General features: G+C 41.9%; 2 protein-coding genes and 1 long non-coding RNA gene across 9 annotated transcripts; 1 reads left to right on the top strand and 2 right to left on the bottom strand.

Moving 5' to 3' along the window:
- Positions 1 to 34,337: 34,337 nt before the first annotated feature.
- Positions 34,338 to 44,898, bottom strand: LOC121823508 (uncharacterized). 2 transcript variants are annotated; one of them, XR_013045282.1, is made up of 4 exons: positions 44,571 to 44,898; positions 40,030 to 40,509; positions 34,771 to 35,364; positions 34,338 to 34,672 (listed from the first exon to the last, which is right to left on the bottom strand). It is a non-coding gene; the product is annotated as an uncharacterized LOC121823508 (long non-coding RNA). The 2 variants fall into 2 exon arrangements; XR_013045281.1 differs by having other exon boundaries at positions 34,771 to 40,509.
- Positions 44,899 to 75,618: 30,720 nt separating this feature from the next.
- Positions 75,619 to 97,556, bottom strand: LOC143269020 (uncharacterized). 4 transcript variants are annotated; one of them, XR_013045280.1, is made up of 5 exons: positions 97,312 to 97,440; positions 81,676 to 81,826; positions 79,690 to 79,803; positions 77,955 to 78,153; positions 75,619 to 77,171 (listed from the first exon to the last, which is right to left on the bottom strand). XR_013045280.1 is itself a non-coding variant. In XM_076553304.1 (5 exons), the coding sequence occupies exons 1-2, from the start codon at positions 97,554 to 97,556 to the stop codon at positions 81,710 to 81,712; spliced, it is 447 nt and encodes a 148-aa protein (XP_076409419.1). In that variant the 3' UTR covers positions 75,619 to 77,171; positions 77,955 to 78,153; positions 79,690 to 79,803; positions 81,676 to 81,709. The 4 variants fall into 4 exon arrangements, 2 of the variants coding, with proteins under 2 accessions (XP_076409419.1, XP_076409420.1); XM_076553304.1 differs by having other exon boundaries at positions 81,676 to 81,911; positions 97,312 to 97,556; XR_013045279.1 differs by having other exon boundaries at positions 76,723 to 77,171; positions 81,676 to 81,911; positions 97,203 to 97,440.
- A 145-nt stretch (positions 97,557 to 97,701) lies between these two features.
- Aadat (aminoadipate aminotransferase) lies at positions 97,702 to 135,545 on the top strand. Of its 3 annotated transcripts, none has more exons than XM_006970934.4 (13): positions 97,702 to 97,841; positions 98,424 to 98,592; positions 113,358 to 113,490; positions 116,359 to 116,433; positions 120,645 to 120,854; positions 123,089 to 123,154; positions 125,440 to 125,522; positions 126,000 to 126,096; positions 128,429 to 128,490; positions 129,518 to 129,582; positions 131,947 to 132,053; positions 133,758 to 133,859; positions 135,195 to 135,545. In XM_006970934.4, the coding sequence occupies exons 1-13, from the start codon at positions 97,775 to 97,777 to the stop codon at positions 135,234 to 135,236; spliced, it is 1,278 nt and encodes a 425-aa protein (XP_006970996.2). In that variant the 5' UTR covers positions 97,702 to 97,774; the 3' UTR covers positions 135,237 to 135,545. The 3 variants fall into 3 exon arrangements, with proteins under 3 accessions (XP_006970996.2, XP_042118528.1, XP_042118527.1); XM_042262594.2 differs by having other exon boundaries at positions 97,839 to 98,008; XM_042262593.2 differs by having other exon boundaries at positions 97,839 to 98,016.
- The last annotated feature ends 8,634 nt before the right edge of the window (positions 135,546 to 144,179 follow it).

Raw genomic sequence — 144,179 nt, 5'->3', positions numbered from 1 at the left:
CTTCCCCTTCCCTAGGAAAAGAAATGAGGATACCAGGGGTCGCCCAAGAACTGCTTGTTTTAACAGCATCCAGCAGGTCTCCTGCATGCCCCCAGCACTGATCTCTCTATTGCTTCTTTGTAAGTAGCAGATTCTGAACCGTGCTTCACACTGTACAGTGCCGCCTCCTCCTCTGGGAGATTAGCAGCCACCACCTCCAGATAGACATGAGCATCATCAGAGTATTCCAAACATCTAACTTGTTTTCATGGCTTTAGAGCTCTAAAATATCTCAGTTGAGTAGAACATCATTTTACTCTCTTACAATAATAAAAATGTCACCGCTGAACTTGCATCCCGGTATAAACACATCAATATAAATTCATTGTATCAAAATGTTGCATCTGATGAAGACAGAGAGAATGAATTTGCGTTTCTCTCTGCTCCTCTGCCCCCCCCCCACACACACACACACACATGGTTGCAGTGCTGTGGATAGTACAGGAAAAGTTTTCAAATACTTTTCACCTTGTTCTTTTCTTATTACAAAGCTTTGCAGAATTCATTTCACTCTAAAATGAAAATCACATTATTATTCTCAAAATAAAATTATTTAATAGAAAGAAAAAAAAAACTCTCCGGATAGTTTTAAACACTTATGTAGAATTGTGGTTTTTAAATCAAATGTGAAGCTTTCTTGAATCCAATGGACTTTAATAGCCAATTTTTGTCCTCATTCTCATTTACATACAAATTCTTTTCTCCTCCTTAAATGCCATCAAGTTATCTTAAATTAGTAGTGAGGTAGGAAAATAGGGAAACTGGAGTATTCTAGGAGATAAAATAATTATTGCTTTTGCAGTTCAGTACAGCTAATTGTCTTCAGTGCTGTTCTTTTTAACAAAGGAAGCCTGGAAGCGGCCCTCTGTTGGCTGGTTGGTCAGCCCAAGAGTGCTGCATAATCTCCCGTAACTCATCTACACCTTTCTCCTGAGGAACTTTCTCCAGTGAGCAATCGCCCGCCTGGTAATCAGATAGGATAATTTGGGTCCACGGTTAGACATGTGACATCTGCACCTTTTATTACTTTTTACCAAGAGAACTGTTTAAAGAAACAGGGTTGCTGATGCTGTGTAATTAGAGTCAGGAAACCTGAGTCCTCCTCTCACAAGAACAACTTCTACCGCTAGCCAACTGTGAGACCTGAGTACCTCAGCTGTTTTCTAGAGTGACCTCACTTGGTACTTCAGCCTGCTCTGTCATTCTGGGAAATAATGATACTTTATTTTTTAACAATTTAACATTTATTTCCTCTGTGTGCGTGTGTGTGCGCACATGCCACAGTATACATGTGGAGGTCACTTCGTTCTCTCCTTCCACCGTCTGAGGCCCATGGGTTGAACCAGGGTAGACTTGGTACTAGGTTCTCTTTCCCATAAAACCATTTCACTTGCCTCTCAACTTTATCTTTTACTTTATTGTTGGGCACAGTATTTCTTATAAAGCTTGAAACTTAGAGTGAAGCATCACTGATGTGATAATACTTTTTTGTACAGTGGACAGAACTGAAATCACGTTACCAGCTCACACCAGATTTCCTTGCTAGAGAGAGAAGGACCCAGAAACCATGGTCAGACTCTAAGCGACTGTTTTAAGTACAACTGGGCTGTAATAAATACACCATCAGGGAGAGAAATTTAAAAAAAGCATAAAGTGGCCAAGAAAAAAGGCAGGCATGACTCCAGGGCAGTCTCTCCAGAGACCATGTCTCATGCCTCAAATCATTAAGATCCAGGGGATTTAAACTGGTGGGAATAATGAAACCACAAATCAGGAAGCCCCCTTCTCAAACAGCCAAATAGGAAAAAGGTTTGCCTTGTGGTTCATACTAACCTGTCTCAACTTTTCAACCCTACCCTTGTGCCAAGCCATAAGCCCTACCTGAGTGAAAGGCCATGTCCTATCTTTGTTTTTCTTTGTTTGGAGATTTGTTTGTTTTCATTTGGGTTAATGAGGGGTAGTATTTGTTTTCTTTTTCTTGTTGTGTTTTGTTTTGTTTTTTTCATTTGATTTGTTTTTCTCAGTGGTTGAGATTCAGTTCAAGGCTGTGTATTCTGCAAAGGACTGCCATTCCTGGTCCTATTCTAAAAAAAAAAAAGAAAGGGAGGGAGGGAGTGGGAAGGGAGAAAGGGAAGGGAAGGGAAGAGAAGGGAGGGGAAGGGAGGGGAGGGGAGGAGAGGTGAGGGAGGGAAGGGTAGGGAAGGGAAGGGAGAGGAGGGGAAGGAGGGGAGGGGAGGGAAGGGAAGCTTTAGTTTGGGGCATTGACATTGGAGTTACATTTAATTTCCATGCTTCACAAAATGCTACCGTTCTTTCCACTTTTTCCAAATGTGTAAAAGTATAAAATCTGCTCTGCAGTTCCAGGCTGTCCAGCGTCGTCAGCAGGCCGGAACTGGCCTGTGGGTCAGCACTGTACTCACCAGGCTCTGCTCTAGACTAGGGTGAGGCAGCAGCTGCTGTTCCTTCATCTAGGGGCTGAGGAAGTCTCTCCAGAATCCCGCAATTGTCAGGAGACTTGTTAACTGTCACTGACTGGGAAAGCAATGTTTGATTGCGTTTAATCTGGCCCTCAAACAGCAGCCAGGCCCTCAGGACATTTAGATTATAAGCAAAGCAGCTTGGAAGTATACGTCAGCACAGTCATTAAAACGACAAGTGGGATAAGACTGGTCAGTGCATTCCACACTAAATAAATAAGGAGACAGGACTAGTTTGACACAAACAAGCCTTACATAGCATGCGTATAAGACAGTATAAAGTGAATCGCTAAGCCTTCAGCTGAGGCAATAACCTTGAAGTATGAATTGGATTTGAAAAATCATAAAGGATGCACAAAAGAGCTACTTAAGAGTGAGGACACACAAGCAAAGAAAACGTTGTGCACACTCTCGATTACCACAGAGAAAGCAGTCCGGCTATGTGTAGGAAAGCCAAGCCGTGGAGAGCCAGTGCAGTGAATTCCCACCTGATTCGCGGCTGGACTGCAACAGAGGCAGAACCTAGGAACAAAGGCGAGCATGGCCCCGGAGCCCCTCCGGTTGCTTGCAGGAAATGCTGAGACACTGGACTCACGCAGGAACCAAAAGCCTGAGATGCCAGCAGCTGGAGACAAGATAATCCAGACCACCAAGGGGCTGGGGGGAGGGCTACCTCTCCCACAGACAAGTGGAGGGACAGGAAGAGGGAGAGGGGACCAAGGAACTAATTAAAGCACATCAGGACACAGACTATCTTCAAGAAAAGATGAAAATGAAGAGAAAGTGCTGAATCAACCATCTTTTGAGCTCTTTAGGCCTTTATTATCGCCTCGGGGGTGCTTCTTGCAGCCCAGCCCACCCCCAACGTAGGCCTGTCTTGGTCTGTTTAGCGACTACATCAAAATAGGGAAGTGTAGGCTGGATGGGTCATAGTTCTGAAGCCTGGGAAGTCTAACATCAAAGTGTCTGTAGATTCTGGGACTGGAGAGAAACTGCTTTCTCATTCTTATATGGGGCCATCTGTCTGGTGCTCCGAGGGTAAGAAGGGCAAGGCAGCCTTCGGGGCCTCTTCTAGAAAATCACTAATCCTGGCTTCATCCTTGTGACCTAAGCACCTGCCAAAGGTCCCTCCTCCCTAGGTCACCACACTGAGACTAAACACACTGACTGGGCCTACAGTGTGGTCTCTGTGTGGCCAGTGCGGGGCTGTAAGTCCAGAGCTGTTCTTTGCAAGGGAGAAGCCCCTGGCTGAGAACATCTAACAGGGCTTTTCATGGGATGATTTCCCCCACATCCTTTTTCATCTTCAGAGTGAGACGGCGATGCAGTGTCTTGATCAGAGGCCTCGTCACCTTAGAAGCTAAGGCTTAGATGAGAAAGCAGAAGGAGACAGCCACCTGCAAAGCCTCAGCAGGCTCATTCACCAGGCAGGACAGGTGGGTAGTCAAAATCGTGCTTCAGAATAAAGAGGAGTCCTTGGCCGGTGTCCTTTCGGAGCGGTGTGGAAAAGAAAATTCCCATATTGGTATTGTGAAAGCAATCCAATAAGCCAGAGGGAGAGGCCTCCCCAGATAACTCTCAGCATGGACAGCATCTGTGCTGGCACCAGTAAGGGTAAAAACATCCAGGACCATCCATCCTCCTTCCTTACATCGTAAAAATGATCATTAGTTGGAGAGAGGGAGCAGTTTTTGTCCACCAGGGATTATGCAATTAGACACAGTCTGGGAGCTTTAAGGCCTCTTTGCAAGGCAGCCCTAGGGATGGACAGAAAGTAAGAAATGATAAAGACCAATAAGGGACACCATTCTGCTGGCATCTCGTACCCTAGCGCTCTGAACCGCTTAGAATTCAGTCCCTGAGCTTCACTGCGCATGCCTCCAGCAGTAACGGTCCCAGGAGTCTATCCTGAGGTTGGCCCAGGCTGAAAGGAAAATGACAGCCTTGACTATCATTCCAGAAAAAAAAATAATAATAATAACTGCATATGACTTTCACTGAATGAAAGAGACTGCCAATGCTTAGATTTCCCGGCTCCGTTATGTGACATTTGACTTGGAACGGAAAAGAAAATGCAAAGGGAAATGTCATGCTGAGTTTCCTGAATGTTTGATTCTCTACCAGAGGTAACAGAGAACAGTCAATAGGCCTTCTCCCGCTTTTGTCTGCCAGTTGGGATAGCCTGGCATGCTAGTCACAGGCTGAAATGACAGGGAGTGAATTTTAACAATGGCATGCTTTGGAACAAGGTTGAAAGTCACTGGTCCAAGAACTGTATTATTGGATAATGATGTTTCCAACAGAGCTTTTGTCTCTGATAATATGCCCTGGAGAGTCTCTATCGGTGACCACTCATTTTCTCATCCACACTCGTCTTACATAGAATACATCAGCTTTCTCTGCAACATATGCACACATGTAAACACCAGTGCACATTCTGCTCCTTCCCTCAAGACCTCACGAGTGGTTTGTGATTTTTTTTTTAAAGTTTTCAACTTTAAAAATTTATTATACAAGATGCACAATGAAAGGATACATCTGAAATAAATTATAATAAACTTCAATAAAAACTGTTAAGCATAACCCTTTTTTGTTTATTTATTTATTTACTTGTTTTCAGATAGTCTCAAGTAGCCAGCCTGGCCTCAAACTTACTATGTAGCTAATGGATGACCCTGAACTCCTGATCTTCCTGTCTCTGCTTCCAGGGCTGAGATCACAGATGTACACAATCACGCTCAACTTAAGACAATATTATCTTTAGCAATATGGACATGTTCAAATGTTATTGGTGTTTGGCATTTTTAATAGGTATATAAGGCAGCATCTACTAATTAAAGTATCCAAATTACCGAATCTTAGAAATCTTTTAAATATCCATATTAATACAACTATACTAAAATCTAAACTCTTGAGCTAGGCATGTGCTTAGTGTACACTGGGCCCGGGGTTCCAGCCTTACCATTACCTCACCAACAACCATAGCCTCTCTCTCACTTTAGTTACCATTTTCTATTCCTCTCAAACAAGCTTTCCAACAGATGCTGTTCTGCAAGCAAAGCTTTTCACGTCCTACCAAATGTGAGTGAACAGAAGCAAATGGTTTCAACTTTAAGAAAGATGATTTTTATTGTGAATTACTTTTACAATTTATCAGTTTCCTCATAGATATTATTCCAGTGTTGTTTTTCAGTGGGATTCCTTAAAGACTAATTTTAGATATAGAAATCCCTTCTCAAAAGAATGAGAATTTCTAAGATCACAGAGATGGCATGCAAGCAGCGTAAGTTGCAAAGAAAGAAGTACTGTGAGTTCTGAAGGCTTCATTGTACCGACTCCCATCATAAACGTTCAACTGGACCCCCAAAATGGTAAAACCAAAAACTTCCATGAAGCCGAATATTTCTGCCAAATCACTATAGTTAATGAAGCAGCCATCATTCTAAAGATGTGATTTTACTAATTAAAATGTGCTTCAAGGGCTACAGAGATGACTCAGCAATTAAGAATTCTGTTCTGCAGAGGACCCAGCAATGTCCAAATCCCAGGAACCACAGTGAGCTGCTCTCAACTTGTTGGGGAATATTATTTTAAGGTGGGCTACTTTTATTTATGTTGCATTTATTTAACTCTATGAAGCTGCGTTACTTTGCCTGTCTAAAACACCTGATGGTCTAATTGTTATGCCCAAATCACCCCCAGAGAGACCACCAAAGACCAAGGATATCCAGAATGCAACAGCAAGGTTTATTAAAGGCATGCAGTACAAGCCGAGCAGGGAACCCGTCCATAAGCACTTGCCGAAGCAAGGCAGGGAGAAGTTCCTCTTTCTTTATGAGGTTAGCTTTTTAAAGGCAAAAACCACAGGCCCTTCAGGGCGGTTGGGGATTTGGCACGGGTGCAACTTGAATTGGTTTATTTTTATTTTTGGAGGTCTCTGTTCTCTTTCTCATCCTTATTTGTCTTGCTTTGTTTTGCCTGAAGTTATACAGTCCACCCAATGAGTCAGGTCACGCTGTGCCTGAGTCAGAACATCTCATGGTTGATCAATCACCACTAGATGGTCAGTCATTTTGAGTCTGTGCTTTGGAATTTTCCCAGAAGGGGGGTTGGACCACCATCAGCTCTGGGAACGTGAAAGTGGCCTGAGTTTTACTGTCAAAGAGTCCCCTTAAAAACAAATTTGAGGAGGGGTGGTGAGGGTCTCACATAATAAAGAGCTGAATGGCCAATAGTGAGGCAAGAGAATGTTGTGGGATGTCTTTCTGTACTCTGTGAATATGTGTTGCTATGATTGGTAAACAAGTAAGCTGCTTTGGCCTATGGCAAGGCGGCATAGAGGCAGGTGGGAAAAGAGATAGACAAAAGAGAAAGGCAGAGTCTGGGGAGACACCAGCCTGCCACCCAAGGAACAACATGCCAGCAGACCGGTAAGCCACGGAACATGTGGCAAAACATAGATTGATAGAAATGGGTTGATTTAAGATATAAGAGATAGCTAATAAGAGGCCTGCCAAAGACCATACAATTCGTCAATACTATAAGCTTCTATGTGTTTACTTGGGTCCCAGTGGCTGCCGGACCACAGGTGAGAGAAATTTGTCTGGATCTCAGCAGGGGAAGCAGTAGGGACTAAGCAGGACCAGAGAAACCTTCTGGCTATGGTAGAAAGGATAGGCAGGGCTGGCAGGCAGACAGAATAAATAGATGGAGAAGTCTGGGAGGAAAGGAAGAAAGAGCAAGAGAAGGAGGAGAAGAGGATGCTGGGGGCCAGACACCCAGCCACACAGCCAGCTACACAGTAAGAGTGAAAGTAAGATATACAAAGTAAGAAAAGGGAAAAGAAGGGCAAAAGGTAGATGGGATAATTTAAAGTTAGGAAAAGCTGATTAGAAACAAGCCAAGCCAAAACTGGGCATTTATAAGCCTCCATGTGTGATTTATCTGGGAGCCTCCAAAAGAGCCAAAAGAGTAAACAGCAAAAACAACCAACAACAACAACTGCCAGCTTCAAGGAATCTGACACATTCTGGATGCCATGGACACCTGCCCTTATACATACACAATCTACATAGAGGTGTATACACACACACACACACACACACACACACACACACACACACACACACACACACTCAAAAATAAAATTAAGAAACTCTGGTTGGATTCATAATAACATTTTTAAATTTTATTTTATGTATACGTATGTTTTGCCTTCATGTATGTCTGCATATTACCTGTGTGTCTGGTGCCTGTAGAGGTCAGAAGAGTATGTCAGATCCCCTGGCACTGGGGTTACAGGCTTCTGTGAGCCACCATATGGGTGCTGGGAATCAAATTCAGATTCTACAGAAGAGCAGCCAATGCTGTTAACCATTGAGCCATCTCTCCATCCCCAAAACATTATTAGTTTAGCCAAGATGTCTGCTTGTTGAAAACTAAACTTTTCTAACATAAAGCAGAATGTCTCTTTTTTCCTTATGTTGCTATGGCAATCAACAAAACAATCAATTAATTTTAGTACAAGGACATGTGATAAAGCCTGCGCCTCTGTGGACGTGGTTAATTGAAGTATCTTAGAAACAATGTTAACTTTAGAGACACTAAGTGTGGATATCCAGGATACTCAGTCACTGTGCTAGAAATATGTAACTCCTTTGCTATATAAACTTATCTTTCAACTCAGAAGAAAAATAATGACACAAATGTTTAACATTAATATTTTTCTTAGAAGGATATGGGGAGGGATGTCGTTCAATGGTAGGGCACGTTCCTTCCATGCACAAGGCATCAGGTTCATTCCCAAAAGCAACTCTACCTCCACCCCCAAATAAAGAAGTAATTGAGAAGAAGCTAGCAAAACTACAGAAGAGTAAGTTAAAACAGTATTCAATCAGTTAATATTTATTCATTCATTCTATACCGTGCTAGATCTGAAATAACAAGAATGGACCAAGCATAGACTTGCTTCCTCTTACACTGAGAAAAAAAAACTTTCTGTAAAGGAGATGAATGATAATTCTGTTTTTCATTCTGGCCTCACTTCTATATTCTGGCTGCTAGGAAGCCATTAATTAATAGCAAATGTCACAAGTGTCCTTCAAACCTCAGTTTCTTCCCCTTCCAAACCAAACTACCAGTCTGCTAGAAGAGAGCTCATCTAATAATAGCTGCTGATTCCACAGACCAGAAGACTGACTTATTCTTCCTGTTTTCTCTCTTAACACCATTACCACAGAAATAACTTTCCCATTCATTTTTGTCTCCATCTTACTGTCCTCATAATTTTGTCTCCTCGGTGCCTTTTCCAATCCCCCCTCTTCCTCCACAGACAGTGGCACTAGTAGTGTACAGGCTATCTTCCTCAAACATGAAGACCACCTCTCATCACCTTGCTCAAACCCTCAATGATATAGAATACCGTTAAGCTATGAGTAACACTGTAGCCCATTTTAATTTAGTTCAAATTAACATTTGGAGTCTGTTATACTATATTGTCACATCTCAAATCATGCTAAACTACTTTCATTTCTTCTCAGTACAAGTCAGACATTCATGTTTCAATATGTCTTGCTCATCGTTCCTCACACCAAGACTTCTGTCAGGCTTCACCAATCTGAATTCTCTAAGTGAAAAACAGTAGAATAGGGAGTCCCAAAACACTGACCTTTGAGGCAAAATCAGGAAAGCGAGGCAAAATCAGGCATATTGTGGTTAGATATTGGCAAAGGTGAGGGCAAAATTACAAATCTGATTTTGGTTGTATCTGCAATCACAGCATTGTGAGTGGGCTGAAAAGGAAAACTGAGAGTTCAAGGCATGCACTGGCCTGGGATGTCAGTGAAATGTGGTTTCAAAGACTGGTTGATGATTGATTGGTTGGTTGGTTGATTGATAATTGATTGATTGATGATTGATTGATTGATTGATTGATTGATTGATGAATGGAAAATCCAAATATGTGAGTGTGCAGGGGATTTGAAATCTGAAGGGGTAGGTCCAAGTAAAGAGCTCATGAAATTTAATCAGGAAAAATAGATGCACCCTGTATCAAGTCTGTAAAATGATCAGACATGGTAATTCTTGGCTTAATCATTCTTTGGGGAACATAACACCTTATACCAAATGATTTATTGATTAGCATAGACCTATGCAAGGTTAGAGTCCTAAATAGCACAGCAATACACATACCCCATTCATGACATGTGATCATGGGAAAATACCACTTGTATTTTGTTTTCTGAGTTTTTGTGCTGGGGGATGTTCTGTATGTTAAATGTGTTGCTCTGATTGGTCAATAAATAAAACACTGATTGGCCACTGGCCAAGGCAGGAAGTATAGGCGGAACAAGGAGAGAGGAAAATTCTGGGAAGTAGAAGGCTAAGCCAGAGAGATGCTGCCAGCTGCCGCCACAAAAAGCAAGATATAAGGTACCAGTAAGGAGTCACATGGCAACTTATAAACTAATAGATATGGGTTAATTTAAGATATAAGAACTAGATAACAAGAAGCCTGCTCTGGCCATACAGTTAGTAAGCAATGTAAGTCTCTGTGTGTTTACTCGGTTGGGTCTGAGCGGCTGCGGGACTGGCGGGTGAGAGAGATTTGTTCTGACCGTGGGCCAGGCAGGACTGGAGGAAACTCCAGCTACAATTTTGTTTTGCTTTTTTTGTTTGTTTGAGGTTTTTTTTGGACAGTTTCTCTGAATAGCTCTGGCTGTCCTGGACCTCGCTCTGTAGACCAGGCTGGCCCCAAACTCAGAGATCTGCCTGTCGTTGTCTTCTGAGTGCTGGGATAAAAGGCTTACACCACCACCCCCTGGCAGGATATTACTTTTTATGTGGACTAACACATAGTTAGGAGACTACTAGACTAGAAAATTGGCTTCAGATGGTTTGGACTGCACTTGTTTCATGATGTTCTAATTTTTCCATAGACGCTCCTAACTCTTAAGATTAAAAAAAAATAAAAAAGACAAATAAAATGGCTTCCATGCAAGAAAAAGCTGCATACAGTATCTGCTATTTCATATAAGCAGGTTTATCTTGGTGTGTCAGGTCACCTTAATCCATCAGTGAGTCAGCACTATTCGAACCACTGAGATATTTCCATTCATTATACTCTCATTCTTGAATGTCTGTGGCATCTGTAACCAAGTGCCAATTACCAATGTAGCTCATTAATCATCAGTGTTGCTTAGAGCCAAGAACTGGAGTGGAGCTGTCTATACAGTTTTACTTAAGTCACTCTACACAATGTCACATAAGTGAACAGCCCTTTATAGGGAGGCTAATTTTGTTAGGCTCCGGATTAAATGTGCATTAAGCCCCATAAAGAGTGACTTTCAAAAAATGTGGCATTTCAAGTAGTTTACTTAGAAACCTAAGTTTTAGCAATAAAAGGCAAACTCGTTCACCATCATATTTTATGTCATACTTATTAAACAATTAGAACTATTTAAAGTTTTGTTGTTTTAAGATTAACCATAAGAGTGTTCTTATAAGGCTTGCAGCTATTAGTAACTGATGACAATATTATGGCCAGTAAGTTACTATAACAAGTTTAGTCAACATACAATATTTTTCCAAGATAAATGTAACTTTCCATTTATAAGTGTAGTGGGTTCTTTGCTTATTGGTATACCTGGCAAGAGCAACTTAAGGAAGAAAGAGTTAATTGAGCAGCTGGTTTGAAGGGTGATATCTTCTCATGGTGAGGAGGCACAGCGACAAGCGTGTGAGGAAGCAGGTAGCATTGTGTCTATAGTCAGGAAGCAGAGAGAAGACTACAAGCCCACTGTAGGGCTTCTTTAGTCTGCAGATCCAAAACCTTCCAAATTCCTCCCATAATCCAGTCCCAGTGGCCTACAAACCACACCGACATCTTTATCTCAGGAATGGCTCCACTTTTCAGCCCAGGTTTTTAGTATTGATCATTTTTCTCATTGCTGTGTTAACAATGCTGCAAACATCCACAAACTCTAAGAAGGTTTTCCACAGAATCATACATACAGCTCCATGCCTACCCCTTTACCCCAAGCCTCCCATACATGGTCATCCAGAATATCTGTCCAGCCTCTTCCTCGTGTTTATGGTCTTGGAAGCCACAGAACAGACCCACACTAAATTCGAAAGACTGCCATATCTTTTTCCTCATTACTTTTAAGCATGTAGAAGTTATGAGCCCTTCTCAATCATCAAGATTCAATAGCAAAAACAACAACAAAAGAAAAGAAAAAAACACACACGTTACAGAGTAAACCAATTATACCAGAATATAGTTCAATACACAGTCCTCTCCATGCTCTAGACAAAAAGGTATAGTTAGCTCATAACGATTCCTTTTTAGTAACCTTGAGAATCTAGTTTATATTACTGACATTTTAGCTCTGAGTTTTATATCAAATTATCTTGCCCAAAGTGGTATTATTGGTGAGAGGCCTTCAATGAATTAAGAATTAATGCAAATGTTGACAATGTGGGCCATTTCAAGAGAGCTATTGAACAGGCTGATACCTGCCAAACAGGCCCAATCTATCATCCCCTTGGCAGCATTTTATACCCTCAAGTCTCACATACCTCCCCTGGGGTTAGGACAAAATGCACCCTCACCTGCACCTGCTCATCATCACTCTCCTGCATGTTTCTCACCATGTACAAACACTCAGGGCCTCATGATAGCACAGTGTAGGATAGCAGTCATGGCCAGAGAAACAGCGGGGCCTCTGGAAAGTCCAAGGGCTCAGCACTTCGCAGAGTTTTCACTTTGAACCAGGGTAAATTGAAGCAATAGTTTTCAAATGATGCATCGAGATATTTTTTATATCATAGATTTGTATCTTTCCATTTAATGTATGACAACTTTCGCTCTCTATTGAACCGATTCAAAAGTGTTCTGGAGCTTCTGTCTGTAGCTTTTCAGATGAAAGGAGGCTTATATTTCTGGTTGACACCACAGGGACCAATAAAAATCTACAAAAACTTCTGAGTACCAGGATTGGCATGCCCAGCAATATTAAATTTCCTTCAGTGTTATGCTCTGTCAGCTATAAACAGAAGAGGGAGAAGAGAAAGATGCCCTTAAGAAATAAAAATATAATAGAAATGAGGATTCTCCTGTGCAAAGACTAGTTCCTGGGTTTTAAAGGCAGGAATCTAATTACCTTTTATGTAAATTATGTATGTAAATGATCAGTTCGTATCCATGATGACCCAGAATGAATCTACCAACCTACGTATGTAATTACTGAGCCTGACTTTTAATGTACTTACTTAAACCAAATTTAGAATTTTCTAGAAACTAAGGTGTTTCAAAGATTTTTCTTTTAGTTCAAAAAAAATTATTTCTCTTAGAATGATTTTAAGTGTCTTTCAATTAGAGACAGGGAAATCATTAAATTCTAGGTCCTAAAATAATTATTAAATTCCCTTCCAATGTATAATTTAATGGCATTCTGCTTTGCTATTCTGCTCTGCCGTCAATAAAGGATAACTATCAACTAAATTTTCTTATTAGATCTTCCCTGAAATATATAATTTATTTTCAAAATGTTATACTACTGTGGGGGAATTTTGCTGGGAATTGTTTTCTATGAATTTGGTGATATGATTTTTATTAAATGTCAATATAGCCCTTTCACCCCACACTGACTAATTAATGTATATTATAAAGATTCTACCTCTGGGAACTATAATGGCTCATTTTATTGTCAACTTTATGAGATCTAGAATCGTCTAGGAGAAAAGCCTCTGGGCGCACCTGTGAGGAATCATCTAGATGAACTGAGGTGGAAGAGCCACCTTGACTGTGGGTGGCATCACCTATGGGCTCAGGTCCTGGAGTGCAAAAGAGGGAAAGTTGAGAAGAACATCACTGCTCTTTGCTTCCTGAATGTGGTTGCTATCCGACCTGCCACTTTAAGCCCCCAGTACCATGACTTCCCTGCCTCGATGAACCATACCCTCAAGCTGTGAGCAAAAACTCAGTCCCTTTTAAGTTGACCTTGTCAGGTACACTATCACAGTGATTAGAAAAAGCAACTCGTACAAAGAGAAGTGCCTTTTGATTACAAATAATTGAAGCACGGCTCAATATATTGACAGCTTACCAACAATGTCTTAACAAGGCAGCCCTGGGACATCAAGATCCACACTCAACCGCAGCACTTATACCCTCAGACATGGCTTTCCAGGCAGAATTTGCCATCGCTAAGCTGCAGATGCAATGCCAGGCCTCACATCTTCATATAATAAAACCCAGCACCGCAGACAGCCCTTCCTCCCACTGCACGGCCAGTGTGATGCTTGTTCTTGGTTGTCAACTTGACTATATCTGGAATGAACTACAATCCAGAAAAGGGAGGCACACCTGTGATCCAGACCTTGAGGCTGGAAGGCACACCTTTAATCTGGGCCACATCCTCTACTGGAAGCATACATAACAACAACAGAAGGAAGGGTTGTTCTTCACCTGCTTGCCCTTGCTTTGTGGGCACATCCATTCCAGCTGAGACACCCAGCCTTGTGGGACTGAGCAGCTACTAGATGCTTGGACTTCCCACTCATAACTAGCCATTGTAAGACTGCAGCCTGTATGTAAGTCATTCCAATAAATTCGTGTGTGTGTGTGTGTGTGTGTGTGTGTGTGTGTGTGTGTGTGTGTGTGTGTGTGTGGCGTTTTCCTGAACATACTGATAGAAATAGGGTCTCATGCCCCCAGGACATTCATGGGAGTGGGAAGTGAATTGCCCGGTTGGCCCTGTAACAACCATAACTGGCACTTCCTGGGCCTGTACACAGTGTCGCTCAAACAGCCTCAGGATTCTATGGAAGAGTAAAGTAATCCAACAATGTCTGTATAATACATACTAAATAGTTTATAAGTATTCTTAAATCTTAAAAATTAGTGGTTACACATTAATAGTTCATAAAGAACTAGTTCATGAAGAAACTGAGGTCTGAAGAAATCAGTGATTTTTTTCCCCCACATTAATTGGCCAAGGTCACTCTGCTCATGACAAATCACATCTGAACAGAGTCTTGCCTGACCCCAGAGCTTCTATCTCAGCCATACAATGGCTGATTCATGCCACCAAGAAGAAAGTAATGGACAAGCCAATGAGTCTTGAAAGCCTCTGATGTCAGGCTCTACTTGGTATATATGATTCAGGTTTTGGAGTTTTCTTGAGAAAGAATGCCTGTATGTATCTCTTGTATATCTTCAAAGACCAGATATGCACTGGTTCAAATAAAAACTCTCCCTAGAGTAGAGATGACAGGGACCATCAGTTACAGAGCAGAGAAAATACTACCCACTCAGTCTCCTCATAAACCAGAGCTGTGTGCCCAGAGACCAGCATGGGTCATATGTCATGAGAAGGCCTGAAGCCCAGCATGGGTCATATGTCACAAGAGGCATTTTTTTTTATGATTTGAAAGCCTCGTAGTTATTTATTGACTCATGCCCAGCTTCACTCCACTTCAGCATTAAGAAGAAATTGTTTTTTATAATTTAGTGGTAAATGATTTCTGAATAATGAGAAGTTGCATGAAGCAAGGTAAATAATTGAAGATGTTCATAATGCAAGTCGTTTTTCTCTGGAATAATACCTGCCGAATGCCTTGTCTGTCTATGTTGGGTGAGGAGGAAATAATAAGAGCAGGCTCCATGTTGTCTTAAGATATTGATCCTTGGATATGAAGTAGTAGAGCAGCTGCTACTCTCATACAATTAAACAGTAACAAAATTTAATGGTTGTAACATGATGCTAATTGTGTCTTCTGCTGATATATTCTTAGTCGAAGCTCCTAGGCTATGCCTCATCTTCTGTCTGCAATGTTTCATCAAGGAAGAGTCTAGACTCATCTAAGTGTTGAATGTGTATATTAGGGCAAATATTTAAAAAGTATTTCTATTCAAAATTCACTTAGTGAAGTTACACTTATATTGATAACTGGCAAGAAGCCAAAGATTAGAGACACTATGGGTCAGTGTTTCAGAGGTATTTTTAACTTGCTAACTGGTACTGTTTTGTCTCATTTTTCCTTTTACTTAAAATGGAACATGAAGAAAACTATGTTTTATTTTTTAAAGATTCATTTTTTGTTTTTATATAGGTGTGGGTGTGGTGTGCGCACACACGTGCGCCACATATGTGCAGACGCTAATCCAGGCCAGCAGAGGAGTCCAGATACCCCATAGTTGGAGTTATATGCAGCCCAATGTGGGTGCTAGGATCTGGAATCAGATCTTCTGAAAGAGCAAGATGTACTTTTAACTGCTGGCCCATGTCTCCAGCCCTGGAAACTATTTAAAAGGAAAAACAAAACTGTGTCTTGTGATATTGGTGGCAGAAGAAACAGAAATGCTTCATACTTTTATGTAAAAAAGAAAAAAAAAATGCCCATTGTCCCGGTCTGAATGTCTTCACCTCTGATTTTGCCTGCTGTGATTCTAAAATAATTCCAAGAAGCAGAGAAAAAGTATATGATGGGCTTCTAATGTTTGCGGGAAAATAAAGAACTAAGAAACCTGCAATATGAAATGATGCAAACATAAATTCAGATTTTCTACAATTTCTCCATCCCATGCATTTTCTAGTATGCTCCAAGGAAAGCTTTTGGTGCTTGATATAATAATAACTAGAGAAGTCTGTCAGCTCTATCCACATTTTTGTGTATTTTTTATTTGTTGCTATTAGCTGTTAAGTGTGTTCTTGAATGCTTTACAGGCAGCTGCTAGTTGGTAGCAGGAGAGTGTGGAAACAGAAGTGTAGCAAGCTCTCTTGTCAGGCTATCTTTGGACTGCCAACCCAAAAATAATGAGCTGGAAACTTATTAATTATAAAAGCTTGGCTTTAGCTTAGACTTTTTCCCAACTATCTCTTATAACTTAATTAACTTATATTTTTTAATCTGCGTTCTGCCGCATGGTTCGGTTACCTCTTCTTAGTATGGCACATCCGACTTGCTCCAAGTCTGCTGGCAAAACTGCACCCCTGCATTCCTCCTCCTCCCAGTCTCTCTCTCTGCCTGGAAGTCCCGCCTATTCTCTCCTGTTTAGCTATTGGCCACTTAGCTCTTTGTTAAACCAATCAGAAGGCCCCTTGGCAAAGACATACATTCACAGTGTACATCAATGTCCCACAACACAAAAGCAAGTATTAATATCACTGATATTCATATTTAAAATAGCCCCTTTCATATTTGCAATGACCGCAGTTCTCCTTAGCCTATAGACAATGCTTTACTGTTGAAGGTGAAAGAAAAGAATTGTCCCCCACAAGGCTTTCCTCTGACCTCCACATGCACAACTAGATTGTCACAGTCATGTACAACACACACATAGAATGATGATGATAATAATAAGTAATTTTTAAAAAGTAAATACCTTATCCTTTACATCTGGGTGGTTCCCAGAGTACTACCTGCTATACTATCCTATCTGTTATCAGGTAACCGCTTCTCCTTGAAGTTGGTAGGTGGTTAATTACCCTTCTATGGCAGAAAGTGTGGTTCCAAGACATGAAGTGATATCCCATGACTGTGTGGTGCTCAGAGCAAGACACAATCTCCAACCTAAAGTTAGGCTTTCTGATCCTCTCACATGATACAAGGGTAGGGAAAAATTAGCTGGCAAAATGTCTTACTAGAAACAGCTGAAAAGTCTAATAGCTTCACACTGATTTGCTGACACATGGGTCTGTGAAGCGCTGCTGGCAACATATGCTTCTCCAGGATATAAACAGAATGATAGAAACCCCTGCTTCCGTTAGTGTTCAGAGGACTGGAGCGGGAAGACAAGGCCACTACTTCAATGGCCCTGTTCTCTCTTGGCCCTGTGCTCTTTTGCTGGCTTATGTTGCTTGTTTGTTTAACATCTTGATCCTGGTATCAAAATGCCGCTTCTATTGTCTATGTCTGAAAATGTAGAATAAATGTGTCTATTAATATCAACTTAGGCAAATTTACACCAATCTAGAGATTGATAAGTGTTGATGTTCAAATGAAGAGCATGCAAGCTCTTCCCAGGGGGGAAAGCATGAGTTTTGCTTTTAGTGGTCATACTTTTAAATGTGATAAGTTGACTCATTATTTCAACTGCAAATTAATAGACAAGCATATGTGTAGTCTCATAGCTTAAAAGCAAGCTTCATGTTCCCCTTGCTCATGTTAGTATATTTTGATTTTGTTTTAAAGCAAGGTAGAAGGAAACAATTCACAGTTTTTCAAAATGTTAAACATAGAGTTAGCATATGACCCACAAATTTTATTACTAGATATATACCTATGAGAAATTAAAATATGTGTATATGCATGCACACGCATACACACACACATACACATACACACACACACACACACACACACACACACACACACACAAACTGATATATAATGCCCACAGAAGCACCATTCATAACACTCCTACAGTGAAAACAGCCTAAATGGCCATTATCTGATGATAAAGGAACAAAGGAACTGGTGTCTTTATACAATAGAATATTATTTGGTAATACAAAAGAAATTACATATTGATACATGGAACAGTATATATGGATCTTTAAACATCCCAAGTGAAAGTTCTTAGTTATAAAATCTACACCTTTCACATGGCCAGAAACAGCGTATCTATAAAAATCAGTAAGTGGACCACAGCTCAACAAAGGACAGAAACAGGCCAGTGAGGGTGCAGAGGAGGTAATGGCTAGTGGAGGCTGGCTTTCTTTTTGGAGTGTTGGCTTGCTTTGACATGTGATAAAGATGGTATACCTCTATATTCGAATATGAAACAACACAATTAGACCACATGGTGTGTCTCTATATTCGAATAGGAAACAACACAATTAGACCACATCTGGTGAGTGGAAAGCTGGAAAAGCATGGCCAAGTTGTAAAATAAGGAGTTTCACCACCTGCACACAGGAGACCACAGAATAATGGTTTCATTCCCAAAGCAGAACAAAGGCAAGTGTTTGTGATGCCTACACATATTACTATAGGGAAGGTCCTTGAGAATGGGCCCATTTTCTAGTGTGCCCAACCTAAGATGTCTCCACTGAACATCTTCAGGAAAGATCATGATTCAAGAATGCGACGTGGCTGGCAGGAAACCCCTCTAATCGACATAGCTGGTCTATGGTATAAAAACAAAGATATGGAACATTCTCCAGTGAACATCACAGATATTCCACAGGAAAATGCTGTTTGCACTTATTGTTGTCATGGGTCACTGAGAAATACAGACACCTACAGTTGAGAAGCAAAGAATACTCTGAGCCAGCTAAACTGTGCTAAAAGGATATAAAGGCTCAGAGAAAAAGATGCATCACAAACTTGACCTCTTCCTGCCCAGGGGATCCCGCAGGCCAACTCCCTCTCCCCAGACACCTCCCCCTCCCCCATCATTGTATTTCCATGATAATCAGAGCTTCCTGAGTACTAAAGCAGGCCACCATTCTCCTCTAGGCTGGACTTGGCTTTTCTCTCTCCCTGGCTTTACTAGCCCACTCCCAGCCTTATGGGGTTCCATGCACTCAGAAAACCTTTCTCGAAAATTTTGTTTGTGGACAAGAGAAAAGATACTTTTGAAAATGAGTTTAGACAGATCTGTCTCCAAATTGTGTAGCTCTCTGGCCACTGAAACCATCTTAAAAATCAATGACCTGGATAGTTTAAAGGTATGAAATAAATAGAGTGTAAAATACATCTCAATAAAGTTGTAAATAAATAAATAAATATGCATATATTGTGCATGCACACACACATACATATGTGTATGCATATAAATAATTATAGTGGGAAATTATATGTGAGGCATTCTAAATGATCTACAGATGGAGTCATGATACTAATAATCTGAACTATGCATAACAGGCACTTACTTTGTACATAGGGGGAGTCACTCCATAGGTAAAAAAAGTCAGATTCAGTAATACTATGTTTATGTCCTCTAATACTGCAGAAGAAATAAACTCTTTCATCCCTAAGAGAGGATAAGGAGGCCAGTAGAGAAAGACCCTGCCTTTTGGGTGCATGAAGTATGTATATGAGTATGGGATGCTGGCCTACAAAACATACATTACCAGACAGAGAGGCAAGTTCAATCATTTGGTGCTCAAGTCCTAAAGATGCAAGCATTTTGATACATTTTGATGAAAACAAACCCAAGAGAACACAAAGATTTGATTTTAATCTAGTCTAGTAAGCATGCCCTACCTCGTTGATCCAAGAGGTCACGTGTCAAACGATGACTGACGATTTTCTCATTATAAAGTTCTGTTGTCCAGGAGATGCCCAAATGCACCTGCCGTACATCATGGACCAAGACTGAAAATGAACACAGCACAGGCTGTCTGTCACACACAATGAAGAGTCCTCTCCTCAAGCTATAGGGATCATTGTTTGTCGAGTGCTTCAAGGCAAGCCAGGGAAGCATGTTTGGAAAACAAAGGACTTTTTAATTGCTGCTGACATGAATGAACTCTCTGAAACAACAGCTGTGTCTTGAGATTACATTACAAGGCATGTGAGCGGGATGCAGAGCATCCTCATAAAAAGACAAAGCCAAAGAAGCCTTTTATTGCTGCTGAAAAAAAAAAAAATCCCAAGGCTAGGATGCCTAATTCAAGTTCCTGCAGGATGCAACAATCATATGTTTGCAGAACCAAACAGAGAAACAATCGATGTACTTTCAGTAGCTGATAAAAAAAACAAACTCCAAGCAGGCAGTTTGGGCAAGCCTCAGAAATCAGCGGGCAAGGTTATCTTTGTCCTAAGAAGTTGGTCGGTGGCAGTGACATCTGGCCATTAAAATATCGTCCCAAGAGATTATTTCCTTTCTCTCTGTTCACAGAATGTCTGCTGCTGGGTATAAATTATGGACAAAAGAACTCATTTGGAGAAATATTGACCCAGTCATACTTCATAGGTTTATTACTACCCTGAGAGAAATGAACCTTGTGAAATTATAACGGCTGAACTACAACCAAGATCCTTTCAAAGACAGACCTCAAGGAGACACGCAGAGAAGGTTACGGTGGGGGAGGAGAATCAAGAGGAAAGGGGAGGGCGAGGAAACGGAGATTTCGTGCACAGAGCAGTGGGTCTGACACCTAGGTAACGATGATGTGAAGATCAGGCCGAGAACTGCTCTAAGTTGGTCCATACTGGGTGAGGTGGTGGTTTGGGGGCCTTGCCCTAGGTGACTCCACTTCAACAAAGCACCATGTAGCTCCATTTTGAGTAGAAATGCACCTCACTGTGCATGTAGACACCATCACCAGTCCAGCTCCACCTGTGAGGCATGGGTTGGTAAATAATGTATCCCCTCAAGTAACAAGCTACAGCCTATAAACTAATCAAGATAGATTGCAAGCATACGGGTGTATTAAAAACCACAGCAACAGAAAAGCACACTGGACAGCATACGGGGCAGGGGGGCGGGAAGTGTGTGATCTGAGAGTGAATATAAGTAACTAAAATTATAATAAAAGAACTTGTGATTATCATTGGCTAGCTATGAGGGGAGAGTGGGGCTTCTTGGTGAACGGCAGTCAATGAAAGTAACGTAGTTTGTGAACGTATTGTTATTCAATGAATTGTGACATTGTGAAAAGATAGAAACACGCTTGTCTGTGTTTCTGGCATCGCGTGCTCACAACAGATGATGATGCTATTTCTAGACTTCTCTTTGTCAAAAACTCTATTTTAGATATTTTTAGGATAATCACTTTCATCAAAACGGCATACAAAATGCACCGAGAGTGAGTTTTCCCATGAGATTCTCAGGCTCTAGGAACTAAGAGGGTTAGAAGCAATTATGGCTAGAGAAAGCTCCCAAATTTTCCTTGGCATGGAGATTTGGGATCTATTCCCCTTCTATGGAGTCTAGCCTGTGTGATGACTTTTTGGCTGACAGGAATAATAAGGAGTGATGAACCAGTTCCAAGTTCAACCTACAGGAAGGCTTTGTACCTTGGCCCTCTGAATGCCTGAGCGGTAGATAAAATGCCCAGTCAACTTGGGAGAATCTCTGGAGACATGAATAGTAAGAGAGGGTAGGAACAACAAGGCCCCAGAAACGCGAGGGGAGGACCGTTTTTGAGCCTCTCTTAAGACCTTTATCTCCTAAGCCCACTGCTGCCAACTGGATCAGAGAGAATCACCTTGCCTGGCCCTTTCTAAATTAATTCCTCAACCAAAAATGGAAGGAAGATGCCTTCCTTAGCCTGGTTGACTCCAGCCTGTCTCTCTCTGGCCTGTGTTTTTCTAAGTGGCTCTTCCCTCTGTTTATATTAAATTCCCAGAACACAGATCTGAAAGGTGATAAGCATCCTGCAAGGCTAGTGGAGATGGCCCCCTGGTTCCAGGATCACAGGCCTGGTGAATATGTGAATACCCCTTTCCCTGGGTTGCTTCTGTGCACAAGAAGACCCTGGGCTTCCCTTTGTTCTTCTCCCCCTGCATAAACTCAGACACCTCAAGAATAACAATTACACTTGCCACCCCCCTGTGGCCACTCTGAAATCAAATTTCCTTTTCTCAGTTTATTACCAGCTTCTCTGTCTTTTGTGGGGGGAGAGGCCAAGCCTAGGTTTGAGGGGCTCCACCCCCCAGATGCCACTTTTTATGTTAGGACTCTGGTGCCAAAACCATGGTCAAAGTAATGTGTTAAATCATGAAATTCAAGTGTAATTTGCTCTAGAGGGAAAGATATCAAAATACACTAAAAAATTTTTAAAGGTTTTAAACTGTTTTACATAACTCAGAACTTTTGGACAGTTTGTAAAATTGTGGATTAACATATCATTCTAAGACAAAAGTTTTTATAACACACTCCTGCATAATCTCTGACCATTGTATTTCTAACTAATAAAACAACTCTTTGTCATAAAGGAAAATAACTTGCCCAAGCTAAAAATAAACATGAAAGTCAGAACTTACATTTGTCTTTCAGCAAATGATACTTTACGTGATTCTTAGCTTATTTCATGCCTAATTTCTTTCCTGTCTTTTAGCTTCTTTGAATATGGTACTCACAGCTACTTTTCCGTGACTTCGCTTTCTTATTAAATTAGTTAGTTCGTGCACAGGTAAAATGGTTCCGTTTTTAAAGGACTCACCAACAAGACATGTTTCTCACATAACTACTAGGTATTTAAGAAAGATAATTTCTCATTTTATTTTTGCTCAAGATTGACCTGAGTAGTTTGTCAGTACATGGAATAAAAACTGATTTTTGAAATTTGTATTTAGGTCTATGCTTCTTGATGACTTCATACCCTATCTTTCTTTCCTGTGACTTTGCTATGGGAGACGTTAACTAGAGAAGTTTCCATCTAATTAAAGTGGATATGATTTCCTAGAATTTCCCATCCTTCAACTCACTTGACCAGGAAGCAAGAAGCCTCATAACTTTACATCAACTTTAAGTAATTGCCAGTCTTATGAGTGATTTTAATTTTTCTTTTAAAAATTATATCTAATTCCATGTATCAACCAAGATGTCCTATTTATTTTTACACTAATTTCCCATTTCTGGCTGGAGCTTCCTCCAGACATCCCACTTAAATAAGCTCTTGGATGGACCCCTGGGCACTGCTCCTGAACATGAACAGAGACAGAACACTAAGAAGTTGACTCCCCATGGGAAGCCTCACCCTCTCTGAGGATGGAGGGTGGGGATGGGAGGAGGTAGGGGGTGAGCAGGGAGGGAGGGGAAACTGTTGTTGACTCCCCATGGGAGGCCTTACCCTCTCTGGATGGTGGGGAGGGGAAGAGGAAGAGGAGGGGAGGGAGGGGAAACTGTGGTTGGTATGTAAAATGAAGAAAAAAAAACCTTTTAAATAATAATAAAATAAAATAAAAAGAATGAGCTTTGGCTTAGGACCGCACCTGTGCCCTCTCCCACAGTGTGACCTCTCCCTTTACCAAGCCATTCTGACTTAGACATCTCACTAGATAGCAACACCCTGAGAATCCTTCTATAAAGTCATGCTCATAGGCCCCAGGTACCCACACTTCTTTTCATTTTCGGCACCGTTTGCCCCTCCCCAATTTTTTTTTCTAGCAAATAATTCTTACCTGCTGTTATCCAAGGTACCTAGTAACACTTACTCATTGGTATTAAGAAGTACTGGTGGTTGATGGAGTCCTATCATTTCAAACTGGCTCCTTAGGGGCTGGGATAATGGCTCAGTTGGTCAAGCCAGTGCCTGTAAGCCATGAGGATCTGAGATCCATCTCCAGCACCCATGTAAAGAGCTGGCCTTGGTAACCAGTGCTTGTAATTCCAGTGTTGGAAATACGGAAGTAGAAGTTTCTCCGGGACTCATTGGAAAGCCGCTCTACAGTAACCTGTGACGTCTGGCTCCCAATAAGAGACCCTGTGTCAGATAACAAGGTACACCTTTCACGCATTGACCTCTGGCCTCTATCACCCATACGTGTGCACACACACAGTGGTCTTTCCAGGTCCTCGTATTTTCAAGCCTTAGCATTTTCACTCTGTTTTAATCACCTTGCTTTGGCATGAAGATATAATTACAATAAAAAATATCTGCTGATCTCACCTTCCCCAGAACCACCGTTTTAAACAAATACTGCAATACTCTGTGTGCAGAGAAAATTCTGGGGCAAACATCTGTCTTTTTATTCCCTGTTAATGGCTCCTGAGGGAGATGGGCAACAAAAAACAATAGTCTATCTTCCTTACTAAAACTTTGTTTTCCAAATTGTAGAAACAAAGCAAATATGATCATTTGCAGCTATTTGGTGTTTTTCTGCTCCATGTGAGAGGTGGCGATTTCTTTTCATGGCCTCAAGCATGATATCTATATTAGCAGGGTGAAACTTCTCTTTTGCCTCTTTCATTTTTCAGAGAAATTCCTACCCAAGCCTGTAACATTCCCCAAAGAAAAACATTCATTGTTACTTCGTTTCTCCCTCAAACATCCTATTGCTCTTTTTTTAAAAAAAAAAAAAATGAAATAAAAGCTTCCTCAATATGATGTAGCTGTATTTTCCAAGTGGCCAGCATTTGAGTTTCTTGATATCTCATTCTTTAATCTAATAAGATAGGAACTTCACTCTTTTGGTGAAAGATAAATACTATGTCCTGTGTAATAGATTAAAAACATCCTGACCTTCAAAATCGTTCTTACTATGATTGTGAGCTTGGCTGGGCCATGGTGGTGCACATACATACACGTAGGCAAAACATTCATACACATAAAATAAAAACAAACTGAAAAAGAAAGAAGTATTTCCTCTGCTGGTTCTAGTGGTTTACAAGTGTATTTAAAACATTCTGGAGCCGGGCGGTGGTGGCGCACGCCTTTAATCCCAGCACTCGGGAGGCAGAGCCAGGTGGATCTCTGTGAGTTCGAGGCCAGCCTGGACTACCAAGTGAGTTCCAGGAAAGGCACAAAGCTACACAGAGAAACCCTGTCTCGAAAAACCAAAAAAAAAAAAAAAAAAAAACATTCTGGAGGCAGAGGTAGAAAGGACTCTGTAAATTCAAAGCGACTCTGATCTACATAGGAAGTCTCAGGCCAGCCTCATCTACATAGTGTGGTCCTGTCTTAAAACAAGCCAAACCAAAGTTAAGGTGTGCTAGTGAGCACCCGTCACCGCAGGACTCAACAAGCAAAGAGAGTCAAGAGTTCAAGGTTTGCCTGGGCTTCATGATGAGACCCTGTGTCAAAAAAAAAGTATTTGTATTTGTTAAATGCATGATATATAATAAATTTCCTGAAGAGTAACAAACAAAAATTTCATTTTGAATCTGAGACTTAAGCATTCTTATCCTAAAACATACGCATTTTCTTATTAAGGAGTAGGAATCCCAGGCCTCGTGTAGTCTGGACTCACTCAATGCACTAGAGTTTTCTGAAACTTATGCATTAGTGGGATTTTGCTTTTAATCATGTTTTAGAATAAGTCAAATTCTTTGACTATAGAAAACTAAAAGGGATTAGTCAAAGTGCTATAATTTTTCTTCTGAAACCAGATCTTTATTCACATCCTTCCAAATACTCATTCCTCTTCACATAAGGACACCTGGCCCAGGTTTCTAAGTCTGGACATAATATACAAATTGTGGTGGCTCACAACACAGAATCAGACCAGATTTTGTCCATGAACCTGGTGTTCTGTCCATAAGCTTCCATAAGCTCTGCATGTCCTTTGTCCTCACGTCCCAATGTCCAGCCATACGACGAGCATCATTCACTGTGTCCCATCTTTGTATCACAGCTACGTCACTTTCCTGAGTTCCATATTCCCATCGCCATTATTTGAAGACAGTGACAAGCAAATAACTGCTGTGGAAACACTGGAACTTGCTCAGTGTGACATTCAAGTACACGTCTTGCATCCTACATCCCCGTGGTTTGACTGCCATCTAGAGAAGACCAGAGACATTGCTAAGCCAGCATCTTTCCTTTTTTTTTTCTCAGCCTTTGACTCAACACAGCAAATAAATGCATTTAAAGCCTGAAATGTAGAATATGTGTAATGTTATGTGGTGCTAGTATTAATCTGTTTTGCAACAACAACAACAAAAAAAAATGTGTTACATTTCTAAGGAGGAATGGTGATAGCAATCTTCTTGCTTGGCTGTTAAATTCACTTTATGGAATCCTTATGAAAATACTTATCAAAGTAATGGTGGTGTGTGCACGCTTGCAATGCTGCAATTAAGACTGAAAAGTTGGACTCCTTCAGTTCTCTAGATTGTTTATTAACTCCTGGCTTCATCTTAAAACAGACTCTGAAATTGTCTATGCTTCTTGAATTAATACTGACAGACAACAAATTTCCCCAGTTTTATAAAAGTGTTGTAAAAGACCCTTCCAGCAGCCTCATGCAGAGGCAGCTTCAATTGTTTATGACTTTTTTTTAACCTTACAAGTCTTTTGCGTATATAATATGGTTTCTGATCTTGTATTTTTATGGGTTTCATTTTTGTTTTGAGTGTGTGTGCGCCTGTCTGCCTGCCTCCCTACATGTGTATGTTTTAGAGGCTTTTTCTTTATTCTCTTTTTTTATTCTGTTGTGTTTTTTTCTTTTAATTTGTCCATTTTTTTTCTAAGGAAAGAGAAGGAAGGCATGGAGTTGGGGAGGTAGGGTGATCTGGGGGAAGATAAGGGAGGAAAAAGCATAAAGCATGAACAGAATATGTTGTATGAAAAAAATGTATTTTCAATTAAAAAAATATATTTTTAAAAAGTGGCAAACAGAAAGACCTGAACATTGGAGTATTTAAATACCAGTTTCTTTCAGAAAATCACCACAGGGTATCTTCTGCATACTCCCATTCAATGTTAATTTTCTGCTCTTTTCTACTATGAGAACATTGATGGACCAGCCTGACCCCATCTTAAGGATGGAAGCCATTTTGTTATAAGGTCAGAACAGGTTCATTTCTGGTTGGTGCAAAATCCAAGCTCAAGCATGCTCTAATCTGTTTCTGGAATGTGACATGCTCCCCACCCCCAGTGAGTTTGACTCACACCTTGAATATACCCTGATAAGATCAGATGTTCTGCCAAAGTCTTTTGAAATATTCAGCCAAGTTCCTACATAGCCAAAATTCCTCTGGAAATCCTCCAACCCTTGGAAACCCCCTAGCCTTGCACTTTGGGGAGCTATATAAATCCCATATCTCCTAAGTTCGAAGCTATTCTCTCAAACTCTGCTTTGAGGAGATAGTCCTGTCTGACAGAAAATAAAGCTGTTTACTTGACCAAAAATTTGGGGAATGGTCTTTACGTTGCTGGGATTAATGGACATCTATAGGGGTTGATAAAGCTCAGTATCTCCAAGGCACCCTGCGAACTGCCGGTATTGGAGTGCCGAGGAGTCAAGGCTTGGGCTTTTTGAGTGTCTCAACCATTTCCACTACTTGCCTTTGGTTTCTCAGAGTTTCTGATGATGACAGTGAGAGCGTTATACTCAGGAAACTAGCCAAGCAAGCATGTAATGGGATGAACGGAGAGAAAGATTGGTATCTTACGGCTTACACTGAGGCATGGAGGCGGGGCAGATGGAGCACCCAAGCATGTTTATAAAAACCCTCGGACTACAGGTCCAGAGTGTGCTGTACTGCCTCCCATCCCTGGAAAGAAGCTGATTGAAAACTGAGGCCGAATGAGAACAGAGAGAGGATCTTCAAGAGCATCGGAGCAAAATCTTGGCAAAAGGAAATCAATAACCCAAATGTCCTATTCCTAACCTCCTCACCAAGAAGATCTTGACCTATTTTTTAGATATGGTTCTAAAGGCAGTACTATTAAAGCAGCATTCACCTTGAAAGAGTCTACCGAGGGATTACTTGTTACAATGAGTCCCAGTAGACTCAGAGTTTGGTGTGCTGCCAACAGGGGGTCAGTAAATTTGTTCTTCTAAATCCAGATAGTAACTTCTTTGGACTTTCTGGAAAATGTGGTCACAAGTACACAATTGTCACTGTGGTTTGAAAACTGCCATAAACAAACTGCCATGGCTACGCGCTGATAAAACTCTATTTGTAGTAATGATGCATGCCTACAAACCCAGACCACAGGAGGCTGAGGCAGGAAGATTGTGAGTTTGAGACCAGCCTGAGTGAGTTACATAAAAAGACAGAGAGAAAAAGAAGGGAAGGGGAAGATTGAGAAATTAAGAGAGAAGACACCAGAGAGACGCCTGCCCACAGCCACAGCTGGGCATGAGAGACACCAGAGAGGATCCACCTACAGAGATGCTGCAGAGGCAGAGCAGGTACTGATACAATGAGCAAGTATGTGTTGGGGAGATGGGAGAGAAAGGGAAGCAGTCTGTGCACTGTGAAGAGAGACAGAGCTGGAGGTGCAAGGGTGGTGAGGAACAGCCTACTGTGAGTAGCCTGGGCTGCCGCCTGAGGCCATGGAGATGTCCTGACCCATGTTGCCACTGAGGGCCACGTCTGGGTCCAAAGGGTCCTATAGCAGCAGGGGTCTGGGTCTATGCCAGTGGCCTATGTTAACACTAAAGACCATGTGGACATCTGGGCTGCTGCCCAGGGTCATATTGATGTCTGAGGGCTGTGCAGAGCCGGCCCTGGCCCTCACTCAGGAAAGCAAGGCCTGCACTTCACCTGGGCAGCACAGTAGAGCTGGTCCTGGTGGTGGGGCTGCTGGTGAGCAGGCCCTGAGGGTGTGAGAGCTGGCTCCCAGCCCTTATTGGCTGTACGGTGGTATGGGTGTGGGAAAGGTGCCACCCCCGCCCCCATTGCTGCCTATGGCTGGCAGGAGAGCTGGCCCTAAGAGTGGAAGAGATGCCACTGCCCTTTGCCAGCTAGAGCACTCAGGAGAACAGGCCCCAACCAGATCAGTGACTCACTCCAGTCAACATTTGCAAGAAAAGCTGTTGGGGCAAAAGGGTAGACTGGGGTGACACACCCTGACACAACCCAGCTTTGACTTTGCACACATATACACAATTTAAAATAAATAAATCTTAAATAAAAATTACCAGTTACTCAAGTGCTCCTTAATGTATAAACATCCCATTTACAAATCACTAGGAAAAATCTTTAAGGTATCAAGAATACCTTCTAATGTTATAAGACTTAAAATAAGTTCAAGACTAAGTACTATTCCTGAGACATTACCAAATTCTCTCTCTCTCTCTCTCTCTCTCTCTCTCTCTCTCTCTCTCTCTCTCTCTCTCTCTCTCATTCTTACTGTGTGTGTCTCTGTTCTCTGTCTCTCTCTCTCTCTCTCATACACACTGACACACACACATTGACTGACACACACACACACACACACACACACACACACCACTTCTTAGATTAATAATGGCAGCATCAGGTATAAGTCAGTCCATGGTGCACATATATATCATATGCACAGCCATGCCAGCTGTAGGTTGCTGTTGTTGCCCAACCTGCAAGTTCTACACAAGCTTCCAAATGCTGTCAACTTGAAGCTGACCTTGTGTTTCACAACTGGTATTCTACCCTGAGTAATGCCAAAGTCAGGGCACCTCAGGAAAAAAAAAAGTTTCACATAAAAACCCTAAGTAGTTTAGGACCTATGGTCCATTGGGAATTTCCACCTAACCATGTTATCTTCATATCTTCATACCTGTTCACATATGGCACATAGGGAAAGTCACAGAACAATGAAGTACTAATGGGAAGGAGAAAAGCAACCACACAAGTTGTCCTCTGAGCTCCACACGCTGTGACACATGCAGACTCACATGCATGCACACACATGCGTGTCTTCAAGGTTGTGTGTGTTTCTTGTGCTTTCCTTTGTAATTTTCTTTCTGTTTGTCTGTCTGTTTTGTACTATTCTGGTTCATTTGGAGGCTTTTGTTTGTTTGCTGTGTTTTTTAGTTTCCTGTTTGTTTTCTATCTAATGAGAAAAAGAGAATGTTGATTTTGGTGGATGGGGAAGTTGGTAGAATCTGAGAGGAGTTGGGGGAAGTAAAATCATGATTAGAATATATTTTTATTAAAAAATCTATTTTCAATAAAAAATAATTGGCTTAAGGTAATGTTGAATTTGTCTGGCCTTCAATCCAGACCACTAAGTCGTTCATATCATCAATGAGGCTGTTTTCTTTCCCCATCCTCTGTGCCTCGGTTCCTAGAAGAACAGTTTTTTGGCCGTGTGTGTGAGCTCCAAGAGTGTAGATATGATACTTTGCAAGAACATAGCTTTTAGCTTACCTCAGCTTTCAGTTTATCTTCCTCATTATGCCATCGCTAGCTTTTGATTTAAAGTGACATAAGTGCTACTCTTTCATTCATTTGCACACTAAGAAGTTATTACAGAGCGCCTACTGGCCTGAGAGTTGCCCAGGAAGCTGGGCCAGCAAGCCCCGGACTTCCTCGTGTCTCATGTCTCCACTGCCCTAATTTTTTTTTTTAACATGAGCTCTGAGAAATCAAAATCAGGTCCTCATACTTGCATGGCAAGCATTTTACCCACTCAGTTGCCCCTCCAACCCTCCACATGTATTCTGGACAAATAATCTGTCACTAAGGTCTCCTCCAAAAAAGATATTTAATAGGCTTCCTATTGAAAGTGGGTTTTCCATATGTATTATCTGTCTGGGAACCATCAAACACAACTGAAGAGAACAAGTGGAATTTGAAAGTTTTAAGCTGCTTCTACCCTCCAAGCCACACCCTTTATTATCCTTTCCCAATAGGCTTTAGTATTGGGGCTTGCATGTTGTAACATACTGAAAAGTCTGTCGGTCTGGCAAGCACATACGCATTTTCAAGCTCTGAGCAAATGTCACTTGCTCTGCAAAAGCTTCCGTTTCTTCCTCACTCAGGTGCATGCACTTCTGTCTCTCATATATTCTTTACCCATATTTCATAGTGCATCTGCCTTCATCAACACTGTGGGCCTTCCCCAGACTATACCTTTAACCTCATTTATCTTGTGTTTCTTCACGTCAAAACCATTGTTAAGATAATCCCAACCTCTCCCTGGAGGACATATTTGTGTTTATATGCATACAGAAATATGGGGTGTCAGCAACAAACAAAAGCTTTCTCTTTGAAAATTTTCGCAAAACCAAAAAAGGAGAAAGAAAACGAGGACACATGATGCTACAAATTGACAATTAATTATGCCCCCTGCTGCTAATTCTGAAATTATAACCTCTGGGCTTCTCGTGTTTGTTCTTGTAAGAATTGCAAGTATTACCTAGTCTGCAATTAGAACAATGTTGTCTTCAATGTCCCACGGGAGTCCCCATGAGTCTGCCAGGTTAAACAGTTACTGTCACATTTAGAGCCGTTGCTGTTGAATTCTGCTATGAATGCCTGGTTCTTAAGACGACTGAACACAAACAAAGCCAAGCACGAAGCAGAAGCCTTTTGATAAGTGTCAAGTTGCCGTCGGACACCGCTCATATCCTGGAGGAGACAGTCCATGTCATCATTCTCAGCCCAGGAGCAACTGCTTCTTCTCGACATCTTGACAGATCTGCATGAGTCCATAGATCATCGCTGTCCTCCAACGCTTTATCATGTTTTAAATCTGTTGAAGTGTGGAAGAAAAAAAATCTAGTGTGCTTCACAAAACAGGGCCATAAAAAAAATGAAGTCGGATGGAGCTGTCTTTGACAGGAATTTTTGAATTATGCCTCAGACAAGTCCAAAGAAGGACGAGAAAGTCAGGAGGGCATCAGGGCAGAAGCCCTAGATACAGTGGTACCTGAAGGGCAAGAAGATGAGGCTCTATTTACATGTGAGTTAAAAAGTGCTATGCCAGGAAACGAAACAGGCTGCAGGAGCAGTAGGTGTGAGCTTCTGGAACCCCCTTCAGGTCTTCACACTCAAGATGCCGTCAAGCTAAAGAGTTAAATCCGTCCCCACACTCCATCCTCTGTCCTGTTGAGCTGTTCTTAACTAACACTAGTGAGCGGCATGGCCTTTCCACTGTCACCTCGAAATATACACAATCCTCTCTGCTGTGCTCTCCAGCCTGGCCTGATCTCCACTAGAAGAAATGGAACTCCAGCTACTTGACTGGCTTTTCATTTTGAACCTTCAGGACTCAGGGATGCTTCGTGAACCTGCAACCCTCAAGGAAATAAAATGGCTCGCGCTTGGCCACGCTTGACATCTGGATTCACAGCCTTTTCATTCTTAACATAGCTCATCAATTTGCGTTGTATTTTATTTCCTCTGGACCTTGATGCAAAGACCAGAATTTCTCTCCCCTTAGCCTTAAAATCTTACAAACCATGAAAATACTCACTATGCTAAAGCCTAAGATTAGTTTCAACTTTATTTGACATGTATGTGTTCAGATGTGTTCATGTATTCTCTTGTATTTCAATGTTGCTCAATTTGAATTTTGATGGGTGTTGTTTTGGTAATTTGTAATCTGTGTGGATTTTTTTTAATGAAGTGCATTTTGTGTAATTATTCTTTTGTTGTTGTTGTTTTTGGTTTTTCAATACAGGGTTTCTATGTGTAGTTTTGGTGCCTGTCCTGGATCTCACTCTGTAGACGTCTCGAACTTACAGAGATCTGCCTGGCTCTGCCTCCTGAGTGCTGGGGTTAAAGGCATGTGCCACCACCACCTGGCTTGTGTAATCATTCTTAAGAAAATAAAACACAGGAAAAAATACTAAAAACTCAGGTTAACAACCACAGGTGTTATTTCTGAAATGGAAGACTTGCTTTTCTTATATTTGGGAGAATGTAGTCAAGCAGAGCTTTGATAAGTCCATGTGACAGAAATGAGCCAGACCCTCCCTCTATTCTTCATGTGACTATTTGTGAATAAAAATAGAGAATAGTAAAGGAAATGCCGGGGATGAAGAAGTATTAAGAAGCTGAAATGCTAATACACCACTGCCCCCCAGAGAAGCCCAGCTCTATCACCTAGGTTATATAAAGAGTGTGAAATCTGGCCAGCAATATGGAAAGGTGGAAGAGACAGCCAAAAGATGATGAGAAACCAAGTAAATGTGTACTTACCAGACTGTGGCAGCAACATCTAGTCAGTGTTCAAGATGAGACAAGCCTTTATGAATCACCACATTATTATGACAGGAACTATACAGATAAGGCAAAATCTTTGCCCTCAGACTTTGCCGAACAGGAAGAAGCCAAAAAGAGAAATGCTATGAGCAGGAACCACAGCATACCACAGGCATTTTCCACCACAGCCTTGGGAGCAGGTGGCACTGATCTGCTCATCCATTGGAGAATTTCCTTCACGCTTCCTTTCAAAGCTGAAAGCACTGTGGACTGCATGTTTATGTCACACAAGAGTGTAAATTGTACCCATAATCCCTATGTGATTGTGTTATAAGATAAAGCCTTTCAGGGACAACCAGACTCAGATGAGGTCATGAGGATGCAGCCCTTGTGATAGAGCATTGTGCCCTGAGTATAAGAACCAGTGTGGATGTTTTGGCTTTCCCTCTCTTCAAGGTATGGACACAGAAAGAAATGAAGACAGCCCTCACCATAACTTGACGATACTAACTCCTCATTCTTGAACGTCAAGTTTATAAAGTTTCACCTACTTCGAGGTGAAATGCATGAGCATTCTTTAAAAAAAAAAAAAAAGCAACAAAAACCATGGAAAGGAATTAGAAAAGAATATTCTGAAAGGTGGTTATGGATTGTCATTACCTATTAGGCAATTCAAGGAATATGATAGAGAAAAAAGTCTACATCATAGGAGGGAAAGGTAGACTCCCTACAAGGACCTTACTCCTGATCCACAGACCACTAAGAAGGTTCAGAAAGACAGATGCATCCTATTAGTTGGTTACTTCCTCCTCAGAAACATGAGGCTACCCTGAGTAGAATGTTGGAAGAACCAGGAGGCATTCTGTCCTTACTGAAGACAGATGTGAGGAACAGACCAGCCACAGGCAAGGGTGCACCACACACTGAGAACTCTAAGATGCCAGTTCCCAGGTGGGTACAGGTATAATCTGCCCAAGCTCCAGCCATAGCTCAGACTTATGTGTCAAGACACACTCACATCTACAAGACCAACATGCTTTAGAGACCCTGAGGTGCTAAACTGTGCAGAAAGGTGCATCAGCATAGCTACTAGATTTGTGAGCTCTGTCATTTAAAGAGTGTGGCTTCAGAATAGAAGAAACATGCCAGAATGGGAAAGTGATCACTATGCATGATATTAAAGAAAGAGAATAGGACTTCCTGTTTAAAAGCTTGAGACCCCTCATATGGGAAAGCAAAGGGGAGTGTTTATACAAACACCAGATGATCTTTATAAATGGCCTGTGTTAGTTCCTTTACTCACCGTTACAACCAAATAACCAACAAGAAGCAACTTAATGGAGCAGGGATTTATTTAGCTGGTGACCTGTGGAGGGATGCAATCCAGCATGATGCGGAAGGCGTGGCAGCAGGAGGCTTCTTGCTGGTGGGCAGCCAGAGGTCATTGCCTCCTTGTATCTTGGCAGAACAGGAAGCAGAGAGGTCAGCCCGGAACCAGGGCTGAGATACAAGCCTGAAAGTCCATGCCTCGGTGACTCACTTTCTCCTGCTCTGCTCCACCTCACAAGACTCCTCAGCTTCCCAAAACAACACAGCAGCTCATGACAACACATGACCCCCTGTTGGACATTTCACATGCTAACCATAATAGCACCCGATCTATATTATGCTGAGAAAGAAGGGATGAAGAGTGAGTAAAAACAAAAATAGGACAACAATATCAAGATTATCAAACACATGATCCAAGAATCAGAAGGTGGGTCTTACCTTTGGCGACAAGACAATCAAGAACACTGTGCTCTACCACACTCACTAAATAAACAGCTTCTTCCTAAAATCACAGTGGTTGGCCAACCATAGAAAGACAAATTTAGGATTCAAATTTCTCATAATAGAATTTTAAATGGCAAGCCAATGACCATAACTCTGAAGATTGTCTCGTGCCAGTTAAGTCATGTGAATGCCCAATGAAGTGAGTAGGGACAGATGAAAAACAGAGGGATGATTAGGGACAATCTAATTCTACCTCAGTAACAAAAGAATCGAAATATTCTCTCCATGGAAATTATCACAGGATAAATAATTGTCTAGAAATTCCAAAGTCCAGGCCATCACAAATATTGCCATTTCACTGTTTATTTAGTATCTTAGTACTACATGTTATGATTGCAAAATACAAAGACAAATATAATCCTAAAATAAAATAGTCTGTGGGTGGCTACAAATAACAATCATACCATATTTAGACAGCTCATCAAAACTGTAGTAATATAAGCCATCTCCTTCCTCTAACTGGATACGATGCATTATTGCATGTTGGTGACTTTTGTGGATGAACTGAACACCTGCAATCCCAGCACTCTGAAGAGGCAAAGGCAAAAAGAACATGAGTTTGAGGGAAGTCTGGACTGTACAGCAAGACCCTGTATCAAAACCTAAGATGTATTTTTTAAAATAATAACAGTTAAAGGAGGCTAAATTTGTAGAGTAAACATAGAATGAAAGGAAAATTAATTAACCTGTGAAATTACAGTGATTTTTGATTCTAGGTAAATATTGAGGGAAAATCTTGGAAATGACATTGTCATTAGAAGTCTGTGAGAACATGACAGTGCAATATGTCACCACTCACCTAAAAAGTGATCCAGTCTCAGATACATCCACACAAGCAGACAAAAAAATACTGTGTGATTCATTTCATCCCAAAGCCTCTATACTTGAGATACAGTTATTATCACCATTCCACAGGTGAGAAAAACAACCATCCGGAAGAGGAAGGCTTGTGTCAACAACAGCTTTTAAAAACTGAATCAATAGATCAACCAAGATTTAAATGCAACTGAGCACTATGATCTGTAGTCCTAACTACTTCATTGAGAGAGAAAAACAGTAACTAATAACAGAATATTGATTTACTTTTTAAAATTAAAATATAATTACATCACTTTCCCCTTTCCCATACCTTCCTCCGACTCTTCCCATATACCCCATCTTCCCCATCTTGCTCCCTCTGGAGTTTATGATCTCGTGTGTGTGTGTGTGTGTGTGTGTGAGAGAGACAGAGAGAGAGAGAGAGAGAGAGAGACAGAGAGAGACAGAGAGAGAGAGACAGAGAGACAGAGAGAGAGACAGAGAGAGAGACAGAGAGAGAGAGAGAGTTCATAAATATATGAATACCACCCATTCAGTCTCTTTAGCATTACCTGTAATGTATGAGATTTCAGGGCTGACCACTTGGTATTGTTTAATCAAATAAATGTTCATACCTCAGGAAGACTATTTCTCCCACTCTCAGTGTGTTTGGTTGCCTAAAGTTCTCTGTCTAGAGGCCAGGCCCTATGAGATTTCCCTTTTCCATGTTAGCATGTCTACAGGTGTTGTCTTTGTTCAGGTCTTTTTAGACAGCCGTTATTGAGGTATCATGGGTGAAGTGTTCTTGTTTTTAGGAGACACAACAGATTTTCTAGTCCTCTAGCTGTTAACAGTCTTTCCACTTGCAGGGTGTGATGGTGCATGCCTTTAACTCCAGCACTTGGGAAGCAGAGGCAGGTGGGTCTCTGTGAGTTAGTTCAATGTCGGCCTGGTTTACATAACAATCTTTCCACTCACCCTTCCACAAGGTTCCCTGAGCCTTATGTGAAGGAGTTGGTACAAGAAAAATTTTAAGAATCATTCTGGAATACTCATAGTTAAAAAACAAATAACAACCACAAAAAAAAAAATCAGCGTTCCATGAGTCTTCTTTTTGCAGAGTGATCAGTTTTCCCTTGTGATGACTGATTTGGGCTGTCTGCTCAGATCGTGAGTCACTTAGGAGATTCATGAGTCATACTTCAGAGTATGTCTGTGCAGACATAATCAGATCATGTTGGTCCTGAGTAATGAATGCATTAATCTCTTGAGGGATTCATTCATATGATGGGATTGTCTGGAAGTGTTGAAAATGAGGAGTCCGTGTCTAGTTAAAGGAAGTAACTCACAGAGGTCATGTCTCAGGGGACAACATCATGTCCTAGCTTCTTCTCACATGCTTCTCTGCTTCTTGTCTGCCACAAACAGGCCCCTCCTTATACACTTTTATCATCACATTGTTCTGCTTCACTAGCTCCTCCTTACACACTCCTATCATCACATTGTTCTGCTTCTCAGGTTCTCCTTACACTCCTATAGGTGGAGTTTTCTGTCCCACCAGTCAGCTCCCAAATAACCACAGGGAGACTTCTTATTTATTACGAATATCCTGCCAATAACTTAGGCTTGTTATTAACTAGCTCTTAAATCTTAAATTAACCCATATTTCTTATTCTCATTCTACCACGTGGCTCTGTATCTTTCTGTAACATGGCATGTTCATCTTCCTTCTCTCCACATCTCCAAGTCTCCTTGAGACTCCACCGCCCTTCTTCCCAGCATCCTCTCAGTCTGGCTCTCCCACCTAACCTCTTCCTGCCTAGCTATTAGACAGTTAGCTCTTTTAAAACCAATGAGAGCAACACATCTTCACAGTATACAAAAGGATTATTCCACAACACACGCCTACCGTCACATTGTTCTGCTTCACAACTGTCCCAGAAACACAAAAACATAAGACCAGGGACTGGACTGTAAGCATTACAGCTTGGATGGAAAGGTATCCTAGCAGTTGGGAGGCAAAAAATACCACAAAGTCACACCACACAACAAACCTTGCACAAGAGATTTATTGGGAGGCAGATAAACAGGATGGTGGCTGCCTCTGCTCCAGCAAGAGAATACTATGGGGGTAACGTGGCAGTTGGAGGTCCTCAGAGGAGAAGACTGACCACTGGTGTGGCTAGAGGGACTTACATTGGACCCTCAGAAATCAGAAGCCCAAACAAATAATTCCTCCCTGAATTTGTTCTCTCAGGTTCTGTGCCACAGAAAAAAAGAAAAGTAATAATGCCAAGCATATACTGTGTGTGATCTACCATGTAGTACTGATGCAGAGGCGGGGACACCAAGTATCAAGACTCCTCTTGAACCTCCAGAGCTTGAGATTATGTTCAGACTATAAATACTGATTCCAAAAATATGGAGGGCTTTCAAATACTATGCCTCAAGAATTCCTGATCCTTAAATCAACATTATGGGTCTCTGTAGTTGGAGTTTTCTCCAGTCCTGCTCAGACCCACAGCCAATCAGACCCAAATAAACACACGGATGCTTATATTATTTAAACTGTTTGGCCTAATGGCTCAGGCTTCTTGCTATCTAGTTCTTATATCTTAAATTAACCCATTTCTATTAATCTATAAGTTGCCACGTAGCTTGCGGCTTACTGGTACCTTACATCTTCCTTCTCATGGCAGTGTCTCCTGACTCAGTCTTCCACCTCCCAGAATTCTCCTCTTTCCTTATCCCACCTACATTATACTTCCTGCCTGGCTACTAGCCAATAAGCATTTTATTTATCAATCAATCAGAGCAACACATTCATAGCAAGTGGTGGATTTAACCTTTCTAATACATTAAAAAAAAAAAAGAGGTTTCTGGGTGACATGCTACTAGAGGTCTCTAGCTTGGCTCCAACAAAAATTGCACAACAAGACAATTTCCCTGTCTGACCTGCTTTTGAGAAGCAATTCCAGCAGAGAGTTGCCTATTCAAAAACTAAGAGTAGAAGTAGAAAAATCTCAAGAATCTAACTTTTATTCTTCCAAATCTGAGAATTTGTTGTCTGGATAACATAGTTACACAAGTGTACTTTATTAATTGTCTACTTAAATTCATACATTCTCTTTATTATCATTTACAAATGCTCTACAGCTTTGTAACACTTCCCCACTAATGATCATCTAGATTCTGTCCATGGACTGTCTCATGGTATCCCTCATCTAAGCTGTGCTCTGCTTACATTGCTGTTTCTGTTTGCTATCAGCCTTCAAAACAGCTCCATTCTACATCTTAGAATCTATAGCTGACACACCACTTTTAATTATGCACCTCATAGGGTAGCTTTAAAAATTAAATTAGGCAGTCAAAATAGTAAAACAACACATTCTTAAATTTGCAGGTTGGTTATTATTATTATATTACTTATGCTCATTGTAAAGTATGACATTCCATTTCGTTATCATATCCTTTCTCCCCTAAATGAGGATGGATTTTATTTTTCCAAAATTTTTCAATCTGCTTTTTTTTTTCACAGAATGTATTAGCAATAAAACTTAGGTGGTTGAAAGTGGGACATTGAAATCTTGACAAATGCTACATTTTTATACTCTGTAATTTCTTAACCATGTTCAGGTAGTAAAACATTCAGGACCTTTCTTATCAAGAGATTTATGATACAAAACAGTTGTTAAAATATCTGTCAAGGCAATAAACTGCCATTCCAAGAAATAACTAGGTGGTCTTGACCTTAAGATCTCATGTGAGCTATAAATCTAGGGAGAAGATGGTTTACAGCCAGTCATCAATCTGTAGATGTGTTTCCACATAAATTCTAGAAGTGTTGTGTTGGCTCACAAATCTCCTCATCAAATATGATTGACAAGCTTCTAAAGTCCAAACTGTGCAGACATATCAAACAATCTACATATGAGTATGTTAGAAGTTAATGTGAAGCATCCAGCACAATTAGTAGCACTTACTAGCGGCTTAGACAAAGCGGATTATGGAAAGACAAGAACATTGAGAACATTGCCTTCTGCCTCGGGAGCCCAGAAAAGATACTGAGAAAGTCCTCTGAAGCAACAGAGGCAATTGGGAGACGGAGATGTGGGAAACGCCCCACCTCGGTGCCTTTCTGACACTGTTTCCTCTAAGCTCAGTTCCGGGTCTGCTCTGCAGCAGTCCAGTCTCTCAAACCCTGTGGGTGGAGAGAATTCTCCCACAGCGGGAGTCACGTTTCCTGTCACAGATATTATAGTTAATATCATCATATTCGCAACAATCCATGATCTTTGTGTTTCACTGATAGTGACATCCAGCACTCTCGGAATTTTCTTTTGACCCCCTTTCTCACTGCATTTCATTTGGCATTTCCTCTTCCTTTTCACTTACTCATTTTCAGCAGGCAAGATGAAATAAATGTGAGACCATGTTCTATTCCGCTAATAATCAATCTGATGTGTAATTGCAAGGCTATTTAGGGGGAAAAAAAAAAGCATAAGTATTTTCCGAACGAGAAGCTATACTCCCAAAGGCAAAGTGAATCTGGGGAGCCGAGGCACGCTGAAAGCAGTGCAAATTGATAAACATTCTGGCAAACAGCGTCAGAATTAACTATGGAATGATCCTATCCCACTCCCAAAAATATATCATGCCTTTGTGCCCTTGTAATCCCATTTGGAGAAAAACATCGAAGAGCCGAAGAGAAGGACAAGCTGTGATCATGGGTATGTGCGTTGCAGCATTACTCGCAGAGAGGAAAACCGGAAGTGACTGCGATGATTAATTGAATTACCTGTTTTTATATTATAGCACCTGTGTTCTTTCTTCCTGAGCCACAAATGCATCTCCAACTTGATACCTATTTAAACCCTGTGAAGTAAAGAAAACATAAAAAAATAAAAGCCAAAGCAAAGTTAGTGCTTCACTTTCAAAATGCATGTCAGCCGAAGGGTAATTGCTGTAGCTGGAGATGAGGCCGCACAATCAGAGATATAATAATAGCAAATGGTAGAACCCACATCCACGCCTCCGTGATCTTCTCCACAGACTGAGCGCTTAACCACCCCCCTCTCATGCCTCCCCATTATTACCCCTTCAAACTGTTCCCTATTTTAAAACATGACAGTTCAATGAGAAACTAAGATGCCCTGCATTAGGAATTCCTATTCACGGCTGCAGAAGGGACATACAAACTTAAAACTCTTCCACAGAACTTTTTTTAAAATCCAGATTCATGCTGTTTAAGAGATGAATGTCATTTTTAAAAATAATATTGGTGCTGCTTTTTCTTTGTTTTTATTTTTTATCCTGGTTTGTTTGGAGAGTTTTTTTTTTTCTATTTGCTTGTTTGTTTTCTAGAGAGAGAAAGAAGGCATGGAGTTGGAAAGGTGGAGATGTGGAGAGGCTCCAGGAGGAGCCAGAGGAGAGGAAACCATGATCAGAGTATATAGCATGAAAAAAAATTACTTTTGATAAAAAAGAAATTAAAATTACATCATTTCTTTTTTCCTAAAAATAAGCAAATGAATAAATTTTTCTTTTTTTGTAAATTCATGCAAAAATACTAATGTTTGGGAGGTGGTATGACAATCCTTATGATTTTAAACATGTTTTTAAAAATACATACCAGTAAAAGGGAAACACGAGAACTTACTTCAAAATATGAGATAGGAATTGTGTGGTGGTTTTATATGGACTCACGTATTTGAGCACTTACACCCAGTTTACGGAACTGTTTAGGAAGGATTAGGATCTGTGGACTTATTGGAGGAGGCTTGTCACCGGCAGAGGGCTTTGAGGTTTCAAAAGACTCATGCCATTCCAATGTGTGCTCTCTGCCTCCTGCATTCAAACCAAGATGTGAGCTCTCAGCTGTTCCTGCCACCATACCTTTCCTCTATCAGCGTGGACTCGAACCCTCTGAAACAGTAAGCCAAATTCCCACTGTCTTTTGTAGGTTGTCTTAGTCATGGTGTTTAAGCACAGCCACAGTAGAACCAATATCCAACAGTTATTGGGTGACCAAGACCCTAAGACTAGATAGCCCAGGGACCTGGGGCGAAACCAAATAATACTGGTCTTAAAAAAAATGTAGTGATAAAATGACTTCTAATGATATTCTGCTACATCAAAGAAGCTCCCTCCTGCTGCAGATGGGAACAAATATAAAGACCCACAGCCAGACATTAGGCAGAGAGTAAGAGACCTTGAAAAACTCAGCCCTAAATGGGATGTTTCCATCAAATCCCTTCCCCTCGGAGCTCAGGGAACCCTGTGGAAGCGGAGGTGGAAAGAGTTAAGATCCAGAGGGGATGGAGGACACCAGGAGAACAAGGCCCTCTAAATCAACTGAGCAAAGCTCATATGATCTCAGAGACTGAAGCAGCATGCACAGGGCCTGCACGGGTCTGCAGCAGGTCCTCTGTGTGTATATTCTGTCTTCCAGTTTAATGTTTTTGTGGGATTCCTAAGTGTGCAAACCAGTGGGTCTCTGATTCTCCTGCCTTCTCTCGGAGCATTTTTCCTTCTGTTGGTTTATCTTGTTTAACTTTGATATGGCAGTTTTTGTTTTATTTTATTATATTTTATTTTGTTATATTTTTTTAATGGGTGAATGAATGAAAACGTGGCCACTAGTGTAAAGGTTAACAACCAGACTGTCACTGACACCCGCTGGGAGGAGGAAAAATCAATTTTCTCCTATGGAGTGACACTGGGTATATCAACCACTTTAGTGCAGGACTTATGTTCAAGAGTAGTTGACTAAGATATAATGGATTCCGCAATTCTTTTACATGATTTTATTTGGTCACAGCTTGGTAAGAGGGTTGGAGGGTGATTTTATTTTGTTTTCTTGTTTTTGTGGGATCTGATTGTTGTATTCAATTTTTGTTTGCTTTTTAAGAAAGAATTTAAATGTGGGTGAGTAGGAAGGGGGAGAAGATCTGGAAGGACTTGGGGGAAGGGAAGACCATGATCAAAATATATTTAAATTTAAAAATTATTTTAAATAATAAAAATATAAAAGAAAAAGAACTAAGGCAGAATATGTAAATGAAACAAGATAAAACACGAATTTGAAAATGAAGCATCTGGGGAATGAATAGATGAGGATTCATTTTGCTAGTTTTCCCCTCTGTAAGATCCACTTGATGTTTTCTATGATAAAATGTTCAAAATTCATCATAGGTGCACATTAAAGTTTGTGTGCAGAGCTAAGTATTGAATAGTTATGTAAAATAGTCAGTATTGGTCATTACTAAAATCCCTAGTCATGGTGAAAATCATCCAACAGTTTATGGTATACTTACATGCTTAAGCATTCATAGTCAGCAAGCATTCACATTTTCTCCAAAGGTTAGTTGATTATATTATAAAAATATCCATAATATAACATTAAGTAGGAAACTGTTTATCCATAGACAGAAGTCATTAAGAAACATGCTAAAATATTACCAACAGTTAATCTTAGCAAAGCACTGAGAAAATAAGTATGCAATGGTCATCTCTAAGTAGTCACAGATGGGTGTTTTTTTTTTCCTCTTAATCTGTACACATTTTCCAATATTTCTACCATGAAGGTGGACTGTTTCTGCTCATTTAAAGATCATATCTATTAAGGAATTTAAAGAACATAAAGAAATCTGTGTTCAAAGATTAAAGGACTCGTTAGAGAGTTGTGAGGTTTTTCTGCGCAGAGGATCACACAGTTCAGTTGTTCAAGCCCCTGTTGTAGAGAGATGGGGGCACATGTTCCCAATGGTTAGAGCTGGCAGCTGGTCAGCTGCTGGCTCCACACTCTACTAGCATCCTATAGTCGGTCGCTCGTGGCCCAGGTGATACACTGGCCTTATCCAACAGCTTCAATCCATTTACTTAGCATATGCAAAAAGATGTGGACAGACAAATGCTGATCTTTTAAAGAACCACAAAAGGAAGTGACTGAGCAAAGTCATGAACTATAGAGACAATCTTTATACTACATACATGGTGAAATGGTACTACTTCTAGGTACCTGGAGACAAAACAATTTAACATGTACCAATAATGGGAAAAAGAAAACAAACAAAACAAAACCAGCCTTAGGGTGGGTGATCATTGGCCTGAAAAAAAACATGGTAAACTTTGTATTGTTAAAAATATTCCTGGCCCAAACTCTCCGTCTTCTACCCTCATTCATATTCATAGATATGTCTAATGAAACATTGCCAAGAAACGGTGGGTGGACACATCTGGTTACTGTGTTACCAGAGAGGTCGTCACAGAGGAATGACTCCATGTGTGTGCTTGCCTCAGCACTACTGCTCAGGACACCTGGATCTTGTCTAAATTTCTGGATTTATCCTTGAGTTTAAAGTGGATGAAAAGGTCTTCCTCCCCAGTGATTCCCTGACCTATGAACATGGGAACTCAGCCGAAACTTTTTTAAAGGTTCCATCTCAAAAGAACAACTCAGGAAGAGGATGGACATTAAAATCCTTCAGTTGATGAGTTCTGAAACTTTCACATTTTCCCCCAACCATGGAAACAGTGCCTCCTATGTTATGGTGCCTTCAAACACTCTAATAAAATTTATGCTGACATCCAAAAAACATGTGACATCACTGGATATGTATGTATATGAATATCATTTTTAACTTTGTTCATCCATAATCTTACCATTTTGATATTTTAGCCAGGTGAATTGGTCAAAAATATCCACAAGGGACCAGTGAGGTGGTACAATATGTAAAAATACTTGTCATACAAGTCTGAAGACCTGAGTTCAATCCCCGGAACCTACATAAATGTGGAAGGAGATAATGACTCCAGAAAGTCATTTTGACCTCTGACCTCCACGCTCATGTACATACCACTCCCAACACACATACAATAATAAAAAGTTTAAATATAAAAATATATTTATGATATTTATTCTTGACCATACATACCTCTGACACCTATGAATCACAGCCTTGGGCACTATTCCACTCCCCAGCCTACAGAGCTCCTTCCTCTCCTGCCAGTACTCCAGACCTCAGCATCCTGGCTGCCCTATGCCTGATCATCCTTCAGACTCAGGAGGCACCATGACTGAGTTAGGGATGGTAGAGCCTGAAGATGGGTTCTGAACAAGCCCATACTGCAATTGCTGGCATCCATGGCTGCTGTCAATCTTCCCCAGCTTGAGGCTCCAATCTCCTGGCAGGTTCGCTAGTACCACCACCACCACATAAAGTGCACTCACAAACTAGCCTGAATGCCAAGGATTTCCTCAGATGCTTTTCCCGAGCAAGGGGGGTGGAGGGGGGAAGCTATGAGGATTCCAGAATTCAGGACTGAGAATCCCAAGAGCATCCATTGCTATTATGACACACACAGCTTAGATGCTGAGGATTTTTCACCAATATCAAAGGTGAGAGTCTTCTCCACAAAGCCATCCTACAAAATCTAGAAGAGATCATTAATCACACAGAAAATGCCCAAACTTCAACACAAGGCAATACGAGATATGCAAACTTAAGAACATAACACCACCAAAGAGCATTGTCTAGTAAGAAAGTCAGACATAGAAACCTACAAAACATTTTTGCTTCAAAAAGAAATCAAAACTATTCTTTTTAGAAAGCTTGGGAATTGAGAGTGTAATGGTGCACACTTCTAATATCAGCAATCGAACAAGAGACGGGCAAATCTCTGTGAACTGGAGGCCAATCTGGTCTACATAGCAAGTTCCAGGCCAGCCAGGGCTACAGACTGATATATTGTCTCGATAGATAGATAGATAGATTAGATAGATAGATAGATAGATAGATAGATAGATAGATAGATAGATAGATGATAGATAGATAGATAGATAGATAGATAGATAGATAGATAGATAGATAGATGATAGATGATAGATAGATAGATAGATAGATAGATAGATAGATAGATAGATAGATAGATAGATGATAGATAAACTGTGCAAAAATTCTAGAACTGAGGAACATATTGAATTAAAATGTTAAACTTCACAATAGCATCAACAGTTGACTTTTTAAAAAATATTTATTTATATAGCCAAACTAGTGGAAACACATGAACTGTGAACCAATAGCTGAGGAGCCCCCATGGAACTGGACCAGGCCCTCTGGATAAGTGAGACAGTTGATGAGCTTGAACTGTTTAGGAGGCCCCCAGGCACTGAGACCAGGACCTATCCTTGGTGCATGAGCTGGCTTTTTGGAACCTAGGACCTATGCTGAGACACTTTGCTCAGCCTTGGTGCAGGGAGGAGGGGACTAGACCTGCCTCAACTGAATCTACCAATCTGGGCTGAATCCCCAGGGAAGACCTTTGCCTTGGAGAAGGTGGGAATGGGGGCGTGAACTAGAGGGGAAGGCTTGGGGGTAGGAGGAGGGAGGATAGGGCAATCTGTGGCTGATATGTAAAATTAAATTAATTATAAAATAAAAATATTTATTAAAAAAGATTTACTTATTATGTATATAGTGTTGTGCCTGCATGTATCCCTGCAGGTCAGAAGAGGGCACTAGATCTCATTACAGGAGGTTGTGAGCTACCATGAGGTTGCTGGGAATTGAACTCAGGACCTCTGGAAGAACAGTCAGTGCTCATAACCACTGTGCCATCTCTCCAGCCCCAACAGTGGACTTCTTAAATTAGAAGAAGTAATCTGGGAAAATGTCTACCAAAAGGAGGGGGTGGACAAAAGAACAGAAAGGAATTGTTTGAAAGCCTAGGCAATCTATGGAGTTCCATAAAGAAAACTAACTTCCATTGTTAACCTCCTGAGGGAAGATGGGCACACGCAGGAGATTGGGGGTGGGGGTGGGGGGCAGTGACGTCCCAGCCTTGTCTACATCGCTATCACACTGTGCCTTTCATTTTTAAAAATAGGATTTTAATTTATTCTTTGAAAGTTTCATGCAGTACATCTTGATAATTTCCATTCCCTACTCTCTCCAACTTTCCCTAAGCCCCAACATACCTCCTGCCCAACTTCATGTCCCTTCTTTTTTATATAACCCATTGAGTTCATTTTAATGATGTGAAGTTTTTATTAGCCCATTATTCTTCAATAGAGCTATTTAAAGTAGAGTATCTATATGCATTTTAATCTCCTATTTTATAAAAAATTTTTGTTAAAGTCTGATATTCAAGAAAATTTCCATTTGTCTTTATCCTTTGGGGGGCAACTTTCTACTAGAGCATATTACAACCCTGTGCACTCCTAAAGACTGGAAGTGCAGCTCACCTAATCGCTGCCATCTCTTAAGCTATTGTATGTATCTATAACACAGAGAGTGAAATACAGAGCCTCCCTGACTTATGATGGTTTGACAGGATTTTTCAGAGTTAAGATGTTGCAAACAGGAGATGCTTTCAGTAGAAACATACTTCAGATTTTGAATTTTCATTTTTCTGTGCTGGTGATAAGCAATATAATACTTCTCTGTGATGCTATACAATGGAAAGCCAGAGTTCTCAGCCAGTCATGTGACAAAGACAGACAATCATGTTTCTATATCTCACTATGCAACTAATGCAGGTGAACTATACTCAGTGCATTTTGACTTACATTAATTTCAGTCTGCAGTGGTTTATTAGACTTTAACTCCATCATAATCCCATCAGTATCTGAATGTTTTTTACCATGAGGACTTCAACTCATTCTGCAAGTGATGTTTTCAAATTTTATCCCAAGTTTTCAAGCTATATCACTTTTGTATAAGAAGAAAAATGGGGAGGAAAAATTAAATCTCTAGCTCTGGTTAGTCACTAGGATAAAAATGAGGCTTCTAGAATAAATGTCTTCCTTCGTCACTTTGTGTGAGCTACAATAAAAAAAAGAAAAACATAGCTGAATCGGTACCTGAGTGAGAAAGGTAGAGAAATCCAGTCTATTTCACAATGCCCAGCATCTTTAGAAATAAAATTAATGAACACCTGCACCGTGGAAGAGTTGGATATTAAAGTTCATGCTGCCAGTAGCTACTGTACAATATCAATTTCAAATGACAACCTGAAGTTTTGTGCAGGCGCATTCATCTCTGTATTTGTCAGAAGTCATTTCATTTCCTATGATTCATTTCATTTGTACTATAATGTATTAGTTGGATACTCTATTGATCCTTGTTCCATACAATTTGGGCTTTCACAGACAGACGAAAATTCAGTTTGAAAGATAAGTATTGTAATATGCTCACCAGTAACACTAATGACATTAACAACAAAAAAAAAAAAGAAAAGAAAGAAAGAAAAAGAAAACATGGCTAGGTAAACTGCTATATTGAAATGCTGTTAAAGGTAACTGTAACTCCAGAATAAACAGGCAGTTCACTGGTTTTTGTATATTTTTGTATATTCGTTTCTATTGATTCACGGGCAAGCAGATAATTAGAGCACTATACAAATTGCTCCACAAATCTGGATAAATGCATAGTCAAATCTTTATTTTCCCCAGTAAATTAATAGCTTGAACATCACTTGCAGCATCAGAAGAAAGTTAGTCAGTAAATATTGAGTGACTGCTGCAGCATGAGTCACTTTTCTGAACCACAACAGTTAAAGCTTCAGTTGGCTTAAGGTTTCCTAGTCCTGCCATTAGAGGCGACTCATCCCTCAATTACTCAGGAACTTAACTAGTCTAAATGTCTGTCTAGCAGGCCAACCTCTACATCCTGAGAAAAGATGATCTGTTCATGCAATGGTTCCACTCTTTTCATTGCTTCCTTGGCTCACACAGAGATGAAACACCTGCCGATAGTGTGGTGGGTGGTGCTGGGTCCTGATTTGTGTTAGCTGAGCTAATGATCATTCAGATCCCATTGAAAAACCAAATGAGCCAGGCGGTGGTGGCGCACGCCTTTAATCCCAGCACTCGGGAGGCAGAGCCAGGCGGATCGCTGTGAGTTCGAGGCCAGCCTGGGCTACCAAGTGAGCTCCAGGAAAGGCGCAAAGCTACACAGAGAAACCCTGTCTCGAAAAACCAAAAAAAAAAAAAAAAAGAAAAATGAATCTTAAAATAAGGATAACCCGATTTGATCTAAGCAAATCCGAGAGTCAGCTTCCTATGACCCATCATTAGCTTGCCCCACCAAGGAAGCCGAAGATTAGGGTGTTTGACTGTGGGGCCTTCAAGCCAAATAGACCAAGGCCCTCAATAGACGGCTGCTGTGGGATAATGCTTTTGTACACTGTTTAATAAAATGCTGATTGGCCAGTAGCCAGACAGGAAGTATAGGCAGGATAAGCAGACAAGGAGAATTCTGGGAAGAGGAAGGCTGTATGAGGATACGCCAGCCCGCCATCCTGGGAGCAGCATGTAATGGCACACAGGTAAAGCCACAGAACGTGCAGCAACATATAGATTAACAGAAATGGGCTGAGTTTAATTGTAAGAGCTAGTCAGTAGTTAGCCTAAGCTAATGGCCAAGCAATTTTAATTAATATAAGCCTGTGTGTGTTTACTTGGGTCCGAGTGGCTGCAGGACTGGCGGGTAAGAGAGATTTGTCCTGACTGCAGGCCAGGTGGAACAAGGAAAATTTCAGCTACAGAAGGCCAAACACCCTAAACCCCGTAGAAGAGAAAGTGGGTAATAGTCTTGAATTTATTGGTACAGGAAAGACTTTTGGAAATGGACAGCAATAACAAAGGAACTAAAAACAATAATTAATAAATGAGATCTCATGAAACAGAAAAGCTTTTTATTAATTAATTGATTAATTAATTTTTCCCAGCTCAATCAGAGTACCTCCCCTCAACGTCCCCTCCTGCCCCCATCCACTCCTCCTCCTTTCTCTTCAGAAAAGATCAGGCATGCCATATCAAGTTGCAGTAAGACTATGTGCTTCCTCTCCTATTAAGGCTGGACAAGGCAACCCAGTGGGAGGAAAGAGTCCCAGAAGCAAACAGAGTCAAAGACAGCCCCTGCTCCCACTGTTAGGAGTCCTACAAGAAGACTAAACTACACAACTGTGACATATGTGCAGAGGGCCTAGGTCAGTCCCATGCAAGCTCTCTGATTGGTGGCTCAGTCTCTGTGAACCCCTATGGGCACAAGTTAGTTTGTTCTGTGGGGTTTCTTGTAGTGTCCTTAGAACCTCTGACTCCCACAGTCCTTCCTCTCCCTCTTCCATAGGATTCCCTGAGCTCCACCTAATGCTTGGCTGTGAGTCCCTACATCTGTTTCTATCAGTTGCTGGGTGAAGCCTCTCTGGTGATAACTGGACAAGGCAATGATCTATGAGCATAGCAAAATATCACTGGGAATCATTTCATTGCCTTTTTTTTGGCCAGTCATATTTGGTTCTATGCTTGGTCCCTGGGCTGTCCAGACTCTGGGTCCTGATCCTCCGGTCCTAGTTAGGACTGGGCTCCCTCTCATGGTATGGGTCTCAAGCTGGACCAGTCATTGGTTGGCCACTTCCATAATTTCTGTGCCACCTTTACCCTAGCTCATCTTGTAGGCAGGACAAATTGTAGGTCAAAGGTTATGCGGCTTGATTCAGGTCCCAATCCCTCCACTGGAAGTCTTGCCTAGTTACAGGAGGTTACAGGACATTACAGGACTTTACAGGAGGTGGGCAGTTCAGACTCTGTATCTCCCATTGCTAGAAGTCTTAGCTTACAGATTCCCAAGAATTTCCATTGCACTAGGTTTCTAACTCATCCAGAGATGCCTAATTCCAGTTGTCTTTCCCAGTACTCTCTCCCTCAACCCTCCACCAACCTGATCCCTCCTGTTTCAACACACAACCTTCCCATCCAGGACACACACGGACACACATGGGCACACACACACACACACACGCACGCACGCACGCACGCACGCACGCACGCACGCACGCACGCACGCACGCTGGTTGACCTGACCTGTGATGTCTCTTCCATTTCTCCCTTACAGTGAGAGTCATGTATTTCTCCCTTGCTTCTTTGCTTTATTTGGCTTCTTTGGGTCTATGGAATTGTGGTATGATTATTCTTTACTATACAGCTAATATCCACTTATAAATAAGTACATACTATGTTTGTCTTTCTGAGTCCGGGTTATCTCACTCAGGATGATTTTTTTTTTCTAGCTCCATCCATTTGCCTGAAAATTTCAGGATGTCACTGTTTTCAACAGCTGAGTAACACTCCATTGTGTATATGTACCACATTCTCTTCATCCATTCTTCAGTTGAAGGGCATCTAGGTTGTTTCCGGTTTCTGGCTATTACAAATAAAGCTGCTATGAACATAGTTGAGTAAGTTGCTTCTATTTCCATTGTTATGTCTTGAACAGTTTCCTTCACCTGTTTGTTTTTCTTGGCATTCTTGGTATTCTTTAAAGAATTTACTCATTTCCTCCAAATGTTTGTGTCTTCCTGAATTTCTCTAAGGGATTTATTTCCTCTTTAAGGACCTCTATCGTCGTCATCGTTGTCGTCGAAAAGTTGGTTTTAAGGTCATTTTCTCGTGCTTCAGCTGTGTTAGAATGTTCAGGTCTTGCTATAGTAGGATAGCCAGGCTCTGGTGGTGCCATGTTGCCCTTTCTGGTGTTGATAGTGTTCTTGCACTGGCATCTAGGCATCTGGCTTTGGGATGACTGTAGGTTTAGGTGTTGATACCTGAGTTTGTCTTCGTTGGATGGGTGTTTTCTTCCTTGGTTTCTGTTTCATCTCCAGTCTTCTGTCCTAAGTGGTAAAATACTCTGACCAAGGCAACTTAAGGGAGAAGGGTTGATTTAGGCTCCCAGTTCCAGGTGACAGTCCATCATGGTGAGTCAGTCACAGTGTCTGAGCTGGAGGGAGCTGTACTGCAGCTGAAGTCAAGAGACAGAGAGAACAATGAAAAACAGTACTCAAGTGGCTTTCTCCATTTTATACAGTCTAGCATTCCCTACCCAGGAATGGTACTGCCCACAGCTAAGGTGAGTCTTCCCATATCAATTAGTGTGGTCAGGATAGTCTCCCACATGCATGCCCAGAGGCCCATCTTCCAGATAAGTGTAGATCCTGGCATGTCAACAACACCAACCACCACATAGCTATTGCAGGCCAAGATTCTGAAAGAAGCTCGTAAAAAGCTACATAATCTTAAAAAAAGAAAAAAGAAAAAAAAAAAGGTTCTTCACTTGAGCCCATAAGATAACTAAAGACAGACCAAGGGCTGGAAAATACATTCCACCTGGTAGAGTGCCTGTCTAGTGCATTGGTCAGGATGCTCTAGACTAACAGAACAAACATAGAGAATGAACTCTTTATACATAAAAAAAAAAGAGTATATATTAGACTGACTTATAGGCTGTGGTCCAACTATTCCAACATTGGTTGCCTAGGAACAAATTGTCCAAGAATTCATTTGTTGTTCTGTTTACAAAGCTGTATGTCTCAGATGGTCTTCAGTATAACCTAGAATCCTGAAGAAGTAGGCTCTAATGCCAGTGAAGGAATGGACAGGCAAAGAGCAAAAGCTTCCTTCCTCCATGCTCTTATATAAGATTCCAGCAGAAGGTATTCAGCAGAAGGGCCTTCCCACCTCAGAAGATCTGGATTAAAGGTGTTTCTTCCCGTCCATACCTCTGGAGGAAGCCTCTCACTCCTCAGAGGCCAGATCTTTAACTCCTCAACAGACAGAGGCAGGCCAATTTCTGTGAGTTCCAGGCTAGTCTGGTCTACATAGTGAGAAAAAAAGAAAGAATGAAAGAAAGGAAGAACAGAAGGGAGGGAGGGAGGAAGGAGTGAAGGAAGAAAGGAAGGAAAGAGGGAAGGGGCAGGAACCCTTATACACTATTATGAAAATGTAAATTAATGCAAGCACTACAGAAATCAGTGTTTTCTCAAAACCTTAAAAACAGATTCACCTGGAACTAGAAAAAAATTATCCTGAGTGAGGTAACCCAAACCCAGAAAGACAGTCATGGTATGTACTCACTCGTAAGTGGATTCTAGATATAAAATAAAGAACAATCAGACCACAACCCATAGAACCATGGAGGCTATATATATATAGCATGGAGGTCCCTAGGACGACTGTGGCTTATAATAAATTTTGGTTTTACTCAATTATTGAAAAAAAAATAGCCAAATGAATGAAAACACATGAACTATGAACCAAAGGCTGAGGGGCCCCCAGCCAGATCAGGCCCTCTGAATAGGTGTAACAGTTGATTGGCTTGAACAATTTGGGAGGCATCTAGGCAGTGGTACCAGGTCCTGTGCTCATTCCATGAGTTGGCTGTTTGAAACCTGGAGCTTATGCAGGGACACTTGGCTCAGTCTGGGAGGAGGGGACTGGACCTGCCTGGACTGAGTCTACCAGGTTGATCTCAGTCCTTGGGGGAGGGTTTACCCTGGAGGAGGTGGGAATGGGGGGTGGCCTAGGGGTAAGGGGAGGGTGTGGGAGGGGGAAGAATAGGGGAACCCGTGGCTGATATGTAGAACTGAATGGTATTGTAAAATAAAATAAATAAAAGTAAAAAAAAAAAAAAACAGATCCACCATGTGACACCACTACACCACTTTTGAATCTATGCCCAAAGAATCAAACAGAGCAGCATGAGGCACACTGATATCAATGGAGACACTTTCATGTAGACATAGCTGAGGAATCATTCAGCAGTGAATAAACGGATAAAGAAAATGTGAAATCCATAAACTTGCTGAGGGGGGGCATAAATGATGACACTGGAATTTTCTCCATGTGCAGAATGTAAATTTAAAAAAAAAAAAAAAAAAAAGATATGACAGAGGAAGTGAGATTATCTGGAGAGGAGAGGACCGGCAGTGGTTGGGAGAGACCTGTGGAAGCAAAGGGGAGGTGGATGTAGTTGGAGCCCACTTTACCTGTCTATGAAGATGCCACAGTGAAAGCCATTAAATAACATGTTAGTAAAAATGATGGTTTCAGGAAGAAAATATACATGAATGCAAACCACACTTGTAGCTGTGGGAGTAATTTTTCTTCTTTTTCAAAAGTCTGAATAATTATTTTTCACAAAAGTAGAAGAAAAGGTAAACAGTAATCTAGACATTTAGTGAGATCAGTTCATAGGTGAACTTATTGAAGACAGATCGCTGACTGAGCAGGTAAAGAGTCCAGTCCACATTTATTCACTGAATATCCTTGACTACTCTTTTTTGGGGGGAGGGGGTGGAGCTGAGGACCGAATCCAGGGCCTTGTGCTTGCTAGGCAAGTGCTCTACCACTGAGCTAAATTCCCAACCCCATATTTTTTTTTGTCTTGCTTTTTTGAGACAGGGTTTCTTTTTGTAGTCTTTGCTGTCCTGGAACTTACTTGGTAGCCCAGGCTGGCCTCAAACTCACAGAGATCCACCTGTCTCTGCCTCCTGAGTGCTGGAATTAAAGGCATGGGCCACCACCTACCGGTCTCCTTGACTACTCTTGACATCAGCCTATGCGTGGTACGTAGTTTAGGCCACTCTCTTTCCTGAGTCATCCTCTCCCTCATCCCTCTCTTAAAAGGCCTGGCTATAACAAGTACCTTCACTTGGTCCCATCTTTCACCTGTATCTTCAAGCCATTGACACTAAGTACTGTATTTTTTACTTGTATAATTCATTTTCTCATCGTGATATGCTCTGAAATATGTGAAGTTTTAAACCCTCACTCTTGTCTCATATAACTACTTTCCATTGTTTTCTTACTATTGTTCTGTTTTTACACAGAATCTCATGTGTCCCATACTGGCTTTGAACTAGCTACCTACCCAAGGATGACCTTGACCTTCCATTCCTCCTGCTTCTACTTCCTAAGAGCTGGGGTTCCAGGCATGCACCACCATGCCTGGGGTGTTGGGGTTGAACCCAAGGCTTTGTTCATGCTAGGCAAACACTTTACCAACTAAGCTGTATTCCCATCCTCATCTGTTTTTTTCTTCATAAAATGCATTTTGTCATATTCTTTCCCCTTCCCCAACTCATCCAGTTCCACCTCTCTAACCACCCAACTTTATGTTCTTTCTCTCTCTCAAAACAAAATAAATAAATAGAAATCAAAACAAACAATAAACTAATAAGATTTAAAAAATACCAAAAACATGGAGTCTATGTTATGTTGACCAAATACCCCTGGCCATGGGGACTGCCCTGGAGTATGGCTGATATACCCAGCAACAAAACAAAACAACAACAACAACAACATTTCCCTTTCCCAGCAGGTATCAAGTACAAATAGCTTCTTAGTTGTAGGTAGAACCTTGTGTTCACTTCCCCTTCTCAGTGCTGGGATTTTGTCTGGTTTGAATGTATGCAGGTCTTCTGCACACCATCATGGTCTCTGTGAGTTCATGTGTGCATCAGTGTCCTATTGTGTCTGGAAGACACTGTTTCTTTGGAGTCCTCCACTACCTTTTCCCCTTCCAATCTTTCTGCCTCCTCTACTGCCTAGGTCCCTGAGCCTTTAGAGGAGGGGTATGATGAAGATATCCCTTTGTGGATTGGATGCTGCAATATCTATTCTAGTTGTAGGTGTCTGAATTAATTTCTACCTATTGCAAGAGGAAGCTTCTCTAGTGAGGGCTAAGTGATACTCTGATCTATGGGTGTATCAATACATCATTAAGAGTCATTTAATTGCTATGTTCCTTCAGCAGAATAATAACTTCTTAAATAATACTGTTTCTAATTGGTAGAGTTCTGATTCCTCTGAACACACTCCAGATTGTCTATGTCCTAATTAAAGAATAATACTGATGTTCTGTGTACCCAGTTTATACTTCAACAAATTTTCCTTAAGGAAACAATTTTGAACAAATTGTTATCTACATCCTCACAGCACTATTTAAAATATTTCAAAATAATAGCACAATATACTGTTCCAGTTTGGTTTCTGTTGCGGTGATAAAAACACTGAGCAAAACCAACTTGGGGAGAAAAGGGTTTATTTGGCTGACAGGTTACAATCCATCATTAGGGAAAGCCATGGCAGAACCCTAGAGGCAGAAACTGAAGGAGAGAACACAGGGAAATGCTGGTTACTGGACTGTTCTCATGGCTTGTGCTCAGACTTCTTCCTTATCTAACCCAGGACCACCCAGCCAGGGGTGGCAGTGCCTACAGTGAGCTGTGTCCCCCAACGCTGATCTTTAATCAAAATGCCCCACAGACATATCCACAGGCCAGTCTGATGGAGGCAGTTCTTCAGTTGAGAGTCCCTCCTCCCAGGTGACTCTGGGTTTTGTAGAGTTGACAAAAAGTAAGCAGCACCTATACTTATAAAATAAAAATAAAAGTGCATCAAAGAGGTAATTGAAAGACACGTTAAAATTTGTGATGTATAATCAAATGGTAATAAAAGGCAAAATGTATCTATAAGGTAATCTACATATACATATATGAAGAGTGCCTAAGTATGGGAATATATACCATATAACAAAATATCAATCATCTTTCTTTTGGCTCTGTGGGATTACAAATTATTTTTTAGTTCACATGAAATAATCTTACGTTCTTTTCAGATTTTCCACAACACAAAAAAAGTTAACTTTGTAATAAAAAGAAGTCATACATTATTCCTGAGAAACAAACATACTCTAAAAGGCCGACGAGGTCCTCGAGTGTGAGCTGATCAGCTGGTAGAGAGGCGTGCCAGCTCCCCATTCACACTGCCTTGCACACCGTAGCACGTGGATGTTTCTCCAGCCACATGACATAGAGGATCCATTTCAGGAACGTGTTCATCTAGTGTCCGTTGCTGTGGCTAAGATGAGACAAAACTTCAAAGGAGGACAGTTTTATTTTGGTCCTGTTACAACTGCTTCATCTGTGATCAGTTGGTTCTGCTGCTTTTAGGTCTGTGGTTAAAAAAAAAAAGTTTCATAGCTGGGTGTGTGCACATGGAGACCTCTTCCCTTTACAGCAACAAGAAACTAAAAAACCGGGGCAGTCAGGGATCCAGTCCCAATATGTTTTCTAAGAGAATATGCCCTGATGGCCTTCAATGAAACCCCCATCTCCTGACATACAGCATTATTCTTTATTTCCACAAAAAATTTCTGGCAAATTTCTACGACGTTATTGTTGACATTAGTTTCTTGTTTTCTTTAGTTCGTTGTAATATGTGAAATTTGTGTTCTTAAAGTATGTGTGACATGATTACCACCACCTGAGGCCTCACCAGGACCACTGAGGGTCCATCATGTCCGGTACCACTGAGGGTCCATCATGTCCGGTACCACTGAGGGTCCATCATGTCCGGTACCACTGAGGGTCCATCATGTTCAGTACCACTGAGGGTCCATCATGTCCAGTACCACTGACGCTCCACCATGTCCAGGACCACTAAGGGTCCATCATGTCCAGGACCACTGAGGGTCCACCATGTCCAGGACCACTGAGGGTCCACCATGTCCAGTACCACTGAAGGTCCACCATGTCCAGTAGTACTGAGGTCCATCACATTCAGCAGAAGCTCAGCTCAGGATCTCTCTTGGAAACGGAACAGACAACCCTGGATCTGAGTTAGGCGATTGTAATGCTTTGTATTAATTGTCAGCTTGACAGAATATAGAAGTGAGAGAGATGAACCTGTGTGCACGCCTACAAGGCATCATTATCTTGACTGTCTTAATGAAATGGGCACCCTGGCCCTCTGTAGGTAGTAGAGTCATCCCTGGCTGAGAATCTGGACCACACAAAGCAGGGAGGGGAGTTTCTGAATAGCGACATGCATGCACTCTTTTCTGTTCCCTGATTGTGGAGGCAGGGTGTCTAGTTTCTTCGGGCTCCTACAGCCTTGACCTCCCCACCACGATGGAGCGTACCTTGAACTGTAGGCCACAGTAAACCCTCTTCCCCTTACATTGCCTTTGTCAAGATATATTTGAGCTTTATCTTAAGAATGAAAGGGACCTGTAAATTCTTAAATGGATCTCCTGTTTCAAGTAGGAAAATACTTCGCTCAATATATTTTATTCCTGACTTCAACACCAACCCACAATATTCGTTTTTCTCTATAAATAGAAATCAGGCTATCAGTAGGGTGACACCTGCCTGCAGTCCCAGCCCTAAGAGAGTGGTGGCAGAAAGATCCTGAGTTCAAGACCAGCCTGGGTTAACTTGGCCCTAAAAAGAAAGGAAATTAAGGGAGGAGGAGGAAAGAACCAAGTCTCAGCCCTTATTGTTTCTTTGTATTGCCTCTTCCTCAGCTTCATCTGTGATACTGTGGCGCACACTTCCTGCTTACTCCAGCCAAAACATCTACTGCTGCTCATCCTGCTACATGTCCAGGGGTCACTCAAGTTTACTGTTTCCTGGTAGCATTGCCGAGAAAAAGAAGTCTACGTGGTAGACAAAACGTCTGTCGGCTCCAAGTGTAAGCAGAGTGACGTCACTACTAATACGCAGTCTACATATTAGTTGATGTTGATTGCTGAGAACCTGGAATGACGCACACCAGTGTCTCCATTTGGTGACAGGGATGACTACTTAACCTACCTAGGATAGCTGGTGACCAGTCTCTATCCACCAGACACTGGAGGTATGGATCCTGCTCAGCCAAACCCACCCATTCTTCTCCCTTTCACGTCTCCACTTAGTAGTTTTCCATCATTCATTACCCTCTCCTTCAGACACTGGGAACCATGATGTCCCTCCCCAAAGCATTAGCAACATTAGACACAATTCCTATTTTTTAGATAGAGAACACATACTTTTTAGAAAAACTCTCTGTACTACGCACTCGTTTGGGTAAAGAAGGACTAGAGAAATTTTAATTTAACCCCAAAAATTCTTGTAAATGCAATGGAGGCAAAACCTTGAGGTTTGTGTTTGTTGTTTTGTTTTTCACACACACACACACACACACACACACACACACACACACACACACACACACACACAGCAAGCCTATTCTGCACACACAACAGAAGCTTGCAAACTTTTGTCCGGTAAAGAAATGAGCGACTCTTCCCGCTGTATACGAGGTATTTTGAATTGTACTGTAAATGAGACATGGCACATTGTGAGACGCTTTGCAGAAAAGCAGAGCAAAAACCCCGGGGGCCTACAACGCGGTGAAGGAGAATCGACGAGTGTGTTCTTAATAAAGCAGAGATCCCAGGAAGAAGAATGGGGCTTAGGGAAAGAGCGGGGATTACCAGGAGAGTGGCACAAAAACGAGAGGAGAATATGTGAGCGCCCGGGAAAGATTCAGAACCTTCAATCAAGGTCTACTACGCAGGAAGTACCATTCGGCTCCTGCGGCTGAAAAACCAGTCCGAGAGAGACACCTAGTGTTCAAGAGTGTAAACGCAGCTTCCCTCCACATCATGAACCCCAATTCTGCTTATTTTGCGATCCCTCCATATCCACCCTTCACTTCTGCAGCATCCTCCCCAAATTAAAAAAAAAAATTTAAAAATAAAAATTAAGTTAAAAAGATAGATGATTGATTGATAGATAGATAGATAGATAGATAGATAGATGATAGATAGATAGATAGAGATAGATGATAAACTTTGCACCCCAGCCCCAACGTGGCCCTCCAGTACCAACATGGCCCCAGGTGGAGGCCCAGAATTGGGGGCATCCACGTGGCCTTTGATGACAACAGGAGCCTGTAGCCAGGGTCTGAGCTGATGTCCTTGGCTTCTGTTACCACCCAAGGCCAAGGGGATTCCTGGGGTATGGCATACCTCTTGAGGCCATGTTGGTGCCATGCTGCTGCTGTGAGATGCTCACCTGGGTAGCCTGCACTGCCACCCAGGGCCATGGTGACCTCCGGGCCCAGGCTGCTGCTGAGGGCCATGTCTGGGTCCATGGTCCTACCACATCTGGGGTCTATGTCAGCATTCATGGTCCATGTTGCCACCAAAGGTCTCACGGATGCCCAGGTCTGGGCCCCACCTGAGCCTTAGTGTCGGAGGGCCATGCTGCCTCTGGGCCATGCTGATTTAGGTGGCCTGTGGTGCGACCTGGAGCCATGGTGACATCCAAGACAGAGCTGCAGGTGAGGGCCGTGTCTGGGTCCGTGGCCCCGCTAAGGCCAGGATCTGTATTGGCTGCCGTGGTTCCCATTACCACCGAGATAAATGGAGTCTGGGCTGCCACCTGAGGCCATGTTAGTGTCTGAGAGTTATGATGCAGCTGGGGCCACACAGATAAGAGTGGCCTGCGCTGCGACCCGGTGCCGTGGTGATGTCTAGGCCAGAGCTGCAGCTGAGGGCCAGGTCTGGATCCGTGGCCTTACTTCAGCCAGGATCTGCGCTGATGACCGAGTGGTCTTTTTAAACTGGTCTCCTGCATCCTTAAACAAGGGTGGATAGCAATGCCCTCTGCGGAAACACTATTGGCACTGCAATTAAAAAGATGAAGTGTTAGCCAGGGCTGGTGACACAGTCAGAGCTCTGTGAGTTCAAGGTTAGCCTGGTCTACAAACGAAGTTCCGGGTCAGCCAGAGCAACATGGTGAGACCCTGTCTCAAACAATAGTCAGTGTTGTTAAAGCAAGAAGGCAAGGTTCAGGTGGATTTATTTCTACAAAACTAAGAAAAATGCTACTAATTCCTGAATTTCTGTGTGTGTATCATGTGTGTACATGTTCATGTAGCATGTGTGTTTGAATGTGCGTGTGTATGTGTGTATGTGTGTGTGTATGTGTGTATGTGTGTGTTTGAATGTGTGTGCATGTGTGTGTATATGTGATCAGAAGTCAAGTCTGGTAATTTCCTCAGTTACTCTCCACCTTATTTTTTGAACAGGGTCTCTCACTGAACCTGGAGCTCATTAATTCAGGGAGACTGTCCAGTCTGTCTCCACCCCTCCAGTGCTGGCATTACAGACGCACTGCCACGCCCAAATCATTTTTTACGTGGGTTCTACAGATCTGACATCAGATCCCCGTAATCACACAACAAGCACTTCACCAATGGAGCCCTCTTACCATCCCTGGTTATTGAATTTCTCACGTGTCCTAAGTAATGGACGGGTGATGTCAGAATTCCCGTCTCTAATCCTTACAGTAGAGCTGCCATTCAGGAAACACACTGAAATTCTACACCTTAACTGAAACTCGAGATGAGTGTGGCAATTTGAATAAGCACGGCCCCCATAGGCTTATATGTGTGAATGCTTAGTCATCAGGAAGTGGCACTACTTGAGAGGGATTAGGAGGTGGGGCCACGTTAGAGTGGGTGTGGTCTTGTTAGAGGAAGTATGTCACTGGGGGTGGGCTTTGAGGTTCCAAAAGCCCAAGCCAGGCCCAGTGTCTCTCTTCATGCTGCCTGAAGGTTCAGAGGTAGAACTCTCAACTACTTCTCCAGCACCATGTCTCCAGCAGCATGCATGCCGCCATGCTCCCCACTATGAGGATAATGGGCTAAAACTCTGAAATCATAAGCAAGTCTCAATTAAATGTTTTCCTTCATAAAAGTTGCTTTGGACATGGTGTCTCTTCCCAGCAACAGAACAGTGACTAAGGCAATGAGTAACTTACCAGACACTTCCCTGAGAAAGATTTTGAAATGTCATAACTGAAACATGGTAAGAAAATTCTTTTTTTTTTTTTTTTCTTTTTTTTTTTTTTTTTTTTTGGTTTTTCAAGACAGGGTTTCTCTGTGTAGCTTTGCGCCTTTCCTGGAGCTCACTTGGTAGCCCAGGCTGGCCTCGAACTCACAGAGATCCGCCTGCCTCCGCCTCCCGAGTGCTGGGATTAAAGGCGTGCGCCACCAACGCCCGGCTAAGAAAATTCTTTAGCCCATGAAAATGTGAAGTACCAGGACACAGTCGCCATCACCATTCTGACCTTTTCATAGCTCGTGGGTACCACAGCTGGGATAGGACCACTGATATTTTTTTCCTGCTTAGCAGCATACATACTTTATGGTACCATGAAAGCAAGGCCACAGGAAGGAGGCTTTCAGGTCATATTCAGCTCCAATCTTCTGAGTGGTGTGTCTGAAGTATGTGGTGTCTTCAGTAATAAGGACTTATCTTCAACCTCTGAGAGATAACCAAAGCAGCAGCAATAGCTTCTATCATTTGAGGAGTCACTTAGACTGCCCTAACCAACAATTCAAATGGAGGTTTCCTGTGGCTGATATTGGGGTGTTTGTTAGATTGACTCTAGCTCTTGTGGGGAACATTGTCAGTCTAAATGGCATAACCCATGGCATGACCCATGGTGAACAATGCCTTGGGGAACTGTGAAAAAAGCTCCATGAAAAAGGCAAGGGTCTTCTACCCCAAGTGCATGTTGCTCCCTGGATTGTTCCTGAACTTGATCTCTTGACTCCTGTGGCAAACATTGGCACTCAATTTATTCATGTTAAGTATCAGAACATAGCTATAGGACCCATTCTGGTATAAGGATATGCTGAGTTCTGTCCTTAGTGTACCCTGAATCTGGAAGTGGCCTTCTGCCTTGCTTTCCTGCTTTCCAGGATACAATCTATAGTACATGCCAGGCAATTGTGTCTAAATTGGTCGATCCTGAGAAAGTTCTGGGAAAAGGCTGCTCTGTTAATGTTTAACATGTGCTTCTTGGCACTTATCTGCATGGTTTCGTTTTTTGGTTTTTGGGTTTTGATCATGATTTCCTGAACTCAAACAACCTTCCTAGGGTCGTTGCTGTCTTTGTTACATTAGCACATACAGTACACTGAAACTGAAATAAAGTTGTCTACAGCATTAGACTGTAGTCTGTGCCGTACTTTCGGGTCCTTGGATTCCACGTCTCACAGAAAATCTACATAGGAAGACAAAAGTCTAAAAGTGGCGCCAGAAACAGGTACCTGATGAAACGCTACAAGAGGACATGAGGACCCCTACACAAGGAGGTAAGCAAGGATTAACATGGTACACAAGGAGATAAGCAAGGATTAACATGGGCTAAAAGCAAGCGAACCAGCACCCTACATTGAGTTGATACACCATTTCTTTAAAAAGAGCTATGCTGGGACCTCTAAAGCCCAGACACAAGGATGTTGGGATTTAATAACAGAGTATAATCCTTGGTTTCCCGAAGATGGCATTCTGGACCCTAGAGTATGAGATCAAGTTAAAGAAACTATAGTGAAAGCGCATAGACAAGGAGAAAGTATTCCAGCGCAGTCCCGGGTGACTTGGGCATTGGTCCGTATTGTAATACAAACAATACATAGAGGGACAAGTCAAAAGATTTAGAAAAAGGCTTTGACATAGTATTTACATGGGTACAAGCCAGACAATGAAACACAAGAAAAGAATCTTAACTGGAAATGAAGTTTTTCTGGTGCAACGTCGGAAAGGACTGAATGGAGCAAAATCGAGAGTAAAACTGTCGGATCTGTTCAAGGATGAGCTCCCCTCCCTGAAACATTCTAGCCTCCTGTGCCTAAGGACTATAATGACGATGGGAACAGACGAGGTGGGAGGGGGAGAAGATGCACTGAGCTTCCTGAGAACCGCAGCACAGACAAGGCAAGTACGGCCTCAGTTACGAGATCTTGGAGGGGGCGGGGAAAGGTACTTTCTAAAAGTTCGAGAGAGGCCTGATGTGCCACTTCAAGATTTTCTCAACTTTTACAGGCGGTCAGTCACCTGGAGGTTGATGGGGAGACAAAAATACTTCTTGTGAAGCAACTCGAGTATGAAAATGCTAATGCTTCATGCCAGACCACCATCTTTCCCAAGATGGCAATCTGCAAGGAGATATTAATGATTACAACCATTTCTGTGTGATATTGGGCCTTCACATACTCGAGGGCTAACTCGGGCTACAACCCTCCAAGGGCAGACAGTGCTTCAACTATTGGCAGTCATTCAGCAAGAAAAAAAAATAAACAAATAATGACAAATAGCCCAACTTTATGTCAAAAGTTCGCTGCTACTGCTTTAAAAAGAGCTAAAAAGCTGTTTTCTCTTGCTTTTCTTATACATTATAGGGGTGATATTCTGCTTTCAATAATAATAATAATAATAATAATAATAATAAAATGATGAAGGTTTTATTTGCAAAAATAAAAAATTAAGCCTCTAAATTTGTATTTGTCATAAAAAAAATAAAATTTTTGTTAAACACTTCCAATGACTTAGCACTGGCTTTTGCTATTTTATAGCCCTGTAAAATACTTAAAAACTAACAATGCTCCCGCAGACATTGCCAAGCTTTTTTAGGAATTTTGCCAACATTTTGATATCACCCACATCAGAGGTGTTGCATATAATCCTCAGGATCAACCTTTTGTCAAAAGAGCTAATGGACAACCTAAATGCTATTAAAAAAAATAATAAAGAAGGGGGTAGGATATAATGGCTACTCCTCACAATATTTTATCTTCCATTTTTATATGCTTAATTTTGTTTTTAATTTGGTTCAAGGATGGCCTCACTAGTGTGGAGCATTTTGTGGCCCCTCTTAAAAACTTCAGGGTCAAGGTCCTTTGGAAAGACGTTATGCCTGGGAAATTGAATGTCCCATCTCTAAAAATTCACTGGAGCTGAGACTGTGTTTGTGTGCCCCCCGCCACACAGTGCTGAAAAGGTGATGTAAAAGTGTCTATAAAAGACTGACTCAACCTATGGAAGATGGACGAAGAGTTTCCAAAGTGTCTGCAGAGGTTTACACCTGAAGAAAGGGGAACACACAGGGTGATAGAGTAGTCGGAGTCTGCTTACCAACAATGACTCAGACAAAATAATAGCGACGGACCGACCGAGAGGAAAGAGTTGTTGAAATCTCAAGGGAAGGGTGTGACTTCAGAATGCCTGCATTTGCTGTGTTGTCTCTGTTGAGAAGGAATCTGTTACTGCTGCTGAGAGATATTAGACTTATGTACCTGATCTTCATGGGTTTCACTTTGTTAATTAGGAAGAGAATCGTTGTGGAATATTTCTTGTGTAAAGGTGTGCTGCATTTGTTTGTGCTGCCTTTGTTAGAGATGTAAAGATGTGTTACCTTTGTTTATGCTGCATTTGTTTAATTATGTAAGGATGTGTTACATTTGTTTGTTTCACCTTGCCCACCTAAGGCCCCTGATTGGTCTAATAAAAAGCTGAATGGCCAATTGCTAGGCAAGAGAGGGACAGGCAGGGCTGGTAGGCAGAGAAAATAAATGGGACAAGAAATCTAGTCTTGAGAGAAGAAGGAGAAGGTGGAGAGAATAATGGAGAAAGAGAGGGATCAGAAGCCAGGCAGCCACCAGACAGACAGACACAAGATGTAAGATATACAGAAGGAAAGAAAGCTAAAAAGCCCTGAGGCAAAATGTAGAGAAAGAGAAACAGGTTAAGTTATAAAATGTAACTGGAAGCTTTTCTCTGTTCCACAGCCATTTTCAAATGATCACTCAAAGGCTTATGTTAATTATAAATGATTGGCCCATGGTTCAGGCTTATTACTAGCTAGCTATTACATTTAAATTAACCCATTTCTATTAATTTATGCATCGCCCGTAGCTTACTGGTTTATGACATCTTGTTCCTTGGGTTGCTAGATCACGTCCGTCTGACTCTGCCCTTCTTTATCTTCATCTTCAGTTTGATAGTATGCCTAACCTTATTCTACCTCACCATTGACCAAACAGCTTTATTTATCAACCAATGAGAACAACATGAGCAACACATATTCACAGCATACAGAAAGACCATCCCACAGCATTTCTCCTTTTCTGTATAATCAAAAAGGAAGGTTTTCACTTTAACATGTAATAGTAAAATTACACATAACAAAACAGTTATCAATCAAGAATTACAGTTACAATATTTAGTCTATTTGTATTTGGCAAAATTAAAGAAAATATTCTATCATCTATCCTATCTTTGGGAGTCTAAAGTTTCATATCTAATTTACCTTTTATCATAACTAAGGAAAACTATGACTTTGGGTCTTTAACTCCATCAAAGACCCCAGAGGATATAATATTACCTAAATAAACAGGAAGTGCATTGCAAGCAACTTCCAAAACTCTAGAAATGGCAGTGGCATCTGCCTGCCTGGACAGTGACCCAAAGTTCTTCTGTAATATTGGGGCATCCATCTTCAGCCTATAGGCCTAGAGTATCAGGCAGACTTTTCAGTGAAGCAGGAAATTTGAAGGACTGTTCTGCCTATATTGGCAAAGTTCATCAGTTGCTTTCCTGTGTCCTACAGAATGCCTGGCACTTTCTTCTGTGAACCAGGAATCTGAATACCATGCTCTCTTGTTTTAGCAAAGTTTAGAGGTCACTTTCCTGTGGGTCCTGCATGTCCAGTTTATATAGCAAATTGTCAAATAATCCAGGCAAGAGCAATTTCTTGCCCAAATGGCTAGCCTTGCCACATTGAAAGCAAACTCCATAAGGAGTTTCTTCAGTGCCCATTTTCCTCTTTGAAGTAATTGGTGATGCCAGGAACAGATATATCTCAAGAAAAATCTAAGTTCTTAAAACATTTTAAATGCCATATTCTATAGGTCTTTAAAGTTTGAAGATTACTTATCTAATTGAAATATATCCCTGTATACCTAGAAAACCTAACTAATATGACTAAAGGTTTGACTATTTATAGATGACTATTAATCTGTATGTTTTAATTATACATTACATTTTTAAATGAGCTGCATAAACATAATACCTTAAACCAGAGTGTAAATGCACATACAGTATAACAAAATTAACTTTAAATTTGTACTAATAAACCAAAATCCATACTAATGTAAAATATTTTGAGATTAACAGTTGGATTTTTTTTCATTAAAATAGATTCAATAATCTATCCTTTTTTTATAACCAACCCCCCTTAAATGAAAACAAACATTCATAAACACTATTTTGGGAATTTGGATGTAGTTCTCTAGACTACTTACTACTGATTAGGAGTACTGGTAATCTTACAGGGACCCTTAGAAATTTTGAGATAATGGCCAAGTCTTGGAAAAACCAGCTATAACCTTTGTTGATAGATATCACTTGTCAAGGCTCAAGAGGTCTCACTTGATTGAATCTGAACCTTTTTAACCTGTAATGAGTCCACAGCCTCTTGTTTCCTGTGGAAACAAAAGCAAAATCACTTCTCCACAGCAGTGCATCTTTTAAGTTCCATTTTACAATTTTATTTACTTCTGTTTTAAAGTTAAGGCATTCTTAAAATACTTAGGTTGGTATATTTTATCAGTCTCCCTTTTAATGCCATCTCTCAGCGGCTATTGTTTGCTTCAGCATTCAAAACATTCAGAATCAACATAATACTATAAAGGGTCCAGACTCCCTGTGTATTTCCCATCTCTACACGGCTTTTTTTATTACTTTACTTCTCTCTTTAAAGAATTTATTTTTAAATATTCCTTTTTTTTATGACTAGACCCTTTTTCTTTTCTTAATCCTACCCACATATTTCAAACATACTGTGACCCATGTAGAGGCCTTTTTGTCTGAATCTGTCATCACTGTGTATCTGTAATCCTTTTCTGTCTGCCTGAGCAAAATTCCAAACTCACCATGCAGTGTGCTGGCAGAGCTTGCATTAGCAGTTTAAGCCCCCAGTCAGCAACTGGGAGAAGACTGTGCCACAGCCCATGTGAGAGGCTGCAGGAGGCCACCATGCAGCTTAGCTCATGGCAGTTGGTGACTGGATCCATCTCACAGGCAGCTATTGGGAGACCTTCAACTGGCTTGAGACTAGGAAGCTGCATCTGGCTCTGTTTTGGGGTGTTTAGAACCTTCTTTTAAGCCTTTTTAGGTTTTATGTGGAAACTTCAGCCCCATGTTGGAAAGCCATGTGTAACTGGAGGCTTTCCTCTGTCCTGCCCTGTCCCATAGCCATTTCCAAATAAACACTCAGAGGCTTATATTAAGTATAAATGTTAGGCCAATGGCTTGGGATTATTACTAGCTAGCTCTTACATTTAAATTAACCCATTTCTATCAATCTGTGCATTGCCACATGGCCCATGGTATACCAGTTTTCTGGCATCTTATTCCTTGGACATCTGGATCGCGTCTGTCCGACTCTGCCCTTCTTCATCTCTGTCTCTAGTGTGATAGTATGCCTAAATTTATTCTGCCTTACCATTGGCCAAACAGCTTTATTTATCAACCAATGAGAGCAACACATATTGACAGCATACAGAAAGACCATCCCACAGCAATAAAAGCTAGCAAGAAATGAGCCTAAGCTAAGGCTGAGCATTCATAGCTAATATTAAGTCTCCATGTCATAATTCGGGAGCTAGTCTGTGGCCCAAAAGAAAACTTGGTATGAAGAACAACACTGTTGTTTACATCAATGACTCTGAGACCTTGGGTGCCCCCACTGCTAATCATATTGTTCCCCAAGCAAAGATGGTCACATGAAAACTTAAGTATTGATGTATTCAGCATTCAAAGTTAGATTAAATGCCCTCCTCCAGAACTTGTATTTCCACCCTATTGCAGACATTTACTGCTATGAGTATTCCCACACACTTAAAAACAGATAATGGTCCTGCTTTCACTAGCAAAATTTTCAAGAAATTTTCTTATGAATGGCAAATTCAACATATCACTGGAATCCCTTACAATCCACAGGGTCAAGCATTTGTAGAATGTGTTCATTCCACCCTAAGAAGCAAGTTTTAAAAAGGAAAAAGAAGGGGAATGCTCCAGAGATACTTTTGTTATTACCTTATTTACTTTAAATTACAGGTGTTAGACTCACAAAAATAACCCTTGGGTGTGATTGGAGCATTATTAGTTATTGCATAGCCCCTGCTTTTACTATTGGACCATGATCAAGTATCCTTTAGAAGATGTGAAAGGGAATTTGTCTCTCATTGGCACTGCCTTACAGGATGAGATTTTTTTCAGACATTTTCTAAGCACATGCGTAGAATTTCAGGACAAGGAATAGCAGACAGGATCACTGATGCCTTACAAGGTGTAGGTCCTCACTCCTGGTGGCAAAATATCATGCATAGTGCTCTTGCATCTAACCTTGCACATACCATGTCTTTTCATGACTCCAAACAAGAATAAGTGCCCAAGAGCCCTCAGTTTTATCTACTGTGCTGGCTGTTCTTTTTTTAGCTTTTATTATTTTATTTGACTTTTTAAAATATTCATTTTTGATCAATATTTATGTGTGTGTGCCTGAGTGAGTTTATATGTACCTTGTGCACATGCCTCAGAGCCCAGAAGGGACCATAGCCACTGAACTGGAGCTGCAGGTGGCTGTGAGCCACCTGATATGCGTGGTGGGGACCTAACTAGGTGCTCTTAACCACTGAGCTCTATCTTACTTCTTTAAAAAAAAGTTGTGTATATATTATATGTGATGTGTGTGTGGAGGGCACAAATGCCACAGCAGGTGTGTAGAGATCAGTGGGCACTCCTGTGGAGTCAGCTCTTTCCTTCCACTTCAGTCCAGGATTGATTGAGCTCTCTTTGCTTGGCTTGCCTGGTAAGTGTCTTCACCTGCTGAGCCATTGTTACAGACTGCCAGCTTAACTATGTAAAGATGTGTTGCATTTGTTTAACTATATAAGGATGTGTTGATGTTTCACCTTGCCTGCATAAGGCACCTGGTTGGTCTAATAAAAAATTAGATGGTCAATAGCTAGGCCAAAGAGGGATACGCAGGGCTGGCAGGCAGGTGCTGGCTGTTCTTGCTTTAAAAAATTAAAAAGGGGGAAGAGATGTCGGAACACACCCAAAAGAATGACTCATGGTGAACAATAGCTTGGTGAACTATAGGAGAGGTGCCAGGGGAAAAGGCAGAGGGTCTTTTACCTCAGGTGCATTTTTATTCCCTGGATTGTTCTGAGACATGATTTCCTGCCTCCTGTGACAAATATTTGTATTCAATTTATAAGATTTTTATTCTTGTTGGATGTCAGTATGTAGCTATAGAACCAATTCTAGTGAAAAGATATGATGAGTTCTGTCCTCAAAGTACCCTGAATCTGGCTATGACCTCTGCCTTGCTTTCCCAGATATAATCTATAGTACATGCCAGGCAATTGTGTCTAAACTGATCAGTCCTGAGAAAGTTCTGGGAAGGTACTGCTCTGTTAATATTAGTATGTACTTACTGACATTTATTTACATATGTTTCTGATCATGTTCTTCTGATAATGTTTTTCTAAACAACCTTCCTGGTACCATTGCTCTCTTTGTTAAACTATTGTATAAAAGCACACTAAAACTGAAGTAAAGTTGTCGGGAGCATTAGACTACAATCTGCCCCATTCTTTCAGATCACTGGGTCCCAGTCTTGAAGACAGATCTACATAGGTCAACAAAATCCAACACTTCTTTTTCCAAGATGCCCTAACTCTTAGGAGAACTTTCTATCCAGAGTCTAGTTTTCTCTTTAATGAGGTTCTCTATGTAATCCAAATGCCAAACACAGTAGAAAATATCTAGAGTATTCATTTACTGTAAAAATAGTTATAAAATACATCAAGTATTCCAGGAACTAAGCAAAGCTGAATAGTTCAGGTAAAGAATAACAAGTGACTGCCATCAATGAGTTTCTAAGATATTAGAGGAAAGAGGCCCTATAGCAGGATGTTAAATGCTACACCAAGGTAGCTAGGCATGATAGTATGCCTAGAATCCAAGGACTTGGGCAGGAGAATGGAACTTGAAAGTCATTCTCAGCTACATAACAAGTTTCCAGTCTAGAATAGGTTACATGAGACCCCATCTCTAAAGAAAAGGGGAAAAGATGTACACAAGATAAAAATTGGAAATGTTAACACCAAAAAAAGATATTCTTTTTTTGTCAATTGCTTTTGTTTTTTTATTTTATAATTTAATTTAATTTTACATATCAGCCACGGATTCCCTTGTTCTCCCCCCTTCCCCCCACCCCCCGCCTTCTCCCCAACCCACCCTCCATTCCCATCTCCTCCGGGGCAAAGACTCCCCTGGTGATTGAGTTCAATCTGGTAGATTCAGTCCAGGCAGGTCCAGTCCCCTTATACAAGGCTGTCCTGTATAAGCCCCAGGCTCCAAACAGCCAGCTCATGCACTGAGAACAGGTCCCGGTCCCACTGCCTGGATGCCTCCCAAACAGAACAAGCTAATCAACTGTCTCACTTATGCAGAGGGCCTGATCCAGTTGGAGGCTCTTCAGCTATTGATTCATAGTTCATGTGTTTCCATTTGTTTGACTATTTGTCCCTCTGCTTTTTCCAATCTTGGCCTCAACAAGTTTCGCTCATACAAACCCTCCTCTTTCTTGCCAATTGGACTCCATTCTTGAAAAGGCTAAATGAGGTAAGTGAACTTTGAGATCAGTTACTACAAATGTGCCTTTGTCTCAGTGAGTCACTGTACTGGGTTGTTTTCCTACACTTCTTCTCCACCTCATATAATCAACTAAGCCTTCTTCTTACTCATTTCTAGCCCACCTACGCAAACTGCCTCCATTATACTACAGGATCTAATGGCATTCCCTACCAGCTCTGGTCTCAGTTTTGTACTCCATGCTATTAAGTAGATGGCTTCTGTAAAGGCTGTAACACTATATAGGTTTCCCAATACCACTGCACAGAATCCAGGTGAACCCAAACTGAAAGCCTCATCCATCTCAAGATAAGGCCCACACAGAGCCACTCCTCAATGTGAACTTTGCTGATCACATCACAAACTGTGTATGACAGGAGCTCCACCATCAGATTCGGTCCCCCAGGCACATGCTTTGTATGGTTTTATGAACAAAATGTGGACAGAGTATAGTATTAAACTCTTAGAAAGAAAAAAACACTCTACAACCTTCCTGTCAAACCTGGAAACCAACATAGTATGTTGGTGAAGCTATTTGTGACATGGCCCATACACCCAACAACTGTGGCATCAGACCCCTGATGCTCCATACAATGAAGACATTTTGTGATGGTTCAATCATTTGCACTGCAATTTGGATTCAATGTATTCATGTAGATTAATGCTTCATTCTCTATTACAATTTCTACTTTTGATTCCACACAAACTGACTGAGGAGACATGAACAAAATACAAAGCACCCTTTTATTGATTTTCAGGGATAAAATTCACAATGCATATTTTTGTCTACAATGTTAAAAGCATCTCTTTCTAATAATGTATTGCAGTGTTTAGTGTCTTGTCCTATTTTGCCAAGCAAGCTTCCCAGAGAAGCAAAAACATCAGTCAAATACTGCCAGGCAACAAGACTAGGTCAGCTCTTTTATAAAATGATAACACCTTAAGTTGTTCTTCCAAATGCGTTGCAAAACTCTCCTAATAAGCACATGTTTTCTTCTGTTGAAGCAAATTAAATTGAGTAATTTATAAATATCTTCTGAGTAGTTTAGTTTCATCATCATGGACACAAGTCTCTTCTTGGCTTATTTTGATTGACTATAATCATTGTTTTCGATTACTTTCCTTGTCACTGTTGACCACATCTACAAAGCCCACTCCTAGGTTGAAATCTATGCTGTACCAATACACCTCCAGAGTTCTTTAAACCAGTCTTTGCTCCCTTACACTATGTTACAGCAGTAACTCCCCAATGGTTTTGCCTCACCCAGCCCTAGTTCTTTTTTTTCTTTTTCTATGAAAGTACAATGGTCTAACTATCAGGCTCAGATGTGTGTGTGTGTGTGTGTGTGTGTGTGTGTGCATATGTGTGTGTGCATATGTGTGTATATATGCATATACATGCATATATGTGTGTATATATGCATATACATGCATATATGTGTGTGTATATATGCATATACATATATATATATATATATATATATATATATATATATATATATAATGGTTGTTAGTAGAAAGTCAAGGGTGGCAAATGACCTACTATTTCAAAAACACAAGAGTTTGAAAGTCATGAGTTCAATACAGTCTTAGTAGAGCCACTCTTGCTTCACTTGAAGATAACAATCTTCTGTTTCTGTTCTCCCTTTCTGTCATAATTCTAGATTTGACATACGCATTGCTGTGTACACTGTTTCCTTTTTAACATGCTGCTCAACATTCACCCTATAGCCTATAATATTTTAATAGATAACTTATATTTATAGACTTCTTAATCCTTCACTTACTACCAGCAGTTTTTCTGTATGGTACAGTTAGGCTGGTTTTATATTAAGTTATCTTTATTCAAAAATTAATCCTTGGTAGACTTGTGGTGAGAGACTGCTAAACACATGTTGCTCGCAACTGTGATCAGCTTCTTTTTGCTGTGAATGATAGTGAATGCAGACTCTTGGCTGCTCAAGTAACTGAGGACAAGCTACTTCTGAGTTCTCAGCTCTAAGCAGGACATCTAGATCACCACCCCCACTTCAAGGCTCAGGAAGATATAGAAGAGAGAATGAAAAGAATATAAAAGCCAGGTGAGGAGGAGGAATGTAAAACTCTGTCTTCTGAGAAATCATGAATACGTAGCAGTTATAGCTTTATACACTAGGCTTGCACAAGACTGGGCATGTCAACATTTAGTTATGAACAAGTGAAGAGCTCATTACACCTCTACCCCTCTATGGGGAACTATTGGCTGTTGATGAATGCTGAGCAGAGGGGAGTCATTGGCTTCAGCGATGTAGCCACTAGTAAGTGGCCCATGCTTCAAGGGATAGCTCCACATACATGTGCATATAGAAGGCCTTCACTAAACTCAGTGGGTCACAAAACAACAGCAAAAAAAAAGACAGAAAAGCAGAGGGGGATCTGGAGGGAGGAGAGAGTTGAGTTGACAGAAATGCAAGGGGAAAAAGTGAGGGTGGGGTAAGCCTAATCATAATGCACTATGCGTATGTGTGTGTGCATGTGCATGCATGCGCACACATTATATATGCATTAATATATAAAACTGTCACAGAGTAAATTTAACTTTTTTAAAAGGAGAAATAGAAGTAAGTAATTCATGTCTATATTTAGGAAACAATCATCAGATGTGCAAAATTATCCACAAGTCATTATATATTCATGCATATATATGGATACTAAAAAGCTTCTATCTGGCTTCTAGAATTAATTTCATGCAAAAACTTACCCAGTAGTTCTTCCATCTTCATTTCAAGAACAAAACGCTAAATATTTATAAAATATAAAAAAGGCAAAGCTAAGCTAAAAGAAAATAATTTTGGAATTTATGGAACCAGAAATAAGATGATCTAGAAGGTATGGAAACAGGCCTGTGGATCCGAGCAACAACCTCTGGCATTTCAACTCCTGGAAGACATGGTTCCAAAACCAGGAAGAAGCCAAGACTCAAAACAGCCATGGGAAAGGAGGACTGGAAGTATGAAAATAAGACTTTTCCTGTGAAGAAAGGTTAAAAACAACTAGCACCACTTCCCCGGGATAACTCTAACAAGAGACCTCTTGCCAACAATGGATAAAAAGTAAACCCAACCCCAACAGTCGCATCTACAAAACAGATCCTGCATCAAAGGCTCAGGGAACATTGCAGAAAGATCGTAAGAGCCAGAAGACCAGGAAGTCTGCTGTCATGTGTCTCCTGGAAATGTCAGAAGCTACACCCATAAAGTCTCACCAACATGACTGCCTAAATATGAGCTGGACAAGGACATGCCAAAATGAACAGGAAAAAGCACATGAGGCCTCAATCCTACACCAAAGAACTATGGGCAACTGTGGAAAGCGGGAAGCAGAAACGGTGGTCTTCTCCAGGAAAGATCACACCCATTGGTTCTCTAATGCTGTCTTAGTCAGTGTTACATTGCTGTGAAGAGACACCATGACCATGGCAACTCTCATGTAGGGAAGTAATTAATTGGGACTGGCTTATAGTTTCAGAGGTTTAAACATCCAGTGTCATCATAGCCGAAGTATTGTGGCATGCAGGAGAAGTAGCTTAACAGTTCCACATCCAGATCTGCAGTCAGTAAGAAGAGAGAGACGCTGGGCCTGGCTTGAGCATTTGAAACCCCAAAGCCTACCCTTACTGATACACTCCCTCCCACAAGGACACACCTACTCCAACAAAGCCACACCTCCTAATCCCTGTCAAGTAGCCCATTCCCTAATGACCGAGCCCTCAAATACATGAGCCTATGGGAGCCATACATACAAATAACATTATACTACTATGAGGGGGCATACATACACATGACATTATACTACTGAGCAGGTTATAGTTAGGAATACACACACACACACACACACACACACACACACACACACACACACATATCCATGCAATAACAATTGATGATAAATGGGGCCTGAATTTGAAGGAATGTAGAACGATGTATTGGGGAGGTTTTGGAGGAAGGAAAGGAAAGGAAGAAATGTTGTACATGGTATGATCTCAAAAATAAAAGAGAAAGAGTTGAGCTGACTGCATCACTGAGCAGCACCCAGGCCAGCCGTGGCAGTAGAGAGCCTGTTGCTGGCTGTGGAGAAGAGGCTCACAGACTCCTGACAGAGTCCCTTCTACGTCCCTAGGAAGCCAGAAAGGAGGGAAGAGTGACCAGAGGAAAGACCCAAAGCTCCCCGTCTAAGATCTCAAAGACACAGGGAGAGCCAGCGCAGTGGAATAAGAGGGAAAGAAATCCTACTGCGAGGCACTCTAAGGAAACCAGAAAGGGGCGAGCAACGAAAGACGGACTTTTCAATGATCCTTTTTAAAATCTCAAAGAAATACGAAGACGTATTTACTTTTTCAATTTTATTTTATGCATATGAGCTTTTCACCCGCATGTGTGTGTTTGTGCACCACATGCATGCCTGGTGCCCATAGAGGTCAGAAGAGGGTGTTAGGTCCCCTGGAATAGGAGTTAGGTGGCTGGAAGCTACCATGTGGATTCTAGGAACTGAACCCAGGTCTTCTACAATAGAAGCAAGTGTGCTTAGCCTCTGAGCCATCTCTCCAGCCCCAAGTATCCACTTTTTTTAAAGTCAAATAATGCAGCGCAGATGTGAAAGAATCATGAATATGGAAAAGACCCATCAAGCCTCCAGAAATAAAAAATAAATGCTGTCCCCAGAATTTTTAGCATAGGAAAATGGAGTGAACAATTAGAAATGATTGAATAAGAAATTAATAATTTAAAAATAGAACTGCAGAATCCACCAGACATAGAGTAGGAAGATAAATAAAGAAAATATGAGATTTGTTGAAAGAAACAAGTAATAAATTGAGAATTTATTACATAATTTAATATGCAAAACATGAAAAGCCGTAATTTCATATGCAAAACATGAAAATCCATGCCATGTACAATGCGTGTCATTCAAATGCAGGATGGACCACAAACTGTCCGTCATTAACTCCTTGTCTGCCATGTCCGTTTGTAATATGAATCAGAGTTCCCTATGGTGGCAACCAGCTCATGCCTGCCTTGCTGCTGAAGTCTATCTGAAAGCTAACTTCACTACTTGAGACTTAATAACAAGACCATAACTGTTATTTATTAAATGGTGCAATATTATTTATTAAGCGGCACTGTTTACCATGGGAGAAAAGGCATGAGGCACAACAAAGCCCATTATAAGAGTTTATTAAGGGAATAGAGAAGGGGTGTGCATAGGCCTATGGAATGGCCATGCAGGAAGAGAGGGAAGGAATAGGTGGAATCCGCTTTTAGAGGTCCCCCCACACATGCGCATATGGGCTTATGTAGCTACGCCACTCATGAGCATACATTTCCTGATCACACAGAGCATGGACTATGTAGGACATAAGGCCCAAGGATGACTAAGCATCTTGCCTGGCTAGTGGACAGTGCACACGCAGTCATATATCCGGGGGTGTGGCTAGGATTTCTAACAATAACCAGTGTAACCCACTGACCTCCCAACTCCATTACCAGTGTAGACCACACATTACGAACCAAAACATACTTCTTTCTTTCACTCAACCTTGGGTGGTTCAGTCAGGGTAGTGAGAAGTCATTAATAGGGATGATAAATGGTCCCGTTTTGATCTCTGTTTTTAAGTCCATTGGCAATATCATGGCACCACTTCAACCAGTTGTTTTCGTGATTTTGGGGAAATGCTACAGATTGAACCCAGGGTCTCGTATTGTGTATTCTAGGTCAATGCTCTACCCCTGAGCTGTATCCCCAGCCCTGCCTGTGCCAGGTAAGTGATAAAAACCTAAATTAAGCTATATGCCCTGTTGGTTAAACGGTATGCTGCTCCTTGTGGCTGTCCACCGCCCACGGCGACCATGCTGGCGGAGGAGAGTGCTGATTGGAAGAATCACAGCCATGGTTACCTTTTTTGAGCTTTATTGGGCGGGGAAGAGAGGAAAGGGAAGTGGGAGAGAGAAAGGAAGAGAAGAAGACAGTCGGAAGGAAGGAGCAGAAAGGAAAGAGAGGGACGCACAGAGGGCCCACCCACTTTTTAGGCTGGGATGCCGTCGCAGGCTGATGACGTAATTAGGGACAAAATCCTTACATCCCAGACTTTCACTTATTATAAAAAAGCAGGTAGATGGGAATAGGGGCGTCGTTCCTCTCAAAAAACTGTTTTCAGCTGACAATTGGACATCGGTTGGCTCTTGGGGGAGTCTTCCGAGGTAGACGGGTGTTGTGGGATGCTGTCTGCCATCCGTTTGCTCTGGAGACATGTATTCCTCTTGGCTGTGGCTGGGAACTTTCTGTTTGATAAGATGTTGATGATCTCTGGACTCGGGTTCTGTGGTGGTCCTGTATCATTGGCTGAACAGTGAGTTAGAACAGGGAACTGGGAAGAGAAAAGCTTGTGGTGCATGAGAACTTATTTTTTTGGAATTAGGGACAAGGCAAAGATCAGGACCCTGTCTGTATGCATGTGAGAATGAGTGGGTGGAGTTAAGGTAAGTTAGGGCGAGTTGTAGAAACTGCCCAAGCCCGCCCATTTGAGCCCGCCCACTGCCAGCAGAAGTCAGACAGAAAGGTTGCATGTGGCAGACGCAGAAGTGGGGAGGGAGAAGGGTTTAGAACTTTAGCAGAAAGCTTGGAGATAAAGTAACTCTTATTTGCCCGCTCACTGGCAGAAGTTCCCACGACGCTGTTATGTGGCCAGGTTTATGCTGTTATGTGGCCAGATTTACCCGTGCCCGCCCCTGTCCGCCAATGTAGGTGGTAAATGTATCTGCCCCTTTGTCTCATGGCTGTAGCCGAGAGAGAGAAAAATAAAAAAAACAAAATAACAAACTGGGATCAGACTCCAGTCTTGGGCGTCCCCGAGAGTGAGGAGAGATACATGAATCAGCTCAAGTTCGCCATCCTCTTCGTCAAGGGATGGGAAGGGCTGTAGCTCTGCTGCAGTTGGTCCACTGTTGGACCCTAGACAGCAATGACCCCCTCGTCAGGAGCAAAAAAAATGTGCCTTCCGTTTTCAGCACAGCCTGAGGACAACCCCCGGGTGTCCGTCGCAAAGAATATAGCTCAGACTACAGCCATGAGAACTTCAGACTCCCTCACTTTGGTGAAGAATTATGACAGTAGCAGTAGTGGTACCTGTGTGGGGGTCCCAGGGAGGCGGGGGATGCACGCGCCATCTCGCTGGATGGGAGAGGAGGTGGCAAGCAGCAGCAGTCACAGCAGGTCCTCGGTGCTCGGTGGTGTATCCGAGTCTGAACGGCACCAATGTTGGTTAAAGGGCATGCTGCTCCTAGCTGGCCACCGCCCATGGCAGCGGCGGCGGCGGCGGCAAGTGCTGATGGGAAGAACCACAGGCCACGGTTACCTTTTTAGAGCTTTATTGGGAGGGGGAGAGAGAGGGAGAAAGAGAGAGAGGAAAGGGAAGTGGGAGAGAGGGAGGGAGAGAAGAAGACAGTCGGAAGGAAGGAAGGAGCAGAAAGGAAAGAGAGGGGCAGAGGGCCCACCCACTTTTTAGGCTGGGACGACATCACAGGCTGATGACGTAATTAAGGACAGAATCCTTACACCCCCAGCATAGCCTTCACTTTTTTTGGTAACAATCTACTTTTCACAAGCACTGAACACAGGGGGGAAATGTCACTGATACTGAAAACCATGAGGATATGGTTCTCTCTCATGATTCTTTGTTGTAACCCTTCATTTCTTGTCTTAGTCTAAGACAGAACTCACTCTGTTAATATTTCTCTGTTGAGGTAGATGTGGGGGAGGGGCCACTTTGGGTTCTATTGTGTTAACCAGACAGTGGTTGATTACTCTAATTAAACTGCATCATTAGTGGAACATCTTCTCCTCCCATGGGGGCAATGCATGTTAATATAGTTCAGACTGTATCTGTCCCCTGTGGAGGGGCCCCAAAACAGCTTGACCACACAGCTGCCATGACAGGCTTAGAGGCCCAGACACAGCTTCTGTGACAGGCTTACTGGCAGGCAACACCCAGATCCAGGAAAAGCCATAAGCTGACCCCACCCAGGGAGGGCCTGCATCTCAGGGGAAGTACCTGACATCCGAAACATTCCAACAATTAGATAAGTTGGCCAGATGTCCCTAAGTCTAGCACATACCTATTTTTGTTTTATAGATACCCCTAGACAAATGTCAGCCAATTAGGGTCCTGAACCCTGGAAATCCCCTCACCCCAACCTTTGCTATTATAAAAAAAAAAAAAAAAAAACCACCCTGCCTGGGCTCTGGGCTCTCTGCTCTCACCACTATATCAGACAGACAGACAGACCAAGCACCAGAGCTTGAGGATTCAGTCTCTGTGTGGTCTTTTGAGGGTCCCCGTGATCTGGGCATAATATCCCCCAAAGACATGACTCCATCATGGACTAAAATCTAAACTGAGCTGAAATTAACCTTTTCCATAAGACTATTACCTCAAGTGCTTATTAGGGTAACGAAAAGTGGATTAACATGCATGTGAATCACAGTTTGTGGTCAAAGCTGTTTCAATTTGGTGTAGCCATGATAATTATAATATCTTTATTATAATGATCCAAGAGCAAAGTCAGTTAAGAGTTGAATGGTCCAAGGTCAATGTCTGCCTAAGATCCTTGAGTAGTTTTGTTTTGGGTGCTAACTGGTTCTTATCTTTTACCGGAATTACTTATTAGTGGTCCTCCATGTACTTCCTATAGGTCTCCTTTTTGTTCCTATCAGGGATGTATCTGAATGAAAGTCGAAACCTCCAATGATGTTCCACTTAAATGGGATTCCCTTCTTTTCATTTTATGTGCAGAACTAGGAGAGGAATCCAGATGTGGGCTGGGGGTTTTCCACTTGCTGTGGAGATCCATTCTTTTCTCACCTTCCCACTCTGTCCAGGGCCATAGCGCTCATCACACAGCCTCAGCACTCATCACCGGGCCTCAGCAGCCTCTTTTGCACTGTGGCTTCCAAGTAGACACATTCAATGGTGAGCCTGGGAAAAAGTGAAGAAAAGGGAGAGTGAGCTTCAATGTCTAGTCCTTGCACTTCCTCTCTGTAGGCAGCTCCAATTCTAAGGTCAGAACCTCTGCCAAGCAGTTCTTTCCACATTCCCTTCTCATTTCAGTAGACCCTACTGGGGAGCAGTTTGGAGTACTGAGCCTTCTTAGTAATTCCTTCATACCCAAGCCATGCCTTTATGAATACTGCTGTTAATTGAATGTTTCTTCTTCTTCCCCCAGAATCCCACCTGATAGAGCAAAGATGTATTGTAGCATGAATCTTAAAAGTTCTTATTAATAAAATCAAACCTAAGCCAGGTATTGGGGTGAACTGGAAGATCAGAGAACCAGAACAAGCCACAGCTACCTCACCTCACCAGATCCTCAGCTGGTCTCATTTCCTCAGACTGGAGGCCTCTGAGTCCTCATCCAGAATGGATCTCAGCTGAACTGCTGCTCAAAAACCTGAAAGTTTAACCAGCCAAATGCTTAACCAAGCCAAAAGCTTCTAGTTTCTGGTTCTCATGCCTTATATACCTTTCTGCTTTCTACCATCACTCCCTGGGATTAAAGAAGGCTCCCTTTCTGGAATTAAAGACGTGAGTCACCCTGCTTGGCTGTATCCTTGAACAGATGGATTTCTGCCTCTGGAATGCTAGGATTAAAGGCGTGTGCTACCACTGCCTAACTTAAGTATCCAGTGGCTTTTCTGTTCTCTGACCCCAGATAAGTTTTTTAGGGTACACAATATTTTTGGGAACACAATACCACCACAATGCATCAATCTTCTATCTGCAGGAATGTACTTCCATTACAATTACTGCACAATTTCAATAACCTGTGACTGGGTCCAAAAGGGCACATGCAGAAAAAGGTTAACCAAGGAGCAGTAAGACCCAGACAGCTTCGGCTATTCCCTTATTTGAACCAGTTTTCTATTCTCTACAGGATAAAGGCCCACGGTAAGCCCTGGTAATTACTTGGCACACTTGCCAGGTTCGTGATTGAATTCTCTTCTTGCTGGAAAAGAATAAAGGGGGTGGTGGTGAAGCCAACATTTGACTAGACTTCAGTGTCTGAGAAGGCCCAGTGAGGGCTGCTGTCACATGCAGCACCAACTCATATTACAGGCACAGGTGACTGGCATGGATTGATGCTGTGCACTGAAAAATGGTTTGGGGCACCTTCCATTCCTCTTCGCTTTGTTTTTTTCTCTTTATACCACATTATTTAATATTACAAGCAGATGGTATGGGCAGCAGTTGATGTCATAAACAACAAAAATAGCTCATGGCTCATTCCAGGTTTTATTGCTTTTCTTTCTTTCTTTTTTCCTCCTTGTTTTAATCTGATGCCCACATCTTTCCTGATACCTCAGGCCATGCACCTGAGCCATTTTCCCAGTTACATCGTCAGAAATGACATGCCAACTTGTCATTAAGGGTAGCTGCCAAGTCATCAGGAGGGTGTAAGTGTGTGGACATGTTCTGAGCATTTTGACAGAGGCCATAATACACAGTAGGTTGCGTTTAGTTGGTTTTATTCTCTTACCTGTATGTGTCACCCTCTACTCAAGTGTTATTTTCAGAAATCAAAAGACATGAATTTCTATCCTGCCGTGGGACTTTTCCGGAGGAGATGTGACCAGACATCTGTTTACCTCAGATAGTGCACTAATGGCAGGTTAAAGAAACTATTATACCCAAGTCTAGCTTGAAGAAGTAATGGGTTTATTTGGATCACTTTCAGGAAAATAGGTGAATGTTGCTCTTGGAAGCGTGGATGGCTCAGGGGCAGCTGCATCTCCAAATTGTTCACCCAAGCAGAGTGATAAATCACAAAAGCTGCATCCTGGGAACACCCACCTTTTAGACAGCCCCATCCGAAAGCTTCCTGTCTTCAACCGCTGTTTACTTCCTGAATAATGATGATGAGTCTTATATTTTCAGACGTGTACATATGTATCTTTATCTTCCTGAGTCCTGTGACCTTCCTTCGGCCCTTCAGGAAGGAGTGCTGCAATGCCCAGGAAATACAGGATACATAATTGCTCCTCGTGGCTGGCCGCAGCCCACGGTGGCCATGCCAGCGGAGAAGAGTGCTGATTGAAAGAATCACAGGCCATGGTTACCTTTTTAGAGCTTTATTGGGAGGGGGAGAGGGAGAGAGAGGACAGACAGAAGGAAGGAGCGGAAAGGAAAGAGAGAGCTGCACAGAGGGCCCACCCACTTTTTAGGCTGGGGCGCCATCGCAGGCTGATGACGTAATTAAGGACAGAATCCTTACACATACCAAATAATAAAGACACGGTGTTTTTAGAGACTAAAGCAGATCTATGAAGGGCAACATGCAGGGTTTCTTCAGCACAAAGGCAAAACCCCATGGCAAAATGGGCTCTGTTCATGTATAATAACAGGGTGAACCCTTTCTTCAAGTGTGAAGTCACTGGCAACAACACTTCTGTGCATCTTCTCTTCTGACCACTGAGTCCTCAGATTTCCTCACTTGGTGTCATCTGCCCCGAACACTTACATAGCACTCTATGGGACTGGTATAGATCATTTCCACTTTACTATTTTTTTTTAATTCTAGGTGAAGGAGGAGGTGGCCTTGTACCAAGGAAGTCACTGTGCAGTTTTCAAATCAGAGTAGGGTTTTTGTCTGGCTCTAACTCTGCAGTGGATTGGGCATGAAACTGTTCAGGCTCCCACATCCATTCGAGAGACAGAGATGCTGAGACTCTATTGTTTATTAGACCTGTGGCCCATGGCAGGCTATTCTACTTTTAGGAGCCCAAGTTTCTTCATCTATAATAATGTCCACAGCATGAAAGCAAACCAAAGCACGAAGCCCACTGCCTGTCACACACGAAGCCCTTCATAATAAACATCAGCCGGCACTGCCATCGCAATACAATGTGTAGCAAGAAGCGTAAGCACCAGCCGGGCGGTGGTGGCGCACGCCTTTAATCCCAGCACTCGGGAGGCAGAGCCAGGTGGATCTCTGTGAGTTCCTACCAAGTGAGCTCCAGGAAAGGCGCAAAGCTACACAAGAGAAACCCTGTCTCGAAAAACAAAACAAAAAAAAAAGCGTAAGCACCAATACCAGGCCTCCAAGGGTGGTTTTCACATTCTAAATGCTCCGGATAGCAGGAAGCACCATGGAAGAATTCTCCTACACTTTACACATCTTCTGGAATAAGTGAGAATCATAATATGAACTTTATACACTCTACTACAAAATTCTCTAGCAAGGCAGCATAACTCATCTGCTGCAGCAGAGCTGGATATTTGTGTTTCATTGTTTAGGGGGATTGGTTACAAGTTGTTGTTAAGGGTTAGGAAAAGTAACTATTGAGAGGTGTGAACCTCTCAATAGTAGACTGGCATTTAATAGAGGGATGTGGAGAAGAATGGGATGCCAAAATGAAGCCACACATACACACAGCAAAGAAGAATGAACAGCTGAATTAAAAAATAAAAAAAAATCAATTTCCAGAATTTAAAATCCTGAACCATGACATGACACTAGTGGAATTCAGGTGTTTCTGGTACGTGGACTGCTCTCACCCAATGTGAGGTTGAACTGTTGACCTTGTGTACATCCTACTTCACAAATGAGTCTGTCAGATACACTAAGCCTATAGGCTGAAGATGATGTCCCAACACTGCGGAGAAACCTCAGATGACTGTCCAGGCAGCTGGCTGTTTCTGTCAACTCACAATTTTTTTTTTTTTTTGGAAGTTGCTTGCGTGCACTTCCTGTTTTTTATTTTTTATTAGGTAATATTATTTCCTTCTTGGGTCTCTGAGGGATTTGAAGATTAGTTAGTTATAGTTGAAGATTAGTTAGTTATAGTTGAAGATTAGTTAGTTATAGTTGAAGATTAGTTAGTTATAGTTGAAGATTAGTTAGTTATAGTTGAAGATTAGTTAGGATAGAAAGAGAATCAGGTACATTTTGGACTTATCAAAAGAGGATAGATAATGGAATTATTTTCTCAAAATTTGTCAAATACAAATGGACTAGACATTTTTTAGGTATTTATTACTTGTATATATGGTATATAGTTATTGTACTTTTATATATAGTTTTTCTTATATTAGTTATAAACTTTTTTCTTTTTATTAAAATAGAAAAGGGGAAATATGGTGATATTTTATTTGTACTGAAATGTGACTTTATTTGTATGTTAATAAATAAAGTTGCCTGGCGGTCAGAGCTAATAGCAAGCCATAGCAGAAGTCTGGCAGTGGTAGCACATGCCCTTAATCCCAATCACATGACAGGCAGATCTCTGTGTGTTCAAGGATACCACCAGCATGGAGACACACGCCTTTAATCTCAATACCAATCATAGAGGATCTGGAGGTCTGTATAGATGGGCAGTGATGAGGAGGTTATGTGGTTGGGTTTTCAACCAATGAGAAGGCAGAACAGAAAGTCTATAAGAAGACAGACACACAGGAAGTAGGTCTCTTGCTGAGGAGGACAGCAGCGACAGTGAAGGGTAAGGATTTTAGCTCTTAGCTTTTGCTCTGATCTCTTGGGCTTTTAACTTTGCAATTGGCTCTGTGTTTCTTATTTAACAAGATGGTTACATCTACACAGGAGCTAACACCAAGATGTTGCAAAGTAAACTTTAATAACTCTGGGCCATATTTTTCAGTCTCCCATAGTCGGAGAATGAAAATGGCTCAGATTAAAGGCAGAGTAATCTCTTTGTATCAAGTGAGCAAGTGATTAAAAGTAGAATTTTGAAATTATTTTTTATGATCACGGGAAAGGCACATGTTATGGGTTTATGGTCAGACAAGTTAACATACCACAAAACATCTTATGGTCAGTCAATTCCCGAACAATGGAAACAATTTACAATATGTAATTCACAAGATTGAGGAGAACCAGTGAAAAATGTTGACCGCTAGCTAAGTCTGTGATCAAAATCTGACATGGTTTAACTAAAAAGAAAATGGAGACAGCTGTCCCTCAACAGGATGGGAGTAGCAGAGAATACAAACAGCCATAAGACTTTAACCTTGTATAGGAACCAAAGAAAACAAGGGTGCATGTGTTGGTATTGATTTATGGTGGTTAATATGTAGAGAGAGTTAATATGCAGTGGTCTCTCTCATAGCTCAATTTAGATAAATGACTTATAATAGAATCCCTTAGAAGCCTAAGAAAAGTTCAAGTTCTTGACCGCTGCTGCTTTCCTACAAACTGGATGTTGGCAAAAGTGGATGAGAAAGCTGGGGTTGGGGATGATGCTTAGATATCTGTATTTTCTAAGCCCACTTGAGGTCATCCAAATGCTCCTGTAACCTCCAAGATTTACATGTTGAGATTTAATCCTCAGCGCCATAGTATCATCTTGAGAGGTGAGGGATTGTTGATCAGGAAGGCAGAGCCTCCACAAATGGAGTCAGAGCCCTTGTTTGTAGTTGAGCTGAAAAGTGGCGGGATCTTTAAGATGGAATTAAATCACATGAAGGCATGAATGTAGTTCCCATGTGAGTAGATTTGCTGTTGTTCTGAGGGGGCTGCTATAAACTGCATACATGGGTCTCTTCCCTCCACTCTATGCCACATCCACCCACCACTCCTGCACACATCCTGGTGTTTGATACCATCTCTCAAGTTTTCCACCATGAGGTCCTCCACAAAAGCCAAGCAGTTGCCGGTGCCTTTATTTTGGGTGCCCTTCGTCTCCCAGAACTGTGATGAAGAAGAAACCTCTTTTACCATGTAAAGGAGTCTCAGACATTGTTACCACAACAGATAGCAGACTAAAACAACATGCCTTCACAAAGAGATGATCCCATGCACTAGAGGGACTCTTGAATCTTTTTTCAGGGGAACATTCCAGGTACCAAACCTCCTATGGAGTCATGTGAGAGGTGAGAACTGCCCAGGACTGCCTGTCCCAACACACAGCATTCTAACTTCCATATAAGGCTAACTGCCCCACCTGGCTTTCTTTGAAACTTTGCAAAGAGATCTCATTTCCTTATGTTCCACTTATCTTCAGCCCACTTCAATTCTCCTTCTGTACCAAAGTCCCCACAAAAGCATCAAACATCCAGGTCAAGTTTAGCAATGACTTTACATCCCTAATTTCAGATTTCTCTGTTGAATCTGGGCTGAATACTATATAAACTTAACATCTGGACCAATCTTCCCTTCTCTATATTCTTTCTCTTTTTTATCTGACATATCATATTACATTAATTTTCTTCCACTTTACTCCCAGTGCCTCCCATTCATTTGCTAGTTTTTTCTACTCCATATTGTAAGGATTATGTCCTTTACTACATCCCTAGCCTTCAGTGGAGTCCCAGCCTAAAACGTGGGCATGCCCTCTATGTGCTCTTCTTCCTTTCCTCACTCTCTCCTTCCGCTCTCTTCCTTCCACTTGTGGTCTCTTTGTTTCTCTGTTTCTTCTCTCTCTTTCTCTCTCTCTCTCTCTCTCTCTCTCTCTCTCTCTCTCTCTCTCTCTCTCTCTCTCTCCCTCCCTCCCTCCCTCCCTCCCTCCCTCCCTTCCAATAAAGCTCTAAAAAGGTAACCATGGCTTGTGATTCTTTTGATCAGCACTCTCCTCTGCCGGCATGGCCGCCGTGGGCGGCGGCCAGCCACGAGCGCTGGAGTGTAACCACCACATATGACCCTTATAATTTTGGAGCACTGAAGTCTCTGTCTTTGTGTGTGTGTGTGTGTGTGTGTGTGTGTGTGAGAGAGAGAGAGAGAGAGAGAGAGAGAGAGAGAGAGAGAGAGAGAGAGATAATTCTATCACTTCTACTAAATTCAGCCATTCTAAAACATTTAATGACCACTTCATATGGGTCAGACTCTACGTATTTCCACAATTATGGCAGGGATACAAGACTTCATGATTCCAAAGGACATCTTTCTCTTAGAATATCCAAAGCAGTGTCACTGTTCAATTATTAGCAAGAGAAATGTGGTACCTAACCACATGGGCTTTGCTATTTTTGCAGAAGCATGAGTAAAACAGTTTGAAAAGTAAATTTAAAGGGAAGGTTAGAGGGTTCAGTAAAGTTCATTCTGAGGAAACAGCATTAAAGCTGAGTCATGAACCCTGAATTAGATGGAAGTCAGCACTTGGGAAAGGATGCATTTTCCAGGGAGAAAACATCATGCACACAGTTATGAGGTAAGGAGATCTGTGAGAAAACCAGGGGAAATGGAGGAAGGGAATGGGAGAGTAAGATGGAAGGGAGTCCAGGGCCATGGGGAAGCTGGAGGGTACTCAGCACTTTATTCTTGATCTTATGATTTTACTCAGGATTCTCGGGGGGAATAATTGAAAGATCTTAAGTGGCAAGAAATACAGTCTAATCTTCATTTTTAAATATGTTCTTAACATGTAATGTTTTTGCAGTGGACACAGGGAGGCTGAGAAAGGTGTTAGTGGCTTGGAGGCGAATAGCAATTGGTGAAACACCAATGTTTTCCTTTTCTTTCCATCTGTTATTGTCACTAGGGATTGAACCCAGGGGCTTGCAAGCCACAGGCAAGCACCCCCCTACTGAGCTTCAATCCCTGACATTCTTGTTTTATTTAAGCTTTGGAGTCACCCATCACTTCTGGCTCTTACAATCTTTCTACCTCATCTTCCTATGAGATCCGTGACCCTTGAGGGGAGGGATCAGATGAAGACATCCCATTTCGGACTGGGTGCTCCAAAGTCTGTCCTTCTCTGCACATTGTCCAATTGTGGGTCTTTATGTTAATTACCATGCACTACAAAAAGAAATGACTCTGTAGTTGATGGTGATTAGATACCATCTTAGATAGGGTTACTGTTGCTGTGATGAAACACCATGACCAAAAGTAACTTGGGGAGGAAAGGGTTTATTGCTGTGGCACACACAGCTGGAGCACGAAATCTGGCAAGGGACGCCAAGGTTAAACAGCACTCTAGACACCCAGTTTCAGTTCGTCAGGGAAGCAGCTCTCTTTATTCGTACCAACATGGGCTTATATACCCCTCTAACAGCAGGGGTCAAGGAATGGTTACTCTGTATCCATAGGCAAGCCAGACACTGTTTTCCAAACAGGAAAAACCACAGGGGAACTGATCCCCAGCACCCTCCGGAACCCAACTGCACATTTTTTCACACAAACAACTTAACTGGGACAGGACAAAAAAGGGCATTTAAAACTAAGGCAGCAAACTTACTGCTGCCAACAGTTTATTTCACTCACAGTTCCATATAACGGTTCATCATCAAAAGCTGTGAGGACAAAACTCACATAAGGCAGGAACCTGGAGGCAGGAGCTGAGGCAGAGGCCATGGGGGTATGCTGCTTACTGGCTTGCTCTCATAGATTGCTCAGCCTGCTTTCTTATAGAACCCAGGACTGCCAGCCCAGGGACGGCACCACCCAAAATGGGCTGGGCCCTCCTCCATCAATCACCAATTAAGAATATGCCTTACAAGCCTGCCTACAACCTGATCTTATGGAGGCATTTTCTTTTTCTTTTTTTTTTTTTTTAAGATTTATTTATTTATTATGTATACAATGTTCTGTTTGCATGTATCCTTGCAGGCCAGAAGAGGGCAGAATATCTCATTACAGATGGTTGTGAGCCACCATGTGGTTGCTGGGAATTGAACTCAGGACCTCTGGAAGAACAGCCAGTGCTCTTAACCGCTGAGCCATCTCTCCAGCCCATGGAGGCATTTACTTAATTGAGGTTCCCTCCTCTCAAATGACTTTAGCTTGTGTCAAGTTGACATAAACAATCCATCACTATGTTGAGCAAGGTACAACAGTGTGTCATTAGTAGTCATTTTATTGATATGTTCCTTTAGCAGAATAACAGTAGTAGGTTTTCCCCTAGTCCATGACCTGTCTAGTCTCAGGGTATTTATTGGCTACTTTAGCAGTATCATGTATGGGTTCCATCTCATGGAGTGAACCTTAAATCCAATCAAAAGTGCTTGGTTATGTCCATAACATTTGTGCCATTGTTACACCAGTATATCTTGTAGTCAGGTTGCTGTTGTAGGTTACAATATTTATAACTGGGTGATACTGAAGATTAATTTTCTCCTCCTGTAGCATGCAACATACCTTCCAACATCATAAATGCTAGTCAGCATTTGGGGTGAAGCTTCTAGTTGGCTACCAGCTTGAGTACCCCATATTTGATGACATGAGTAAGTCTTGGCTTCAGTTTGGGGCCATATCATCAGGGTGTGGAAAGTAACCAATAGCCACGGCAATAGCCTGTGATGTTTGGGGGTCCATAAGATCTTTTTGGTCAGTAGCTCAACAAGATGTAAACCATTACTAACATTATAGGTTTTCCTTGGTGGCACAAAATGTCTAGTTTTGGTATTGTCTCCCACTTTATATTCTGGCTCCATCCATATTACACACACAGACAAACACACACACACACACACACACACACACACACACACACACACAGAAACTTCTCTAGCATTAGGTTTCCATGTAGTTATACTAAAACAAACCCATTCAAGTATTCTATTTTTTATTCCATTTATATATTTATTTTGTAGGTATGGGATGGGAGATGTGCTTGGCACATGTGGAAGTCAGAAATCAACTTGTAGGAATTGTTTCTGCTCCTTCACTGCATGCATCCCAGGATGGAACCCAGGCTTGGCACCAAAAGCCTTTTACCTGCTAAACACTACCATCCCTTTAGAACTATGTTTTATATTTAACTTTCAATTGAGACTTTTTCACAGACATGAAATTTGGAAAATTCAACCACCAGTTGTAACTCTGCTTCTATGAGGACAAAATATTAATTTTCATCCAACCTACCAGCAATTAACTTTCACTCATGGTCTGGTATTCTTTCTACTCACAACATGTTCATTCATCATGAATGGCCCCCTGTATCATCCAAGCCAAGCTTTCAAGCTAAACATTTCCACAAATGCTTTTACAAATTCCATATTGCAAATTACACAAGCATTTACCTATGTGCTCTCATCACGCCCCATTGAGTTGCAGGGTTCACTTTCAGAAATGGGTACACCCCCAAGCATTCAAAGACAGGACAACAGGCAAGGAAAATGATGTCACCCCTTCTCTCACCCCTGTGAGGCCACAAGGCACCATTTCCTTTTGTTCTCATTCAACCTAAACTTTCCATCACAAATGCTTGCTGGTGGCTGGGAAGAGAAGTTCATCCCTAGAGACACCCTTGGCCATGTTTCTCCTCCCCTTCCCTCTGCCTCTGTACTGTTACTTTTCAAAATGGTCAAGAAGGTTAAGGGAGGTGCGTATGGCTTCCAGCCTCAAAGGAGATGTGGAGAGTACAGAAAGGATCTGCCCATGAGAAAGGATCAGTGTCAGGAGGTCCAGCTTATGGGATGAGTAGGACTGGAGTTTCGCTTGACTCCTGGGGACAAACTGCAGGGTGCCTCGAGTCTCTAAGTTCACATGTGACTTTAAAGCTTGCTATCTGCCATCTTTGGAGTCACAAAGAGTGATAGGACAGGCCAAGCAATTGGCATCTTTCCCTCTTCTGGGGCACTGTTATGTGGCTCAAACTTCATACCATTTAAAATACACAGTATCGATGATGGAATTCCTCAGGAGATGCTTTGTGTTGCCATTGGGTTGGTCACCTTGGTGATTAACCTGATGCTTCTCTGCTCTAAGAAATTTTGCAATGCTGTAGGGGTTGAAGTTAGACAATACGAACATTGTCACTGTCCCATTTATGAAAACCTTTGCTTTGGGCCCTGGAATCCTAATCTCGGGATCATTTGTTACTTTAATTGGTTGGGTACCCAGGAGGTTTGGCTGGTTTTAAAGTATAAGAAGAGTCAAACCCTCTACTAAATTACAATGGGTCTGGGCTGTCAGCAGCCAGTGCCATCACACTCTTATTGATCAGGAGTGAAATACAAAATCACTCTTGTTCGAGGAACAGAACATGTATCGCCACAGTTGCGGGTCATTGCACTGGCTCCTCCTGGGTGGGAAGACTTTCTACCTCGCACCTCTGCGTGCCAAAGCCCTGCCAGCAATATCTGAAGAATTCAATGGACTTAGGACTGTGCAAAGCATTTATATCAAGGGCCAGAGCGAAAGAAATGATAGCATGTGTGCAGGAACACACCAGTGTGGTTTAGACTTTGCTTTTACTTGCTTCATTTTTATCTTCCTTATGAGTAAAGCCTACTTCAGTCTACTGTGGAGCTGTGGGAAACAGTAGCGGGATGTGTCCCGAGGCAGTCTTCTCCATGGTCCTGTTAGGGTGCTTTGCAATGGCTGGCTGGTTGAAAGGTAGTCACTGTTAGTGCCATGCTCACTTTTCCTATGGGTGCTGCTGCTCCAGGGTTACATTTTAACCTTTAAACAGAGGACCTTGGAACGATGCACACTGTATTTTCTGGGCTGGAGCATCAGCATTGTGTAGAGTTTTTTCTGACATCTGAACTGTTCTTTGGAAGACCAGCAGGTGGACAAAAGAGGAAGTCAGCTGAGAGAGGGGTTTGTTGTTGTTGTTGTTGTTTTGTTTGTTTTAATACAAACAAATAATAAGTCTTGTTATGAAGAGCCACATGACTGATTTCCATGTAGACATGAGGAGGAAACTGGCTTCAATCGAGTACAAAAAGTGTTCTGATGACCTATTAATGGAGGGAGATCTTCAGTGAGTGACTACAGTACACATCTACATTCCTGTAGCATTATATCCGGGGATGCTGGTTTGATCACCGTATTGACATCGTGGTGTATAATGTAGAAAAATACATGGAGTTCGTATGCAAAGAAGTCACCATGCAAATTTCTAACTTGTAATTTATTATTGGATTATACTAGGCTGGCAAGATGATTTTCTGAGTAAAAGTGCCTGATGGCCAGAATTCTATCTCTGGGACCCCTGTGGTAGAAGGAGAGAACCAATCTCCAAAAGTTAGTTGTCCTCTTACCTCCACATGCATACTGTGGCACTTCACACACACACACACACACACACACACACACACACACACACACACACTCACTCACTCACCATATCATATCACAAAAATAAATAAATTAAAATTTTAAATTATGTTATAATAATAATTAAGTGCAAAAATAAACACACCATGTAGGAGGGGAAAGAGGTCAACGACTTACCTTATGGATTAAATCTGAAAGATGTCTGTATCCTTGGCTACACAAAGCATCAGCATTGATGCTAAATGATTAAAAGGCCACTTGATTATTTGTAACCAAAACTTATTCACACTGATATTTCTCAGCTCTTACATCCCCAATCCTTCTTAGCTCAACATGTTTCTGACTATCTCCACATAAAATCCTTGCTAGCACAGGTGAGATGCTCAGCAGATAAAGAGATCAGCCAGCAAGCCTGACAACCTGAGTTCAGTTCCTGGGACACACATGGTAGAGGAGAGAACCAATGTGTGCAACCAATGCGTTGTCTTCTTACCTCCATCTACTTTGTGGCACTTATGTGTGTGTACACACTCACACACACACACACACACACTCACACACACACACACAGACAGAGAGAGACACTCACACAGAGAGAGAGAGAGAGAGAGAGAGAGAGAGAGAGAGAGAGAGAGAGAGAGACTAAGTAAGTATAAACAAAACCCTTAATGTTTTTTGAAGGGCCGAAAGAGATTTCAGGATCTCCATAGCTTCATGGTTGTAATGCCACAATAAAGTTGAAATTACTCAGAATGTGAAGGAAAAATAAAATATATGGCATAGTTTCATGATGTAAACAAAGACAATGAATTGGATGCTGTGATAAGCCAGACATTTAAATTAGCTAGCAAGGGTTTAAGAACACCTACCTCAACCGGGTTAAACCAACTCCTGCAACACACCAGAAAAACAGAGTGAACGAAAGGATGGTCCCAAGAGAAAACTGGAGATTTTTATAAAGGTACAAGGAAAGTGTAGAACTAAAAATATAATGTCTGAGATTTAAAAGGCAGCCTTGATGCTGACACTTCCTTTCCCAGAAGTTCTGCCTTGTTTTCTCTCTAGAACCACTGGAAAACCATTTTAGCTATGTGCCTACTCAATCCTGGAGTTTTAAGGCCTGAATCAACCATCGATGTCAAGTACAATCTCTGTGACTTGATTCGCCACCTGAACCTCATTCCACTGCTCTGACCAAAGTTCTGGCCCGATGCGGTCTAACCTGGCTTCCCTTCAATGACGGTTTTCAAGCTAAATGTATTCTTTGCTTCCAAAGGCAGAATCTGACTCCCACTCCTGTGGACTGGACTTAGCAACCCATTTCCAGGGAGCAAAATACAGGGCAAGTGGCTCTTGAAAGCTGACTTATTGAGGCCTCCTCTTTAAGTCGCTCAGAGGAAAACAAGTCATCCATGCCCTGGAGACATTTGTGCAGCCCTGCAGAAAGACACACAAGAAAAGCATCCAGGCTCCCAGCCAACAGCCAAGAGATCCTGGGCTGATAACCGCGTATTCCTGATAAAACTGGCATACCGAAAAGTAGATGCGTTATCATCTTAACTCCTGTTACCTCCGAAGGCAATCTTCCCTGAAGATAGGGTTTTATATACACGGGTGACAAGGAAAACTGTTAAGGGAAGGGAAGGACAGGAAACCCTGGCACCAATACCAGAGTTACAGTCAATCATGAGTCAACAAAAGCAAAAGTTGGAAAGCAAGCTACCAGAACACAGAACATAAACAGATGATCTTCCTGGAATTTTTGCTTTGTTTTTTTTTTCTTTTTTTCTTTTTTTTTCCTTCAGAGAGAGCCAACCTTATTTTGTACTTTTAACTTTGCAAACCTGTGAAACAGTAAGAATCTGCTACTCTGTTTGGGCTACTTTGTTACAATTGCTGTAAACCAATACAGCACTTGAACGAGCCACTTTGGAAGCTGCTCTTCCAGGTTTACCCTGTCTTCCAGGTGGAGTTGGCCCACACCATTATCTTGACCACACCATGATCTTCATGGGGTTAACCACGGCAGAGCCACCAGCGAAGGAGTTCCCGGATTCCAGCCCCAACATAATTATGAGATAAGCATTTGATGTTTGGGCCAAGACTGAAGAGGCACTAAGGGGAGATTTATACAGTTACAGCCCATCTGGACACTATTGTGAGCACCAAACAAAGGAAGAACAGTTTTCATGCATACAGGAAGGGGAAAACTCTTACCAACTGCTTGGATGCAAACAGCCAATGGTATTGGAGACTTGAGATGATGAAGCAGGTGCCAGCTCGTTGGTGGAGATACCATTGCAGGGTAGTTTCTTCTGTCCTGACCATCTTTTTCTATATTGATACAACCTTAAAGACTACTAAAAGTGTGCACAGCTTGTACATAATGGGAAGCACTTTCTTGTGCATCCTGTAGAAACTCCTGGAGACAGTACTTATAACACACAAGCAGATATGCATTCCCCTTCATAACATCCTGACCCTGACAAACACAATTTCATCTTGGTACCAATAACCCATAAGCCCTGGCTCCACTCTAACTCTGTTGAATATGGATTTTAAAGAGGTAAACTAGGGTCCTGAGGGTAGGCCTGATCCGGTATAACCAGTATCCTTAAAAGAGGAGAGACACCAGGTGTGTAGATATCCCCAAAGAAGTTGCTAGATGAATGTTCAGAGAAAAAGACATCCACACACTGAAGAGAATACCCTCTAAAGAAAGCAGGCTAGCTAACACATTGACCTTGGCCTGATAGCCTCTCTACTGAGAGAAAATAATTCCCACTGTGTGAGCTGCGCAGGAGTATTTTATCATGGAATCCCTAGCAGACTCATTCAATTGTTACGTTTGGGAATAACTTGTCAAAAATAGATAATATACTTTTGTTTGTTATCCTCCCAATAAATAGAGCCATTTTTCATTTCATAAGCCAAGACCCTCTCAACAACTTAGCCTCAAAGTGTGCAGGTTAGATAAATGAGAAAAATTTATTCAAACACAATCATGTTTCTTGGTTTTGCTTTGCTCTGCTCTGTGGTGCTGAGGACTGAACCCAGGATTTTGTACATGCTAGGGAAGTACTCTACCACTCTGCTGTATCTCTAGTCCCAAATGTGGTGTTTAAAAGCTTGGTTATCTCCCTAATTATGGGACAAGACCCTGGTAAGTGAAAAACAGGCCCTTCTTTGTCCTCTATGTTTTAGGAGAAATTTGTGGAAAATGATTATTAGGCTGTGTGTGACCCTGTTCGATTTTAGACTGCAACCATGACCAAGAAAAATAAAAGAAGCATGTTTCCAACCCAGCTGTGAACATCTGTCTCCTCAAACGCATCATTTCCCTCTTTCTCCTTTCTTTAGCCGAGCATCCACCTCTGCCAGACACTGCCTCATATGAAATCGCTCACCTCTCCTGTTCTTCAAGAACAGTGAATAGTCTCCACTATCCTTTAAAACTTATTAAATGTCTTTGCAGAGAGTAAGGGATTCAATAAATGTTTGGATAAAGGATCTGGTCCCTCAGCTCTATCCTCCGGCCATCCTAAACTAAGTCTTTAAAGACTCGGCCCTAAGACATGAGCTTTGCTCCTTTGTCCCGCTCCCTCGAGAGAACTGCTCCCGACAAAGCCAGAGCCTGGCCTCCCTGACAGACAATTTTACCTTCAACTTGTGACTTCGGATTGACAGCTAAGCTCTTCTCCGCTGCTTAACTCCTGGCAGTCTGTGGTGGTGTGAATGTGAAGTCTCTCCCACAAGCTCACGGGGTTGAATACACAGCCAGGCTGCTCGGGAAGGTTCTAAAATCTTTAGATGAGGAGCCTGGCTGGAGGAAGTGGCTCTAGCCATTCCCACTAGGGGGAGCCCTTGAGGTTTGACTTCCTGGTCCCAGCTCCCTCTGCAAGTCGGGTTTCTGCTTTCTGACTCTAGAGGTCGTGGGACCAGACAGACATTTCACTCTCCTGCCTCTGAGCTTCTCTGCCTCTATGACCGTATCTCTTTAAACTGTGAGCCAGAATAACCCTTTTTGTCCCTTAACTTGCTTCTTCACAGGTATTTGGTTAGCTCAACAAGAAAAAAATTAACTAATATGAAGCCCCTTTCCATGGACTGTGGCTATCGTCTGTCTACCTTGCATCTCTATATCCATAACCCCCAGCACACATTACCTTTGCTGATGGGCCACTGTGTGTCCCTACGTGGCCTGAATCGTCGTCCCCCAGCGTATAACCAGCCCGTATCTCAATTATTTTGTCTGTCTAATTCCAGGACGTGGTGGTTTGAGTGAGAAAAGACTCACACGTTTGAGTACTTGGTCCCCAGCTGGTGGGACTGTTTGGGAAGGATCTGGAGGTATGGCCTTGCTGGAAAAGGTGTGTCACTGGCGACAGGCTTTCGGGTTTTGAAAACTGACACCATTCCCAGTTAGCTCTCCCTGCCTGTCGCCTGTGGATCAAAACGTAAACTCTCAGCTACAGCTTCAGCACCACCGCTCCGTGCCTGCCTGCGGCCATGCTCCCTGCTAGGGTGGTCAAGGACTCTAACTAACCCTCTGGAACTGGGAGCCCTGAAATCGAATGCTTTCTTTTATAAGTTGCCTTGGGCAAGGTGCATTATCATTATCACGACAGTATAAAATTAATGAAAACACAGAAAAAGCCATATGGAGAATGCAGCAAGCTACTCAAAGATTAGGAATTGTCATCTCGTGATCTGTTGGTCTTCGATGCCACACACTGTGTTCTCCCTTCAGAGTGTTTGAGCACAGTAAGAGGCTGAAGTCCGATGCTGAGAAGTCAGGCTACTGCGGTATGCGCCCCCTTTAACCTTGGAATGATTATAGTCTCCAAAGCCCGTCTCACCCACCCCAGCACAGCCTCTTGGGTGAATGCTCTCACTTGCCACAGCTTTTTTTTTTTAACCTACCGTGGTCAAATAAAGATGACGCCTCAAAAGCAATGGGCTGCCTTGCTTTCTAGGGACAAGCTTTAACCCTGAATTTTCAGCTGTTCTTTCGTCATTTTGTAACTCACTCCCTGAACGACCCAGGGCACCTCGACTGCCAAAAGTTCTCCCGGTGGGATTTGTTCAAGGTATCCTTCTCCTTTAAATGATTGTGAACCTAAGACAGTTTCTCTTTGTAAGGCCGTCGGCCAGGTAGTTCATGAGCTCCGACCTGATCATCCCTTTATCTCTGCCTTAGAACGAGCTCTTACAAGGTGAAAGCTCGGGAGACTGAGAATCCAGGAGACTTCAGAATGCATCTTTGAATTTGGGGGCCAACTCTCCCCACTTATACTCTACCGGATTAATTAAAGGAGAGAGAGAGAGAGAGAGAGAGAGAGAGAGAGAGAGAGAGAGAGAGAGAGAGAGAGAGAATTTAGCACAGCCTTGGTACGGAGATACCAGGCTGAGCGCCTCTTACAGTAGCCGCTGCAATGGAACAAAGCCACCACCAGATGGCACGGAAGGACCAGGATCCTGAGATCAGGTCCGGTGCCAGGGGCTCATTTCAAAGATCTGGCAGGCCACACCTTGTCCAACGGCCGCTCTGCGTTGCGTGACTCCGCGCTGCCAGGTCAGGAGTCCACGCTGCCTTCGTGTGCATTCGGGCACTAATCCCTGTGGCGTTTGTGCATCCCTGCGGGGCCTTGGCCTTTCTCATCCCGACACGTCCAATTTGGCCGGTGCACTGCTGTAGGGCCACGCCCTGCGGTCGGCTGCCATAGGCCGGGGCACGGGGTGGGAGAGGGCGTGGCCTACTGCGGGCTACCCGCATCGGCCACGGTGCCCATCCCCTCTGCAGATGGACTTTGTCCCTGCTGCTGCCTGGCCCGGGCCTATTTAGATCGCAGGCGACACCGGAGGAAGCCCCGAAGCCAGGCAGGTTGGGTGGCGTTCTGCAGCATTCCGCAGGGAGGGCTGCCTCCCTGAGCGGGGAGGTCGTTCTCAGTGACCGGCTTCCCTAGTCCTGTGCCACGCGACCAGCAGAGAGACATGAATTACTCACGGTTCCTCACGGCAACCAGCCTTGCCAGAAAGCCTTCCCCCATCAGAGGAACAGGTGAAAACCAAAGCCAGAAGCTCCGCACGGTGCACTGTCGCACTGTTGGTGGCCGGCGGTCACCGCTAGGTTGCACCCATTCGTTCAAGTGTGAAGGCAGTCTGTGAGCATTAATGGAAGGAGGAACACAGAACTTTTTGTTCACTAGCAACTTGGGCTGAGGCAAGGCAAGGCAGTGAGTACTTTTCGCTGGGGTGTTGGAGGAGCTGAAATAGCGGGAAGGTTCTTCTCTCGGTTCCGGAGGCTGGGAAGTCCCACATCAGGTACCCAAAGAGGGCAATTCCCGATAGATGCTGCTGCTGCTGCTTGTTGCTGCAGCTCGGCCTCTTTCGTAAGAACACCAAGTCCATGTCTGAGGGCAGAGTTATCTTGATCTGATCCCATCTTTAATCTACCGTATCGAGTACTAGATTCTAATTTAAGAATTGGTCAGAGACACCCACATTCAGGCCACACAGCACATTCTATCACTAGAAGTTGTAAAACATGATAGCTGACTATAACGCATACTGAACTGTCTGTTTATAAAATGCTTCAGTAGACATATTTTTTTTTTTACTTCTTTCTCCGTCTTTATTATAGTTGAGATAATGAGCAAGGCACCAAAAACCCTCATCTCTCTGGCTCCTGGATCTCCAAACCCGGGCTTGTTCCCTTTTAAGGAGGCTACTTTCACTGTGGAAAATGGAAACACCATCCAATTTGAAGGAGATGTGATCCGAAGAGCCCTCCAGTACTCTCCAAGCTATGGGTAAGCTCTCAATAGATGATAGAATTCTATTGGCTTATTTTCCTATCCCATTGGTAAAGTGACTTTTTTGTTAATGGGGAGTAAAATGACTGAGGAAATTTTCAAGTGCTAAAAGCGAAATCTAAATGCTTCACACTCTCCAGTGACTAGCTTTCAACTTTCCATGACTGGGAAAGCCAGAGGGAAAAAAATCTAGAAGAAAGTCCTAGTTGAGCTGAGTATTAATGTGAGAACTCCACCGAGCCCATTTAAATGAGCAAAGGGATTTTATTTGGGGTTAACTCACTACCATGGGAGATTAATCGTAGGGTCTGGGACAGCTGAGCTATGTCCCACACTGATTTGCCTGGTCCAAGATCTCAGCATCCAATACCACGAGGAGATGAAGAGAGAGAGCCATCTATGCGCATCCCAGATCTTAAGAGTCCGGAGCAGCCGGGCGGTGGTGGCACAGCCGGGCGGTGGTGGCGCAGCCGGGCGGTGGTGGCGCAGCCGGGCGGTGGTGGCGCAGCCAGGCGGTGGTGGCGCACGCCTTTAATCCCAGCACTCGGGAGGCAGAGGCAGGTGGATCTCTGTGAGTTCCAGGCCAGCCTGGGCTACAGAGTGAGTTCCAGGAAAGGCGCAAAGCTACACAGAGAAACCCTGTCTCGAAAAACCAAAAAAAAAAGAAAAAAAGAAAAAAAAAAGAAAGAAAGAAAATGGATTCTTTTGTCATACAATATATCCTGATTATAGTTTCCCCTCCATTCACTCCTCTCAGTTCCTCCCCACATCTAATCTCTTCCTAATCCACTCCCCTTCTGTCTCTTTAGGAAAAAAAAAAAAAAAGAATTCTAATCAATAACAACCAAATGTGACAAAATAAAATGTAGATGAGTCAAAAACTTTCATATCGATGTTTGGACACAGCAACCCAACAGGAAGAGTCCCAAGAGCAGGCACAAGAGTCAGAGACCCACTCTTTCTCACAATCAGGAGTCCCACAAAAATACTAAGCTAATAGCTATAGCCTATATGCAGAGGACCTGCTGCAGACCTGTGTGGGTCCTGTGCTTGGTGCTTCAGTCTCTATGAGCTCATATGTGCCTTGCTTAGTTGATTCAGAGGGCCATTCTCTCCGACTCTTCCAATCTTTCCACCTCCTCTCTCACAGGATTCCCTGAGCTCTTAGGGGAGGTGTTTGATGGAGAACTCCAATTTAAACTCTCTGCATAATGTCTGGCTATGGGTCTCTGCATCTGTTCCCTTCTGGTGCTAGAGGAACCCTCTCTGATGATGACTGAACAAGGCACTAACCTATGAGTACAGCAGAATATCATTAGGAGTCATTTCATTGGTTTTGTTTGTTTGTTTGGTTGGTTACTTGGTTTGGTTTTTTGTTTGTTGTTGTTTGGGGTTTGTTTTGTTTGTTTGTTTTACCAGTCCTGTTTGGCTGTACCCCAGGTCTCTGGGCTATCTAGTCTCCAATTCTTGGTTACCCAAGCAGTGTTGGGTATAGGTTCCTTCTCATGGAGGGGGGCATAAGTCAAATCAGACATTGGTTGTCTACTCCCACAAGTTCTGCGCTACCTTTGGCCTAGCACATCTTGCAGGCAGGACAGATTGTCGGTCAAATGTTTTGTGGCTAGGTTGGCCCACAGAGTACCTTTCAGCACCAAAGAGACTAGAGCATAGGTGTGGAGGCTCCATGTGGGCACCAACTCCACTGTTCCATGTTCAATGAGTTGTGTGGGTGTTGTCCTCAGCACTGGGGCCCCCGCTGTCAGTTTGCAGAGAGAAAAAACCCTTTGTCTTAGCATCAGCCTGGGTAGTTTTGGGATTTCCACAAGACCCCTTTGGTGAACAACTCAATTGAATGTAACCTACCCCCTAGTCCCTCTGTGAGAAGCCTTGCCTGGCTACAAGATATGGCCCGTTGAGACTCCATATCCCCCACTGATATGAGTCCTCATTAGGACCACCTTCATAGATTCCAGGAAGCTCCCAACTGCCCTAGAATTTCACACACACACCCCAAATGCCCCACAATTCAAGCCATCTCTTCCAAACTCTCTCCTTCCATCTCATCCCCCCACCTTCTCCCTCTCAAACCCACCCCACCCACCCCAGTCCACTCACAATACCTACTCGATTTCCTCTTCCCGGGGAGATCCATATATCCTCCCAGACCATTCCTCTTTACCTAAAACCCTATGGGTCTATGGACTGTAGCTTGGTTATCGTTGATTTAACCGCTAATATCCACTTACAAGTGAATAAATACCTAAATGCCATATTTGTCTTTCGGGGTCTGGGTTACCTAACTCAACATGATTTTTTTCTAATTCCTTCCATTTCCTGTAAATGTGTGAATTTCCTTTTTTCCAGCTGAGTAATACTCCATTGTGTGAATGTACTACAATTTCTTTATCCATTCTTCTGTTGAGGGACATCCAGGTTGTTTGCAGTCTCTGGCTATTATGAATAGAGCAGCAATGAACATGGTTGGGCAGGTGTCCTGATAGGATGGAGCACCCTTTGGGTGTGTGCCCAAGGGTGAGATAACTGGGTCTTGAAGCAGATGGATTCCCAATTTTCTGAGGAGACTCCATATTGATTTTCTATAGTGGCTGTACTAGTTTGCACTCCCACCAGCAATGGAGGAGTGTTCCCCTTGCTCCACATCCTTGCCAGCATGAGCTGCCACTTGTGTTGTGAACCTTAGCCATTCTGACAGGTATAAGGTGGAATCTCAAAGTTGTTTTAATTTGCATTTCCCTGGTGGCTAAGGACATTGAACATTTCTTTAAATGTTTCTCATCTATTTTAGATTCCTCTATCAAGAATTCTCTGTTTAGATCCGTGCCTCCGTTTTAATTGTATTATTTGGTTTCTTGATATCTAGTTTCATGAGTTCTTTATATATTTTGGATATTAGTCTTCTATTGGATGTGGAGTTGGTAAAATCTTTTCCCATACTGTAGGCTGCCACTTTATCCATTTGACGGTGTCCTTTGCCTTACAGAAGCTTTTCAGTTTCTTGAGGTCCCTGTGGGGCCCACAGAGGTTTCCTAGTAAGATCTGAGCTTGCTTTACCCAGCAGGGCTACATTAATGGATGGCTTGACCACGTGTGTGGGTACCAGGTGTTTGGAAGGGTCTACACTTGGCTGTGCTAGGGGGGAGGTCTTTTGCCCTTGGCATTCCTATAAAAGGCCATTTTGAAGAGACTGAAGGAATCAGTGGATAATGATCCAGGCCCTCCCAAAGCTATCCTGTGTTTCTGTCTGTGTCTTCTCCACACTATCTTTCTAAGTATTTCTTATCCCTCTCTTCTCAAGAGTACCTTAGGAAAAAGTGGGAGCTGGCCTCTCACAGATGGCTCCAGAACTAGGGACTTGACTAGGGACTTGGTGAAAGGAGGTTGGGGGCATTGAAATAAATGAATGAATTAAAAGTAAAGGTGACAAAAGCCTATTTTCGGGAGGAAAATTGTATATAGGTGAAGCAAAGCAGTTGAAAGAAAAGCCGAAGTGAGAAATTAGGCTGTAGTGAGTATCTCCCTGCCTAGGTGTGTCTCTCTCTCTCTCTCTCTCTCTCTCTCTCTCTCTCTCTCTCTCTCTCTCTCTCTCAATTTCTATCAAAATTAGGAAAGAATATGGGGTTAAGTATAGGAATATAGTATAGGAAGAAATTTAGGGTAAGGTAGAAAAGCAACAAGACAGAGGAGCTGTGTTCTTGGGACTCTGAATGCAGACTCCTGGGGAAGAATGGGAGTCGAGCAAAAATACTATGAGGAAAATGGGCAGAAAAAGATTCCTGTGGAATCTTGTGGCCTGGGGACAGCTGAGATTGGAGTCCTGAGGGGCAGGGAAGAATTTTCCTGAGGTGGATGCAGGCGAGACAAAACCCTCTGCCCCAATGGCATGGCCACTGTATGAAAACATCGTTCAGTCAGGGTCAGTTCCCTTCTTGGCCATGAAGCCCAATTTAAGGAACAGACGTCTTGGGATGAGACAAGGGAGGAATTGAAGGTCTTGAAAAATACTAATAATTTCTCTTACACACACACACACACACACACACACACACACACACACACACACACAAAAAAAACAAAAAAAAAAAAAAACAAAAAAAAAAAACAAAAAAAAACCGAAAGCTCTTTAGATCTCATCTTCTTTCCATAAGGGTAAAATTAGACTCACCTGGAGGGAACATCTATTAAATGGGAAAGCCGCCCATAATTGCTCTAGGGGGAAAAAAATCCCCTGGAGCATTGCAAACCCTGTTAGGTTGTATCTCCTGTTCTAACCAGCATTCAGGAAGCAACTAGCGGTGGTCCAGAGAGCAAGCACCTCAGAGTTTGAGTGTGTTGCAGGGACACCACCGGGGTCCCTGTGGTGGCCAGGCAGCATCTCCCAGGGCAGAACCACGGCAGAGGTGGTGCAGAACCCAGGGAAAGGCTGCTGGTGTGGGGAAAGCAGTGGAGGCTCTGAAACCCTCCCTGCAGTGAAAAGAGCAGGCAGTAGCTGCAGTGGCCGCAGGAAATGCTGAGGTTGCGTTTGGACGTACAAAGGAGGCAGAAACGGGGACGGGAGCCTCTACCCCCAGAACAGAAAGCAGTTAGCAAGGGGCTGAGCTGCAGCTGCAGCTTCAGAGACTGCATTTAAGGGGAGGAGACAAGGCAGTACAAAGAGTATCTATCTGGGGCGCAAAGCCCGCCGGCGGGTGGAGGGGGATCTCTCCGAAAAAGCTCTTATTTCAAGTACTCTTGTATTTTTATCCACTGACCTGACGAGGTGGGGGAGCGAAGCCCTGAAGGGTTTTTGCTTCTGGAACCAAGTGCCAGGTCCCAGTGCACGTGGGCGGACCGGTGCGACACGGTCCAGGGACAGTGCCCATGAAAAGTCTGATTAGGGAGGGTACCTCTGTCAAACAGTAACACAGATGTCCTAATGCGAGGCCTAGGGAAGACGAAAACCTCCCGTGGCAAAAGAGCCAAAGCTTGATCTTGACTTCAGTAAAATGCTAATGCCATTTGTCAACAAGCGGCTTTAAAAACCCTTTAGAAAGCAAGGAACCGTGGTTCGTGGTTCGAATACCTACCAGGAAGTTGCTTTGAGTCTAAAAAAAAAAAACTTACGGGCAAATAAGAAACTTGAGTTGTGCTTGAGATGCAAGAGAGAAACATTGGCATAGTTAAAAGAGCTCATGGCAATTTTAAGATGCAGCTTCAAAAAAAATTAAGAAGGGGGAATTTTACCCTTAGTCACCAAATGAAGCTTGCTGGCTGCCTGTACGCTGTGTGGAACAGAGAAATGTCAGCTCTGATGATACCGTAGCTGCTGACATTCCTCCAGAAAAGCTGGAATGAAACAGAACCTGGAGCCAGACTGCTTCTAGTAGCAAATTAATGTGTGGCCCCTTTAAGAAACAGTCTTGAGTCTTACCAGCTGAACAGAAAAGAGTCTCAGTTACTATGGCAACCATTCTCGCCCTGAGGCAAAACTAACCGAAAATGCTGCTGTACCTGAGTGCTCTGGAAAGCTTGAGTTTCAGCAAATTGTGGCACTCAGGGGAGCTGCAATATCCCAAGTGTTACAGCCCCCTAGCAAGGGCACTCACTGAATTCTGGGGTCTAGGAAGCTGGATAAAAAGACTCTAGAGCCACTGACAATTACACTCTGACTTCAAACTGTCAGGAAAACTTTCAGGCTGATATCAGAGCTGACTGTGAACTCCTTCCTCCGAACTTCACAAATGAAGCAGTTTTGAGCTCACCTACCGTGGTGACTCATAATTTGCATACTCTCTGTCTTGTTGGAAGAAAATGTAAATGGTTTAGTTCAGAGATCTCTTCTAGATGTTTGCTAAGGTTTATAAAGTAGTCAATGTAAGTTTGTAAAAAAAAAAAAAAGTGTAAATATGTACAGTGATAATGTAAATAGTTGCGTTTGGTTTTTTGAGTTACAAGTAAATGTAGCCATCATAGAGGCCCTCCTTGCCACAAGCAGGCTGTGGGAGTGTACTCAGCAGGCAGAATAACCAGATTCTATGGTTTTCTGTCATCTACATGAAGGAGTCTTTCAAAATTAAGTCCCTCCTCCAATAGAGCCAAGGAGGCCTTAGCCTAAGGTGTATAATTTTCGTGGTGATCTTGGATTAAGGTCACCAATGAGGAACATCAAGCAGAGGTTGGAATACAACTGTGGGTATATCCAGGTACGTATAGGTACGTACCCTGGAGATATCATCAAACAACCTTCAAAAATCATTTAAAGTTTTTAAAACGGTCCATTCTCAATTGAAAAGGAAACACAGAGAAACAAAATCTGTGTGAATAACACATCCTAAACATGAGAAAAGAGGCTAGATTTGGATTTTTCTCAGGGGCCACTTGAAGCCCATATAAAATCAATTGTTGGACCAGAAATTGTAATGCCCCTTGCAAAAAGGATCTGTCGGCATGAGAAATCAATATATTATCCATAGAATGAATAAGATAAACATCAGAATATATTTTATGAACTTGCAAAAAACGCTGCATCCACAAACTTTTGAACATAAGGTTGGGCTGGTTTGGCTTCCTTGAGGTAAAGTTCTCCATCGATATCTCTGATAGGGTCTCTGAAACTTTGGAGAAGGTAGGCTGAAAGCAAAATGCCGACAATCTTTAGGATGAAGAGGTATGGTAAAAAAGAAATCTTGTAAATCTATGACAATTATATTTTGATTTCTAGGGATGGCCATAAGAAATAGCAAGCCAGGATGTAAAGTTCTCATCAGCTCAATGATTCCATTTAACTTTCTAAGATCTTGTAACAGCCTCCATTTGCCTGGTTTTTTCTTAATAACAAATATTGGAGTTTTCCAAGGGCTGGTGGAGGGCTCTATATGCCCTTATAAGTTGTTTCTCCATCAGACAGGTAGCAGCTTCAATTTTCTCAGCACTCAAGGGCCACTGTTCAACCCAGACAGGAGCATCAGACTTCCATGTAATGGGGTCATCAGTGAGAAGAACACTGGCCCCTAGGATAAATTTTGATACCCTAGGCCATGTCTGTCATTGATATTTCTGGAATAATGGGCTTAATTCTGCCTTGGGAGGGTTAAAAACCCATCTGCAGCATTTGAGCTGATACTAGCCCATAGCAGAGATTAATAATACACCCATTTTGTTACAGTACAACTCTCCCCCACGGAGTGACAGGTATGGAGGGGATGACATACGGACAGAATGTGCCATGATTTTCTCCATCAGACCACCTGAGTATTCCTGAGCTTCCGGCTACATTAGCTTGACCTAGGCCCACTAGAGATGAAGGGTTAATAATCATCTCCCAAGTACTCAGCTAATCTTTTCCTGAAATGCAACAAATGTCCATGTCTGTGTCTAGCTAGCTAAGTATTTTCTTCCCCTGTATTTTAAGCGTTTAGTTGATCTGGAGTATTTAATTTCCAGGACCCAGAAAGCCATGTCACTAGCTGTCTCGGTTGCCCAATGCGCTGCCCCACATGAATCTGATTGTTTTTGTAGGAGGCTGTAAATGATCTTAATTTCTCCAGTAAAGTCAGGATCAATTCCTCCTGGGACAACATTAATACCTTGTACAGCAGAGATGCTACAGCCTATGATTAGCCCCAGTGTCCCTTCTGAGGGAAGTCTGTAGACTCTCATATAAAGACACACTGATGGGGGGGGGTCAGGTGTTAGTGTTATGAAGGAGGGGGAACATAAATCCAGTCCTAAAGCCTATATATTTCAGACCTCAATAAAAACTTTATCCATATTCAGATTTTTATGACTTATTTCATAACTTTAGACCTAACTTAGGCATACATTCTCAGTATATCTAGATTATTACACAGATTCATGTACCATTTATAACATATCTAGATGTTTGTTATATTTATCTATCCCAATAACCTGTATTTCTCATATGCTAAGTTATTTCCTAACTTTCCTAAACATTCTTTATATCTAAGCCTTCATATCCTTATAAAACCTTTACATCTAAAAGCATCTTTGTATTTAATTCATCGGGAGACATAGGTGATTGATTACTGAGAGCAGCCAAAGCAGAGTAAATTCCTTTAAACCAAGGATCAGTAAAAGATTATTTTGAATTCTGTTTGGTGAACTGTCTTTTATTTAAAATTGGATAGCAAGGCAAATTATCTTTAGACCTGGTAGATGGAAATATAATCTAAATGATCCCAAAGTGCAATTTGGATAAAACCCTGGCAATAAGAGGCATGGTAGAGTTTTGTCTATAGTGGGAAGCTTAAACATTTTAAATGCCAGGGCGTTAAGTAAGGAATTGATTATATTAATATTTAGCACACCTAGCATTTATATAAACATAGTTTTGTATACATTAGAGAATTTGATCATTTATAAGATGATCAAGCTTAAACTTACATCCTAATCATTTTAATAGCTTATAATTTAAGTACAACTTATCCTTAACAGTTTATAGTTTAAGTTGGTCAGTTAATCAATAAGTTGTATTTCTTAATCATCTTTAATCATTTATAATTAAAGTAAACTTATTCTTAACAGTTTATAAGTTAGTTGTCCTTATAAACTTAGAACTTTAAGTTTTATCTCTGTTAGGTTTAGCATTAAAAATAAAAAGTTTGTACTGAAGTTATTTTAATATAGAAACAAAGAGTTCTTAATCAGAAATATAGTAGATAAGGAGAATGACAATTTAATAAATACTTTATGGTGTATCCTGACATAAGATAAGCACAGTAAAGAGCCCAAAATAATTGTTATAAGAATGAAAAGGGGGAAAGACTTATTTTTAAGCTATCTCAGCCTGTCTGTATCAGGCCAGCCAGTTGCTGGGAATGGCAGGGGGAGGGGAGGGGTGGAGACACAGTCCCCAGTAAAAGCTGAGACATTGACAGTGTAAAGAGATTAATTAATTATTGACAAGCAGTCAGGCTCAGAGAGTAAAAGAAGGCAGATGTTCAGAAGAGAAGTAAGCATTTATTTGAGCAGGATTTCTCGGTCCTCAAATGTCTTTGGGGTCCAAGAAACCTGTAGAAATTTACAGATCATGGGAGGAGCGTCCCCCCCCCCATAGATCTGGTTCTGAACGAGTTAACTGGAAGTCCCTGGACTTGGCCAAGATTTTTGTAAATAACCAAGAACTTCATAGTAACAGTCAACCCGGAAAGAGAAAGAGAGAAAAAGACACTTTTTTAATTCAGCAATAGGGAAAGATCTAAAGAAATCATTTCTGAATGTTGGGAATTGCCATTAGTTTTTTGGGTTTTTGTTTGTTTGTTTGTTTGTTTCTTTTTTTTTTTTTTTGCCATTAGTTTTTAAATGGGCTCGGCAATGAGGCTGACTGTCCAAGGCAGTTTCAAAGTCAAAGTCTCAAAGTGAAAGGTCACTCTTTAGTTTCCAGTGTCTTAGAAAAAAAAAAGTTTGTAGCAGGAGCTGCCTCTTTGGAAAGCTCTGGATAACATAGCAAACTTCATTGGCTCTATTTTACATTCTCAGGAGGTGTGGTAATATTGTGTTAATCTCTTTGTAAGACCCTGAATGAAATAACAGCAGGTTTCTCTCTAGAAGGGAGGGGTTAGAATCTCTGCTGCCCATCACAGCCTGCCAATGAATCCATTCCACAAGATCAGTGGCTCTCAGGGATCCCCTTAATCTTTCTTTGAGTTTTTCATGGGGGCCTTTTGGGATTGAGATAGTCTACTGCTTCCTCATCTAAGTCTGTAAACTGACTGGAGTTGACTGAAATGCCTCTCATCTCTAGCCTGTGTTCTGTAACTTCAATCAAAAGCTGTTTCTCTTTAGACTCATTCTGACCCATGGTGCGAGAAATATTCTTAGGGGAGAGGGGAAAAAGGTTATTCATATTCAAGCTACTCACTGAGGTATGGGATCCCCAGGGTCTGCAACACCCTTCAGTGAGGTCCACTTGTAACTGAACACTGGAAGTGACCTTTCCATCCTCCCAGGAAGCTAGATCTCTGTCTGGACATCCTCCATCAAGTGACACCTCTCTCCCTGGATGTACTTGGATGATTTCTCTTCTTATTCTAAGGGTACTGTTCAAAGGCACCAGGTAACAAAGACTGTTAGGATCCAGCCCCTCTATAGTCTTTTCCCAGAGTTCCAGAAGAGATGCTACCAGTGACAAATTAATTAATTGGAGGGATTCTCAAATCTATGTACACAAAACTCTTTAGTCCATTCACTTCATTCTTTTCAGTCAGTTCTCTCTCTACACAGCTTCTTTTCTGCTCTCATACTTAGCTCCTACTTCTCCTGATTCTCTCTACATTTTTTTTGCTCTTAATTTTCCCTCCTTAGTTCTTCCCATCTTAATTCTACCCCATCTAGTTCTTCTTCCCCATCTAGTTCTTCACATCTTAGTTCTTTCCCATGTCATTCCTCCTGTTGTAATTCTTCCTCATCTTAATTCTTCATCCCATTTCTCCAATCCAGTTCTCTCAAGTCGCTGAGGTTTATAGTTATTTACCCATGCAAACAGCAACGCTCTGGCCAAAGCAAGCTCACACGACTTGAGTTCTTTTAGGGTCAAACAGAGAGGCAATAAGATCCACACAAAGAGCAGTAATTGTCAGCTATCAATTTCAACCCACAAGGGAAGTGACTAATGGGGCAATGGGGCATAGAATCAACTGAGGGCTGAATTCGGTTGATGGATCTAAAAAAGGAAATTTATGTGCTCAAACTATATTCTTGGAAGTGGTTGGTTAAAATGTTAAGAGCCTATAATTTGCTAAGTCACAGGTGAAAATAAAACTGCCTTATTTTCCTTTGGAACCATGTCTATCTCAGCCTAATCTCAGCTGTTCCATTTTCTGGCAGGGCAGGAGTAGCTAGGCAGCCTGTGTCACAGCTTGATGTACCTGGTATGTAAAAGCCCTTTTGTTCTGAGTTAATTGTTAAAAGGGAAGTCTAGAGCTACCACTAGGGCTTTGGGGAAAAGGAGGATTTAAGCTTAATTTGCACAAGAAACAAGGCTTTGTACCTAACATCCACCTGGCCTTGGTGGTTGTCTCAGTATGGATATTCACCTTATTTCAGGAGGCTAGTGGGTGGTCTGGATGCTTATCTATCTGCAGTTTGTCCTTGGATGTTTGAGAGGTATCTCAGATAAAAATGCTCTTGTCCTTAGATGGCCATGGCCCTGGATACTTGCTAAAGGAGATCATTACAGAAGGCAGATTATCTGATTCTAATGCTAGAAAGGGGAAACAAAAGCCTGGAAAAAGGAAGTCTTGCTGGTGTGACTGTTGTCAACACAGTTGGGGGAAGTTATCCAAATACCTTGATTGTATGGGGAAAAACTGTGCCCAATGAATGATCAGTCACACTGTTAGAAGTTCTTAGAATCAACTGGGAAAGCTATAATAGCACACATGAAAATCATAGCAGGAAGTGGCTAATATCCAAAAGGCAGCGTCACCAAGACTCCTCAAGCCTTGGCTTTATCCTCTTGAAAGACTTGGCTTCTTCCAGGGGCAGCTTTGTCATAGCCAGCCAAATTCCTACTTCATATTTCTGCACCCCACAGCAGTTCTCTGTTTCTATTTTGTTCATCTGAGCCCTCAGTTTGTTTGTTTGTTTGTTTCATCTTGGGTGTGCTGTACTTCTTTTTGTTCTAGAGTTTTCAGGTGTGCTGCTAAGTTGCTAGAATGAGATCTCTCCAGCTTTGCTGTGTAGATACTTAATGCTATGAACTTTCCTCTTAGCACTTAGGACTTTCATTGTCCTGTAAGTTTGGGTGTGCTCTGTATTCATTGTATTGAATTCTAGAAAGTCTTTTATTTCTGCCTTTATTTCTGTCTTGACCCATTTTTCATTCAGTGGAGAGTTGTTCAGTTTCCATGAGTTTATATGATTTCTGTTGTTTCTGTTACTGAAATCCAGGTTTTCCCTGGTGATCTGATAGGATGCAGGGAGTCATTTCATTTTTTTTTTTTTTTTTTTTTTTGTATCTGTTCAGACTTGCTTTGTGTCCTAGAATGAAACTCCTTCTCAGTTTTGGAGACGGTTCCATGAGATGCTGAGAAGATATTTTCTTTTGTGTTTTGGTGAAATGTACTGTAAATATCTGTTAGATTCATTTGGTTTATAACATCTGTTAGATACTTGAGTGCCTTTGTATTTGGGGCATAGATGTTAAGAATTGAAATGTCATTTGGTTGAATTTTTCCTTGGATAAGTGTGTAGTGTCCTTCCCTATCTCTTTTGACTAGTTTTGGTTTGAAGTCTATTTTGTTAGATATAAAATGGTGATGCCAGCTTGCTTCTTAGTATATCTTTTTCCAATCCTTCGCCCTGAGGTAATGTCTATCCTTGATGTTGAGGTGTTTTCTTGGGTACAGCAGAAAGATGGATCATGTTTCATATCCATTCTGTTAGTCTGTGTCTTTTTATTGGGCAATTGAAAACATTGATATTAAGAGATATCAAAGACCAATTATTATTTATTCCTGTCTTTTTTTTCTTGATGCTTTTATTGTTGGTAGTGGTGGTGATGGAGGTGGTGTGTGTGTGTGTGTGTGTGTGTGTGTGTATGTGTGTGTGTGTGTGTGTGTGTGTGTGTGTGTGTGTGTGTGTGTGTGTTTGGGTCTTTGGGTCTTTGGGTTTTGCTGGTGAGAGATTATTTATTTCCTGTGTTTTCATGGGTGTAGTTAACCTCCTTAGGTTGGAGTTTTCCTTCTAGAACCTTCTGTAAGAGCTAAATTTGTAAATAGATATTGTTTAAAAGTTTGACTTTATCATGGAATATCTTTTTCCTTCTATGGTAATTGAAAGTTTTGCTGGGTATGGAAGTCTGGGCTGACATCTGTGGTCTCTTAGAGTCTGCTGCACATCTGTCCAGGCCTTTCTGACTTTTAGTCTCCATTGAGAAATCAGGTGTAATTCTAACAGCTCTACTTTTATACATTTCTTGGTCTTTTCCCCTTGCAGCTTTCTTTGTTCTGTATGTTTAATGTTTTGATTATTATGTGGCAAGGGGACTTTATAGTCTGGTCCAATCACTTTGGTGTTTTGTATGCTTCTTGAACCTTTGTAGGCATCTCCTTCATTAGGTTAGGAAAATTTTCTTCTTTGATTTCATGAAAAATATTTTGAGGCATTTGAGCTGCCTTTCTTCTTACTCTATTCCTTTTATTCTTAGTTTGATCTTTTTCTTTCTTTCTTTCTTTCTTTCTTTCTTTCTTTCTTTCTTTCTTTCTTTCTTTCTTTCTCTCTCTCTTTCTTTCTTTCTTCCTTTTGGTAGGTAGTTTTTCTAGACAGGGTGTCTTTGTATAGTTCTGACTGTCCTGGAACCAACTCTGTGGACCAGGCTGGCCTTGAACTCACAGAGATCCTCCCAGGTGTTAGGATTAAAAGATTGTGCCGCTACCACCCAGCCATGTTTGATCTTTTCATAATGTTTCAGATTTCCTGGATGCTTTGTGTTGGGGTTTTTTTTTTGGGGGGGGTGTTTTGTTTTTGATTTTTAGATTCAACATTTTTTGACCAATATGTACATTATTTCTATCATATCTTCAATGTCTGAGATCCTCTCTCCCATCTCTTGCATTCTGTTAGTGAAGCTTGCCTCTGTATGCTCTAAGTCTTAAATTTTTCATTTCCAGAATTCGCTTGGTTTGTGTTGGGGTTTTGTGGTTATTGTTGTTATTTTTATTTTTGGTTTTATTTTTTTTTATTGCCCATATTTTCATTTTCAGGTCTTGAACAGTTTTATTCATTTCCTTCCATGTTTGTTTGTTTCTTCTTGAATTGCTTTAGAAGATTCATTCATTTCCTCCAGTTGTTTGTGATTTCCTGGATTTCTGTAAGGGATTTTATTCATTTCCTCCTTAAGGAACTCTATCATCTTCATATCATTGGTTTTAAGGCCTTTTTCTTTTGCTTCGGCTATGAGGAAATACTCGTGGCTTGCTGTGATAGGTAGCTGCTCTCTAGGGCAGACATATTGCCCCGGCTATTATTGGTTGTGTTCTTATGCTAGCATCTTGGCCTCTGGGTTTGTGGTGATTATAGGTCTGGGTGCTGATTTCTGGGTTTATCTTTGTTGGGTAGGTGTGTTTGTTCCGTGGTTTCTGTTTCCTCTCTGGATTTTTAGAGAGTGTGGTGGCTGTGTATTGCCTGTTTTACTGGCCCGCTCAGCTGGTGTGTTCACAAGGAATGGCTGCTGGTGCTGGAGGCTGGGATGCAGTGAGGAGACCGGGAAGGGAAGACAGGAAGGAATGGTCTGTGGGGTCCACAGATGTGGGCTGAGAGGAAGGGAGGCTGCAGCTGGTGTTCTGTCACAGGACTAGGGAAGAGACTGAGGAATTGAGTCTGGGGGAACAAAGGGAGCTGAGAAGGTCTGTGGGCAGCCTACCTGGTTTTCTGGCCTATTAATGTGCACATGAATTGGGTAAGCTTATAGTAACCTTCCTGGATAATAACAACTATGTGATGAATGTCCTGGGGAAAGCAAGCCTTCAGGCTTTGGCGTAAGTAGGATGTAGATTCAAGCTTGGCTTGTGGATTGAAAGACTGGCTTTATGTGAATTTCTGGCTGATTGAATTTATGTGACTCTCTTAATGTCTCACTCTATTGCCTCATTTTTCAAGTGAGGATATTGAAACTGCGAAGAGGCATTTGAGTGGTTTCTAAATTGAATGTACAATGAGTTTGATATGAAGTCACTATGTTTTCCCTGCCTACTCTTTCTATGATTATTATGACCATAAATTTTAAAATGCATTGTATGCCTTAGAATTCCAGAACTTCTGTCCTGGCTGAAACAGTTTCAAATAAAATTGCATAATCCTCCGACGGTCCACTACCCACCCAATCAAGGACAGATGGATCTCTGCATCACATCCGGCTGCCAGGATGGTCTCTGTAAGGTAAGAATGGAAGAGAAGGAAGGTTCTGTAGAGAGTCAAGCACACTCCTAAATGTGGTCATCTCCCACATACTATAATGTTTTGTGGGCTACTAGGAGGCCTTTTTCTCTTCAGCTAGGATAATAAACAGGAAATTCAAAGTCAAAAGACAGGATGGGGAAAGACTGATGGTACATAAAAGTCAGGCACAAGTGCTTTGGGTTGATCAATTGATATTAGAAATCAAAATAACCTGTTCTTTTTGTGTTTAGAAAAAGAAAAAGAATCAGCTACTGTGTAGATTTTTGCCAGAGGAGAAACATTTGTGGTTCTGTGGACTGACACTTAGGAATTCTCTCAAAGAAATGACTTTCATTGGCAAGCATATTGTGACCTTTCCTTGTGGAAAGAGACAGAAAAGTGTTTCTTCACTATCTGTTACAATTCCAGTCATATCAAAACAGGAAGTTAGTATAAGTGGCTTTATCATGGAGATGATAGCAATAATATTTGTTCCCTGTGTCCCATGGTAGCTGGTTTGGCCTTGTATTTGAATTCTTTCTTTTTTTGTTTTTAAAGCAAATTAACCTCATTTCTACCGGGATACGTTAACAATAGATTTTTTTAATGTCTCTTAAAGCTATTTTATTTTTTAATGTATTCTGAGAATTTTATAAATGAATACAGTGATTATGATCATTCCACCCCATATTTCCTCCCTCCAAGTCTCTTGAACCCACAAACATGTCTTCCTCCCAAATTCACAGTCTCTTCCTTTTTTTTAATAACTGGCTAAGTCCAGTTAACCCTTTCTATAAATTTGTGGGTGTGGGACCACCCACTGGAGTGTGGGCCACCTACCAGCAGCCACATATGCCAGAAAGATAATCCTCTGTCTCTGGCAGCTGCCAACTGCCACTAGCTCCTCTGTTAGGGGTGAGCCTATGAGACTTTCTCCCCCTTTTAATCTCCATTCTTTAATCAGTGCCAGCGGTAAAGAACATCTCCCCTTTCAGTTGGGACATGTGGTATCTGTAGGCCCCCTAACCATGGGAAATGTACATGATAAGCTGTTCCTTTCCTTTTTCATCAAGGCTTATGTCAGTCATTCAGCTGGTTTGCTTGGTGACAGGATGTCTTGTGATGGCCTGGTCCATTAGGAACGTTTGGGAGGAATATGTTTTCTGTAAGATGTCCAAAGCTCAGAAAGAAAAAGATAAATGAAGGACCAGGTCAAATCAGAGCACAAAAGTTAAATCATCTGGCTCAGTTGAAAATTGCCCTATTTTTATTCCAACATATAGGCAATTAAACTGACAGGAAGAAAGACTTGAGGCAGGGACTGTGTAATACGGCATAAGGTAGGGAGGGTTTGCTCTGTGGCTTGTGTACAGTTCAGTCATGATAGACCCACACATTTGGACTGGAAACATTTTTGCCTGCAGCAACGGACCTCAGGAGTCTTCACACAGTCCACACCACCGAACCTTGTCACACTTACCTGCTAAATACTGTTGAACAGCACTGACCACACCATCCTTTTCTTGTTACGCCACCTCTCTCGGCCGGTGGCTCTCCTCCGTCAGACTTGTGTGGCCTCCTTTGCGTTATCCTCCTTGGCTTAGCTCTGATTTCCTGGAGTCACAGCTCAGTCCTTGAGTATATCTGCATGCTGCATCTGAGTGCCTTTGCTCATATCCAGGTGATGAATCACATGCCCACCATTCCCAAACACTTTCCAAATGCATTTGTCCATTTGTCTATCCACCACTACAACAGGATGTTTAAGGGGGAAAAAAAAAAACTAAACTAAACGACTCCTCTCAATCAGATGCGGGCTACTTTTTGGCCCTGTGTTTAAGTGATGGACACTAAAAATCTTCAGCTCTTCCTCCTTAGTCCCTTATAGTCCATAAGCATCCCCATTGCTTTTCATTTCCTCAGTACCTCTCAGGCCTTCCCTACAGTGCTACCTCTCTAGCTCAGACTACCTGTGTCTGCCCTTGGGACCATGTCAAAAACTTCCCAAACAGTCCTCCAGACTTCCACCTGCTTCTCCCTCTTCTCTTACTATTTTATACTGCAGTCAAAAGAATCTTCCTAAACCGCATATTTGATAACATGGCTCCCCTTTCCCTTCTGAAGTCCTTAATCACCTCCTGTGGCCTGAATAATTATGTGGGGTAGTCTCTTCTTGCCCACACCCACCTACTTTCTCTCTTCACCCTCTTCACACTTCACCTCAAGTCCCAGAAGTCTCCCAGTTTATGGTTTACCAAAAGGTCCCGGTTGTCCTTGGTTCCTACATACACCAGGACATCACCTCCTCGATGGAGTCCTACCTAATTTCTCTGAGTGCCAGCGTCCTGCAATGAGATGTCCACACAGATTTGGCCTCTCTGTTGAGATAATTATCTGATCAGTGTCTGGCTCTCCCAGAGGGATCAGCAACTTCATGAGAGTAGGAACCTGGTCGTTTTGCCAAGGATTTTATCTCCAGTCCTCTTCCCTGGCCTGATTCATAGTCGATAAATAACACATTTTCCAAAAAATAAATAAAAGGGACAGATGGATTTTAGGAGCCAAACCAGTTATGTTCTTTTTCATTTTACCTTACAGCAGGGGTCAACAAACTGCTGGATAGCAAAATCCAGGCTGTTAGCTAAGTTGGTAAATAAAGTTTTATTGGCACACAGATTGCCTGTGACTGCTCTCTCACTATAGAGGCAGAGCTGAGCAGCAGCAACAGAAACACTGTGGCTCACAGGGCAGTTATTGCCTAGCCCTCACAGGAAAACTTCCAAATCCCCCACTAGGTCCTGTGAGCACAAACGACGTTCTCAGAGTGGGCGCCATTTTTTCCTCGCTAACCTATGCTTCTTTTGTCAGGTGTTTGAAATGCTCATCAATCCTGGAGACACTATCCTCGTAAACGAACCTTTGTTTACAGGAACCCTTTATGCTGTAAGTACACATTTTTACAAAAGAGCAAGTCTCTTCCAGCCCTTTAGAATATCTGTCACCTCAAAGACCTTTTTAAGAGAAGAGTTCTTCCTTTGCAACCAAGCTTAATAATGTCAGTGTTTCAAACTGATGTGGTTTATGACCATCTGAGCATCCATTTGGTCCCCAACCTGTCTCTCACAGTAAAGTCACTGTCATTACAGTTTACCGTGATGCTTGATTGTGTGTGACAGTTGAATTCTGAGTGTGTGATATGTTATTAATCATATTAACATCAAAACACTAAGGTCAAAGCTGCTGTTCTAAAAAAGAAAATTGTATTTTTTTTTTTTTTTTTAAAAAAGGCAGTTTAGGGAACTGAGGAGGCATTTCAGGGATTAAAATGTTGGCTGATGCAAGGAGAGGACAAAAGTTCAGATGCCCAGAATCCAAATAAATTCTGGTGGGGGTGAGACCTACCTGTAATTTCAGACTCGGAAGGCAGAGCCTGGGAACCCCCAGAGCCAGCTGCCTGTCTAACTAGCTATGTGTCGGGATTCTGGATTGGAATCCAGACTTAACGAACAAGGTGGAAGATCAATAGAGGATGATTTCCCAACATCAGCCTTGGGTCTATGCATGCACCACACAAACACACAAACACATATATACACATACATACACACACATACATACACACACATACATACATACACATACACACACACACATACACACACACACACACACACACACACACACACACACACACACACACACACGTACAGGAGGAAAGTAGACCAAGAAAAAAAAAAGGCATTCTGTATTAAATTGCTTTTAGAGAGTCTTTGGTTTCAGTGAAGTTTTCTGGAACCCCGTGGCTGTTTTTGGTTATTTACTCTCAACAGCAATGAACTACTACCACCACACAGTCATAAGTTTAAGGAGTCAGGGAGAGTGTGTTCCAATCCCTTGGCACCAAGTGGAAATGATCGATTTGTGTTACAGGAAAAACAGTTATATCTATAGTATGTTTTGAAACATCCAGGATAGGATGGGGAAGGCAAAGGGGCGTTGAGGTGTAGGTAAAAGTTTTAGTTTAAAAAGAAAGTTTAAGTAAATGGAATTATTTTAACTAAATATATTGAATTTGACCTGGGTGTTTTTTGAATCAAATTGTTAAGTTAACTTAAACTGTGGCTGAGTTTCAGACAGAAGTGTCTGTGGTTATGTGTGAGTGAGTGTTCTGTGAAGCCATCTGTGCTTTGTGGGACTTAATGACTTCAAATACTGTATTGTACATAGGGGAGATGTTACCTTCCTATTTGTATGCTTATGATATACCTTCATATTTGAAACGATACATTCTGTAAAGTGCACTTACATTTCCAAACCAGATTGGATTTTGTGCTGTTTTTCCTTGAATTCACACCAATATAAGGATATAAACAAACAAAAAACAGTACCTGTCTACTACAAATTATAATTAAGATCTTCATCTGTGACCCAGAGGCTCCTAAAAGGTGTATGAGACACACACTAAGTGTGCCCCATTTCTTCTTTAAAATGGAAAGGAGTATGTCCTGAAGTTACACTGTATAGAAACCATGTCCAATTTCTTAATGTTTCACATCAAACGTGACTCAATTTACAACAACCTGCTTTTTCATTGCCAAGTGCCTAAGTACAGCCATGTTACATGTCGGTTTACTGTAACTGTAAACAAATACGGGACCGCTGGGAGTTTCTGCTCCAGTGTTAGGACCGTGAGGCTGCAACACGCAGGAAGGGGGGGGGGGATCAGCCTCGCCGCTGACTTAGGTTGGTTCAGGGCATCCATTTTAGGATGGCCATGTCCACAAACTGGAGCACCAGCAGGAAGTGCAACTGGAACTAATGGAGAATTTATGGAATAATTAGGTCTGCTTGTCCACGCTGTTAGGGAGGTAGAACTGAAAATTGAAAATAGATTCTTTTCTCATCCAATATATCCTGATTATAATTTCCCCTCCTTCTCCTCTTCCCAGTTTCTCCCCATCTCCCCTCCCCTACAGATCCACTCTCTGTCTCTCATTAGAAAAGAATTCTAAGAGATAACCAAACATGACAAAATAATACATAATAAGATGAAGCAAAAACTTTCCTGTCGAAGTTGGGCACCGGAATGCAACAGAAAAGAGTCCCAAGAGCAGGCACAAGAGTCAGAGACTCACTCGTTTGCACAGTCAGGAATCCCATAAAAATACTAAGTTAATAGCTATAATACATACTCAGAAGAACTGGTATAGACCTATGTGGGTCCCGTGCTTGCTGTTTCAGTCTCTGACCTCATGTGTGCTGTGGTGATATATTGTGTACCCCAATATGTTGTGTACCCTAGTAAACTTATCTGGGGATTAGAGGACAGAGCCAGACACTAGATTAGACATAGAGACAAGGCAGTGGTGGCACACACCTTTAATCTTAGCTTTCAGGAGGCAGAGATTGATCCGGATCTCTGTGAGTTCAAGGCCACACTGGGAAGAGAGCCAGGTGTGGTGGCACATGCCTTTAATCCTAGCACTAACTAGCCATAGAAGTCTGGGGGTTCTGGACAGACAGACAGGAAGTGATAGAGCTGGGTGGAAAGAGGGAGTGATGTAGCTGAATGGAGAGAGGAAGTAAGATGGCAGGGCACAGAAAGGTATGTAAGGCGTGAGTATACAGGAAGTAGCTTTCTCTTGGGCTGAGGATTTCCTAGAAGTAAAAACTTGTGGCTGGTTTATTCTATTCCTCTGATCTTTGAGCTTTCACCCTGAAGTCTGGCTCTGGGTTTTTTTTTTTTTTTCTGGGTTTTTTATTAATAAGATTGTTTAGCAATTTGTGTTACAATGTGTCTTGCTTAGCTGGTTCAGAGTGCCTTGTTCTCCTGGCAACCTCCACTCCTCTGACTCTTAACATTTTTCTACCTCCTCTTCCACAGTCTTCACTGAGCTCTGAGGGGAAGGATTTGATGGAAACCTCCAATTTAGACTCGCTCTCCACATAATGTCTGACTGTGGGTCTCTGTATCTGTGAAGGAAACTCTTTCTACTTTTTTTTTTTTTTTTTTTTTTTTTTTTTTGGTTTTTCGAGACAGGGTTTCTCTGTGTAGCTTTGCGCCTCTTCTGGAACTCACTTGGTAGCCCAGGCTGGCCTCGAACTCACAGAGATCCGCCTGGCTCTGCCTCCCAAGTGCTGGGATTAAAGGCGTGCGCCACCACTGCCCGGCCACCCTTTCTACTTATAATAAGAACTTCTTAACCATCAGTCTTACCAATCTGCCTAGAGAGACATAATGGCTAGTGTTGGTTGTCAGCCTGATTAAGCTGAGAATTCTCTCTCTCTCTCTCTCTCTCTCTCTCTCTCTCTCTCTCTCTCTCTCTCTCTTTCTCCCTTCCTCCCTCTCTCTCTCTTCTCTCTCCCTCTGTACCTCTTCCCCTCTCTCCCCCTACTCCTTACCTCTACCCCTCACCCTCACCCTCTCTCTCTTTTCCCGACCATCATGATGTGAGCTATATGCTCTCCTTGTCTCCAGGGCTGAAATCTCGGAAACCATAAGCCTATATAAATCTGTCCTTCCTTAAGTAGTTTTGTCTGGATACTTGGTCACAGAATTGCAGGATGCATATGATGTTGCCCATAATCATTCCTAGGTACTGATGAACATGTTCTATCTCTTGTAAGATAATTCTGTCAGAGAAGGCGTGTCTCAAGCGCTGGCAGCTATCAAGCTTTATTTCTCTCACACTGCACACCCAGCCCAAGGCTACCACAGTTCACTCCCTGGCATCTTCCTTCCAAGCCCCAACCTCACAGAAGCACCCTCGGTTGGGCAGGTTGCCAGTCTTGGAGCAAATGGAAAAACACATAGACACCCGAGAGCTGGTGTTTTACAGTTTCTGCTTAGGAAAAAAGAGCACATTGATTGCTGCTCACCTTTGTGAACCAGAATAAGACACACATGACCAAGCTTAATACAGATGAGACTATGAAGTGCAAGCCTTCCCACAGGAATAGACGGGAGCTGTTGCTGGCCTCAGAGGAATGATAGGATTACATTATACAGCTCAACCCTCCGGAGCTTGGAGCTGAGTACAGTTTACATACTTAAGGGCATGAACAGTGCCGTTCTTGACAGGTTTTTAAAAAGAAAATGATGCTTACCTTTAGCAATCATACTGCATTCTTGGGCTTTCTTTTGTCCTCCACAGATGAAACCTTTGGGTGGCAACATTATTAATGTCCCCAGTGATGAGCATGGGATTATTCCAAAGGAGCTCAAAAGAATACTTTCCCAGTGGAAACCAGAAGATTCCAAGGATCCCATGAAAAAGACTCCAAAATTTCTCTATACTGTCCCAAATGGCAACAACCCTACAGGCTACTCATTGACAGGTGACCGCAAGAAGGAAATCTATGAGGTATTTACAAGAGGGTGACAAGGATGTGTCCAGGCTTCTTGTTTATCTGTGGGGAGAGTCTTCAACTCAAGTTGGTTTTATTATAGTCCTCTTGTTTTCAGGGAAGATAGCTTTTAATAAAAGGGGCTCCTTCACCTATGCCAAGCTTCCTACTAAAGTGGTAGACAATAATTGCCACATCTTTTGTTTCTGAATTTACTTTCACTTAGTTGGCATTTCTGTACATGAAAAATGGCCTTCTTGACCACCTGTTGTGAGAACACATTTGGTTTCCATTACTGGATGTTTGTGTTTGCCCTGTGTTTTAGACTTGCTGCATCTATTTGCTACTCATTGTCATTCTGGGCTACAAAGAATTTTTTGAAAAATGATAGGGGACTCTTGTTTCTAAAATCTCCATAGGTACCTATGCGGCCTTGTGCTTTTGCCATTTTTTAATATCAAGCGTATACAGAGCTGTACAAAAATCTGGAAAAAATAAGATAAAAAGCCTTCTGTAAAGTCTTGCTGCTCTACTTGAGTTCCTAGCCTTTCCCTACAAATTGCCTTAAAAATAAATGTTAAGGCCCATTTAACTACATTTAACAGAACCTAATCGTGTGCAGTGGAATCCCAGCCAGATTTCAACCAGTGCCTTTTACCTGGAAAAAAAAAAAAGGTTCAAGACATTGCTTTGATATTTATATTCTATTTTATCTCCCCTGGGATCTCTCCTGAGCTGTACTATCTACATAGTCCTCTATGACATCATTATCCAGTTCCATGGTTATGAATTTCATTTTGCATGAGATGATTTCCCTCTCGCTCAGCTCCATCTCTTCCCTGAACTCCAACTTCGGTATCATTGTGATATCTCAGTTGATGACCGATGGCATTTCAAGCATAACCTGGCCCAAATAGAACTCCTAGCTTTTCCCGAGCCCCAACCCTAACCTTCTCATGTACAACCAGCCCCATCATGCTCTCCAGCCTCATTAATAATGCCCATAAACAATTACCTTCCTTTCTCTTTTTCTCTCTCTTCTCCCTTCTTGTATCCAATTCATCCTGTGGACTCCACCACCAAGATCCTCTAAGTTGGCCCCTCTTCTCCACCACTGCTCCCACCCCCACTTCCTAAGCCACTGTCTGTCCACACTGTATGACAGACAGCAGGACATCATCACTCACCCTGTTACATTTGAGTCATAGTGTCTAACTGGTCACTGTTTGCATGGCAACCAGTCCTAGCCCCTGCTGTATGGTAAATGAAAATTTGGCCTGTGGCTTTCGAAATTCTAAAAGTTAAATAATTTTGTTACAAGTTAGTAAAGCTGTGTGACAGCGTTACTTGTTTCTCAATCTCTCTTTCTCTCTCTCCCTCCTCTCTCTCTCTACACCTCAGCTGCACCCTATATATACCAAAGCCATACTGTCCTCTTCTGTCTTTTCATCACCCCAGGTTTTTGTTCACTCCATCCCTCAGTATAGAATCCTCTTCCTTAAATTTGCATAACTAATTTAGTCTGATCATCTTGAGTTCTAATGTTACCTTGTCAGGAAGAGCTCCCCAGAGGTTTGACCAGAGTAATTTTCTGTCTTAGTTGGGGTTACTCTTTGCTATGATGAAACACCATGACCAAAGCAATTTGTAGAGGAAAGGGTTTATTTGGCTTATGCTTCCATATCACAGTTCTTCATCAAAAGGAAGTCAGGACAGGAACTCAAGCAGAGCAGGAACCTGAAGGCAGGAGCTGATGCAGAGGCCATGGGGGGATGCTGCTTACTGACTTGATCCACATGGCTTACTCAACCTGCTTTCTTAAAGAACCCAGGACCACCAGCCCAGGGATGGAACCACCCACAGTGGGCTGGGTCCTCCCCCATCAATCACTAATAAAGAAAATGCCTTACACCTGGATCTCCAGGAGGCATTTTCTCAATTGAGAGTTCCTCCTTTCAGATAACTCGAGCTTGTGTCAAGTTGATATAAGACTAGCCAGCACACTATCCTATCACTCTCCCTCAGATGTGACCTCTATTTAATTCTTATTCATCACCCAGCTGGCTTATGCACATTCTGACTTGCATGAGAAAAAGAGCCTTTAGCAACTCATTCATCTCTAACCTCAATGTCTAGGATATCAGAAACTCAACAGTTCATGAGTGGATGAATGAGAATAAAGAACTGTGATTCCAATCATTTTCATTTCAGACAACTCCTAAGAAATAAATATATTGTTTTAACCTTTTAGCTTGCAAGGAAATATGATTTCCTCATAATAGAAGATGATCCTTACTATTTTCTCCAGTTCAACAAGGTATGTGATCTTCTTACGTCACTATCGGAAGATCATTTGTTGTAAGTTATTAGCTGCAATGAAAGTGAACCTGACTTGAGTCAAAGGTACTTTTTGCTCTCACAATGAACTTGAATACATAGTTAGTGCGTTCTCTATAGTTTTTCCATCTTCCAGTCTTGCCGGTTTTCTTTTTTGTATTAATGCTCCTTCTAGAAGTTAGTTCCCTTTGGAAGAACAGCTAGTTCTCTGAAACATGCATTTAGATGAGCAGAGCCCATCAGGCTGGTGGTGCTGAACTCCAAATCCTGTTTCACATTACCTCAGACATCAAATGAGGGCCATGGCATTGGCTTTGTTGGGTCCAAAGTCTCGCAATAATGGTGAACAGACCACCAAAGTTTATTAAACCAGAAGCAAACTTTACTCCAGAAAAATAAAAATAAATTAAATAAATAAAACACCATGGGACACAAAAGCTTCTCAGCTAGCTGAGACCATAGCCAATGTTGGAATTCTGAGACTGTGGCAATGAAGGCGAGTACCAGCCCCCTTTTATATTATCAGGCATGGGGTGCATGCTAGGAGCCATGTAGAAACATCAGGCATTGGATGCATGCCAGAAGTCACATAGAAACAACTATTAAAAGTTAACTTCGGTCCAGGCAGTTGTTGACTATAAGGGGCAAGGGGGTTAAAAGTTAACCCCTGGCTGTTGACAGAGGAGCGGGCTGTAAAGCAGAGAGCCAGTTAGCAGTTAACCTTTAGAGCTGATGACTGTCGGTTTTCACCTCTTAAGCTTCTAATTTTATATTTCTATGTTCCTGGGTCCTTCAGTTTCATCTTGTATTTCACCTTCAGTCTGGTGACAGTAGCTGACTTGAATGATAGCAAAGGGGGGATGAGATAGTATTCAAGCTGAAGGGGAAACAGGGCTGTGCTCAGTCAATGCTCTCCATAGATACAGAAGAAAGCGCTGAAGCCACATAATTGCACCCTTGTCACATGCTCCGAGCCTTATCTGAAGGATCAAGGGTTTTTTAAGTCATCCTCACTCTAAGCGTGTGCTGCATTTCATGATGACCGTTTTCCAGCAGGCAGTCGTAGTGGTACAGGCTGAACCAGTACATGCCCTCAGGACTACAGACATCCATCCTACACTTGGATTCAGTTCCTCCCTTTACATCTGCTGAGAAGACACAAAACTTCTTTGCTGCCTAGTTTTGCAGAGCATGATTTGCCCTGCCCCCGCTCCCTCCCTGAGTGTGACCGTGAACCCCTTTCTCGCTTGCCCCTACTTTCAAAGAAAATCTTAGTGTCTGTAGGGAAAAGTCGGCTCAGGAACCCCAAGACCACACTCGCAGCTCAAAGGAGATTTATTTGCCCCAGACGGACAGAGGGCAGGGAATAAGAGACAAAGACAGAAGATAGAGAGTGGGAGAGAAGAGGAAGAGAACAAGAGAGATGAGAAGGCGTGTTTGTCCTGGGGCGTGGGCAGGATAAAAGAACTGTCTCTGGATAGAGAGGAGACAGACTAGCCCGTAGGCAAATGACAGGTTATAAAAGTGAGAGACCCAGTGTTCCGAAAAGGTATTCAGTTTTATTTGGTATGTTAATTAGGTGAGCCAAAGGGGGCTTTGGATTGCTGGACTTCAGTACTTTGATAGCTGGACCTTGATAGTCAGCCTCGGCAGGAGAGTTTGGCCAAATAAGGGAATAGACCTGGGGCCTTGCTTTAGGAACGTAATCTAATGGTCTTTAGCAAGGCAGGAGGGCTCAGAGAGAAGGACAAGGCCGGCCAGAGCCATGTTTGCCACACTCAGGATGGCCAGAGTCCCTTCAGTGCCAGCATGCAACATTAACTAAATTTCTCACCTGCCTTCGCATCCGTTTTTGTCTTTCTAGTCAGTTCCAAGGATCACCATTGTATCTGAACAACAAACACCAAACAGTGCTGGTCATCTTATCTGAGCTCATTTCTCTTGGGTCCTTCATCTAAATCTAATAACCCCAGATTTCAGTCCCATCAGGGAAAAAGGGTCTGTTGGAAGTTTCTCCGGATTCATAGTAATGATATCTTGAGCCAATAAGGAAAGCTTTGTGAGTGTATTCAGCAGAGACCCTGAGGTCAGGCTGACGCTAGGAAAAGAGCACACACACTGCGGGTCTGAAGGCCTCGACAAAGGGAAGACATCACTGCTGTGTGTGCCCAGGCTGTGACTGTGACTGCCTTCTCCACTCTGTGCAAAGCGACCTTGCACTGATCAGAGTTTGCAAACCAACAGAGGTTTCCTTCCTATTTTAAGCCCTGGGTACCAACCTTTCTCTCCATGGATGTCGATGGGCGTGTGATCAGAGCTGACACCTTCTCCAAGATCATCTCCTCTGGGTAAGGCTTGCATCTCTAACATGAAGCTAGCCTCAAGTCTTACAGTTCAAGAGCTTCTTCTCATTTAGAAGGCTTGTATTCCATTTGCCTGAAAATACACTTGATCATTAATAGGCATGGGTGCCCTATACCCTTTCAAGTATTTCACTTGAGTATTATTTTTACAATGAGTATTATGATTTCCCGTGTTCAAAGATGCTTGGCTAGTAGTCTACATTGTAGGAGGATGACCAGCATTTTGGAAACTGCTATTAGATACCATATTTAGAAATTCTTAATAATGCTTATATTGTTTTATCATACATACTTAAATTTAAGTGTTTTTGAAGTAAGAAGTAAGTACTTTGATGGGAATGTTTAAGTCATCAAGATCTACTTGTCCCTAGATCATCACTCTTTTCCTAGTGAAATCACCAAAATGATTCACATTACTTGTATATGTGGGATTGGTATAAAGCCTTTTCTCTTCCTGTGTAGGTTGAGAGTAGGGTTTATGACCGGCCCCAAGTCCTTGATAGAGAGGATTGTTTTACATACACAAGTTTCAACACTACATCCCTGCACTTTCTCACAGGTAAGCACTATTTAGTGTTGTTTGTTTGTTTGTTTGTTTTTTATAAGAATCAGATGTAGGCAAATAAGATGGACTTAAGTTGACAAGGAAGAAAAACCAAATGCTGAATCTCCATTTCCAAGACAGAATTAGCAGACCAGCATCTGCAGAGGTTTAATCTAAGCAGCAAATGAGAAATCATTTAAGCCGAGTATCGTTATGCTGCCTGCCCAGAGTCCTTACAAATCAGGGCATACTCATCTGGGTCTCTGGGAGAACACTCAAAGTCAGTAAATTAATAAACATTAAAAAGGGCGGGGGGCTGGAGAGATGGCTCAGAAGTTAAGAGCACTGGCTGCTCTTCCAGAGGTCCTGAATTCAATTTCCAGTACCCATATGTTGACTCACAACCATCTATAGTGAGATCTGGTGCCCTCTTCTGGTGGGCAGGCATACATGCAGGCAGAATACTGTATACATAATAAATAAATAAATCTTAAACATAAAAAAACCTATGTAGAGCTAAACAAAATAGAACTGAATTTGATGAAGTAATTCAAACAGACTTCATTTTGTTGGAATTACAATGATGTGAAGAAATCAAGCCTGTTCAATGTCTTCCAGTCCATTCCTCAGCGGTTCATCAGAAAGCATTTTAATTATAATAAAGTTAAGTAGGGAGAGTGTATAAATTTCCTCCAAAGCTTTGAAAAAGAACTGGGTTTGGAAATTATTATAATCTTGAGAATTAGAGCTTGCGTGTTCATGCATCTGTACATGGGTTCACATGTGTGTACAGATCAGCAGCCGGCTCCAGAGGTCTTCCTTAATTGCTCTCCACGTTACTTTTTGAGACAAAGTCTTTTAGTGAACCTGGAGCGGCTAGATAGGCTGGTCAGTAAGCCCCATGGATCCTCTCATGTCCAGCTCCCCAGGGCTGGGGATACAATTTCCTGCGGCTGCAGCTGGCTTTTTACTTAAATAATCTGAACTCAGGTCCTTGTATTTGAGTAGCAAATACTTTACTGACTGAACCAGATCTTTGGCCCATAAAACAAAAAGTTTATATCTCATAGGACACACACTTTATGTTGTACATCCTATAAACATCCCCGTGTTTTACTGAACAAAGAACTTTTCTCATATTTTTATACCTTATCAACAAAAGTTTATTACAACAGAGTTCCTCCACCTTAAATAGAAAATCTCTCAATATTTAATAGAATATACCTGCCATATATGTTTAGAGGACTAAGGATATAGCTCAGTGGTTTAATATACACTTAGCAGTCATTTGGTCTTGGGTTTGATCTCTCACACCACCAAAAAGGAAAGAAAGAGAATATCATATATGTTTTCAAATTTGCAGAGGCATTCTAGTCCAGGAGTCAATAGCATGGACCTGGAGCTGGTAAATTTGTCTTGGAATCCAAGCTCTATGAGCAGTTGTTTAGCATAAAGAAAATTAACCTTTCTGCTTCAGTCTCCTTATCAGCAAAACAGAACCAATCTTCTTTAATTATTATGAAGGTTCAAATACTCAGATCTATATTAATAGTCAATACAGAGCCTGGCTCTGTATTCGAGGTAATTTTTGCTTTTTTTTTTTTTTTTTTTTTTTTTTTTTTTTTTTTTTTTTTTTTTTTTTTGTCTTGTGTGTGTTTATGGTCATTTGTATATGCATGGGCATGGATAGGCCAGAGGTCAGCATCAGGTGTGTCCATTTCTTTATTTATTTGTTTGCTTATTTTTGAGACAAGAGCTCTCACTGAACCTGCAGCCTGCTCACTAGCCAGCCTCAGGAATTTCCCCTGTCCCCAACACCCCACCACCACCACCCCACACACACCCCTTGCACTAGACTTATAAGTGTACACCATTATGCTCAGCATTTTGCAAAGGCCATGGTGTCTGTACTCAGGCCCACATGCTTCTGCAGTAAGCATTTGATTAACTGAGCCTGTGTCCTGTTGTCGTCCTGGTTTTTAATGAGAGTTTGTTGAAGTGAAGCCAATACGACCCTGGCTCCTTGCTGCATCCTTTTGTGTGTTGGCGAACAAGCAGAAGTGATTGCCTTTTGTGTTTAGAAAGTACAAGCTCGTTGGTGGCGCATGCCTTTAATCCCAGCACTCGGGAGGCAGAGCCAGGCGGATCTCTGTGAGTTCGAGGCCAGCCTGGGCTACCAAGTGAGCTCCAGGAAAGGCGCAAAGCTACGCAGAGAAACCCTGTCTCGAAAAAACAAAAAAAAAAAACAAAAAACAAAAAAAACAAAAACCAAAAAAAAAAAAAAAGAAGAAATTACAAGCTCAGTTTTGAGAATGAACTCTGACATTTCGACTGTCCTGTCTTTCAGCTAATGATATCACAGCTTCTGTACCAATGGGGAGAAGAGGGCTTCTTCGCTCATGTTGACAGGTACTGCGTCTGCTGTTAGGATTTTTGTGAGCAAAATAGAAGCCCGGAATTCAAAGCACAAACGATCCCAAGTACTGATCTATTATTTTCCCTTCTCTTGTAAAGATTTATCTATTTTTCGTTTGTGTATATGAATGTTTGCTTGTATATGTTTGTGCACCACGTGCCAGGTGCTTGGGAGGCCAGAAGCAGACACTGGATCCCCGGGAACCAGAATTACAGACTGTTGTGAACTAGTTAGGAGATGATTATAAACTGTTAGGTCCATGCTGGGAACCCTACCCAGGTCCTCTGCAGAGCAGCAACTGTTATAGTCATTGAGCCGTCTCTCTATCCCCTTTATTCTTCCTTCTCAAATCACACAAACAGAATAGTCTCTTTCTTTTAGTTGTTTTTCACATAGAAAAAAAGTCTTCTCAGCAGCATTCAACGTCTGGCCTGAACTACTGTCCACCCACACCAACACCACAGTGACTCAGGTTAGGGGTCACCATTTTAGTTGAAAAACTATCCACACACATAAACATTTTAATCGGTAATCAGCTAAGGACATGGGAACTAATTCAAGTAAGGCTGAGTGAAAGCACACTTTGCCTGGTCCTGCTTTTGTTATGGAAATGTGGTATTTCCCCAGTCAGTAGAAACAAGCAGGGACTGATCCCCGCCCTGTTCCTAGACCAGTGACTCAGCGGTTCAGTACAGCTGCCTTTCATCTCCAGTGTCCTCCTTCACTGAAGATGACATCACTTTAGTCAACTAAATGCAAAGGTCTCTCCTGCTACTTCCGCTACACCTAAACTCCATATTTTATAGAGAAATGGATTTTGCTCTATTAATTTTTACTCTTTAAGTTCTCTATAATAAAGGGGGAAAGAATTTTTTTGAAGCTTTTCAGTACACATGTCAAAGCAATACTGTGCTCTCTTATGAAGCAGTCAAAGCAGGAAACTTACAGGCTGGTGTCCAGAGCTCTTCTTGAGTCCGTGGCCAGTGCTCTGAACTCATAATCCTTGTCATTGTCTCCTAGAATCATTGACTTCTACAAGGACCAGCGAAGGGCAATATTAGCAGCTGCAGACAAGTGGTTAAGTGGTGAGTGGAGAGCATCTGGCATTAATATAAATATAAACAGTAGCATCTCTAGAGTGGATTGTTATGCCCAGATCGCAGATACCCCCAAAAGACCACCACGGAGACCGAATCCTGCATGTAAAAGCAAAGAGTCTATATTTCAAGCTCCAGAGCTTGGTCCCTCTGTCTGTCCAACACAGCGGTGAGAGCAGAAAGCCCTGCGCTCAGGTGGGGCAGAGTTTTTAATCATAGCAGAGGTTGGGGTAAGGGGATTTCCAGGGTCCAGGACCCTGATTGGCTGACAATTGTCTTGGGGTATCTGTAATACAAAAAAATGGGTGTATGATAGACTCAGGGACATCTGGCCACCTTACCTAATGGTTGGAATGTTTGGGGTGTCAGGTACTTCCTCACCCCTGGGTAGATCCCTGGGTGGTATCAGAGCAAGGCTTTTCCTGGATCTGGGTGTTGCCGGCCAGTAAGCCAGTCATGGAATCTGTGTCTAGGCCCCTAAGCCTGTCATGGCTGCTGTGTGGTCAAGCTATTTTGGGGCCCCTTCACAGGGTGACAGACAGACCACAGCATGTGACCAGTCCTGGTGTGGGAGAGACGGTAGTGGAGGTAGTGGAGGTGCTTTCTGGCAGAGGAAGGGCTGCCCTAAGGATAATCAAGTACCACATTGTCAACCCTTGAGTTCTATCATCTCCGCCATCATGCTGGAAGTTTGGGGTGTTTTTTTGTTTGTTTGTTTGTTTTTAAGTCAGGGTCTCATGTAGCCCAGCCTAGCCTTGAACTTCTGGCTCTCCTACCTCCAGTTCTCAAGTGCTCAAACTGTAGATGTATACTACCACACCCAATTTATGAGGTGCTGGCAATGGAACCTGGGACCTCATGCATTCAAGGCAAGCACCCTATACACTGGGCTACCTGTTGACAACAGATTTTGTGGTTCTAAGGAGACAAAAGAAAAACAAAAACGAAAACAAAAAAACAAAAAAAAAAAAACCTCAGTCAAAAAATTAGCGAGCAATATTACCACAGCTGAAGAAAACCCATCTTCAACAAAAACTTTCAGAGATTTAGTTGTTTCAAAATTTTGTTCCCTGTGGGGTGTTTACCCACCACCCCCACAGCTTCCCAGAGTTTTCTTGAGTGTGAGCAGCAGGAAATATTAGTTAGAAGGATTTATAGCGGAGAATCTTGAGATAAACAGATAGAAAATAAAGGATAGCCTCGAGAGGGCCTGGAACCTATTCCAACGGGCCCGGACTGTCTCTGGTCCAGGGTTTTTATAGAGACGCCAAGGGGTGGAGCAAAAGACCTCCTCCCCCAGCACAGCCAAGTGCAGACCATCTCAGACACCTGCACTCAGGCCCGTGGTCCTGATCATCCTCTATTTGGACCTGCTGGGTAAAGCCACGAGGAACCCCAGAACGGGCTCCCACAGTTCCCAAAATGCTTTGTTTCTAACTAAGAACAAAAACAAGTGGTATGGTATAATTTCAAACTTGTTAAAAATCCTTTGCCTTCTATTCATTAGCCACAAATATTTGCTTAATATTTTCTATTGTTTCTTCTAATTTAAGATGGTTTTTTTTTCATGGAAAGAAGTCAGAGAAATTACCCAGTTTTAATTATACCATTAAAAGTGCAAATGGTGTAAAGGTTAATAAGTCAGAAATTTCGGTGCCTTGTGTCTGTCATCTATCATTCTCTGTAAAGTTTTCACTTAAAACAGAACTATATCTGTATGATAAGAGTGCTTTCCTACCATTTTGTACAAGAATGGTGGCAAAATATTATTGTCAAGATTTTTTAAGTAATTAAAATCAAAATACTTGTCCTTTCTCCTCAGTTTTTCTGTCATCATATTTACCCGTAAAGCTTACAGATGCAGCTGGAATTCTTGGGTTTAAGTACTTTTATCCCAATTAATTACATTTCTGCAGAAATTAATCCATCTGGGCATCCAAACTATTACATAAATAATAGGATTTACGAAATCCAAGGAAACTCTAGAAAGAATTGAAGAATCAACTTTAAAATTGAAACAGCCATTTGTCTTAGGTGTGAGTGTGAGTCTAACTGCGTGACAGACAGACAGACAGACGCGTTGAATTTCTTGCTCTCTCTGAAGGCTGACAGCACTCACTGCACACGGGAGCTGCTGTCTCCCCATGCTCAGCCGCTGACCCCAACCCTGAGTTCTTTAAATAAACCCAGGGCATCAGTTCGGCCATCTTGCCAAATCGTGTCTTTGAGACACTTTCACATCAACCAGTTATCTCGAAGAACGTATTTCCAGTCACTGCACCTGTGCTGTTGGAACTGGAAGTTTGGCGTCATCAGAAATGTCCGGAAGATGCTGTCTCCTTTTGTTCGTAGGTTTGGCCGAGTGGCACGTTCCCAAAGCTGGGATGTTCCTGTGGATTAAAGTAAAGGGAATCCCCGATACAAAACAACTGATTGAAGAAAAGGCTATCGAAAAAGAGGTAAAAGTGGGAGGGGACTAGCAGAAAATGTCTGCTATTTCTTTGAACTAATTCTCTTCAAATAGGGTAAAAAGATGTTTTATGGCCCAGCCACTTGTGATGTTGGGATTATTATTATTAATTATTTCATCATTAAATTATAATACATTTTGAAGTTACCGTTCAGATGGGCTAAATGGATAGAAATACAGTCATTCTCATCAGTCCCCAATTTCAGACATCCTCCTTGGGTTCGATTTCAGAGTCTCCCCTGACCATGTATGTAGCTTTGGGTATCTTGCACTCCTGTGATTTACTGAAAAAGACAGTAAGAGCCCTTTCCTGGGCCAGCAAGACAGCCAAGCAGGTAATCCTGGTGCTTTGGGTTTCTGTTGCTGTGAAGAGACACCATGACCACAGCAACTCTTATAAAGGAAAATGTTTAATGGAGTGGCTTACATTTTCAGAGGTTTATTCCATTACCATCATGGTAGAACATGGTGCTGGAGAAGTAGCTGAGAGTCCTACATCTTGGAGGCAACAGGAAGTGGACCAAGACACTGGGTGATATCTTAAGCATATGAGACCTCAAAGCCCTCCTTCACAGTGACACACTTCCCCAAAAAAACCTCCAAATAGTACCATTCCCTTTGGGGGCCATTGTAGCAGGCTTTTTTTTTTTTGTAACTTCCAGCCCCCAAATCATTATACAGAGATTTATTATTAATTATAAAAGCTTGGCCTATAGCTTAGGCTTGTTTCTAACTAGCTCTTATAACTTAATTTAATTTAGCCTGTTTCTATTCATCTATGTGTTGCCACGTGACTCATGGCTTTTACCTCTCCTCCTGCATCAGGCTGGTGACTCTCTTTCTTTTTCCCAGAGCTCTCTGTCCCCAGAAGTCCTGCCTAACCTCTTCCTGCCTATCTAATGGCCATTCAGTTCTTTACTAAACCAATCATAGTGATGCGTCTTCACACAGTGTAAAGGAATATTCTGCAACAGGCCATTTTCGTTCAAACCACCACACCTGGTAAGCAGGTAAGGCTTCTGTGCTAAGTCTGGCAACTGGCCTGAATTCAGTCCTGGAACTCACACAATGGTGCAGGAGAGGATCCGACTCCACAGACTTGTCCCCACACCACCACACGCACACGATTGCTTGCACACCCACACACATTCACTCATGCACAAACAGGAGGAATCCTGCCCCATCAAGTCCAAGTCCTGGTCATGATTAGGTGGCCTTTACATTTCAAAGTTCCTCCCTGAAAGACTGGTCCCCACTCTTTCTTAGGCCAACATCTAGTTGTCTTTCGGGTCCCAGTTAGAAATCTCAATGTTTGCGTTTGTATTAGTTTTGTAGACAGGTTAGCCACTTATTCTTATCTTACCATTTCTTTCTACCCTGTCCTCTTTACATTGAAACTTAAGCGTTGGTGTTTTCTTCTCACTTTCTATGCATTCTTTATATGTGGAGAAGAAATAGCATTGGTCATATCGATGGTAAATAATTTTCCCAATTCTATGCACTCAGGTTTGTCTATTGCATGCCATATGTATTTTTGTATGATGTTTTTTTTGTTCTCTGTTGTGATTTATTACTTCAATAATGGCTTTTAAGCTTAAAATATTCCTCCCTAACAGTAATACTGCATTTCTATAAATTTTCTTTTAGTTTTTCTTCAGTGGTATAACCACGTATTTTCTGCAACCCTTCACAGGTCTTATTTGTTCCTGGAAATGGTTTCTTCATCAACACCTCAGCCCCAACTTCCTTCTTCAGAGCATCCTTCTCTCTGGCTAGTCCAGAGCAGATGGATATAGTGAGTATGCTCCTTAGTCACACAGCCTCCTGGTTCTGATGTTGGATGTGTGTGCTCCCCTTGTAAGTTAGAAATGATTTCATGTCTTCTTACACTTCTGAAAGCCAGGTTTTAGTGAACCAGTCACGAACTGTCACTAGGCATCTGTAAGGCAAATAAAACTAGAGTTGAAGTTCATCGTCTCTTCCAGTAACGAGCCAGAACTTACTGAACTGTACTGGCGGGGGAGCGGTCCAACAGGTTCTGGGGTAGTGTCTTTTTCTTCCTTCTTGGAATCACTTAAAAGGAAGAGTAAAATCATAAGCCACTGGCCTGTTTCTCTGAAGAAAAAAGGACTAAAAAGATAGTAAGAACTGTGTGCAGAGAAACACAAGAGGAAAAGCTAGTAACCAAGCACTGCCTTTGACCTTCAGAAGTGTGTGTGTGTGTGTGTGTGTGTGTGTGTGTGTGTGTGTGTGTGTGCCAGGACAGGCCCCCTATGTATCCTCTCTTTTCTTCAGAAGAGTGTGTATGTGTGCCGGGACAGGCCCCCTGTGTATCCTCTCTTTACTTCAGAACTGTGTGTATGTGTGCCGGGACAGGCCACATGTGTGTGCTCTCTTTACTTCAGAAGTATGTGTATGTGTGCCAAGACAGGCCTCATGCGTGTGCTCTCTTTACTTCAGAAGTATGTGTATGTGTGCCAGGACAGGCCTCATGCGTGTGCTCTCTTTACTTCAGAAGTGTGTGTATGTGTGCCGGGACAGGCCACATGCGTGTGCTCTCTTTACTTCAGAAGTGTGTGTATGTGTGCCGGGACAGGCCTCATGTGTGTGCTCTCTTTACTTCAGAAGTGTGTGTATGTGTGCCGGGACAGGCCACATGCGTGTGCTCTCTTTACTTCAGAAGTGTGTGTATGTGTGCCAGGACAGGCCACATGCGTGTGCTCTCTTTACTTGCTTCCCATGTTACTCATATGCTGTCCATAAACTTGCTCTGCTTTATATATGAACAGATTTGAGCAGTCCAAACTATGTTATATTTGTAGAGGAGAGGGTTATGAAAATGCAGACTATTTATACTGTGAACAAAACAGAAAACGATGCATGAAAGTTCTAATAAAAAAAAATCTGGAAATTTGGATAAGCCTGGTGCGTGAATCTGGAAACTTGTATCCTTATCCACATCTCAATGGCTCCCGAGGGCATTCTACCCAGACAAAGCTGTTGTCAAACTTACTTTTCACTGTCTCACCCCAACTTCAGGTGGATATTCTACTAAAATCTCCAGGGTGATGAAAGAGTTTCCCAAAGTAACATCCTCATTTCATCCATTCTTATCTCTTTCCTGTTTTAGGCCTTCAAGAGACTGGCCCAACTCATAAAAGAGTCCACATGAAGAAATCAAGCTAAGCGTTATACTCATGATTTTTATGTAAGTTATTCCCGTACTTTGCTGAAGAAATGGTTGTTGCGCTTTGACTGACAGAGTGGATCCAGTTCATGAAAAAACACATGTTGCCTCTGTGTGTCTGCAGCAATTTAACTGAACAACTTTAGAGTGCCTCTCAGTCCACTGTATTGCCAAAGTATTTTTCTGATCTACTTTTGCCTTTTGATTAATTTTCAACTCACAAAAGATTAAATTTTATTGTAAAGAACGAAATAGCTGCTTTACAATGTCCAATAAATTTTTTCTTGAAATTAACATAGTGGGCTGAATTATTTTCAAATTGCAAGGAAATCAGTGAAAATGGTACACAGTGTGCAGTTTTTTCTACTCTGAGAAAATTTCAGGAACATTTATTGCAAAAAATTGTTATAATTTGACAATTATAAATTACTTTGTAATTTGTGGTGCCAAAAAAAAATAACCTCTTTAAAATTAAAATTCTGAAACTAAACCTACCAAAAGGAATCATACATGTTAATTCCAAGGAAGAAAGAGGAAATTGTGGTCTTAGAAAACTTTACTTATATTTTCATGGTGCTCCATAATTCACAAAGGCACAATTTGTAGATGTTGTATTAGCTGATGTTTCCTTCATCCTCTGAGGTATTACATTGATTACTTCTCTAGCTGGTGGTGAGACCTGCAAGAATGGAGTGGATAAGTGAAGTGGACTAAAGTCTCATGCAATAGCCAACTATTCAGACAATTTCCACTCCGAGGGTTAAGAGGAGTCACCTGAGCAGAGTGTACAATCATGAGGGGCCCGTATGACAGGCAAAACGTACTGTACATGGCAAAAAAAAAAAAAAAAAAAAAATTCCATATAGGCATATAAACAAATAACAATAGCCAGTTGTAATGAATAATATAAAATAAACTCATTCCTAACTGCTACACCTGGGAGATGCACAAAAGCATGATCTAAGAACAATTGTGTGTTTTTTAGGAAACTAAGGTCACAAGACCCTTGTCTTATTTTCTTGGCTTTTGTCATAAGCACTCAGAATTCTCATCACATGACTCCGTTCTTGGACCAGGTTCTGACATCTTTCCCTTTTTCATTTTTTAGTAGTAGGATATCCAGAGTGGTTTTGATTTGAGATGTAGTAGATAAATTTAACTGTTATTTGATGCATGAGTATCCCATAAGCAAGCAAATTATAAATGTAATGAATAATATTAGGATAGTGAAAGCATTGTGTGTAATACTCCGCCACCAAGAACATGGATCCAAATTATGTCCAGCACTTTTGATTACATTATTATATTGATCAGAAAGATCTAGAGAATAACTTGAAAAGAGACTTACATGATTAGTAGTTCTGGGCTCTTGTAGAACATAAGCCCATATTTCCCTGTTAATGTGAACACAAATGTTATGATGCACTATGCAAAAGGGAAGTGATTCAAATTCCAAGGAAACTTAAATGTAGTCCCTTCTTTGGATGAATGAATGAGTCTATTACAGTCCCAAGGCCCAGTCATAAACACAGAGTCATCAGGAAAGATAACAAGAGTTGAATCCATCCAATCTCCAAGTTGAAGCAAAGAGGATGAGGAACATGAGACCAATACACATATTCAGAGGCTCTCACTGGAGATGCACAGGTCAAAGTCACTTCAGGAGAAGATTCTCAGGGCTCTGTGTGTTTTGTAGAACGACTTCTCATTTGGTGCTTAGAGCTTTAACGTGGCCCCAGGAGGGCAGACTTGACTTCTGATGATATGGTTCATATCTCCTTTGCCCTTTATCTGGAGTTTTCTTTCTGATGACTTCCACTATCTCCTTGCCCTTCCACCATAGCCCTTGAAAGCCCAGGGCTGGAGGAGCCAAGCAGGAATCCATATTGTTTTGGTACATCCATCTGCAATGACAGACGCATACCCCTTGCCAGTTTTCTTCTGGGGAAGTGAAAATCGGGTAGGTTAATGCATCAGATTGCTTATTTCCTACTGCAATAAAACCAGGGAGGTTAGAGTGTGCATAGGTATGAGAAATAAACAAAGGACATGTGTGGATTTTAGCCAGATGTTATATTTAAGGGTTTATGAATTAACAGTACTAGATGAATCAAAACAGTTAGTTCCACCCAGTGAGCTGAGGAAAAAAGTATTAATAGAGTGTTGAATATCTGGACCATGAATCCCTTAGATGACCCATCCTGTTGTACTATAATACCTGCAGGAGACAGTTTGGTGGGTAAATTAACTAAGTTTAAAGTCAGGGAAATAGCCACACAACACACAAATGCTTCTTTTGGTCTGCATTCAAATAGCTGTAGTTCTTTTCCTGCCTCTCAGGGTGATATGTGAGGACTATCCAATGCCACCTTTCTCCTACAGTTGTAAACAGGTTGGTTAGTGAATTGCAAATACCAAGTGCAGCTTATAGGGCCAGGGAGGAATTGAGCAATGAATTCCTTCTTCCCTGTGTACCCTCGCTTGTCTAGGTTGTAAAATTAGCTTTTTCATAGTCCTCGCCAAAAATCAGAGAGAATCCAAAGTTAGATTGATTATCAAATCCCTCACCTCACACTTCAGGGTTATTTTCAAGCACTGGCAATGCGTATCTAAAGGCGGCTCGGATAAAGAAGCTGAGAGAGTCAACACCAGCATAGTTATCAGTGGTCAGTGGCACTGTTTTGACTTTCAGTTTTTCGTGAAAAGGGACACCCCCTTGTCCCTTGTTACCAGTTTTAAGGTTTGATCATCCAGATTATATTCCTTCAAGGAATTAGTCAACTTTTCTTCGTGATTAATACCTTCCTTAAGAATTTGATAACAGTCCAAATTAATGCCCAGATGTCTCTTTTTTCTTTCATTTTTCTTTATTAAGAAATTTTCTACTCACTACACATACTATTTACAGATCCCCCTCCTCCCTCCTCCCATCCCCCAGCCCTCTTTCCCAAGCCACCCCACATCCCCACATCCCCCAAATCGAGGTCTCCCATGGGGAGTCAGCAGAGCCCAGCACACTGAGCCTAGGCAGATCCAAGCCCCTTCCCACTGCACCAAGGCTGTGCAAGGTGTCACACCACAGGCACCGGGTTCCAGAAGCCTGCCCATAGACCAGGGACAGATCCCGATCCCCCTGCCTGGGTGCCCCCCAAACAGTTCGAGCCAAACCAACCGCCTTCCGTATCCAGAGATACCCAGATGTCTTAGTTAAGATTTTTATTGCTGTGAAGAGACACCATGACCATGGCAACTCTTTAAAGGAAAACGGTTAATTGGGTCTGGTTTACAGTTGCATAGGTTTAGTCTATTATCTTCATGGTGGCACGCAGGTAGACATGGTGCTGGAAAAGGAGCTGAGAGTTCTACCTCTTGATCCACAGGTAGCAGAAGTGACTATGACCCACATTGGGTATAGCTTGAGCATATAAGACCTCAAAGCCCACCTCCACAGTGACACACCTCCTCCAACAAGGCCACACTTCTCCAACAAGGCCACACCTACTCCAACAAGGCCACACCTCCTAATAGTGCCACTCACTATGGACCAAGCATTCAAACACATGAGTCTATTGGGGCCATTCCTATTCAAACTATCACAGCAAGTGACTGAAAATTAAATGAAGATCTTTCCCTCTGATTTATAATGCCTTTTCAGTATTCTTTTGGACTCTGTATCATACATCTTCATCTAGATTTCCTCATCCTGGGTACCAGGAATTATAAACATGAAATCTAATAGTCATGATTTTGATACTTGTGTTCCTCCTTTCTTTAAAAATTACTGACAAGCTTGACATGAAGCAAAGCCTTCCCTGGTTTCTACACCACTATTCCCACTCACCCCGTCCTGTGAGCATCCCCACTCTCATATCTTGTAGCCCACCTCAGGTCCTTGTTCGGGTGGGCACCACTTGTTTATCACTCCAGTTGGTGGTGGGACCCAAGAGAGTGGAGTGGATAGAGATGAGGTGGACTAAAGTCTCACGCAATAACCAACTTTATTCAGAGCATCAGACAATTTGTTCTATGAGAGTTAAGAGGAGTCACATGAGTAAAGTGTCCAGTCACAAGGGCGAGCCACATGTGGCAGGCAAACCACACGTGGCAAAAAAAAAAAAAAAAAAAAAGTGTTTTTCCATAGAGACATAATCAACAACAGCCAGTTGTAATGAATAATCTGAGGTAAACTTACTCCTATCTGCTGCACTTGGGAAGGGCCACAAAAGCATAATCCAAGAACAATTCCAGGTTTTTGAAGAAACTGAAGTCACAAAACTCTTGTCTTGTTTTCTTAGAGTTTTCTCATAAGCACTCCGAATTCCCTTCTTGGACCGTGTTCCAACGTCACATAATTTTTAAATAATTTTCCTTGCTTCTGAAAACATTTTCCCATCAGGTGGGTCATGTATTATCCTCTTGAATTTATGAGATTTCCAGAAAGGGATGAAATGAATGCCACTCAGTGTCTCACTGAGCACAGTTCCCTGACTCGGTCACTCTTCTCCTGTGTTTCCACACGGACACCCGAGAGAGCAGGAGCCTACTGCAGTGTGAGTGTTCTGTGTCCATCTTCTGTCACTACTGCACAAGGCACCCCAGGGTTTCAAGAGTGTGAAGACTTTAAGAAAATTAAAGATGCTAGAAGATGGAAAGATCTCCCCCCGCTTGAGAATTAGCAGAGTTAATGTGTGAAAATGACCATACTATTGAAAGTAATGCACAAATTCCACACACGCCCCATAAAAATGACATAATTACAGAACTTAGAAAAATGACAATTCATATGAGGTGGAAAAGACAGCAGGTGGCCAAGGCCATCCTAAGAAAAACAGCAATGCTGGCACAGCACAATACCCAACCTCTGGCCACACTATAGAGCCGTATCACTGTATTGTGGTACCAGCACAAAAACAGACACATAAATTGATGTCACAGAATCGAGTGCCCATAGATAAACCCACACCTAATAGCTTCCTGATCTTTGACAAGGTGTCAAAAAATACATTGAGGAAGAACAGCCTTTTCACCACCCAGTACCAGGAGAACTGATACCCAGATGCATTACAGAGTGAGACTAGATCCGTAGCTCTCATTCTGCACACAAGTCAACTCAAAATGGATCAGCAAGCAGAAATGATCAAATGGATCAAAAACCTTCATGTAAGAGCAAAAACTCTGAAAATGCTAGTGGAAAACATAAGCCAAATTTTTCAAGACACAGGAATAGCCGAGGACTTTCTGTAGGGCTCCCAGCAGGTCTTGTAGGTAATTCAAGAGTCTGTCAAGTCAACAATCAACATTAACCATTACTAGTATTGATTCAGGGTCATCCCATGGACCATCTCACAAAACAACATGAGCAGCTACTGTTGCTAACCACAGTGCTCACAGTCGTGCGGTGCTCACCATCGTTGGGTAGAGTTGGTAAAACAATATGGTTGGTTAAGTTACAGCATTGCACTGTAGACAGACATTAGAAATGCAAAGAACGTCACGTGTTTCTGTTCATCTACTTGGCAAAAACTCCTGTCTGACTAGGATTTAGTACTTTCCACAGCATATGAGATTTGCAAATAAAGTTGATTTCCTAAAAATCAGCTCAGATGAATGTCCTACCATCCAGCTGCTACTACTGTTTTTGAAACATTGAGGATGTGCCAGAGCTCCTGAGTGTAATTCCAGGCTATTCTCTCTCACGTGTTCTGCATTCACATACTTAGCACTGAAGAGCAAACAAAAGAGAGGGTTTAGTATAATTTGAAATTCCTCAAGTTGATAGCCTTGGTAAGGCCAGTTTGGTTGTGGCTATCTTCCCAAGGCAGTGCATTTTTTGTGAACTCATATGACAGTGAGGACCTAGAATCTACAGAGTATTCCTTGATTCCTAAAACACCTCTTAATTGTCACTTGGTTTTAGGCCAAAGAAAACTGAGTGCCCAGTAATCCTCTCAGCAGTCAGGTCATACTCTAATGAGGGAAACATTTTCCTTAAAGACTGAACTTTTTCCATTGAAATCTGTGACCTTTATGTACAAATTGCTGAAACACTGCTAAACGTTGAGTCCATCTCATGGCAGTCATAAGTGCAAGGGAATAATATTCCAGATTATCTATGGATTGAACGAGTGTAGAATTGCGAAGAGACTGCAAGGGTGTTAAGTCCTGGCCAATGTCTGGAAACAGTAAGCCAGACCTCTGGTGGGCCCTGGAGATGCTGTAGTGCAGGTACATTGTTGGCTTTTCCAAATGCAAGCAAACAACTGTGACTGTTTCTCAAAAGGAAAATTAATAAAGACTGGCTGAAAGTCTGTAACAGTACATCATCTACTGTCTTGACCTTCTATAGCTGTCTTTGTTTGCTTACTGTTTCTGTTTCTTCCCATCATTGGTCGCTGTTTTATGCCAATACATCGGGACAGATAAGTCTTCACTTCTCTTTTGCTTATTTGTTCTGAGATTGCATTTTAATTCCAACATTTCTTCCTTCCTTTTCCTCCCTCCAGAACTTTCCATATATCTCTTCCTGCCCTCCTTCAAACTCATAGTCTCTTTTTTCATCAGTTGTTATTGTATGCATATATTTATTTGTATATTCATATATATTCCAAATATAACCTGCTGAGTTCATACGTTGTTACTTGTCTGTATGTTTTCAGGGCTGACCATTTGGCACTGGAAACCCAGTGGGTGTGCTTTCCCCTGGGCAGAACCACGTATCCCACTTCTGGCTTTATTCAGTCACCGGTAGTTCTTTGTATAGGTTGGAGGCCTTGTGAGCTCCTGCCCAGTTGGTCATGTTCATTATTGCCCTCCTCATTTGGCTTACCTTTGGGTGGTCATGTTGGTGAGACTTTACAGGCACAGCTTCTGGTGTTACTAGGAGACACAATCTCATAGCACATCCCTGATGCTCTGGCTCGTATAATCTTTTCTCCTCCTCTTCCATGATGTTCCCTGAGCCGTTGAGTTAGTAGTATTTTGTAGGTGTATACATTGGGATGGGCTCCACAAGACTGCATATTGATTGGTGGTGGTTTTCTGTAGTGGTCTCTGTCTGTTGCAAAAAGAAGTTTCCTTGATGAGGAGCGAAGGCTACAATTCTCTGTGGATACAGAGACACATATTTATAGATTGTTGTTAGGGATTATACTGGTTTAGTAAATTAGTGATTGTAGATTCTCAGCCATTTGAGATTCCTCTACTAAGAATTCTCTGTTGAAAAGTTCCCCACTTTTAAGTAGATTATTTTTTCCCTTGATATCTACTTTCTTGAGTTCTTTATGTATTTTGGATATTAGCCCTCTACTAAATGTGGAATTGATAAAAAAAAAAAAATCCCAACCTTTAGGCTGTTGCACTGTTTGAATGACAGTACCCTCTGCCATGCAGAAGCTTCTTGGTTTCCTAAGGTCCCACTTCAATTGTGGATCTTAGTTCCTATGCTAATGGTGTTATGTTAAGAAAGGCTTTTCCTGTACCAACGAATTCAAGGCTATTTCCTCACTTTCTCTTCTACTGTATTCGGTGTATTTGACTTTTATGTTGAGGTCTTGGATACGTTTGCAGTTGAGTTTTGTGCAGGGTGATAAGTATGGATCTATTTGGATTTTTTTTTACAATCGGCCATCCAGTTTGACCAGTATCATCTGTTGAAGGTTCTGTCTTTTTCAGTGTGTATTCTGGTCTCCTTACCAAAAATCAAGTGTCCATAGGTGTATAGATTTATGTCTGGGTCTTCAATTCAACTCCATTGATCAACATGTCTGTTGTTATGCCAATACCGTGTATATAGCTTTATAGTGAAATGTTTTTGTGCTTCCATATGAAGCTGGAAATTGTTCTCACAAGATCTGTGAAGAATTGTGCTGGAATTTTGATGGTGATCACATTGAATTTGTAGATGATTTTGGCGGGATAGCCATTTTTACTTTGTTAATCCTACTAATTCATGAGCATGGGAGATCTTTCCATCTTCTGATATCTTCTTCAACTTCTTTCTTCAATAACTTGAAGTTTTAATCATACAAGTCATTCATTTTCTTGGTTAGGGATACCCCAAGATATTTTATATTATTTGAGGCTATTATGAAAAGTGTTGTTTTCCTGATTTCTTTCCCAGTCCATTTGTTATTTTTATATAATAGGTTACTGATTTTTTGAGTTACTTTTGTATACAGCTATTTTATTGAAAGTGTTTATCAACCGTAGGAGTTTCCTGGATGAAAGTGTTTATCAAAATTTCTGGTGGAATTTTTGGGGTCACCTAATGTATATTATCATATCATCTTTAAATAAAGATACTTAAACTTCTTCCTTTACAATTAGTATCCCCTTGAGCTCCTTCCGTTGTCTTATTGCTCTAGCTAAGTCTTCAAGTACTGAATAGATACAGTGGACAACCTTGTCTTGTTCCTGATTTTAGTGGAATTGCTTTGAGTTTCTCCCCATTTAAGTTTGTGTTGACTATGGGCTTGCTGTAAACTGCCTTTATTATGATGGTGTATGTATCTCCAGGACTTTTATCATGAAGGGGTGTTGGATTTAGTTAAAGTCTTTTCTGCATCTAATGAGATGATCTTGTAGATTTTGTCTTTCTGTTTGTTCATATTGTGGGTTATGTTGGTCATTGTATATATGCTGAACCATCCCTGCATCACTAGGATGAAGCCTACTTGATCTTGATGGATGACCTTTTGATGTCTTCTTTGGAGTCAGATTGCAAATATTTTATTGAGTATTTTTAGTGTCTATATTCATAGGGAAAATTGGTCTGTAATTCCCTGTTGTTTGTGGGTCTTTAAGCAGATTGGGCAACAATGGCCTCATAAACTGAATTGAGCAATGTTCCCTTCTGTTCCTATTTGTAGAATAATTCCAGGGGTATTGGCATTAACTCTTCTTTGAAAGTCTGATAGAATTCTGCAATAA

Source organism: Peromyscus maniculatus, chromosome 17, assembly GCF_049852395.1.
Source record: "Peromyscus maniculatus bairdii isolate BWxNUB_F1_BW_parent chromosome 17, HU_Pman_BW_mat_3.1, whole genome shotgun sequence".
Classification (NCBI taxonomy): domain Eukaryota; kingdom Metazoa; phylum Chordata; class Mammalia; order Rodentia; family Cricetidae; genus Peromyscus; species Peromyscus maniculatus.
The sequence above is the reverse complement of the archived record's forward strand: the minus strand, read 5'-3'. Positions and strand labels throughout refer to the sequence as shown.

What these genes read in the sequence shown, in the direction of transcription:
- LOC143269020 (XM_076553304.1), bottom strand. Translation starts at nt 97,556, where the DNA reads ATGCGGGTAGCCCGCAGTAGGCCACGCCCTCTCCCACCCCGTGCCCCG. An exon ending in CAGAGCGGCCGTTGGACAAG is followed by an intron (nt 81,912 to 97,311) that starts GTGTGGCCTGCC and finishes TCTTTCAATCAG; the next exon opens with CACTCTTCTCCGCTGGCATG.
- Aadat (XM_006970934.4), top strand. Translation starts at nt 97,775, where the DNA reads ATGAATTACTCACGGTTCCTCACGGCAACCAGCCTTGCCAGAAAGCCT. An exon ending in GCAAGAAGGAAATCTATGAG is followed by an intron (nt 120,855 to 123,088) that starts GTATTTACAAGA and finishes TTAACCTTTTAG; the next exon opens with CTTGCAAGGAAATATGATTT. An exon ending in GTCCAGAGCAGATGGATATA is followed by an intron (nt 133,860 to 135,194) that starts GTGAGTATGCTC and finishes TTCCTGTTTTAG; the next exon opens with GCCTTCAAGAGACTGGCCCA.